At 41.0% G+C, this 144179-nt stretch overlaps 1 protein-coding gene across 1 annotated transcript; it reads right to left on the reverse strand.

The window, feature by feature from the left end:
• Positions 1-3695: 3695 nt before the first annotated feature.
• On the reverse strand, positions 3696-98395 carry LOC140186946 (uncharacterized). Its single transcript, XM_072241760.1, has 42 exons — positions 98311-98395; positions 86883-86948; positions 86540-86768; positions 86108-86225; positions 80909-80987; positions 78465-78571; positions 71649-71824; positions 64915-64973; positions 64688-64813; positions 62183-62303; positions 61967-62105; positions 61024-61128; positions 60860-60932; positions 60640-60777; positions 58434-58589; positions 56030-56124; positions 55073-55199; positions 52585-52831; positions 52444-52499; positions 52234-52334; positions 51536-51684; positions 51308-51446; positions 50122-50226; positions 49818-50009; positions 48806-49042; positions 47884-48040; positions 47504-47629; positions 45425-45563; positions 40173-40204; positions 37109-38602; positions 32037-32645; positions 31709-31941; positions 30638-30821; positions 30282-30495; positions 25515-25699; positions 23843-23912; positions 19677-19777; positions 19493-19524; positions 15673-15735; positions 7879-7933; positions 4948-5056; positions 3696-4097 (listed from the first exon to the last, which is right to left on the reverse strand). Exons 1-42 carry the CDS (start codon positions 98357-98359, stop codon positions 3920-3922), a joined length of 7170 nt encoding a protein of 2389 aa, XP_072097861.1. The 5' UTR covers positions 98360-98395; the 3' UTR covers positions 3696-3919.
• Positions 98396-144179: the final 45784 nt, after the last annotated feature.

Below are 144179 nucleotides of genomic sequence, written 5' to 3' on the forward strand. Positions count from 1 at the left end.
TTGGTTTAGAGAAAGAAGTAGGAGATATAAACTTCACCTTGGATCATCCCAAGCCTGGCTGTGAAAGGAGAAGGGTGTGTCATGGGTCTAGTAAGCCTATTCCTTAAAAATCCAGAGCTACAGAGACACCAAAAGAAGTTCCAAAGACCTCATCCCTGGGAGAGGAAGGACCTTTGCCTTGAAGTTGTGTGGTGAAAGTGGAGCCACAGATCAAGGGCAGAAGACTTTGGTGAGCCGCTTTCAGCAGCATACATCCCAGTAGGGATGATGGGCTTAAGAAGAAGAAGAATTAGGAGATTTAGCAGAGATCTGAGGAACAGAGGGTGTTTAAGATACAGAATTCATTGCATCAGGGCATGGATCAGGGAGCTGCTCTCCCAATATTTAACTGTTCAGAAGAATATTTGAAATACTCTGTCATAGGAGGTCGTGACTCACTGCTATGGAATGTAATTAGCTTTTACTTGATTGTTTGTATGGACACAGTGGAATACTGTGCCTGCTTCCATACTGTAAGACCACGACTAATTGTTCATGGTACAATTACTTCATTGAAGTTTGAACCACTTCTTCCCCTGGGGTGTGACTTTAGTACTCAATGTGTTGCCTAATGAGTACAGAGAAATGAAACAAAGGAATACTTCAGAAAACTAATTACAATCTAGCACATTATCTCATCACTGATTCTAATATCAGCTCATTATATACTTATCGTTTTTTTACACCCTGCTAGGATTTCAGTTTTCATTGTCGTAAAAAATGGATACTATACTTAACATTAAAAGTATCAAGAGCTGCCTTCATATTTCTCCTGCTCCATGTGGAAGGATTTGCTGTTTTACAAGGAAATGGGGCATTGCATTGGGCAACACGCAGATCTATTTCCTGCTGATGGAGTTAATCGTATGTATCTAATAGTTGTGAGCATTTTTGCGTCCATCCCAAAATTAAGCGGCTTTTTGTTATTTATTGATTTGCACCTAAAGTCAGTGCTGATGCTCAAGGCCAAAGGCTACGCTGGGACTGACCAGCTTCCTTCTTAGAAAAGTTTAGAATTTGAATCAAAAACACAAGAAATTCTGCAGATGCTGGAAATCCAGAGTAACACGCACAAAAGGACAGTAGGACAGGTAGTATCTACGGAAGTGAATAAACAGTTGATGTTTCGGGCTGAGATCCTTATTAACTGTAATGTTGATGACACAAGCATATTTTCTGATGTTGTCTTGTCAAGAGAATGCATTGCATGATTGCTTGGTAAATGGCACCTTTCAAACTTTCTCCACTTTTCTCTGTGTTTGGGTCTATCTTTGTAAGAACATATTGGTTTACAGTACTCAGGTTTACTATATCTGAGGTTTGAGACTAGATTGGTTTTTATTCCTGACGTTGGCTGGAAAAGTCAAACTTTGCTTTGGGACATAAAGCAAAGAGAACGGGGACAACACAGATGAGGGAATTGGGGCATCGATGGTCGTGATGCTGGTGGGGCAGCAGCACTTTTGGAGAAAGTAACTGTTTCATCAAATGGTAACTGAAAGGGCTCACAGAATTTACCCATTGACACAATTCCAGAAACTCTGACATGTACGATGTATACTGTGGATCAACAATCATAAGACAAGCAGGTACTGCTATCATTAGTCTGTTTAGAAGAATGCAGTGCAAAAGCATTTTTTTAAAGCCTGAGTATAACATATCCCCAGCCCAGAATACATTTGAGCAGAAACCGGAAATAATATAAACATCTACATGAAAATATACACTCAGTGGCCACTTTATTAGGTACACCGGTACACCTGCTTGTTAATAAAAATATCTAATTAGCCAATTATGTGGCAGCAACTGAATGCACAAAAGGATGCAAACATAGTCAAGCATTTCAATTGTTCTTCAAACCAGACATGATTGTTGGTGCCAGACAGGGTGGTTTGAGTATCATAGAAACTGTTGTTCTCCTGGGGTCCTCACACACAACAATCTCTAGAGCAGGGGTTCTTAATATTTTTTATACTGTGGACCAATACCATTAAGCAAGGGGTCTGTGGACTTCACGTTGTGAACCCCTGCTCTGGAGTTCACTGAGAATCGTGTGAAAAACAAAAAAGTAACCTCTAGTGAGTGGCAGTTCAATGGGTGCAAATGATTTGTTAATGAGAGAGATCAGAGGAGAATAGCCAGACTGCTTCAGGCTAACATGGGGGGGGTGTGAGGAACGCAGACTCAGACCTTGAGAGGCCTGGGTCTGGCATTTTCAATCCTTACAAGGCTCAGATTGGAAGTCTGTGCGGAGCTGTACTCCTCGCACAGACACTAGAGCAATGTGTGGTTAAACGCCTTGCTCAAGGACACAAACACGCTGCCACAGCTGAGGCTCAAACTCGCGATCTTCAGATCACTAGACAAATGCCTTAACCACTTGGCCACGTGCCCAACACAAAGGCTAACATAAAGGCAACAGTAACTCAAGTACCCACAGTGGTGTGAAGCAGAGCACCTCTGCGTGCACAACATGTTGAACCCTGAAGTGGATGGGCTACAGCAGCAGAAGACCACGAACGTACTTCCTCCAGGTGATCCAGTCTTCTCCCACAACCAAGAGACGTGCGAGAAGGTAGGCTAATTAGCCACCGTAAATTTACCCCAAGTGAGTGGTAGAATCTGGGAGGAGTCGAATGCAGGATTAGTGTGAATAAGGGTTGATGATTATCATGGATTCAGGAGACTGAAGGAGCTGTTTTCAACTTGTGTCTCTCTATGACTCAGAGTTTCATCAATTGCAGCAGAAACGTGCCACATTCTTGGCGCTTGACTGGCCAAATTATTACAAATAATTCCTTGACAGGTTAATGATAAATAAATTTAAGCAGCAATAAAATCAACTGATGATGTTATCTACATTAGATTGCCTACTAATTGTCAGTAAACAGCAGATGACAAAACACAATTTCCTTCTATTTATTTCTCTAAACTGCTATTAAATATTGATTCTTCCTCTCTTGAGTCAACATTGTCACTGAGATCAAATATTGCTTGTCAAAGTCTCGGAGGTCATAATTCCAGACAGACTATTGCAGAAAGGTAAATAGCCATATTTTCCCTTGTCTACTATCTTGGGTTCAGTAAAAGTGCGAGCAACTTTGCCATTTTGAACTGTGCTTCATGCATATCATTTTAATCCTGATCTAGGCTGTTTTTCTGCTTTTTTTTCCCATTCTATGTAGCTCTGCCCAGCCCCCATTGCCGTTATCATGTTTGTTCAATGTTTTTTCTATTAATCCTCCATTCTCCATATGGTGCACACTTCAACTTGTTCATTGCTGAGATATAAAGTTCACGTAACGCTGTTTACCATTGCAACCTATTGAAATGTGACTTGTGGCACTGTCCCACCCAATGTTTAACAAGTGACAGCAGGATCTCAACCAAAACATCACCCAACCTTTATCCTTCACTGATCCCTCTCAATTCCTCCAACAGTTTGTTTTTTATCAGCAGAAAGTTTTTACTGGATTGCTGCTGAAAGTAACTCAAATAACTCATTATTAATTAATAAAGAGAGCATCTGTGCATAAAGAAACAATATTGATGTTTTATGTTGGCTTCTTTTCCCACAGCAGCTGCCTGACCCACTAAGTGCTTCCAGTTTTTCCAATAAGCTGAAAGTCTGAAAGAACAACATACATCAGATAAAATTTCTTTCCGTGCATTTATTAATTTTAGTAACTGTCAGTAATGTATCATCTTATTAAAATAATTGCATAGATCCCACAAGTCTTTATAAAATCAGGTGAAAGTACCTTATTTTTTAAAGAGGTTTTACCAGTCAAAGCTATATCAAGAAAATCATCAAAAGTTAACTGCAAATTGGTTGCAATTTTATATTTCAGGATCAACAGATGGTAGGAATTGAGCTCAATTAAGCTAGTGTATTTTTATCACAGTTGTTACTGTCACACTTGCAAGCTGCTATGTACGTATAGTTGTAAGGCATGATGACTCCATTTCCACAATCGAGATTCACTGTCCTGTTCTCAGTCCTGGTAGCTTGGCAACAACTACACTCTTTTATCATGCTTTTTGTATCAGTGTCAAATCTGGAAAATAAGAGGGTGGCAAATTGTTTATCAGTTCAAATAAAATCAATCAATAGGAACCACAAGAACTTTAGCATAGGTTGGATGTCAGCTGAAAATTAAATACCTTAAAATACAACCAGCACAGCAGAATAATTTAAGTATGAGACTAAAGAACTGTGATTTGTAGCAGCTCCTTTCTTGTCTCAACCTGCATATCAGAAATCTGATACAGATTTCACATGACCTTTCGCAGTGATTTCATTTTTGGTGTATATAATTTCAAATTTTGCATTGAACAGCAAGAAGTTTTGATAGTTCAATAAAAGAGAATTATCTTTCCTGTGTTTGGAATGAGGAATCTAACTCAACAGAGTCACCTTGCCCCTCTGGATAGTGAATGAAGGTTAAGATAAATCATTGTGATTTATGAGGAACAAAAAGGAAAGTGCAGCAGAAATTAACATCAAATCAGAGGCAGAGCAAACTCAATGACCTACATGGTCTACTTCTCCTTCTTATGCTCTTTCCTTTGGCTGGAGAGGGCTTTAAAAATGTCAGAAAGGTAACTGGCAAACTAAGTTGAAATACTGCTCTAATCCTGGAAGTTCTAGTTGGCATCCTTGGCTTGTGTGAAGTTTGATCTTCACTATGACCCCTAGTCTCTGATTATGGTTGCCCATTCAGTTTCACATTACATTATACCCTCTACCCAGACTTTTATATTGTGTGATTTGCCCCTCTTTCTATGCCTGTTCCATGTTGAACAATTTTGTGCTATGCCATTTTCTGCAACTCCGCTTGATATCTTCCCAGGCAGTTTTCTCTTTGCAATGTCTATCCTCCTACAATTATTCTAAAAAGTACTTACTCAACCTTTCCAGGGCAGCTACCTTGACATTTTGCCAACTGAATTTCTGCTGTGCAACTTGAATTTGCCTGTGCGACACTTTTGGAATAAACCAACATCTGACAAGCATCTATGAAAAGATAATTAAAATCAAGTCAACATTAAAAATAGGGAACACACAAACAAAATGTTTCTACTTGCAGCAAAACAACTGCTATTATAGAACTTATATAAATATCGTCCCTAGCAGAACATATCTAGTAGAAGGTGGAAGTGAAAGGAAATTAATTTGGTTAGGTAGATTCCCAAGGAGCAACTAACTAAAACATAAAATACAATATTATCCTTCAACAAATGTTATGGATGACAACCATGATGGAGGATAATGACTAATAGAATTGGAAGACTAATATGAAGCCTTATAATTCTTGCAGACATTTCAAAGTGGGGAGAAGGGAAAATCAAATTAAAAGGGATTTGGTAAATTGGTTTATTATCACTACATGTATAAGATAAAGTGAAAAACTTTGATTTGTGTTGTACTATCATACAGATTATTTTATCAGATCAGTGCATTGAGATATCACCAGGGAAATGCAATGACAGAATGTAAAATAAAGTGTTCATTTAAAGAGAAAGTTCAATACAGGCAGATAATAAGGTGTAAGGCCATAACAAGGTAGATTGTGAGGTCAAGAGTCCATCTTTTCATTCTAGGATAACATTCAATAGTTTTTTAAGCTGTCCTTAAGCATGATTGTACATGCATTCACGCTTTTTCATCCTCTGCCCAGTGGGGGGGGGGGTGCGGGGAGAAAGAAAATGTGCAAGGTTGAAGGGAACTTTGATTATGCTGATTGCTTTAGAGTCAGTGAGGTGCAAACACAGTCTATGGAGGAGAGGGTGGTTTCCGTGATGTGCTGAGCTGTGTCCACAACTCTCTGCAGTTTCTGCTGGTCTTGGGCAGAGCAATTGCTATACCAAGCCACGATAATTTAGAGAGTAGGCTTTCTATGGTGCATCTATAAAAATTTGTGATGATCAAAGGGTGTTATGCCAAATTCCTTCAGCCTCTTCATGAAATAGAGGTACTGGTATGTTGTTTTAATTGTGGTGGATCAGGACAAGCTATTGGGTGATATTCACTTCTAGGAATCTTTCAACCCTTTTGACCTCTGTGGCATTGATGTAAACAAGAAAATGCGCACTGCCCTTTCCTGAAGTCAATGACCAGCTCTTTATTTTGCTGAACTGAGGGAAAGGTTGTTGGTATGACACAATGTCACTGGGCTTTCTTTCACTTTTCTTTACTCTGATTCATGACTATTTGAGATTTGGCCGTCTATGGCATTCACCAGCAAAATTGTAGATGGAATTGGAGAAGAATCTGGCCACACAGACATGAGGGTATGGGGAGTAAGTAGAAGACTAAGGACACAGATTTGTGAGGTACCGGTGTTAAGGAGAATCATGGCAGAGGGGTTGTTGTCTATTCCTACTGACAACGGTGAGTTGGTCAGGAAGTCAAGAATCCAGTTGCAAAAGGAGGTTTTGAATCTTAGGTCTAGGAGTTCGGAGATGAGTTTACTTGGAATTATAGTTTTAAAGTTATGTCATTTTTTTAAACCCACTTACACCCTCAGATGAATAAATGAACCTTGCTCAATACGGTACTGTCCTTTACAGAACAGAAAGACCCCAGGTGGGGATTACCAACTCAGCTTAGTGGCACTACAGGTAAGTATATGGGTACTGAGAGGAAAATTTTAGCTGGATGTTCAAATTATAAACATTAAGTAAATCAAACAGGATATATTGTACTGAACTTTTACTTGTTTATATCAAAGTACTATTTGAACCAACTGGATACATTTGGTTACTGTTTTCATGATTAACCTAATCGGATATATTTGACATGTGTGTACACTAAAATTCCAGTCTGACACTGAAAGACCCAGAGCATTGTTGGCTCATTTCAGTGACAGCTAATTTTCATTTTATATTTCATACTTTTCTTTATTTCTCACATGTAAAAGGAAGCCTTTTGGCCCATTGCTACCCTGGCTTTCAGACCATTCCCAGCAGACCCATTCCATTCCACCAAGGAATTTCTGGACATTTGTGTCCCATCTCTAACAAGGGGATGAGTGGGGGAGCTCCCCCAGGTGCCCAAATTATTAGAATGAGAGTATAATTGAAAACAACTCAACATTTAAACAAAGGACCAACACGTACATCATATATCTACTTGCAATTGTTGTAAAATTTGCATAATTTGTCATCCCCGGCAGGATTTATTGAGGGTGGAGAAGGAAGAAGAAGGAATTAGGTCGACTTGGCCTTGGGCATGTTCACCAGATAACAATTGCTGTATAGCTAGCCAGATCATTTTACGTAGGCTGGAGGGAAAGTAATCTGTGATTAGTTAAGATTTGCATTGAGTATTTTAGCTGGGTTTTCAGGATTTCCTTTCTGTCACTAGAGAGGTATCACAGAGGTTGCTAAGTGGTTCAATTGAAATGTTTTTAATTAGCTTGCATGCTGTACCCACTTACTTTAAGTGACTTGTGATTGGGGTGCCGATGAGTTGTTTCCTAGAGTGAAATTGAGGAACTCCCCTCCCTAAATACAAAAAAGGAATTCCTTGGCTTTAAAGTGTGAATTTGGGTTAATAGTTCCAAAAGCCAGATGTTGAAATCTGCAGTGTGTGTGAAAAATAGTGTCAGAAGAAATGGGAACAAATGTAATCAGATGTATGAGGATTCATATCTGAGAGATTACTAATGATCACTGTACTGGATGTAATTTTGTTAGTGATTTTGTTCGCCACAATGATGGAACCTTTTGAGACACTCCTTTGCCTCACACAAGAATCCAGCTGAAACACACAAGCCTGTCAAAGTTTGCAATTCCTTTAAACCGTAACTGGGAATAAAGATGGCACATGAATACCTTCTTTCAATAAACATGAGCTGCAACAGCGACCTTTATCCCAAATTGTTCTTGTCTAAACACAGAGAAAATTTATAATTAGTAAACACTATAAGTATTATCAGAATATGAATAGCACTGGAATCAGAGAAATCTTAAGAATACTTGCAAATTAAGTAGCTTGTCATTTTCCATTAAAATATGATTTCATAGGCATAATCTTTGTCCTTGAAAACTTCAAGCGGGCTTATCATTCACAGCTTCACCACACCCCCAACTCCAACAAACAAAACCTCATAACCTTGATAATCTTAATCAAATCCCCCTGTCACTTTGTCTCAGTCTAAAAATGTAAGCTTCAATATATCTGGGTGCATGATATGCTTGTTTTACTACTTGACAATCATGTAGTCCTGTACTGCAGCTTCACTTGGGATGGCATTTCATTTTAGAAATACTGCTGCTGCCAGCAGCATGCCCTTCTGAACCTGAGTTGATTCCATGGTTTTATAGTTATGATACAGTGAGGGATATGCCTGGCCATAAGTTTACTAATTCTGGCCATATACGTTGCTACTGATAGTCCACAGCACCCATTGTGTAGGAGACACGTATCTATTGACTGTCTGTCTGTATTGTATTTGTGTTGTGTATCCTCATGTGGGTTTGGGCAGCAATCAGCGGGCGGCACACGCTGTTATGTGGCAGTAGAAATAAATGAAGTTAGTCATCTGTTCACCTGCACGGCGGCATAGAGAGGAGGTGAGTAGGGAGTGCATTTTTTTTTGTTGACTACTCATCTTTGCTTGAATTTGATTCAATTATGCTTGTCTCACTCAATTTTGTTTTACATGAATTAAAGAAGAGTCAAATGATTTTCATGTTGGTTTGTAATAAAGGATTAAACGTATTTATTTGACTTGGAATTCAGTTAGTTGGAAGCACGTCATACAGTGTGATACTCTCTCACTTAGCCTTTCCATGACTTTTCGTTTGTTTTCAAGTAGTCCCAACATTTTTTTTGGCCAGTTCTGAGCTGCTCCTGAATCTACCCCATTTAGTGATGCTGGGCATCTTCCGTGTGAAAAAGGACTGCATGCTGCTCACTTCTACCGTGCCGTAATGAACAGACACATTTTTCCACAGGCAGATGGTGGGGCTGATTTCTCCCTCCTCTTTGCTCGGTAACTGCCACAGAACCAGTCTGGTATGTTTTTCTGTACTTTTCCAGTTTGGTCTGTGATCATGCTACGAGGCTACTGTTGATGATGGACATTGAAGTGCATGACACCTTGACATTCATTTTCTTGCAGGCATTCACAATAGAACAAACAAATACAATAGAATCGATGTTGGAGTGGACCAGATTTCGAGAGGTCAGGCTTTGGTGAGTAAAGGTGAAAAGAGCACAAAACTCAAAGGTTTCAAGGAAAATACACAATTAAGAACAGGTAAGCTCTTTTTATGCCTATAAATCCTTAAACCTTAGTTCAGTGTAAGCCGGATGGTTAATGTGGTGGAATGCTCCTCCTGTGAGATGTGGGATTTCAGCGTACCTGACAGGCTCCCTGATGATTACATCTGCTGCAAATGCACCCAATTTCAGCTCCTGAGCACCTTACACATAAGGTGCTGTAGGTCAAGGACTAGAGCTGGATGTACTAAGGGCCATCTGGGAGGATGAAAAACTAACAGATGTAACTGTGGTGTACTCTGATGGGATTGTACTACAGACTCCCCAGTAGCCACTGGGACATTGAGGAACAGAAATGCAGGCAGATTAAGGAAAGTTGCAAAAACAATAGGGTTGTTTTAACCCTAATGAAGGTCCTGACGAAGGGTCTCGGCCTGAAATGTCGACTGCACCTCTTCCTAGAGATGCTGCCAGGCCTGCTGCATTCACCAGCAACTTTGATGAGGGTTGTTTTAAGGTTCTTCCAGTTCCCTCATATAAACTGGGACCTTCATAGTGCAACTGGTTTAAATGGAACAGATGTGCATTCAGGAGGGTTTCTTAAATCAATATGTAGGTAGCCCAAGATGAGGAGGGGTTGTACTGGATCTGGTGTTGAGTAATGAGTCTGGACAGGTGACCGACCTTTCAGTGAGTAAGTAGTTAGGGAACGGTGACTACAGCTCCTTTAGTTTTAAGATAGCTATAGGTAAGGATAAGTGTGGACCTTGTGGGAGAGCATTAAATTGAGGCAGGGCAAATTACGAGAGCATGAGGCAGGAACTAGGAAGAGGTCATTGTGAACAGCTGTTTTTGGGCAAGTCCACGTCTGGCATGTGAAGAGTTTTTAAAGACCAACTGCACAGAGTACAGGACAAGTATGTTCCAGTCAGAACCTTGGATGCAGAAGGAGGTGAAAAAACAGGAAAAGTACATAAATCTTAGGAAGCTAGAATCAAACAGAGCTCTTGAGGATTATAAAGAAGCCAGGAAAGAACTCAAGAAGGGAATTAGGAAAGCCAGGAGGGGCCATGAAAATCCTTGGCCAGTAGGACTAAAGAGAAATACATCAGGAGCAAGAGGATAACTATGGAGATGATAGGATCACTCAAAGATAAAGGAGGAACCATTTGCTTGGATGCAAAAGATGTGGGTGAAGTTGCCAATGAGTACTTTACATCAGTATTTACCAAGGAGAAGAGCATAGGGAGGCAGGGTGATCAGTGCTGAGAGAATTAACAGGTAAATGAAGAGATTTCTGGGGCCTTAAGCAAGATCTCTGTGCTCTCTCTAGCTGCAGGCAAAGTCCAGGAGGACTGGTGAGTAGCCAATGTTGTTCCATTATTCAAGAAGAAAAGCAGGGATAATCCTGGAAACTATAAAGTGGTGACTCTCATGTCAGTGGTAGGGAGGTTACTGGGGAGAATTCTTATGGATAGGATTAATGAATAATTGGAAAACCATGGCCTAATTAGGGGTGTCAGCATGGCTTTGTGCAGGGCAAGTCGTATTTTACTAACTTGAACAAATTTTATGACATATGCCAGTGATATTACACCTGATTCTGATTCCGATTGTTATTTTTGATGAGGTGACGAGGGTGATTGATTGATGAAGGCAGGGTTGTGGATGTTGTCTACGTGGATTTTAATAAGGGGTTTGACAAGGTTTCTCATGGGAGTCTCATCCATTGCATGTGATCAATGGTGAAATAGCTGGTTTGGATTCAGAACTGGCTTGTCCATGGAAGACAGAGGGTAGTGGTCGAAGAGACTTATTCTACCTGGAGGTCCGCAATTAGTGGTGTTCCGCAGGGACCTATACTGGGATCTCTGCTGTTTGTGATGTATATAAGTAACCTGGATGAAAATGTAGATGGATGAGTTAGTAATTTTGCAGATGATAGGAAGATCGATGGTGTATTCTTTGCATAGGTGACTGGCAAAGAATACAGCAGGATATAGATCAGTTGGCATGGGTGGAGAAATGGCAGATGGAGTTTAACTTGGCCAAATGTGAAGTGTTGCCCCTTGGTAGGTCAAATTCAAAGAGAGAGTACAGAGGTAAGACCCTTAACAGTGTTGAGGAGCAGAGGGATCTTGGGGTCCAAGTTGTTAGCTCTATGAAATTGGCTACACAGGTCAATAGGTGGTTAAGAAGGTGAATGGCATACTTGCCTTTATTAGTTGAGGCACTGAAATTAAAAGTCAGCAAGTTATGTTGCAGTTTTATAAAATTATAGTTAGGCAGCATCCAGAGTATTGCATACTGTTCACCCCATTACAGGAAGGGTGTCGAGGCTTTGGAGAAGGTGCACAACCCCATCTACATCAACGGAGCTGTAGTGGAGCATGTATAAAGCTTCAACTTCCTTGCTGTCCACATTTCCGAGGATCTCACCTGGTCCCTGAACTCCTCCATCCTGATCAAAAAGGCGCAACAGCGCCTTTATTTCCTGCGGAGCATCAAGAAAGCTCACCTCTGTCCCAGGATACTGATGGACTTTTACCGCTGTACCATTGAGAGCATACTCACCAACTGCAGCTCAGTGTGGTACGGCAATTGTCCCGTATCGGATCACAAAGCACTCCAGTGGGTGGTGAAAACTGCCCAGCACATTATCAGCACCCAATTGCCCACCATTAAGAACATCTACCATAAAAGCTGCCTGGGCAGGGCGAAAAGCATTATCAGGGATGCATCTCACCCTAACCATGGACTTTTTACTCTCCTCCCATCCGTTAGTCACTACAGGAACATCTGCTCCCGCACCAGCAGGCACAGGAAGAGCTTCTTCCCTGAGGCTGTGACCCTGCTGAACCTCACATCACAGCGTTAAGCAGTATTGCATCCATATTGTACTGTCTCAGTACTTTTATATTTGTGTGCTGTAGCACTTTTTTTATTCACAGTTATTTTGTAACTAACACGATTCTTTCATTTCTGGTCAGATGCTAACTGCATTTCATTGGCTTTGTATCTGTACTTGGCACAATGACAATAAAGTTGAATCTAATCTAATCTAATCTAAAGAGGTTTACCAGGACGCTGCCTGAATTAGAGAGCATGTGCTATAACAAGAGGATGGACAAACTTGGGTTGTTTTCTATGGAGTGACAGAAGCTGAGGGGAAATCTGCTAGAGGTTTATAAGATTATGAGAAGTTTAGACAATATCTTTTCCCCAGGGTTGAAATGTATAATACCAGAGGACATGTATATAAGGTGAGAGGGTGTAAGTTTTTATACAGAGAGTGTTTGGTGTTTGAAATGTGCTGCCTTGGGTGGTGGTAGAGGCAGATACATTAGAGACTTTTAAAGAGACATTTAGGTGGGTAAATGGATGTGTGGAAAAGGGAAGGATATGGACATTGTATAGGCAAAGGGGATTAATTTAGTTGGCTACTTGATTGCTAATTTAATTGGTTCGGCTCAACATTGTTGCCTGAAGGGCCTATTTCTGTGTTGTACTGGAACATAGAACAGTCCAGCACAGGAACAAGCCATTCAGCCCACAACGTCATGTCAAACCAGCTAAAAATGTAAATCAAAAACTCCCAAACACTAATCCCTCCTACCTACTTTATGTACATATCCCCCATCTTCCGCACATCCGTGTGCCTATCCGAACTTCTCTTAAAAGCCTCAAATGTACTTTCCTCTAACACCATACCAGGCAGCACATTCCAGGCATCCACCTCTCTCTGAGTAAAAAACATACCCCTCACATCCCTCTTGATCCTACTCCCTCTCACCTTCAATGCATGTCCCCTGGTGTTAGACATTTCAACCCTGGGAAACAGCTACTCTCTGTCCACTCTATCTATGCCTCTCATAATCTTATAAACCTTTGTCAGATCTCCCCTCAGCATCTGATGCCCCAGAGAAAACAGCCCAAGTTTCTCCAGCCTTTCTTTGTAGCACATTTCCTCTAAATCAGACAGCATCTTGGTAAGCCTCTTCTGCACCCTCTCCAAAGCCTCAACAGCCCTCCAATAGTGGGGTGACCAGAACTATATGCAATAATCCAGATGAGGCCTAACCAGAGTTTTATAAAGTTGCAGCATTACCTCCTGACTTTCGAACTCAATGCCTCAACTAATAAAAACAAGAATTCCATAAGCTTTTTAACCACCCTATTGATCTGTGTATCCATTTTCAAGGAGCTATGAACTTGGATTCCAAGATCCCTCTGCTCGGCAAAGGTGTGCTTGGTAAGTAGGAGACCTTCAAAAATGAAATTTTGAGAGTTTGTACGTTCTGTCAGAAAAAAGGCAAGGATAACAGTTTAGGGAACCTTGATTTACAAGAGATATTGAAGCCCTGTTTAAAAAAAAGAGGTACATTGGGCAGGTATAGACAAAAAGGAGCACATGAGGTACCTGAGGCATATAAGAAATGCAAGAGAACACTTAAAGTAGGAAATGAGAAGGGCTAAAAGAAGGCATGAGGTTGCTCTAGCAGACAAGGAGAAGGAGAATCCCAAGAGCTTCTACAGGCATGTTGAGCAAAAGGATTGCAAGGGACAAAATTGGTCCTCTTGAAGATCAGGGTTGTCACCTATGCATGAAGGTGAAAGAGATGGGGAGATGGATTTTTTTTGCATCTGTATTTACTTGGGAGATGGGCAAAGAACCTACAGAAGTGAGGCAAACAGCAGTGAGGTCATGGGTCCCAGAGAGATTACAGAAGAGGAGACGTTTGCTGTCTTGAGGCAAATTAGGGTAGATAAATCCCCAGGGACTGATAAGGTGTTCGCTCAGACTGTGTGGGAGTCTAGTGCAGAAATTACAGGGACCTCGCAGAGATGTTTAAAATGTCCTTAGCAATGGGTGAGGTGCCAGAGGTTTGGAAGATAGCTAAAACTGTTCCATTGTTTAAGAAAGGCTCCACAAATAAACCAGGAAATTATGGGCCAGTGAGCCTGACATCAGTAGTGAGTAAGTTATTGGAAGGTATTCTAAGGGACCAGATTTGCACTTTAAGTATTCGGATAGACAGGGACTGATTAGGGATAGTCAATATGCCTTTGTGTGTGGTAGATCATGTCTGACCAATCTTAAAGAGTTTTTGAGGAAGTTACCAGGAAAGTTGATTACGGCAAGGCAGTGGATGTTGTCGACATGGACTTTAGCAAGACTTTTGATGGTCCCACATGGGAGGTTTGTCAAGAAACTACAATTGCTTGGCATTCAGGATGAAGTAGTAAATTGAATTAGACATTGGCATTGCAGGAGAAGCTAGAGATTAATAGTAGACGGTTCCCTCTCTGACTGGAGGCCTGTGACTACTGTGTGTACAGCAGGAATCAATGCTGAGCCTGCTGTTGTTTTTCATCTATATCAATGATCTGGCCTATAATGTGGATAACTGGATCAACAAATTTGTGATGACACGAAGACTGGGGGCATAGTAGACAGCGAGGAAGGTGATCAAAGCTGGCAGTGGATCTGGACCAGCTGAAAAAGTGGGATGAAAAATGGAGAATGGAATTTAATGTAACAAGTCTGCGGTGTTACACTTTGGGAGAACAAAACGGGGTAGGGATTATAGTACATGGTGAGTGGTAGGACACTGACGAGTGCACTGGAACAGAGTGATTTGGGAATACAGATTCATAATTCTGTGAAATTGATGTTACAAGTATACAGGGTTGTAAATAAAGCTTTTGGCACATTGGCCTTCATAAGTTAAAGTATTGAATACAAGAGATGAGATGTAATGCTGAAGGTGTATAAGACTTTGGTTTGGCCTAATTTGTAGTATTGTGTGCAATTCTGCTCACTTACTTAAAGGAAAGATATCAATACATTTGAAAAAATACAGAGAAAATTTACAAGGATATTTTTAGGTATTGAAGAGCTGAGTTATAGGGAAAAGTTGAACAGATTAGGACTTCATTCCCTAGAGCGTATGAAAGTGAGGGGAGATTTGATGGAGGTATACCAAATTATGAAGGGTATAGGAGAGAGTAAATGCAAGCTGGCTTTTTCCACTGAGGATGGTGAGATTGTGGAATGAGCTGCCAGTGGAAATGATGGATTTGGGTTCAATTTCAACATTTAAGAAAAAATTGGATAGTTACATGGATGGAGAGAAATGGAGGGATATGGTCCTGGTGCAGGTGAATGGGACCAGGCAGATTAATAGTTCAACATGGACTAGATGGGCGGAAGGGCCAGTTTCTGTACTCTAGCGTCCTATGCCTCTCTGACCAATGTGCAAAAGAAGACATACTATGCAAATGAGCATGAGTTGTAGAGTCCATGAGTATGTCCCCTTTCTTCAAGTTTTGTTACTTTTTAAATAGATTAATCAACCCACTGATATGCACTAAGCAGAACACATATATATGATACCAACTTGAGAGTTAATGCATTTCTGGAAGATACATTCATCAGGGGACTCTCTCCATACTTCTCCTTCCTAGGAATGAAACATACAGAAAAGGGTGTCATATAGTTCCCAAATGAAAATGAAGTCAAATGTATGCCACTGAGAAATTTCATTGGACTATACATGGAAATATCCTGAATGTAAGGAAAATTGGAAAATCAGTAGCTTTCTTCACAAGCAATTTCTAGATATCCCAGTATTCATCATATCCTGGTGCTCCAGGGCTTATTTGCAGAAAAAAAGTCTTGGCAGCATGTCTTAGGATAAAAATGTGTTAAATCTAAAAAAAAATCTTAATTATGAGTAACTGTTTTAGTATTTACTAGTACATTAGTCTAAAGAATGGGCTTTAAATCATGACTAGAACTCAAATGAAAAATCACTCCATTCACTCTTCCTCTACCAGTTGGATTAGACAGCCTATATAGTTATAGAATAGAACAGAACCTTACTGTTATTGTTCAAGACAATGAGATCGCTGTGTTACTCCAGTCCATGCAAAATAGGTATTGACATGTGGTACAGCTTAATAAAAGAAATCCCATATTTACATGCAACAAATGACTTTGATAGACCATAACACTCAAAGGCTATTGGCAAGCTGGGGTGTAGCATTATTCATCCACACAACAGCCCTCAAAAAGAAGTTGTTTTTCAGTCTTACTGTGTTGACTAAGATGGTTCTATATCTCCTTCCAGATGACAGGAGATTGAACAGACAGTATCCGGAATGGGATGGGTCTTCAATGATGTTATGAGTGTGCTGTAGGCATGGAGAGTTGTAGATTCAGGTCCAGTTGTTAAGTGTTTGTTGACTATAAATCTGTCCAAAAATAGGAGGTTTTCTGAGAAAAGTTCATTTGAACCCATTAACCTTCATTCTTACAATTCTACGAGTTTTGATTCTCTCCCAGAACTCTTCTGTTCCCACATCCGCAGATCCTAATCTTCCCTTTGATCAAGCCTTCGTGTCTCAAATTTCCCATGGATACACCTATCCCTTGAGTACTCTCAACCGTATCTTTGAATCATTTCCCTACCCTAATTTAGATCCCAGTTTATTCCTGATATCTCATTCCTTTCTTTTCTCTTCAATTTCTCACGGCCATGAAGGCTTTGTCATCTTTCTCAGCTCTCTCTCCTCTCATAACTCTATCTCTAGGTACAAATCTTTATTCATTTCCACAATTCCCCATGAGGTTGCAATACTCTCTCTGCATTTCTTCCAAGTCTCCTTCCCAGCCTTCCTCAATTGTCCCTCCTGTCCATCATCTGCACTGCATTCCTCCCAGGCCTCAAGTCTGATTCATTTGTTCACCATACTTATAGAACTCAAGATAAATGTGTCTAAAAAAGAGAGGGAGTTGTTTCCAGAGTGGTTTACAATAAATAAGATTTATTTGTTGCCCCTATCTTGCTGAGGCCTGGTAGCAACTCTCACACACCTCCTCTTACTTACCCCCCTTGAACAGGACCCCACTAAGGAGAATCAGACCATTGTCCCACATCATCGCCAAGCTCTGATTCTGGAGATCTTCCAACCACTGCCATCAACTTCACAGTTCTCTTACCCTGAACTGCTCGCTTATACTTCCTACCCAAGATCCACAAAGCTGACCATCCTATTAGACCCATTGTTTCTTTCTGCTCCTGCACCTTGACTCCACTTTGTCCCCCTTGGTCCTGTCCCTTCCTACCTACATCCATGACACTTCACTTGCTCTCCATCACTTCAATTTCTTTAAGTTCACTGGTCCTGATCACCTCATTACACACTATGGACATCCTGTCTCAATACATCTCTATTACCCATCAGGAAAGCCTTAAAGTACTCCACTTCTTTCTGGACAATTGATCTTACCAGTTCCCCAACACCACTAGCCTCCCTCGTCTGGCGAAAATGGTTCTCGCCCTCAATAACTTCTCTTTTAGCTCCACCTCCTTTCTTCAAACCCACGGTGCACCTGCATGGGCCTAAGCTATGCCTTTCTCTTCAACAGCTACACGGAACAGTCCATGTTCCAAGCCTACACTGGTAATGCTCCCCAACTCTTTCTAAGCTACAATGCATTGGTACTGCTTCCTGTAACCCATGCTGAGCTTGGCAATTTTATCAACTTTACCCTGCACTCAGATTTACTTGGTCCATCTGACACCTCTCTCCCCTTTCTCAATCTGTATCCATCTCTGCTGATATCTTTCATAAACCTACCGACTCTCACAGCTGTCTTGAATATACCTCTTACCACTCTGTCAGTTGTGAAAATGCTATTCCCTTTTCTCAGTTCCCTTATCTCTGCTGCATCTGTTCTCAGGATGAGGTTTTCCACTCCAGAGCATCTGAGATGTCCTCCTTTTTCAAAGAACAGTTTTCCCTTCTTCCACCATCGATGCACGTCTGCCCTCATCTGCATTCCCTCCATGTGCCGTTACCCCATCCTCCTGCTGCCCTTTACAGGGATGGGATTCCCTTTGACACCTCACCAGCCTCTACACCCAGCATAACATTTTCCATCTGCCACAGAATCCTACCACTAAGCACCTTCCCCCCACCACCCCCAACTCTCTGCTTTCCATAGGGATTGCTTTCTGCATGACTTCCTTATCCTGGAACTTATCTCTGCAAGCGGGACATGTGCCATGGCAGGTGATAGGTGAGATGGGTCAAGGGGGGAAATGGATGGGTAGAGAAGGGGGGATGAAGTGAGAAGCTGGGAGGTGATTGGTGGGAGAGGTCATGTGAAGTTGATGAAGTTGACGAACTCAGCATTGGTCACAGGAAGCTGTACCAATGCATTGTAGCTTAGAACCAGATTGGGAGCATTACCAGTGTTAGGCTTGGAACATGGACTGTTCCATGTAGTTGATGAAAAGGCAGGCAAAGCTTTGGCCCAAAATGTCGGCTGTTGCTCTTTTCCATAGATGCTGCCAGGCCTGATAAGTTCCTCCAGCATTTTGTGTGTGATGTGCTACACATGCACCTCTCCTCCCTCACCACCTATCAAGTCCCTAAACAGTCCTCCTGGGCGAGGTGACACTTCACCTGTATGTCTTTCGGAGTCTTCTACAGGTCCTCTACAGCGATGAGACCAGATATAGATTGGGTAACAGTTTCATCAAGCACCTTTGCTCTATCCATAACAAAAGGCTAGATAACTTGGTGGCAACCCATTTCATTTAACCCCATTCTCATTCTGACATGTTTGTTAATGGCCTCTTCTACTTCCACAATGAGGCCACTCTCAGGTTGGAAAAGCAACACTTCATATTCCATTTGGGTAGCCTTCAACCTGATGGTATAACATCGGTTTCTCTAACTTCTAGTAATTTCTGCCATTCCCTCTTTTCCCTTTTCATTCCCCTCTCATCCCTTCTTTTCTCCTCAACTATCCATAAATTTCCTCTGGAACTCTCCTCCTTCCCTTTCTCCAAAGGCCCACTGTCATCTCCTTTCAGATTCCTTCTTAAACCCTTAACTTTTCCACCAATCACCTCTCAGCTTCTCACTTCATCCCCCCCCCCTCTTCTCCCAATCTACCTTTCCTCCTTAACTCGTCTTACCTATCATCTGCCAGCTTGTACTCCATCTTCTCCCCCACTTCCTTATTCTGGCTTCTTCACCCTTCCTGTCCAATCCTGACAAAATTTATGCATCGGTGCTGCCTAACTTGTGGAGTTCCTCCAGGATTTTGTATTGCTCAAGTTTTCCAGCATCTGCAAAATCTCTTGTGAATAAGATTTCCTTTTTAGTTATGTAGTGGGAATGGTTTGAAAAAAAAGCACTTACATATTTTCTATTTCCTGAACTGTCTGTGCAACCTGTAAAATAGAGTATAACCTTACTGCCAGCATTATATTTCCACAAATAACAAATAGAATTAATCATTAATTTTAAATATCAATTTACTTAAAGTTTACTGTTGATCAAGTGGCTTGTGCTTTTTTTTTAAACTAAAAATGAAGCAACTCACTCGAATTAATACATGCAGTCCTGTTTTCAGAAAGAATCATTCCTTTTGGACAAACGCAGCCTTCTGACAGGGGGGATAATTTCAGGCTATGTGACAGCTTGCTGAAAAACAGGTTTGTTTGAAAGAAATGAAAACAGCTCTTCTATTAAACTGGTGAATGTAAAAGTGGCTGCAAAGTTAATACTTGCGAGCAGAACAAGTGCCACACTTGTCCCTACACCTCCTCCCTCGCTACCATTCAGGGCCCCAAACAGTCCTTCCAGATGAGGCGACACTTCACCTGTAGGTCTGTTGGGGTCATATACGGTGTTCGATGCTCCTGGTGTGCCCTCCTGTATATCGGTGAGACCCGATGTAGATTGGGAGACCGCTTTGCCGAGCATCTATACTCTGTCCACCAGAACAAGTGAGATCTCCCAGTGGCCACTCATTTCAATTCCACTTCCCATTCCCATTCCAATATGTCCATCCATGGCCTTCTCCACTGTCATGGTGAGGCCACACTTAGGTTGGAGGAACAATACCTTATATTCCATTTGGGTAGCCTCCAACCTGATGGCATGAACATTGATTTTTCAAACTTCCAGTATTGCCTCTCCCCACCTTCACCATTTCCCATCCCTGTTTCCCCCTCTCATGTTATCTCCTTGCCTGCCCATTGCCTCCCACTGCTGCTCCTCCCTCCCTTTTTCTTTTGTCCATGGCCTTCTGTCTCTTTCACCAATCAACTTCCTAGCACCTTGCTTCATCCCTCCCCCTCCAAGTTTCACCTATTGCCTGGTGTTTCTCTCGCCCCTCCCCCACCTCTCAAATCTACTCCTCAGCCTTTTTTTCCCAGTCCTGCCAAAGGGTTATGGCCCGAAACATCGACAATGCTTTTTTCCATAGATATTGCCTGGCCTGCAGAGTTCCTCCAGCATTTTGTGTGTGTTGCTCGGATTTCCAGCATCTGCAGATTTTCTCTTGTCTGCAATGTAATGCTAGTGGGTTATGGTCAAAGGGGATGTACAGTACTTCATCATGAAAGTACTGGTGAGATGTTGGTTTATTGGAATAGTAATGTGGATCGCTGGGAAGGTAAGGAGACATTTTCCCTTAATTATTGTAGGAGTATCTGGCCCAGAATTTGTTCAGTAGGACTACTATTGCACTCACCACAGTAATTAGCCACCCCCTCACCTTTTGTAGTTCAATCCAAGGAATTTATTGAGTGTCCTGATAATTGATGCCACACATAGACCCACAGTTTTAGATAAAATAGTTGGGCTTTGTGACGTGGTACATAGCAACCGGCACAGGGACCCAGACTGAATTTGGAGTCAGGTCTATTATCACTGACATATGTCATCAAATTTGTTTTGCTGCAGTGGATATAATGGAATATCTAAAATATACTATAAATTATAATAACAAAATATATATAAATAATGCAAAAAGAGAACAAAAGAATAGTGTGGAAACCTTTAACATAAACCAAGGTTCCCCCCCCCCACCCACATCGCACACAAACCTTTCCCCCATCAACTTACAGACAGCTGAAGCTGCTTAAATTTGGATTCTTTGAGAAGCATTTAACAATGATTAAAAATGAATTAAAACAAGTAAAATTATTCAAGTAGAATTAAATCTATTAAAAATGTTGTCATGATGTTTTAATTAAGTTAAACAAGTGTTTCTTTTAATGTACAGTAACTCATTCTTATCATTCTGACTCAAACTGCAACACCTCCATGGAAGTGAATGGGTTTCAGAATGTGTGCCAGGTCAGAAGATGCTAGACTGTCTCTTTGCCCTGCTACAAGAGCAATATATGGATTCCCTAGTGTAAATATTTGCATGTGGCAGCAAGTCTGTGCTTCACCATTGGACTTCACGCAGAGTCCAGTTACATAACAGTTGTCAAATTGGTCAGCATGTTATCAGATTCAGGTTTTAAGTAATTTGTTATATGCACATCAAATCGCTGAAATTAATTGTACCTTGTTGGGGTGAATTCTGACAGTTTGCTAATGAAATGCTTGCATTGATCAACATGATTCTGCCCAATGTATTCTCCTCTAATGCTATAAAAAAAATCTATGCAGCTATCACAATGCTAAATCCAGTGCATCATACCGTTTAACCAGACTAAGAATTAAAAGATTGCAGATGCTAGAAAATTTGAAACAAAACAAAGTGTTCTGAAGATATTCAGAGGTCAGGCAGGATCTATGGAATGAGAAGCGATGCTTAAGTATTGGGTTGATCACCCTTCATCTTAACTAGAAATTGGTTCTGTAATTTACTGTATTACAGGTATTCCCCATTTTCTCCACTCCATGTTTAAGCACATTGATTTTACAATTTTTCCAGTTCTGACAAAGAATTATTGGCATGAAATATAATTTTTTTCTCTGTCTACAGACTTCCTGACTGTTTCCAGACTTTTCTCTATTTGGGCAGATTGTTCAAACAAGCCATTTGATTTCATTGCCTCTAAAATACTTCTGAAGGTGTACCACTTGTTCACCATGAATGAACTCCTCACTAGTGAACAAAATGTGGAATATTCTATTGGATATAAAAACGTAAACATGAGGAATTCTGCAGATGCTGGAAATTCAAGCAACACACATCAAAGTTGCTGGTGAACGCAGCAGGCCAGGCAGCATCTCTAGGAAGAGGTACAGTCGACGTTTCGGGCCGAGACCCTTCATCAGGACTAACTGAAGGAAAAGCTAGTAAGAGATTTGAAAGTGGGAGGGGGAGGGGGAGATCCAAAATGATAGGAGAAGACGGTGGGGAGGGGGATGGAGCCAGGAGCTGGACAGGTGATTGGCAAAAGGGATATGAGAGGATCATGGGACAGGAGGCCCAGGGAGAAGGAAAAGGGGGAGGGGGGAAAAACACGGAGGATGGGCAAGGAACACAAACAACAGGAATTCTGCAGATGCTGAAAATTCAAGCAACACACATCAAAGTTGCTGGTGAACGCAGCAGGCCAGGCAGCATCTGTAGGAAGAGGTGCAGTCGACGTTTCAGGCCGAGACCCTTCGTCAGGACTAACTGAAGGAAGCCACCTTCAGTTAGTTCTGACGAAGGGTCTCGGCCTGAAACGTTGACTGCACCTCTTCCTACAGATGCAGGATGGGCAAGGGGTATAGTCAGAGGGACAGAGGGAGAAAAAGGAGAGAGAGAGAGAGAGAAAAGGCATGTGTGTATATAAACAAATAACAGATGGGGTACGAGGGGGAGGTGGGGCATTAGCGGAAGTTAGAGAAGTCAATGTTCATACCATCAGGTTGGAGGCTACTCGGACGGAATAAAAGGTGTTGTTCCTCCAACCTGGTACTCCATCTGTTATTCTTTTATATACACACATTCTTTCTCTCTCTGTCCTTTTTCTCCCTCTGTCTCTCTGACTATATCCCTTGCCCATCCTCTGGGTTTTTCCCCCCTCCTCCTTTTCCTTCTTCCTGGGCCTCCTGTCCCATGATTCTCTCATATCCCTTTTGCCAATCACCTGTCCAGCTCTTGGCACCATCCCTTCCCCTCCTGTCTTCTCCTATCATTTTGGATCCCCCCTCCCTCTCCCACTTTCAAATCTCTTACTAGCTCTTCCTTCAGTTAGTCCTGACGAAGGGTCTTGGCCCGAAACATCGACTGTACCTCTTCCTAGAGATGCTGCCTGGCCTGCTGCATTCACCAGCAACTTTGATGTGTGTTGCTTGAATATTCCATTGGAGTTTGTTTATTATGAGATGAAGAGGAATTCATTTAGCCAGAGAGTGTGAATCAGTGGAATTTGTGGAGGGCAAGTCATTGGTATATTTAAGACAGAGATTGATAGATTCTTGATTAGTCAGGGCATGAAGGGATATGGGGAAAAGGTAGGAGATTGGGGCTGAGAGGGAAATGGATCAGCCATGATGAAGTGGTGGAGCAGACTTGATGGGCCAAATGGTCTCATTTTGCTCCTATATCTAATGGTCTCATTATGTTAAAAATGAAAATTTGTTTTGTGAGTTTTTTTTCTGAGAAATAGTTTTGTGCTAAATTCCTTGTCTGTAGTAACAGAGATATGTACGGTTATATGTACCTCTGTTCAACATGGCTTAGAAACCATTTTTCAATAAAGAAAATCAGCAGACAGTTCCTTCAATGCATTGCTGACAATTTATACTTACTTGTTTTCAAAGTCATTATTGTCCTGACTTGCACAAGGCTCGTAAACCAACCAATCTGGGCAGCTGTATTCTTGAAAAGCAAATAAAAACATGACACATTTAGTATTTAAGTACTCTGATAAATATCAACAATCAATTAAGATTTGAGTGCCAATAATGAACTGGTGATACAGCAGCTGCTACTGCCCCACAGATTCATGCATCTGGTTTTGAGCCAGACCCTGTGTACTGTCTGTAAGGAGTTTCCTTGCAACTATCTGCATTCCTGTCTGGTACTGTGGTTCAAAGTCCAAAATAATTTTATTATTGATGTGCATATATATTACCATATACTACCATTGGATTCATTTTTTGCAGACATTTACATGAAAAAAATACAACAGGACTTTACCAAACATAAACAAAAGCTGATAAATATCAATGCGCAAAAGAAAACAAAATGTGCAAATCAAAATAATACTGAGAACATGAGTTGTTAAGAATCCTTGAATGTGAGTCTTTAGATCATAGAATCAGTTCATAAAAGTGGTGAATGAAGTTATTCACCGTGGTTATGAAACTTGTGGTTGCAGGGTTGTTTCTGAAGCTGGTGCTGTGGGACCTAAGATGTCTGTACTTCCTAGGTGATGATAGTAGTGAGGAGAGAGCATGGCCTGGATAGCGAGGGCCTCTGAGGATGAATGCTGCTTTCTTCTGACAGTGCTCCATGTAAATATACTAAATGGTGGGGAGGGTTTCACCTGTGAATGAATGGCTGAATCCACCACTTTCTGTAGTCTTGTTTCCACCCCTATCCCAGATATTTGCTGATATATTCCTTAACACAGGTAAGAGGCAAAGAAAGTGGGGGAGTTAATGGGCATGTGTGAGAATAAGTTGCAAAACTACAGAGGAAAAGAGGAATGGAACGGGACTGATGAGATTGCGCTCCACAAGCTAGTGTGAACTTGATTGGCTGAATGGTTTCCATTTGTGTTGTACTAGTTTAAAATAAATAAACCTGTATTACGGTTGTGGTAATTATAAACTTCAGTTAGTATCTGAATAGTAATAAATCATAAAATATCTGATCTTGCCACTTGACCTTTTTTTTAATCAATTAATTGTCACTGACATATCCTCAATGACTTTCTTTGGCAACTTATTTTGTACATCAACATCCTCAGGTTTCCAACCTTTAACCATGAGCTGTAGCTGAAGTGCAGAACTTTGCACATCAAAGTCTGGATATTTATGCCACATATTGTATCCTCACTGACAAAATTAACTAAATCAAACCAAATGATTCACATCTCATTCTGTATTCCTGCTGTACAAAATCTTGCATTGGCTATGCAGGACGATACAAGCTGAACTCTAAGAAATGTTGCCAGGAATAATAAACTCTAAGTACAAATTCTGAGTTCATCTCCCAACTGCTACAATGCAGTAATTCATAGAGGATGGCAAGTTTACAAAATTCAGATTATCAGTTTCAGTGTAAACATTGTGACCATTAGAATAATGTTCTACAGTTTAAAGAACATTGAGAGTCTATACTTCTGAAGCTTCATCTTACATGAAAACATTCCCTCTATCAACTTATTAACTCCTTCTGGATAAAAAAGCTTGTGATTCTTTCTTAATAAACATGTCACATTTGGAATATTGACGACAATTATTTAATACTTACCACAATAGCCATTTGTTAATGTTCTCCAATCAACACATATGCCTATGCTTTTACAAGCCAGGGCACAAACTTGTAAGCTGGAACAGGCAATTTTTGTAACATTTATGTGGCACTGGTCAAAGATGCAAGAGTTGTAATACTGGTAAACTTCCTGGGGAATAAGATTTCTGCATTCTTCAAATGGTCTATGATGTAAACAGAAAAGAGACAATGTAAAGGTAATTGTTCTTTGTCCTCAGAATGAATTTAAAGTGCTTAACCTAACAAGGCTAAATTTCCTGTGTTCACTGGAAAAACATAATTGTCAGTTGTATGACCCACTAACCATTGTATTACTCCCAGTTTTGACTACTGGATGAGTTTCATAGCACCTATCCCACCTTTTATAATAAAGGAGAAAGTGGCTTCTTGCCTAATGAACGGGAATGACACTTAAACAAAGTTAAGTATATTTTGTACAAGTTTCAAATTGTATTTAGATATATAGAGACTCAAGACATAATTTATCGTTAGCAGTTCTTCACCCGGTGCACTCAGGAATGCACCATCGGCTGCTCATCCGCTGGCAGGAAGTGTGATTGAGAGATATAAAATCCTAAAGCGTCTTTACCGGGTAATTGTGGAAAAGGGTTTTTATCTTAAGGGAGGTTTTGAATTAAATGTCACTATTTAAAAAGAAAGGGTTAACTGGACTGCTCTCTATATCACTTTGAGTGTTGAAACCCTTCTCCTCAGAGGGCAATGAAGTGACACCTTTGATTGTTTTGTAGATAGATACTCGGCTGTTTGAGAGCAAATAGGAATTTGGAGTTGAAATTACAAAAGACTATTTATTTCATTAAATGTCAGAGCAGCCTTGATGGGCGAGTGGCCTACTCAGGCTCATCATTCATACACTTGCTTGTAAATTATCTGTCCCTATATATTGTGCGGGCAACATGCAATTGGTGGGCTGGTTCAAGAACAGTCAGATCCAAGTGGGCACATCTCAGCAAATCACAATTCTAACTTGCACTCGTGTGGTTTATTGTAATGGTCAGTCCCTGATTTAAAGAGGACATGATCCATTGATGGACTTGCCTCCTAGTATGCGGAATCAGTGGATAAATAATGGAACTTAGTAACAGCCCAATACAGTGAACAGTAGGGCTCTCGGAAATACGGACAAAGGTAGCATAGGATACAAGTCCAGGTATCCCTGAAAGTGGCAACACCGGTGAATAAAAATATGAAGAAGACATTGGATGCACGCCTTCATTGGAAGTTGCATAGATGAGCTGAGAAGTCATATTCCAACTTTATAAACAAGGCACGCATGGAGTATTAAGCAGTTCTCTGGTCACCGTGCTATAGGAAGGATGTGACTGTGCTGGACAAGGTGCAGAACAGATGACGCCTGATTGGTGAATTACAGTGATTAGGAGATTGAATAGGCTGGGTATACCTGGAGTGAAGGTGACTGAGGGAGTGATCTGATAGATACGAAGACAGGTGGAGGGGTAGGTAGTGTTGAAGGAGGAGAGAGGCTACAGAAGAACGTCGATGAGGAAGATGGGCAAAAAGTGGCAGATGGAATACAGTGTCGGGAAGTGTATGGTCATGCACTTTGGTAGAAGAAATAAAAGTATAGATTATTTTCTAAATTGAGAGAAAATTTAAAAATCCGAGGTGCTAAGGGACTTGGGAGCCCTTGTGCTGGATTCCCTAAAGGTTAATTTGCACGATGAATTGGTGGTGAGAAAGGCAATCTTAGCGTTTATTTCAAGAGGACTAAGATATAAAAGAAGTGTGTAATGTTGAGGCTTTATTAGACACTGGTAAGGACTCACTTGGAGTATTGTGAGTTGTTTTGGGCCCCTTAGTTAAGAAAGGTTGTGCTGTCATTGGAGAGGGTTCAAAGGAGGTTCATGAAAATGACTCTGGGATTGAAAGGCTTGTCATATGAGGAGTGTTTGTAGGCTCTGGGCCTGTACTCATTGAAATTCAGAAGAATGAGAGGGAATCTCATTGACACCTATTCAATATTGAAAAGCCTTGATAGAGTCGATGTGGAGAGGAATTTTCCTGTGGTGGGAGAGTCTAAGACCAGAGGGCACAGCCTCAGAATAGAGGGATATCCATTTAGAATACAGTTGAGGAGCAATTTCTTCAGCCAGAGAGTAGTGAATGTGTGGAATTCATTGCCACAGGTGGTTGTGGAGGCCAAGTCATTGGGTATATTTAAGGCTGAGGATTTATTCTTGATTAGTCAGGGCATGAAGGGATATGGGGAAAGGGCAGGAGATTGGCACTGAGGGGGAAATAGATCAGCCGTGATGAAATGGTGCAGCAGATTCAATGGGCCAAATGGCCTAATTCTGCTCCTATATCTTATGATCTTATAAAATTATGAAAGGGATAGATAGTAAGAATCTTGTATCCATGGTGGGGCTGTCAACATCATGAGGGCATAGGTTTAATGTGAGAGTAAGAGGTTTAAAGGGACCCAAGAGGTAATTTTTTAAATATCCACAGAGCAGTTTCAGTGTGCTGCCAGAAGTAATAACACAGGTGGATGCTCTCATAGCACATACGAAGCATTCTGTCAAGTACAGTACTTGAATTCCCAAAGGTTAGAAAGCTACAAATCTGCAGGTGAATGGGATTAGTGTAAATAGGGATAATGGGCAACTAGAAAAACCCACTTTGTACTGAATTACACCATGATTCTAGAGGTCAGCTGTATTAACAAAGAGAGCAAATCATATTCTTATAGGTTTTATGATTTGTCAAAATACTATCTTTATCAGCTGGGCATTTAGGAGAGCAAGAATTGGTCCAAAGATTAGCTTTTTCAAATCATTGCTGACAGTTTAAAAATAAAGGTATTCAACAAGTATTTTCTGCCCCTTAAATAAAACCACTTATTGGCTGAAAAACACTTTTACCAACTGTCATAATATTATAATTTTGTAAAAATAAGATCTAGAAACTGCGATTATCAAATGGATTCTTGAACGTTCGTTAGAAACAATGTAATTGGTAATTTTCAAGTTTATGCTAATCTAAAATTATTTTCAACTGTTTATTAATCAGTACAGGAAATTTAAAATGAACTTTTTTCTGTGACGTTTCCATGAACTTGAAGGCTGGAAGTTCCAGATGTAAACTTAGAAAAGTCTATTAAATTTAAGAAATTTCTCATACGCGGAGTGTTTGATGGCTTTCGGCCTCTACTTGCTGGAACTCAGAAGAATGAGGGATAACTTCACTGAAATTATCGAATGTTGAAAGGCCATGATAGAGTGGATGTGGAGATGATATTTCCAGTGGTGGGGGAGTCTAAGACCAGAGGACACAGCTTCAGAACAGAGGGGCATCCTTTGAGATGAGGAGGAATTTCTTTAGCCAGAGAGTGGTGAATTTGAGAAATTTGTTGCCACAGGTGGCTGTGGAGGCCAAGTCATTAGGTATATTTCAGGCAGAGGTTGATAGATTCTTGATTCGTGGGCATGAAGGGATTTAGGGAGAAAGCAGAAGACTGGGGCTAAGAGGAAAAATGGATCAGCCATGATGAAATGGCAGAGCAGACTGAATGGACCAAATAGTCTAATTCTGCTCCTATATCCTACGGTCGTTTTGGAAACAACTAAGTAAAATAAGCAGTAGAGGCTCCATCGCCAGATGTTCCCTATAGCATGTGGACATTTGGCTGTGGTATTCAGTCCAATGTATGGTGATATCCAAAAAGAAGGAGAATCCTATCTGCAGGCTGATAGAAGACATAAAACAAGTACAGAACTTTTGCTACTTAGGAAGCTGGGTGACATCAGACGGCAGGTGCTGCATGGACATCAAAGGAAGAATAGGAATGGCAAAAGACACCTTTATGAGAATGAAGAGTATATTGACCAACACTAAACTAGGCATGACAACCTGCCTCAGAGTACTGAAATGTTACATTTATCCAGTTATGTTAAGTGGCTCAGAATGTTGGACAATATCTAGTAACATGAGCAAACGAATTGAAGCAGCAGAGATGTGGTTTTTGAGGAAGATGCAAAGAATATCATGGACGAAATGAGTATCTAATGAGGGTGTCATGAACAGAGCAAACACAAAAAGAGAAATAATGTATGAGATCATGAAAAGGCAACGTAACTTCATTGGACATGTGATTAGGAAAGAGGAGTTAGAATGCATGGTAATTATGGAAAAGACTGAAGGGAAGAAAGCAAGAGGAAGACAAAGACAAATGATGTTGGAGACAGCAGCCAGAGAACTGGAAATGAATACCAATGAATTGATCCACTTGACACGAAACAGGAGTGTGTCGGCCATGGCAGTCAAAGCTCAAACTGGGTACGGCACCTGATGATGATGATGATACAGTCCAGAATCCTGGTGCAGTTCAATTGAGATTTATTAGAAGCTCCAGCAAAGAAAACTGAAAATTGCCACCAGGTAATTTCTAATATCTGTTTAAATTGAAGCATCAAGTGCTCCATAAAGGTCAAACATTGGGATTTAACATTCCACCAATTGTTCTTTTGAGATAAGTAAAATATCAAGCCACACAAATGGAAGTAATCTTTGTTATGTCACTTGGCAATTTTTAGTATTGGCTTGGAAGTAGTTTTCTGCTTTAATAGATGCATTCATAAGTTGTTAGATATACGACAGTTGCTGCAACCACCTTAACTTTATCTGTACATTAGCCTTTAGCAGATAAAGTCATTGACATTTTCTTATTTCCATTGAATAAAAAAGAGGAAGTAGTTCACATACTTTTCTAAAAGTTTGTTGCAAAGTGTGAATTTTAGTTTGCAAGGTGGAGAGGAAGGTGGAGGAGAGCAAGGCAAGCCCATAGGAGCAGATTCACAGTATGGCTTATTCGGATCAGAAATCTTCCAGTCATTTGCAGTAACGTGGCAGCAGTCTGTGGGCATTATTTTCCCGCTCCTTCTCCTGCATTCATCGACTGCACTATCCAAGCAAGAGCCTTTGGGGAAGAAGGTGTGCTTTTGTCAGTCTGAGAGAAACTACATGGCATCAGCAACCTTGCTAATAAATGTTCTAACAGGCACAGATCTCATTTAGTCTTCCATTACATCAATAGGATTCAAAATCAAAATCAGACTTACCACACTGTCCTTGAGTATTATTCAGAAAATATTTTTGTGATAATCTAATTTGAAAGGTATCTCCAGAGGACATTATATTCACGAGGATGTCAGGAATAGTGATATATACTCTTTCATTTTCTGACTGTATGTTAATTCCATTTGAACTGTAGGGAGCAGTCACAATTTTATCATCAAAAGTTATCTGTAAAGATAAACGACATCAAAAATCCTTAAACAACTGATATATTTCACCCTGAACTATATGTAATGTCTTCTGGTACTTGAATGGCTGAATAGGTGCTAGCTTGCTCTAAGTTCTGTTTTCTCTTTGTTCTTTATATGGTTTTCCAAATTAAAATATTTGACATTTTCTTTAATGACTTCCGTGGCTTGTCTCACCTCTACACTCCCTCACCTCACCCAAAATCTCCAATGATAGCATCCCTCAAGAAAGTGATGCTCCTACATCTCTGTATTTGTGCATCACCCTTTTGTAACATAGCCTAAAACAGCACTGTGTTTGGATCTCCCATTATTATGTATTTGATATTTAATAATATTTGAGTAATATTGTAAATATATTGTTTGACTAAGCATTTTTTGTTGCACTGTGGGATATACTGTATGTTAAAGTATATGGATGGCATATGTCCTGTCCTGTCCTTTCCTGTCCATACTGCATCAATCGCTGCCGCTGGGCTATAAACGAGTAGGAGCAATGTGTGGTTAAGTGCCTTGCTCAAAGATACAACACACTACCTCAGCTGAGGCTCGAACTCGCAACCTTCAGGTCACTATGTCATAGGTGCGTGCCTCACTTGAAGTAAAAATGAAACTAAGATGTATTATTCCTGGCTCCATGCTTTTGCTTTCAATTAGTTTTATATTTAGGAGTTACAAAACAAAAAACCCATGGATGCTCTGTTAACTTTTTCCAGATCTCTATATTTCATCCTTAAAACCTATCTTGTTTAGCAGACTTCTGATCTTCAATTGTTTTCAGGTTCATCACTGTTTTGTGATGAGTCATGAACCAATTCAACCACAAACATTGTATAAGCATTTGTTGTTCAGTAGTAATTCACTTACACGCCTCTTGTCATTAGTCCGGATAATTACAGAACTTGCATTATAAAGGATGATCAGCCCTCTTGCACAAGATAAGTCGATGCCAGGAAAACAAAAATAATTATCGACTAGTATGGAAAAATTGTATCTTGGCACCCGTTCTTCCACAAGGGTGTAAGTACAGTTCTCAAAGAAATCATACTGTGTGCCACCAAATGTGAGGTAATGAGGATCTCCCCAAATTAAACATTCGCCTGAAAGCATAAAAGTTGTTTAGGTACAGACAGGTTCAATGATTCAATAAATATTTTAATTTAAAGAATTTATGTAATATATAAAATGTACTTACAATAACAATCCCACTTCTCACAGCCGTTTTCATTGAGAATTATTGAAGACTTCTGACATGTAGGTTTAGAATCTGCTGCACATGTTTGTGGGGTGGAGGTGGTCCGTGTAGTTGGGAGGGTGTTGCTTACTGTAGTCAAGATGGAGGTGGTTACTGTGGAGGCAGCTTGCGTCGCCAGGAGGGTGGTAGTGTTGGTGGTTGGGATCAAGGTGATGGAGCTTGGTTCAATTGTTTGGAGGGAGGTGGTGTTTGGTATTGGTGGGACTGTGTTGTTCGTGGTCATGGCTGTTGTGGGTGCTGCACTGCTGGGACTTGATGTATAAAGGCCACAGCAAACTCTAATCCTGTAGTCCAAACACACCAAATCTTCAGATGTCTCTGGATTATAAGTACAAACAAGACCTATCTCTTTATCACATGTCACATTATCCTTCATCTCACTTATTGGACGCTGAGGAAATTTGACAGCTTCACATTGAATATCAGTAATATTATAATCAGGGTACGGACATAATGGCTTAGGCATTTGATTCAATAATTCAGTGTCTGATCTCATTTGAAGAGTAGGCGTATTTTCATTATACCATGTCGACCATGTTAAACATCCTCCTGTAGTAAGATATGAAAGAAGGAAAACATAATTAAAGGAAATATTTACAAAATGACTTTCTCAGATTTAGCTGAGTATTTCAAGTTTTCTATCAACTTATTATGTGTAAATTTGATTTCACCAAATGGTAACATGATAGTAATTGAAAATTGTTTTGAGCGATGAAAGATCTGTTGCTTTCTGTAATGTATGGATCTGTTTCTTTTGGAGCACTGACACCACCCCCTAAACCCCCTTAACACTATGTATTGATCTGTTGTCCACGCATGTGCTGTTGTTTACATACTGAATTCAAAGTGAAAATAATGTGGCGATGGCTTCAGTCGGGAAAGTTGACAAAACACGAACAACGTGGAGGAGCAGAAGAAAGCCCCTACACTTCTTAGCTTAATGGGCCCAAGAATGTACAGCCTCTTATGCAACCTAGTTACCCCTGAAAAGCCAGCAAGTAAGACGTTCAATGACATTGTTACAAATTTACAGAATCATTTGAGTCCTAAACAGCTGGCAATATCTGAGAGATTTAGATTTTACAAAAGGAACCAAAGGATGAAAGCATTTCTGAATACACTGCAGAACTGTGCAAACTTCCCCAGTACTGTAACTTTAGAGATGGACTTTCTGATGCATTAAGGGATAGGCTTATATGTCGCATCCATTGTCAAAGCACTCAAAAGAAGCTACTGTCTGAAAGAGACCTAACCTTAAAACCGGCATTCACCATTGCAATATTGTTAGAGACTGCAGCAAAAGATGCAGCAGAACTACAGAAAAGGAGATTAGAATGCAAAATGCATAACATGTCTCTGATTGGTGCAAAAAGCCAAAGATGTTATTGATGTGGCAAATCCTCCAATGATGCAAATGATTGTTGGTTCAAAGAAAAAGTCTGCAGAGTGTCACAGACAAGGTTGCATAGAGAGAATGTGCAAGGCAGGCAAAAAGCACAACCAAGTGAAAAGTCTCAAGCACAAAATATGCATAAAGTTACCGAATGTAAAACAGAATCAGACATAATAAGAGTCTTATAAAGGTGAACTGTCATGCCTAGAACTGCATAGTATTACTGAAGCAGATCACAAAATCATCTGGATCACAATAAGTGCGTCCAATGTAAAACTGAAAATGGAACTGGATAAAGGGTCAGCTTTGTCCATAATTCCAGAGGCTGACTACAACAGACTGTTTTCTAAGATACCATTAGAGAAGACCTCAGTGATGCTAAAGACTTAGACAGACAAACAAGTGTCTCCCAAAGGAAACTATAAGTAAATGTGAAGTATGGAGGCCAAACACAACAGTTAGAGCTTTACGTATTGAAAAGTGGAGGGCCAGCACTTTTCAGATGTGAATGGTTGAGAAAAATCCAATTAGACTGGCACTCAATCAAAGCACTCAGTGTGGCATCAACAAACAATGGCCACTCAGATGGTAGCGCTAACCAGAGATTGGCACAGATGCTTAATGTTAATGAGAAGGTGTTTGAGAAGGATATTGGTAAACTCAAAGGCATGAGGGCCAGAATTGAACTTGATGAAGTAGCAACAAAAAGATTCCACTAAGTGCATTCAGTGCCTTACACACTACGTCCTAAAGTCGAAGCTGAACTGCAGAGCTTGGAGGCATCTGGAATTCCCTCCAAAGTTGAGTGGAGTGATTGAGCCAAACGCATTTTCCCGGAGATCAAGAAAGTGAAGGCCGCAGCCGTTTGCATATGTGGGGATTTTTGAGGTGAGCATTAACATGGTGCTGTGCACTGTGCAGTATTGCCTGTCATGAATAGAAGACATTTTTGAATCTTTGGCAAGTGGGAAGAGGTTTTCAAAGATTGACTTGTCACAAGCCTATCTACAAATGGAGAATGAGGAGTCAAGCAGGAAGTTCCTCACAAACAACACTCACAAGGAACTGTTCCAGTATAGTCATCTCGTCTTTGGCATCGCATCAGCTCCAGCAATTTGACAAAGAGCAATGCACCAAGTGCTGCAAGATATCCCAATATTATTTTGATGATATCATTGTGACTGGAAAATGATGACGAGCACTTCCAGACCTTGGAAAGTGCTTACAAGTCTGAGTGAGTATGGTCTGCGTGCAAAAAGGGAGAAATGTGAGTTTTTCACAAGTGCACTCTCATGGTGCTCGGTGGTCAGTGTCGGAGGGCTGGTCGGAGGCTCGAAGTTTTCGGATGGACTCAAGAGTCGACTGTGATCGGGTGCTTCCAGGGTGCTGCATCGGCAAGTTTGCGGTGCTGGAAGTTCATGGCAGGGAGAGTTTTTCTTCCTTCTACCATCTGCGTGAGATGTTGGGACTTTCCAGAGACTTTGAGACTTTTTTTTACCGTGTCCATGGTCTGTTCTTTATCAAATTACGGTACTGCTTTGTACTGTTGTAACTATATGTTATAATTATGTGGTTTTTGTCAGTTTTTTTAGTCTTGGTTTGTCTTGTGTTTCTGTGATATCGTTCAGGAGGAACATTGTATCATTTCTTAATGCATGCATTACTAAATGACAATAAAAGAGGACTGCGTGTCCTCATAATCTAATCTAATATCATTGTGGACATGTTATTTACATAAATCAAAAAACTTTACCTCTGACATCCCTCACAACTTGTCAGCTCTCTAACAGTCTGGGATGCACAACTGTTGGCCATTAGCCAACATGATTCATCTTCAAATTTCATCTGAAGGACTCTAAAGTTGTCCTGTGCACTGCTATCTACTTCAGTCAAGTAACACTCAGTCTTACAAAGTGTTGTCCCAAAATGAGGCTCCTTGTCCAACCTGGATTAAGGTTACTTGTCCAGCCCCATGGCTGATTGTGATTACCTGACCTCTCAGGCATTTTAAAATCATCTTTTGGTCTAAGGATACACTAGCAAAACCAAGTCTTAAATGCCTTTGAGAAAGAAGAGACCTTTTGTTGTGAGCACTGCCTTAAGGTTTTGAGATGGGAAGTTAAAAAATTCAAATCTAGCAAAACTGAAGGAACTGTGAGATATTTCTAAGTTAGTGTGCTGTGTGAACTGGAGGAGAACTGCAAATAGATGTGCTCGCTGCATACCAGGCATTGTTCTTTTGTTTTCTTAGGTTACAGAATCGGGCATGGTCATTGCCCAGGTCTTAGAGTGGACAACCTTTGCCCAGACCCTGCTGTGGATGGCCACTGCTCAGTCTCTGAAGCTGACTGTAATTTTTGCCCCCAAATTGGGACAACTGCAGATGTGGGAAATCTGAAATATAAAAAAAACAATATATGCTGCTAACACTCAGCAGGGCAGGCAACATCTGTGTAAATTGCAGATTCTATAACCTGAAGAGTTAACTGTATCTGTTTATGCACTGCTTGGGGGTTGACTGAGACTATGTGGCCCCTGGAGTTGACTAAATTGCCTGGTGTCTTGGGCGAATAGACCATTAGGTTGCAAACTGGACAGTTGTATTTCACAAGAGAAATGAAGCTTCACAGTGGAACCCTGCTAGGTTTTGAGTCAATGCTCCCTCCAATTTGTAATAACCAGTGTGTGCAAAAGTCTAATGCTGTGCAATTTTTTTGCCCAGTGACAACAAGAAGTGCGCAATAAATAATTTCTTCAATAAAACAGCATAAATAAACCAATTCTAAACTCTGCAAACAAATCATTGCAAACTCCATGTTTTCAACTTTGTCCACATCAGAAACTGGAAAAGGAAATGTGATTGTGTACAACTGTGAAGTATACTTAAAATGCCAATGAGGTAGAGGGTGACAACATTTTGTGCACAGTTTAAATTCCTTTGAGTGCTAGTAACAAAAGATGTGTGTGCACATATGCACATCTTAGAGGGAATATTGGTTTTGAGTCACTTTTATTCTCAAGTTTGAAGGCCATGCATTGAAACCACATTTGTGGCAAAGATGTAAGATGAAGTTGGCATCTTTACAAGATCATAAAATGTGACTTTACTTCTCAAGTGGATGTGAATGATCCCATACCTTTTCTTTAATAAAAACAGATCAGTTAGTGGCCTGATAAATATTTATCCCTCTGCTAACATCTGAAAATACATGACTTATTCATATACCTTGCTGTCATTCATGGGATCCTGCTTCATTTTCCTACATGGATGACAGCATAGTATTTAATTGTCCCTAAAGAACATATTGTTTTCTCAGGTACTACTTTTAGGGACATCATTTGATTTAACCATGCAGTTTATAAATTTGTTGGCACTTTTGACATTTAAATGGCATATAAGGTTAAACCACCCAAAGACATTTAGCTGTATGGATTCCTTACATACTGTTTGTGCTAGAGAGGTAAACATAAGTTAGAATGGACAAAGGAGGCTGTGAATATCATACTCTGTATCCATACCTGAAAGCATTAAAATGATTGGGAGAAACACCTGTGCCTTTCTGGATAGGCTTTGGAATCTTATTATTAAGTTTTCAAACAATATTATTTATCTATTTACCTGTGACTGTCGACATTTTGGTTGTTATGGTAGGAGGACTTGTGGCTGTTGATTCTTCAGTTGTTGTGGGAAGACTTGTGGCTGTTGACATCTTGGTTGTTGTGGTAGGAGGACTTGTGCCTGTTGACACTTCAGTTGTTGTGGAAAGACTTATGGCTGTTGACTGTTCAGTTGTGGGAAGACTTGTGGCTGTTGACTCTTCAGTTGTTGTGGGAAGATTTGTGACTGTTGACATCTTGGTTGTTGTGGTAGGAAGACTTGTGCCTGTTGACACTTCAGTTGGTGTGGGAAGACTTGTGGCTGTTGACGCTTCAGTTATTGTGGGAAGACTTGTGGCTGTTGACATCTTGGTTGTTGTGGTAGGAGGACTTGTGGCTGTTGACGTCTTGGTTGTTGTGGTAGGAGGACTTGTGCCTGTTGACACTTCAGTTGTTGTGGGAAGACTTGTGGCTGTTGACGCTTCAGTTGGTGTGGGAAGACTTGTGCCTGTTGACACTTCAGTTGTTGTGGGAAGACTTGTGGCTGTTGACGCTTCAGTTATTGTGGGAAGACTTGTGGCTGTTGACATCTTGGTTGTTGTGGTAGGAGGACTTGTGCCTGTTGACACTTCAGTTGGTGTGGGAAGACTTGTGCCTGTTGACACTTCAGTTGTTGTGGGAAGACTTGTGGCTGTTGACGCTTCAGTTATTGTGGGAAGACTTGTGGCTGTTGACATCTTGGTTGTTGTGGTAGGAGGACTTGTGGCTGTTGATGTCTTGGTTGTTGTGGTAGGAGGACTTGTGCCTGTTGACACTTCAGTTGTTGTGGGAAGACTTGTGGCTGTTGACGCTTCAGTTGTTGGGAGAAGACTTGTGGCTGTTGACATCTTGGTTGTTGTGGTAGGAGGGCTTGTGCCTGTTGACACTTCAGTCGGTGTGGGAAGATTTGTGGCTGTTGACTCTTCAGTTGTTGTGGGAAGACTTGTGACTGCTGACATCTTGGTTGTTGTAATAGGAGGACTTGTGGCTGTTGATGTCTTGGTTGTTGTGGTAGGAGGACTTGTGCCTGTTGACACTTCAGTTGTGGGAAGACTTGCGGCTGTTGACGACTTGGTTGTTGTGGTAGGAGGACTTGTGGCTGTTGACGTCTTGGTTGTTGTGGTAGGAGGACTTGTGCCTGTTGACGTCTTGGTTGTTGTGGTAGGAGGACTTGTGGCTGTTGACGTCTTGGTTGTTGTGGTAGGAGGACTTGTGCCTGTTGACACTTCAGTTGTTATGGAAGGAAGACTCATGGCTGTTGACGTCTTGGTTGTTGTGGTACGAGGACTTGTGCCTGTTGACACTTCAGTTGGTGTGGGAAGACTTGTGGCTGTTGACTCTTCAGTTGTTGTGGGAAGACTTGTGACTGTTGACGACTTGGTTGTTGTGGTAGGAGGACTCATGGCTGTTGACGTCTTGGTTGTTGTGGTAGGAAGACTCGTGGTTGTTGACACTTCAGTTGTTGTAGTAGGAAAGTCTAAACAGCAACATGACAGTGTTTTATAAGTAAAAGGAAACATCCTGAGTTTAATCTGTTACATTCTGCCATTCTCCGGCCAGTATCACCACCACTTATCTTGTTCAGTTTCTCTCAGTCATTAGTCTACATGAGACATTGTTCTATCCATCCATTACTTAAAAATTGTTTGTTTCTAACTCTACCTGGTCCTTATGCAAGTTTAGTAGATCAAGTAGCATCTTATTCTCTTTCCACAGATGCTATCTGATCAATGAGTATTTTCAACATTTCCTGTTGTTAACCTGCATTTAGAAACTTGGATTGAATTACTGAAATTTTGAAAATGTTAAGGGTAAGTATTAAAGAACATCAGCAACAATATTGTGGATAAGACTGAACACTACCTAAAATAGGATTACATAAGGGACAAATATTGATCTTAAATTATTTGACATTCTAATAGGACAAGGGCAGGCTATGTTTCATCAGAATCTTGAGATATAAAATAGCATTTGTTAATTAAAGCTATAGTGCTAGATTTTGATTGAGAATGAGTGTTTTATTTAGTTCTTTATATTTATTTTCATGTATTTATTTAGAGATACAGCACAGTAACAGGCCCTTCTGGACTAATGAGACTGTGCTGCCCTATTAGCCTTATAATGTGACCAATTAGCCTACTAACCCGAACACCTTTGGAATGTGGGAGGAAACCCATGCAGTCATGGGGTTATGTCATTAACCAATTTAAGACCATCAACTCTGTATCTCTTTTGCAAATGCTCTGTCATGCTGAGCAGCTGTAGTGGATTGCCAGATGATAATGATGAAGTTGGTAAACATACCGGACATTGGCTAATGCAGGTATTTATGAACTCAGAAGGGTTAATCAATGCGACAGGTTCACCCAAGCAGCTTAAGTGCTGAAACTGTTGCCACACCTAATTTCATCCATATTTATAGTATGAACATTCTTGACTTTTGTTCTGAGTGATGCTGCTTGTTTTTATCGTTTGCACGATTTACATATTTCCTTTCTCTTTCTGTGCTTTGGGCATAGTTTTTGTTTCAAATTAGGTTCTTTTGAGTTTCTTGTTTTGTGGCTGCTTGGAAGTGGATGAATCTCAAGGTTGTATTATTTATACGTACATAATAATAAATGTACTTTGAACTTAGACTTTTCCTACTTTTTGATGCCAAGGCAAATCTACACAATTCATCTGAGAAAACTGAAATTGTCTCACTAATAATCCCAATCAAAATTGAGGATTCTTGGTATAAGCACATGCAAGCAGGTCCAGCAATATTTTCTTTCCCATAGTTGGAGCATGCCATGATGTTTCAATTTGAGTAATCTAACGTGGCTTCTTTTGTGACCAATTAGTTGTTTATTCTTTGTGTAAATCTATTGAATCAGCAATGGTTACACCTTACAGTCTGCGTTGATTGACAGATTGCCATTTATCTTAACCATACACAGATTGTTAACATTGCAGAGGGATTAAGTACATAAAAGGCTTATACTAAATTAACAGCTCAAAAGATAATACTATCATTCAATCACTCATTCATATTTTTCTAAAATTACCTGTACAGATCATCTTTCCTTTAATGCAGGTACTGGAACAGAAAAAAATAAGTGTCATGACTTCAGCCTCAACAAATAATCAGAATAATTACTTAGATGCTAAAATATTTCCTTAGTGATGAGTTTGTTTTGATTGTTTCCAATTGAGAAAGTCTCTTGGAGGAAAGTACAAGGTCTCACAACTGGGTTTTATTCGAGAAGATAAGTACTTTCAGACAAATCTAAGTAACAATAAAAAAAAACTTGACTATTCCTTGACTGGAACTTCTTTTGAAGATTTTTGCAGAATAACTTAGTGCTAAGTTTAAAGTTCAAAGTACATAAATGTCACCACATACAACAGTGCAGATACCAATAGATTTCACTGTATGTTTCAACATTTCCATGTGCGTTTTAACAAATAAAGCTAATCTTAAATCTTTAAGGTCAGAGTTCATTGATGGGACTTCTGTATGAAGATGCAGCAAACTCTAGAATGACTGTGTGTTGTGGAGTATTAAATTTTGTCCAATATATATTTTATATACATATTAGATGAAAGCCTGAAAAGCTCCAAGTGACACTTTAACTCTTTGTGAGCTTGCAGTATGTAAGATGTCAAGGTGTCTATACAAGTTAAACACTGTATGATTGCTTATGTCTAACATTTGCTGATAGCACTTGGAGTCTTCCTTGGCATCAGGCACAGTGGCATCAAAATGTCTGTCAATGTACAGGAGTTGTTTGAATGAAAGAAACCATTCTCATGAGAACAAAAGATCAAATAATTTGTCTGTCTCTGCGTGTCTTGCTATGCTTGTGATTGAACCCCTACATACTGAGGCACTTTTCGCTCAGTTCTTGGGACTTCACCCAGACCGAGCGATCGTAATTGGTGCCTAGGACGTACTCAGGGTGATTTCACAACTTGGAATTCAGACAACAGTGGCAATCAGCAGTCGAGTGGAGACTAAGAATCGTGAGCCCTGAAACCTTTGTGGAAATCTTTCTGACTTGCTATGCAGTATTTTGTTCGGTTTATTTGTGCTTTCTGTTTCATGACAATAAATTAGGCTTGTTAGTTTGTTGTGCTTGCATGCTTTTAACCACATCTCTTGGACACTCAAATTAGTTTGGGTCTTTTGGATCAACCAGGCCTATATACCTTTGGCACTGCGAGCAGGGTCCAGAAAAATGTGGTGGTAACAAGCAAGTCGAGCTATAGTGTAGCCTAGACTTATCAGGACCCCAGATGGACAGATAACTCTGAAGGCTTTGGGTCACTTTCTAATGATCTGTGTAAAGAGTTCCTCCCTGATGTTGGGAGAAGGCATTTGCTGAATTGTCTGATGTTAAGTTTCCGCCTGCAATGCTTTTAAGCATTTAGCTTTTCCCTTTAAGAGGGATTCTGTGCCTCAAGTATGGTGGTTTTTTATAACTGCGTTGTGACAGTCAAATACTGAGAGAGCCCAGCAGTCTGAGGAAATTTCGCGATTGCAGCGCAAGTTGGACTCTTTGAGTCCTCAGAACACTATTTTAAACGAAATGGCACCTGCAGCGCAAGAACGTGCTGAGCGTTAAACAAGTTGCTATGGCGAATGTGATGCAGATACTGCATGTGGCGCAGTTGTATGAAAGTGGATCCCGCAAAGGTCCGATCTATGCTCCTGCAGGATCCGGATACCTGGGATGAGGATATCTGGAATGAGGATGATTTGGGTGGGGACAAGAACAATGTAATTGAGGCCGCGCTCCATCAAATGTATGAGAGTTAGAGGAACGCTGGAATGCTGATGAACAAAATCAAAGCTGCTGCGGCTGCCTCTACTGCCACTGAGAACACTATCCGTAACTACGTTACCACCAAATTACAGGCTGAACAAAGTTGATTCGCCCGCCTCTCAATTGTTGTTTTTCAATTCGATTTATTAATGATGGACCCATTGGTCTTGACTGAATTGTGGGTTGATCAGGTTGACAGAGCTGAACGCTTTCTGTGGACAACAGTAATATGGGCTGATCCTGCTCGCTATCTTGCTGCTTTGGATTAGGACGCGTCTCCTTGTCCCTGGACCCCCCCCCCCCCAAGGCTATTTCACGCCTTCAAGATATAGCAATACAATCTGCCATTTACAATAATCATAACCGCCCTGAGGCTGTGCACCCGATTGATGGAATGGGGACGGTGGAAAGGCATCTCGTTGGATCTTTTAGGGCCAGCTGAAGGGTGGACTATTGCAGACTATTGGCCCAATTTGAAGGGTCAGATATAGATCAGGTTAAGTTTGCTTTTATATCCTGGAATGCTGCAAAGCAGCTGATGGCTGTGTCTCAGCAGTGGGTATCAATGGTTCCTCTTCCCGTTTTAGTAGGAAGGAAATGGTTCTGTCTCTGCTAAAGGGAAAAAAATGACGGTGTACCTACTGCCGTTCTTTATGTTTTATTCTGTGAGCATTGTGGGTTGCATTTGATAGCCCAGACAAAGGGACTGGTCACCCTTCGGTGGCCCCTACATCGGATTGGGACTGATAGTTATGCTGTTATTGATTTGGCTAAGGCTGCCTTCTCCATCTCTATTGCCGAGCAATATCAGTTTGCTTTTAGATGGAATGTCCTTCAGTTCACCTATACATGGCTTCCACAGGGACATGTTCATAGTCCGACTACTTCCCATAGTGTGGTGGTACAGGATCTGTGTGTAGCTCGCTATATCGATGATGTGTTATTGTGGGGATCCTCTGAAGAGGAGGTTTCTGAAACCTTTAACACTTTGATCGCAACCCACTTGCTTGGTGGATCCGTGAATCTTCTGGTTATTTGGGGGTACAGGGTGCTATGGAGTGGTCTAGGCCATAAGGATTATTCTTCCCACTGATATAGCTTGTACTGTGGTCGGGAATTGTGGACTATGTTTAGAAATTAAGGACTAACTGCTTTTAAAATGGCCCTTGGCTGCTATTTGCTGTGGGCGTGCTCCTGTTCAGATTCGACAGATAGATTACATTGGTCCCCTCCCTTTACTGAAGCGATGCCAGTACATTCTCACTATGGTGGAGTCTTACTCTGATTTTTTTTTTTATGGCAATCCCTACTGTTAAAGCTAATCAGTGTGGTACCCTTCAGGGATTAGAACATCTCATTTCTGCACCCTTGAAATATTGGTTCACTCTTTAGGCCTTCCAGGGTGCAAGAGAGGGCTGTTTTTAATGGTGTATCTGGATCCTCCATGTCCCCTACTATCTTCAGGCCAGTGGTCTGATTGAATGAATGAATGAATGGCCTATTAAAAATAGCAAGTTTGTTTACTTACTCCTGCCCATACCTGGTCTGGATGGTTACCTGTCCTTCCCCCGTGCTTTGTATAATTTGAACAATCGCCCCTTGAAGGTACTCCCCTTTTGTTAATGACAGGACAATTTATTCCTTTTGTTCCTGATGGCACAACTGAACGAGCTGATAAAAGAGCTGATTCAGTTCTCCTGGAGGGCGTACAGTGTTTGTGACAGACTCGTCATCCGCTCCAGTGGAGAGTGAAGTTATTGCTGACAGACAAGGAAATGCTTAGTGGGTGATGGTACGAGGACAGACCCAACTAGTGTGTGTGGATAAGGTCAAATTGACTCAGAAAGAATGAAAACATTTTTAACTATCCCTCGGCTTCTGTTTTTAAAGGTTCCTGCTGGAATGTTGCTTTGTTCTGTTTTAATGCTTGTCTTGTGTTTTGTTGGATATTAGGCTTCTGTTGAGGGGAGTTGACAAGCCACTGATAACCCTGTGATTTGTGAAAACAGTATTATTGTTTCATGAAAAATGTACATCATGTGATTATGCACTAATTGTGTTAATTGAGGGCCTACAGTTGTAAGCTAACTCTTGCATCCCTGATCACAATGTGGTGTTTGTAAATCTTATTCATTCTGTTTTAATTGTCAACAGGAAGTTGTTAACACCCCTTGAGGATGACATATATTTTAATGTGAATGTTACAGTTATTAATTGGATCTACATAATTGATAATTATGATAATATTAGTTTTCAATCATCCAAGGGATATTAGTATGTATTCTTCGTTTTAAGCAGAATGTCTATTCAGACATTCAAAGGGGCGGAATGTGTTGTGGTGAATTTGATCAAATATTGGATAAAGTCTGAAAAGCTCCAAATGACATTTTGATTCTTTGTGAACTGGCAGCATGTAAGGTGTCAAGGTGTCTGTACAAGTTAAACACAGTAGCACACATCAAAGTTGCTGGTGAACGCAGCAGGCCAGGCAGCATCTGTAGGAAGAGGTGCAGTTGACGTTTCAGGCCGAGACCCTTCATCAGGACGTCAGTTCACCAGCAACTTTGATGTGTGTTGCTTGAATTTCCAGCATCTGCAGAATTCCTGTTGTTTGCGTTTAAACACAGTAGGATTGTTTATGTCTAACGTTTGCTGATAGCTCTTGGAGTCTTCCTTGGCATCAGGCACAGTGGCATAAAGATGTCTGGTGATGAACATATGGGTTGTTTGAATGAAAGAAACCGTGCTGAGTTAGTGGCGTGAGGACAAAAGACCAAATAGTTTGCCTGTCTCAGTGTGTCTTGCTATGCTTGTGGATTGAACCCCTGTTTATTGAGGAACCTTTCATTCAGTTCTTGGGGCTTCACCTAGACCGAGGGATTGTGAACAGTGTCTAAGATGGACCCAGAATTTGGAGTTCCCCTGATAAATGCGACAATCAATGACAAATGATGACCAAGAATAATGAGCCCTTAAATCTTTGTATGGCTTATTTGTGCTCTCTATATTTTTAAGTTACTTTGTTGTGCTTGTAAACTTATTCTCACAACTCCTAGACACAGAAATTAGTTTAGGTCTTTTGGGTCTGATCAACCCAGACCATTATATACTGCCATTTTAACTTCAAGTTGAAGTCTATTGTGATTCAACCATACACATGAATACAGCTGAAAGAAGCAACGTTCTTCAGGGAGCAAGCTGCAAAACACAGTACATATATCAGTACAAATGAGACTTCTGTATGAAGCCTCTATTTAAAGGTGCCTCATGTAATCATGTTAGTACATTAAAAGCACATGATAAATTATTTCTCTTAGCAAGAGCAATTGGTAGATTACTTCCCTGACTTTTCACTTCATGAAGTTTGGCATCTTAATGTATCAAACATCATCTTCCTATTTAGATAAGTCTCTATTACAGTTCCAAAATTGTATTATGCTACAAATAAATACTAACTTATTCCTGAAAAATATCATAAAGTGAATTCTTACCAATTTCTGCAGTCATTTCTTTCTTCACCAGGTTCCAATATTTCCCCATTATAATAACAAGTACAATCAGACAACTTCACACACTTCATCTTGTTTTCATCCAGGTAAGGACGAGCCTCAGGGCATTGTGCATAACACCCTATATTTAATAGAAAGTAACAAGATCTATATGATCCGCTAATTCCCATGTTACGTTCTCCCAAATGAATTCTATTAGAAAGCAAATGAAAACTTGCAAATCCAAGAAGCTTGAAACAAATTTAAGAATAATGTGGGAAATGAGCGGTGAGGCCTTTTCTCTGTCAGATTCAGCTTGCTTGGGTGTACCAGGGGTTCCTAACTTAGGATCCACGGACCCCTTGCTTAATGGTATTAGTTTATGGCATAAAAAATGGTTGGGAACCCCTGCCTGTACCTTTTTTGCTTTATATTTTTATGTTTTAATTATAACTATCAATTACATGGAAAATAGTGTTAAATCATATTAAATACAAACATGTAAATAAATCAAATAAGTCTGGAGGGAGGAGAAGATGGCGGCGAAACGTAGCGCGCGCAGCTGTTCCGAATGATATCGTATGTGTTAACTAGGATGCCGTGCACAATCCTGATTTGATGGAGACAGCCGTGAGAAGCACAGAGGAACACCTCGAGAAACTTCTGAAATGCCCGCTTCGCTGCCGCTGCTACTGTGTGATCGAGAATCTCCGGAGGAGAAGGCCCCAGATCCTCGGCTTTGCCTATTGTCTGTTGCCGGGGCCGGGGTTGAAGCGCTCGGCAGAGATGGTGCTCAGTGCTTGGTGTCGGAGAGCTGGTCGGAGGCTCAGAGTTTTTGGACGGACTTGGAGTCGGACTGTGGTCGGATGCTTCCAGGATGCTGCATCGGCAAGTTTGCGGTGCTGGAGGTTCACCGTCTGCGTGAGATGATGGGACTTTCGAGAGACTTTGAGACTTTTTCCCGTGCCCATGGTCTGTTCTTTATCAAATTACGGTATTGCTTTGCACAGTTGTAACTATATGTTATAATTATGTGGTTTTGTCAGTTTTTCAGTCGGTTTGTCATGTGTTTCTGTGATACCATTCTGGAGAAACATTGTATCATTTCTTAATGCATGCATTACTAAATGACAATAAAAGAGGACTGTGTGTCCTCATAATCTAATTTAATCTAATCTAAATCAATTCTCTGCCTGTTATCTCTGCTATCTATGGGAGCCTGCCATCTAAATATACTGCTGTTCCTACGCTACATAAATAACTCTTGCTTAGAAGTATCTTCTTGGCTGTGACGTACATATACACATCCTGAGAGTGTAAAACATGTAAGTTAAATGCTCCTACTGGATGCCATAAATGATATTTTTAAAGTTTGATTCTTTCAGAAATATTTTCATACTTTGTTTTTGTAGCACCATTACAATACAGTATTTAGACAGTATTTCATACTATGCACAATGATGTGAACTGTTTAATCTGTGCCATTGACAGGTATTAAATATGACTAACCCCCTTTGAAAAGATCACAGTTGATTACAGTACTGTGCAAAATTCTTAGGCACCCTAGCTAAATTTAGGTGCTTAAGATTTTTACACATTACGTTGTATTTACATTTACACATTTATCACATTGTAATTTAAAAACCACTACTTCTAACCAAGTAAGTTGTTCAAATGATCAGATCTGTACATCCTGCTGTTTAGCTATGTACTCTGCTGCTTTTAATTTAGTTCACTGTCACTGATCTTTAAGCAGCTACAATCGTTTGTTGAGTGGTTGTTTTAATATTCAGCTGTCTATGTGCTGGAACGATTCTATTCTGCAAGGTAGTTAATTGCACCAAGCAAGATGCACTGCTCCGCAGACAAGCCAAGATTTGTCTTAGTATTCAGGAGTGTACGCAGCCTGATGATCCCTTGAATGTGTCCCACCATTCAAAAAGTTGGTTTGATCCTGGCTTCAACTCTGCATTCTTTCCTGAATCTCTCATATCCTCTGTGTTTTAAGAAATGCATCCTCTCAGCTGGAATACACTTACGATTCAACAATGAACAACAAATAAATTAGAATTTATATACAACCTTCAAGAACTGCTGAAAACTTCTTTCTAATTTCATGGTCGGAGCACGTTCTTGCCGTTAAAGTTCCACATGGTCTATAGTGCCAGCTGCATTCACCAGGAGTGTTATAATAGTCGCAGTACACAGCTGCAAAATAAGGTAGTGTCTGGTTAATGTTTTATTACTAGTAATTAATTCAAGTATAAAAGTAACCATCTAATCAAGTCGTATAATAAAACCATTCAGCTTTTTAAAACTGAATCAGATGACAATTATAATTGATTACTTTAAGGTAATCTATTTTATAAAAAAACTCATCTGATGCATTCACTTGCTGTTAATATTGTTATTAAGAAATGTGAAAAGATGTCCCTTCTATTATTGAAGCGCTTTTGACTTACGGCATCGATCAGGCGTTCTCCAGTCAACACACACACCCGCCTTATTACAAGCCTCTGCATATACTGCTACAGCAGTACAGAATCCCAGGTATTTTCCTTCCAAATCACAAGCACAAGCCTCCTCAACACAAGCTTCGTAATATGGAGCTGGGTCAACCTGAAAAGGTAAATAAACAAAAGAATTGTAAAGTTTAACACAACTGTGAGATAAAATTCAAAGCAATGCTTTTTAAGATCTTTTTTGTTAGAGGACGATACAAGTAAACATGGCTAATATTATTTGTGTAGTGCCAGTTTGATTTCATTGGTAGTTGCCTTGACTCTAAATGAGTTAAAGTTAGAAATTAATCCAGTCTCTTGGGTGCATAGTTAGGCAGAAATTCCAGTGCAGTGTGGTGGGAAGGTATGGGGATTATGTATTGGGGCATGGGAGGGAAGAGATGTTTGCTTGCATTGGGTAGTGGGTAGATATGCATGTGTGGTGAAGTGGTGCTACTATACTGCTGCAAAACTAGCCCTCTAACTAGTCCGAGGTGATGCTCAGACTCTTTCTTCTGTTTTGAGAGAGATAAACCACCCACTGACATTATTTGGGAAAAATGAAGATTGTCTTGTAATGCCAGCTAATAATTATCTTTCGAGCAACATCATTAAAGAAAATGGAATTCTTCGCAGTTCCTGTTTAATCATAAGCATATATAACAAAATTATTTCCCTATATTCAAACATGATCTATAGTACAAGAGTACTTCACGATATTACAATAAAGATGTTCTGAGACTGTGAAATGATTTATAGTGATGCTTCTTTTCTTCCCCTTCTTAAGTTCCAGCTTTCAAGCTTTGTGAGCATATTTGAATTAATGTTTGAGATCATTTCGGATCCCCATCTCAAATAAAGCAAATTTTTTCAGCAGACGTACCTTGCTGTGGCATGATTGAAACATGTTGTATTTAATTATGTCACACTTCCTTAATGACCATGCTAAACAATATGGATTTCTCTCACATGGCGATGTTTGAATGACTGTATCTGAGCATGTCATGGACTTCCAGCTGTTTCCAAAAACCACCGCGTTAGACACCAAGGAATTCCCCTTTGTTGTCATATCATCTGAGACATCATCGTTGAAGTTCCCACATAGACCACACACTCTATTCTTTAATAGAAATATGAAGTTAAGAAAATAAATTCTGTGAATTATCATTTTCACATTTATATCTGTTTAATAATACAGATTATCCATTGTAGGCATTTATTTATGGTTTGTACCTAGTGTTCATTTGGCAAGTGTAATTGAGAAAGTTTGTACCAACAATGACTTGGCAAGTATATTGTTGGAAGTTCTTGATCATTGTAGCTGTGTTAAATATCCTGAGTGAAATACAGTCTTTTGAGGATCTTGAAGATCAGAGCATTATAGCATTTTTATTTCAGAATCAAATTATTGGAATTTCCTGCCTCTCATAGTACTGCATATAAAATGTATTTCATAATTCTCAAAGACATTTTTTGAATGTTTCTATTAATTAATTAATTGATTGATTCATCCATTCAGAAACGGGGTGGAGTAGGCCCTCCTGGCCTTTCAAGCCATGCTGCCCCGATTTAATCCTAGCCTAATCACGGGACAATTTACAATGACCAAATTAACCTATTAACCAGTAGTCTTTGGACTGTGGGAGGAAACCAGAACACCTGGAGTAAACCCTTGTGGTCACGAGGAGAATGTATGAACTCTTTTAGACAGCAGTGGGAATTGGTCCTGGGTTGCTGGTACTATAAAGCATTGTGCTGTTTTGAAGTATAATCCCGAGCAAGAAACTTATAATAAAACCCTTTGGTAGCTTAGCAACTCATTTTTTTTTTAGTGTGTTTCTTGTTACGATACGCAAGAATAAAGAAGAATATTTTAGTTTTCAATTCATACTTACTTTCCATCTCGAGTCCAGTGTGATTGAAAGTCTTGTGCTTTTATCCCATATCACTGTGATCCCATTGGAAAAGGCAAGGATCAAATAGAGTCCAACAGTATGAAGTGAATAAGAATTCGCTGTGCACTGGGTTTGATTCATAAATTTCTCAGTTGTCACCACTCGGTTATCAGTTAGAATAATTTCCTTACCCTGTACAAACAGAATAAAATATTGGAGTCCAGGGATATATGTTTCTTGCCAAAATATTGTAAGAACATTCCAATGCAGAAAATATATGATGGAAGTTAAAAAGAAATAACACCTCAAGTAAGATTCTGATGTTTCTCGAGCATGTCATTCCTCTTTCACAGCAGGGAATAGTCTCTGTGAGAATTTGGAGAGTGCCTTCTTGACGATTACATTGGTCCTAAGAGTAAAGTAATAAATCCAGAACAGGAATTATAAACCTTCAACAGGACTACAACCTTGTTGTGGTTTGGTGACTTGTCTTCCTCGATGACCCAAAGAGTTATGCTGGCTGGAGTCAGGGCTTCATGCTTTGGCTCTTGGTAGGGCTACCCATGCCAAGCAGGTCAAAGAATAGAGTTCAGATTAAGAGCTGTCCACCGGTCCTCCAGGTTCGGGGGTTCAGCTCAGGGCTAACAACGCCAATTGGATAACAAAACTGTTACACAAACAGCAATGAAGAATCCTTCTACATCTGGGCGCAACAGTATTCTGAGTCTCCACACGGGACTTGCATGACTGACAGTAGTGAAAATATTGAAGGAAGCCCTGAACAATGCCAGAGGTGGAGGAACTTCATTTCTGCCTTAAACACCAGCAGCGTCACAGGCAGTAAGTAGGTAGGTAGGAATTATAAAGCAAGGCTTTGATTGCACTAAGACAAATAATGTTTGCATTTGGATCTCCAGCATAAAGTCCTGTGACACACAGCATCTTGTGAAACTATGTTCATGGGTCATAAGAGCCTATTAACTGCCTCTAAGTGCAGCCATCAGAAGTGGATATAGTATAAGTTACTTATCACCAATAATAATTATTTTTTTTGTATAAATATTCAGTTCAAAGTTTATACTAGCAACGAATCAACCTTAGCACAGCTATTGCTTTACTTTCCCCAGGAAGCTTGTCTCTTAATTTTTTTTCATATGTTTCCTTATACAACAGGAATATTGCCTTGCCACAGTGAGTTTACATTTTCTACTTTGTACCTTGGCTTGTATGATAATTTTAGTGAAGGATAAATAAATGAAGTGCACATGTCATATGCAGTGTGACCTCATTAGAGTAGGTCACAGATCACCAGGAGTATTTTCTGCTCTCTGAGCTCCAAAAGTTTTAATTTATTCTGCATCCCCATTATTAGTCCATCAAGGAAATCATAGAAACTGAACTGAGTTTGATGATGTTCTCTCATTTGGTACTGATGTGTATTAAGTCATACCTGTTATGAATTATGGAAATAGCATATGAAGCTAATGTACCTCAACAAAAATATATTCACAATTTCCATCGTAGACATATCTTTTCCCATCGAAGGTTATATAGTGGCCATCACCATAAACTTCGCAAGTCTTTGGGCATATCTTATTGGTACAGCTCCACAAGCCTCCCTGGCATGTGCTGCAATATGAAGAGTGCAGAGCCATGGTGAGTGCATTCAGAAGATCACATGGTTTTCAGTATTTCTGCTGATGTTTATGTAATCTTACCATTTATTGCAGTCCTTTTGAATAATTTTTCCGGTAGTATAAGGTTCACCATGATAAAAACAAGGGCAATTTTCAGGTGGAATGCAGTTTTCACTATCATCCTCTACAAGACCATGGGGGCAGGCACACTCAGGGACACATGAACTCTTCTGTTATAACAGATTAAAATGAGTGATTGGTTGGAGGTATTTTCATCGAGACAGTGGCTAATAGCTATAAGCTCCTCTGAATCGAGAAGCTGCAAGGCATCAGGACAATAATTTTGCTTTACAATAGTAATTTATGTAATTGTGATAACGAATGTGAAACATTCTGCATAATCATTCATTTCACTGTTCCATACGCTTAGTAGGTTCAGTTCTGTTCAAGCTCACAGGACTATCCCTTTGATAAACAGATCTTAACTCGTGTCATAGCATAGAGATCTTGAGGTGCGGCTTGGTGGGTGGCAGATGCTTCCCAGGGGTCATCAGGTGGGCACCCCCCTTCTTAGATGTTTTGTCAATTTAAGCTCACTACATCTCCTTGGGGCTCAACAGTGCGACCCAGCGTCCCAGGTGCACCCTCCCTTCATATCTGGCCACCTGTGGGTCATTTTAGGGCCCGGCTGCCATCACTCCTCTTCATCCATAACCAGTGACTGCTTCGCTTGGCTGTCTCCGAGAGTTCTCTTAACTACAAATGTGAAAGTCACTTACGCATGGAATGCTTAGAGTTCGACATGTCTTTTTACACAAGCTTTCAGATGAAGAAGCTGTTCCATTTGTACAGTCAAACATTATTTTGCCACCCTGGCATCCTAAAGAAAATAATGGTCAAAAAGAACCCGATAAATGGTTTTCCATTAATTTAGTACTTTATACAATTTGTGCACCAGTGGAGTAGATAGATGATGTAACATTAGTTACCTGGAGGTTCTGGGTCAGGTATCTTCAAGCAATGAAGACGTCCATTTTGGCAAATGCTACATATAAAATGAAAGTTGAATTATGGTTCAGCTGTATTTAATAGTTCTTTTCCATAATGTTAAATAATTAGAAGATACTTACCAGAGGATCCCATTCTTCCTAACACTCTGACCCCTTTCTATAAGCCGTCCTTCATAATAGCACAAGCAGTTCGACTGGTCCACACAGAATCCATGTTCATCCAAATACTTCTTTTCAGAACAACCACATCCATAAACTGGAACATCTTTAATTTTGCAGGTATAATCATTCTCTGATAGAGACCTGCAGGTCCGGTTACAAGCTCTCATGTCATCCTGGTAGACCTGAGAGTTACTGCATGATATATCTAGAACCAGATAATAATTAAGCAAACATCAAGCTAAATATCATTCAAAAGAAGCAATGGTATTTGCATATTGTATGCTTTGACTTCAAAAGGTTATGACCTTTGATGCCAAATTATCCCATTGCACTCGAATTCTCCACTATGTTGTTTTTTACAGTTGTAATAAGACATTTATGAAGCTTTACAAGTATAGTTGAATTTGACAATTTGCGTAAACACAGTTGTAGATGCAATGAAGGTTGATGGTGCTGTCAATAGTGTAGCAGGTTGTCATAGGTTACAATGGATCATTGACAGGATGCAGAGCTGGGCTGAGAAGTGGCAGATAGAGTTCAATCCAGAACAGATTGAAGTGATTCATTTTGGAAGGCCAAACATGAAGGCAGAATAGAGGGTCAATGGCAGGCTTCTTAGCAGTGGGTAGGACAGAGGGATCTTTGGGTCCACATCCATGATAGGGTGGCATGTGGTGTGTTGGCCTTCATTAGTTGGTGGATTGAGTTCAGGAGCTGTGAGGTAATATTGCAGTTCTATAAAACCCTGGCTGGACCTCATTTGGAGTTTGTGTTCAGTTCTGGTTGCTTCATTATAGGAGGGATATGGAAGCTTTAGATAGGGTACAAAGGAGATTCACCAGGATGCAGACAGGATAAGAGAGCATGTCTTATGAGGATGGGTTGACTGAGCTAGGGCTTTTCTCTTTGCAGTGAAGGAGGATGAGACTTGACTTGATAGAAGTGTACAAGATTATAAGGGGCATGTATCCCAGGGCAGATACGGTTAATATGAGAGGGTATAATTTTAAGGTAACTGGAGAAAAATATAGCGGGTATGTCAGAGTCATGTTTTTTAAAAATCTTTTTATTGATTTAAAAAAAACATAAATACAGTCAAGAGGAGAATTAGTTCAAAGATATATATCAGTAACAATAAAAACCAAGATTAAGACAAACATTGTCAAAATCATAGACATTGTTAAACTAGTATAAAATATATAATAATAAAAAAATGAAAATAACAACTCTCCTCTTACCAGTTTATGAAGGGAAAGGAAAAAAAATGGGTTTTGAATGAAAAGAAAGAAAAAAAACCTCACTACACTATAATAAAACAAAAAAAAAGGGACTGGGCAGTCCATTTTGAGGATATGACCAAAAAAGAAAGAAAGAAAGACTTTCTGATCAAATCTGAAACTTCGAAAAAAAGATTGAAAGAAAAAAAACGACTTTCACCTTGTTTACGAATATGTGTCTCCTGCGCAAAAATAATATTTGCATGAAGTGTTTTTAATTTCTTAAAAATTTTTCTACATTTAATATGTTGGTTCATACCATTTAAATTCCAAGATATATTGATTTTATTGAGATCCATATTTAAAATTTAATTTAAAAATTCTATGAAGTAATCTAATGCACAGTCGCAACCTAAATCGGAAGAAAGGTCGAAGCTTGACTCGATCAGAAAGAACAGCAAGATGATTGACAAAGAAATACCCCTCAGGACTGCCCAGTCGAAGAAAAACTAACCTATTTGCCCCACCCACCTCCCCCAAAAGCCCAGAAATTGTCCAATAGTCAAACAACATGCTAAACTACTGACCTTTAACCCCTGTCTCCAGATGGCAGCTCCATTTACAGAGTAAAAAAAATTACCACCACCAAAAGGACATAACAGAGAATACATAAAGAAGTAAGCAAATTCCAAATATTTTTATATTATGTCTAATAGTAACTAAGACTGCGTTAACAATGGCCATGTCATGTTTTTACACAGAGAGGGGTGGGTGCATGGAACGCACTGCCTGGGGTGGTGGCAGAGGCAGATACATTATCGACATTTAAGTGACTCTTAGATAGACACATGGATGTAAGAAAAATGGTGGGCTGTGTGGGAGGGAAGGGTTAGATTGATCATGGTGCAGGTTGAAAGGTTGGCACAACATCATGAGTCAAAGGGTTTGTACTGTGGTGTAATGTTCTATATTCTATTTTCTAGATGGCGTACGATGGCTGTGGTGTCTACATCACATGGAAGCACTAGACCAAGCCAAGGTGCTTGAAAGGCAAGCACCAAGCACGGACATGAAAGTAAATGGTGCCTGAATGCCTGTAAAGCTTCTTACAGCTCAGGCTAATAAATACATTTGTGAAAGGCTGATAAATACATTTCAGTTGAGCCAGTTTAGGGTTAGGGACATTAAGACTAGTGAAAACTTGAAAAAACTCAATTTTCTCAACATACTGCAAATGTCTCTTCTCCAGTTTCTCACAATGACACCATTTGCAGCACATTCATGGGCATAGGCTCCCAATGCTACACACAGGCAGTCGTTGATATTCTCACAGGCACAGGTAGTAGCCACGCACATCTGGAAAAAAGGAAATTAGCCTAATTAATCTCATTGTTCTCGTTGTACCAACAGATTATCTTAATGGGGCATGATGGCAATGGTGTCTAATCACATAACAGCACTGGAACATGCCTAGGTGCTCGAGTCCTATCAAATGTTGAAACGTCTTGATAGAGTAGCTGTAGAGAGGATGAGTCCTATGGTGGGGAACCTAAGACCAGAGGACACAGTCCCAGAATAGAAGGATGTACATTTAGAACAGAGAGGAGGAGGAATTTCTTTAGACAGTTGTGAATCTGTGGAATTTGTTGCCACAGACGGCTGTGGAGGCAAAGTCATTGGGTATGTTTAAGGCAGAGGTTGATAGATTCTTGATTAGTCAGGACATGGAGGGATATGGGGAAAAGGCAGGAGATTGAGGCTGAGAGGGAGATGGATCAACCATGAAGAAATGGGATAGACTCAATAGGACAAATGGCCTAATTCTGCTCCTATATCTTGTGGTCTTGTGGTCTAATCCACATATAAACATGTCAAAAACTGTGCTTAGTAAATAATAGATGATAATATCATATAGGAACACAAGGACAAGCCAAGGTGCATGAAAGGCAAGCACCAAGCACAGACATACAGTCATTGACTTTTGTCATGTTTTAAATTGTAAGTTGTTTTGAAATTTTTCTTTATTGATAGATTCCATTTTTCCTTTGTGATCAGTGATGCTCAGTGATAGATGATGGATGAGTATGGGATTGCTGGTAAATAAGGTGTTGAAGTCTGATTACTGGCTTCACAACCAAATGCTTTGTATTGTTTTCCCAATATTAACTCCTCCACGGGATCCTTACCTGATAGTAATTCATGTAATCCACTGTGGAGTGACATACTGAGAAAGCACCTGCTGGACTTTTGAGAAGGGAACAGTGCTGTTTGGCATAGTTTTCTGCAAATCAAGTTTAGTAACAGATGTTTTAAATCACCATATTTTAAGAATTAATTCAAATATAATAACTAAAACAAATTAATTTTATTCTAATAAAATCTCAACATTCATGCACATCTCCACTGCATCATTTGACTTCCTGGTTTTGTGCCTTTGGTACAATTCTGAATTTATTACTTTGCCCTCTAAATGTACATGTTAATAGTTACTATAGAAGTAAGCCTATAAACATAATGGACAGTAGTTTCCTTTCAAAGGATCTGTTTAGTTCCAACTCCCATTCACAATGCAAGTTATAATATTGTGAATTTTTTTCTTTCCATAGAAAAACCTCAGAGATGTGGAGAGGAAAGATCTGCTTGCATATCGTAAATTCTGTGATTATTAACTGAAGTTTGTGATGGGATAGATTTTGATTTAAATGGACTTTTCAAAATCATAACCCAAAGAATGGAGAGTTTGGGCATATATCAGTTTACCCCCTGCTACCCACACGTCTTAAGACCATCTCAAGTATTCGATTCCATGTACTACTATTTTCCACGTGTTGATACTGGTCCCATATCAAAGCTTCTCGAGCTCTCCTTTTTTTCTCCTTGTTCATAATAGTACCTTCTTTCCACTCAATTTGCTCTTCCATTCTGAAGTCTAATGCTTATTTTCTCTTCCCATTAATAACTGCCACTAGAGTTTCATTTCATTTCCAAGACCTTTCATCATTCACTTCCGTAATGTCTCACGATGATCTTCTTTCTATTACCTCCAATTAACTTCTTGTTTCTTTTGCCCTGAATACCCAAGTATTTTCTTCCCCATTCTATATACTGTTGCAGGCAAAAGGTACATAAAAGAACAGCAACTTACCAATCTAAACCAACAATATTTCTTCCAGGATAACTGTATTGTTAAGTGGTAAATTCTACCAAATTCAGCCCTTGTTCACAAACCTATTGCACTATTGAGGGTACCCAGTAAAAACAGAGATGAGGAGAAATTTTTTTAGCCAGAGGGTCATGGATTTGTGGAATTCGTTGCCACATATGGCTGTGGAGGCCCAATCATTGACGGTGTTTAAGGAGGAGATTGACAGGTATCTAATTAGTCAGGGTATCAAGGGGTATGGGGAAAAAGCTGGAAATTGGAACTAGATGGGTGAATAGTTTAGCTCATGGGGGAGCTGCGGAGCAGACTCGATGGGCCAAATGGCCTACTTCTGCTCCTTTGTCTTGTGATCTTGTGATTGCAGAAATACCCCAAGTCCCGAGGTTACTGTACCACTTCTGCCCTTGGCATTTTTTTTCTATTTTCTTTTTGTTTTGAACAACATCATGAACAGCAGCTCAGAGTCTAAAATTTTAATGGGGTCATTCCAGCAGCAGAAGAAATGGAAAAGCTTGGGCCATATTTCATTGTTGCTGTCACTTGCAGAACACTGAGATGAAATCGCTCAGGCCTTGTACTGCCCAGAAGACAGGGATGCCAGAATATTTCCATGCTGTATTAATAGATGGCGAGGCCATCAAAATTACCCTCATGGGTTGAATGCAGATGGTGAGACTTTTAATGAGTCCTGATGAATGGTCTGGGCCTGAAATGTCAGCTCTTCATTCATGTCCATAGATGCTGCCTGACCTGCTGAGTTCCTCCAGCATTTTGTGTGTGTTGCTCTGGATTTCCATCACCTGCAAAATCTCTCGCGTTTATGGTGAGGCTTTTGCTGAAATTAATATGTCTGCTTTGGGTTCATTTATTTTTGAAACTGAAATACTTTCATGAGTCGAAGGAAATTCAATCAATATTTGAATCTATCTTTCCTGGTACTGTCTTTTTACTTAGTTCCTTGTGTACTATAACACGTTAGTGAACAATAAAACTGCCTTCAGGCTACTACACTGGGACTGGCTTAAGAAAAACAGGGAAACCTCTTGAGCGAAGGAAGAGTAATGATGCTGTAAGATGCTTGTTTGACCAGCTAACTTGTATGTTACATATTGGTTGAGAACAACTAGAAAACTGGGATATAACTAATCTCATGTTTTGAAGCAAATTATTCACACAGAAAATAATGTGACTGTAAGGTATTATACAAAAGGGGCAGTGTGAGAGAGAATTTTATGAACTGAATATTGAAGGGTGACCTAAATTTAAGGTTACACATCAGGCTTGTCACTACCCCTTGAGACTGCAAGATGTCAGTCGGATGCTTTAACTTCAGTGCAGGAGAGAAATTGGCCAGGAATTTTTTAAACAATGCAGCTGAATAAAACTATTTTTTTATTATTAAAAAGCACAATTGTTTTCTGTATTACCGTTTTCTGAACTAATGCATGGCTCAGGTGGGCTTGACAGAGGGCAGTTGTTTTCAGTGGCCCAAGAATTAGCAAAAGTAAGGGGGGCATCTTCCACAATGTTATATGCAGATAAGAAGTCGTCATTTGCATTGTCATTAAAGGTGCCACATAGACCTGTGAAACAGAAAATATTATAATACATTAACATGTCGTTTAATCTGATTCATTGCTAAAGTGATTACAACAGTAATTTTTACCACCTGCAGTGGCTCTGCTTTCAACAAAACCTTAGTTGGTGGGACACTTGCTCTTGGGTTGAAAGGTTATGTATTCTAATGCCACTTTTGAAATGTATTCCAGTGTGTTACCATATCATTACAGGACCATTCCGTCAACTATAATATTTTTAACTGAGACATTAAAACCAGGGTTCTGGGGTAAAAGCATGCAATTTCAAGGTGCTTTTCCCAAGAGGAGAAGAACAAACTTTTAGGCATCCTATGCAATATTTATCCTTCAGCTAACAACTTAATAAAGTAAAAGAAGTAACCTGGTAATTATCTATGAGATGGTTGCGCAATTCTACATATATTTTAATTTTCCACCTGCTTTATTACATATGTGAAAGATACTGAGGCTATGTCCACACTAGACTGGATAATTTTGAAAACGCTGGTTTCATGTAAAACCAATAGGCGTCCACACCAGGCGTTTTTGAAAATACCTCCATCCTCATTAAAACGGATATTTGGGTGAATCTCCTCCCACTGGGCATGCGCAGGATACACAGAAAACAAGTGAAGTGGAAACGGTGGACTTGGTGCGCGTTTGTCCAGTTACAGACTAGAAAAACTTAAAAGGAAATTGCCAAACGAAAGACTTGGTGCGCGTTTGTCCAGAAACACTTCCTACAGCCATAGTCTCTTCACCGATGAAAGAGACGACAGCTAAAAGTAAATGCAATAAGGCTTGTTACTGGGCAAGAGTGAAATTTGCTGTTACCTCATTTGTTTGCCTTTACCTTTGCCATGTCTTTGTGTATTATTTTGCTGTATTTAACATGCAATAAAATGAGTTTCTGGGCAAAAGTGACAATTGCATCTATTGAATGTTTGCACAAGCAATACATTAATAAAACACCTTGTTAAATGTATAAAATATGTCTGCATCAGTGTTATCTTGTATTTCCATACAACGTTACATTAGGCTGTTACACATCTATTGTCAGATATTGTTTTGGTGTTGGAGGTTGCATTCAAGAAAACAATGAAGTGTCGCTCTGCCACCACCATTTGTTCTGGCACGTCATGACAGTGTTTTTAGAATTAGCCGGTTACCCTGTACACACTACAACGGCCAACCGGCGTTTTCAGATTTAAACACTCTGAAGAGTGTTTTAGAAAAGCTCCATTTTTGGGGGAGGAAAACGCTGTTTCAGTGTGGACGGAGGGTCAAAATGAAAAGAAAAGGCTTTGGTTACGGATTTAACCGGTCTAGTGTGGACGTAGCCTGAGATTATGCATATATATTTGCTAGCCTTCTGGTACCATCTGGTTTTTGCCAGATCTTTGATAATTAAAATTTATGTGGAATTGGAACATGCAATGCATGAAAACATAGCAATTTACTGTTTATACAGAATGCATAAAGAAATCAATACATTATTGGGCATCATGGTAGCATATCGGCTAGTGCAACACTATCACAGCTTGGAGCTCAGACCCAGTGCCCCCTGTAAGGAGTTTGTACACCCTCCTCGTGGAATGCGTGGCTTTTCGCCGGTGCTCCGGTTTCCTCCCACAGTCCAAGTTTGTCACTTGGACATTGTAAATTGCCCCGCGATTGGGTTAGGGTTAAATCGGGGTTGTCGGGGGTTGCTGGGGGTTGCTGGGTGGCAGGGCTTGAAGAGCCGGAAGGGCCTATTCTGCAAGGTATCTCTAAATAAATAAATTGTATTCCCAAAATAAAGGCCAATAATTCATGTTTCAGACAGTTCACAAATTAATCTAAATGATAAGAAAACTAACAGGTGCTTGATTGTATTGGGGAGGGGAAAGCCAGGGTGAGAGAATGTGACAGAACTGATACATGCACAGTCAAAAGGGAAACATGAATAGCATTATTCTAGAGCACAGTCCAGTGCTCTTTCCATGTGTTCGATGGGATTTAATTTTATGCATTGAGATAGCAGTCAAGTACAGTTTAGAAGAATTAAATACTTTACCTCTTGTGCGACCTTGTAAAACTTCAGGCAGTGAGATGTAAAGCTGCATGATGAGAGATGTCTGCACTTGCATTTTCAGTCCAAATGCAGTTGCCACTTGAAGGAACATGGAAGACTGTTGAAATATTATTATATCAGCTGTAAAAAGAGAAAGAAACAAAAGTTTTTTTAGTTTTGTTGCTATTTATTTAGTAAGTAAAACAGGATTATTTTCTTTTACCTGTTCTAAGGGGAAGACCAACTTTGTTCCTATCAGAATAAACACTACCATCACTAGTAAAAGTATAACGGCTCTACACAAAAGAGAGAGAAAAAAAGGAATATTTGTTTTGTAATTTCTGAAACACACCACTAACAGAAATGATATGATTAATATATTCTCACCTGCTGGTTGGAGAGTACCACACGGTGTAAACACATCTCTTTAAGTGCAGCTTGACATGGCCTCACTTCAATCACTACATTCCATGCATTTGTCTCTGCGTAAAACTACAAAAAAAATAAAAATATATATTCTGACAAATTGATATGTGAGTTAATATATTACTGACTCCAAACTCTGAACTAATCCAAATTCCAGCATCTTATTTGAATTTGTATGAATTTTAAAGCTTATAAATCATTTTTACTGCACATTTATAAAATGCATTTTAATGCAATTGTCTATATGGAAATAATTACAAATTTTGAATTTAGTGAAATTGTTAGTTATTTTAAAAGAGACAATTCAATGGTAATACTTAATTCAAACATTTCTCACCCTAATTCATTCATTCCCATCAATGCGGCTTATACTTTCCATTAGTACATTCATGCCTCTCACCACAACCACTCAAGGTGACATAACTTGTTACAGTTTAACTTCCTCGAGTTAAAGAAGTTTCTCCTCAATTTCCCTGGTTTTATTAATTATCCCTCGTAGTTATGAATTAGTCATGGATTTTCTGTCAGGATTACTTTTCTAAGGTTTGACCTGTTTGTTTATACACAAATGTGCATGCACAACAATATGCATACATGAAAGCATACTATATGTTGCCTGCATCCTTGAAGCATGCCAGAATTATACACATTATTAAAACTATTTAATGTATATTTTAAGTTTTTAGTTGTTAAATATGCATCTACTGGACATGTGATTTTCATTCCCCATAGGCACTGGAAATTCAGAAATAACAAAGGTAACCCCCTTTGTTCTTTAAGGGTATGCCCCGCTGCCTAAGTAATCAAAATTGAGCAAATATAGATGGAAGTTTGACTAATTTTGCACACATCTTGATTTATTTTACTCCCTCCCTAGTAGCATGGGAAATGAGATCTTACGTACAACAACAGCATAGTAAGAGCAATCTCCTTTCATTGTGTAATATTTATTGTCAAATGTTGTTATGTGAGATCCTTCTTCAATTTTGCATCTTCCAGGGCAGCTGATGTCTGAACAGTTCCACATTCCACTATGACAAAAACTAACAAAGAAAAATGTAACCATTAGAAAGTTAGCAAAATAGTTCAGTGTTTTATATGAAAAATCTGATGCAATTACCATGTATGACAAGAAGTGTTTCTTATTTCTCCAGGTTCATAGATCTTTCCACCATATTCACAAGGACAAGTATTTTTGCTGATGCACCGACCCTCTCCTCTTATGTCATCGAGGACAGTGCCTGAGTTGGATAAAATAAGTAATTAATGGCATCTTGGTCCAACAAAGAGTGTGGCTTTCACCTCAATTGAGAATAATTGTGACCATTGTTATTGCAACAGAGAGTAGGGTTTGCATTTTATCAAAGCTTCTAGACTATTTTAGAGTAAATTCAGTAATAACTTTCTTGATAAGTTACAAACAAGAGAAAATCCGTCCTGCCAAAGAGTCTCGGCCCAAAACATCAACAGTGCTTTTTTCCATAGATACTGCCTGGCTTGTTGAGTTCCTCCAGCATTTTGTGAATGCTGATAAGTTACAACACAACACTGTTTTTGTGTAGAACTTAAACCTTATTGTGAGTGGGGACTGATCTTTTTGAAGCCATGGTCTCTGCTCGTTCTGACTTTGCTCACCATATTAGTGGCCAAGTTTGCTGATGATACAAAGATAGGTGGAGGAGCGGGTAGCGTTGAGGAAGCAGAGAGCCTGCAGAGAGACTTAGATAATTTAGGGGAATGGTCAAAGAAATGGCAAATGAAATACAATGTTGGAAAGTATATGGTCATGCACTTTTGTGGAAGAAATAAATGGGCAGACTATTATTCAAGCAACACACATCAAAGTTGCTGGTGAACGCAGAAGGCCAGGCAGCATCTCTAGGAAGAGGTACATTCGACGTTTCAGGCCGAGACCCTTCGTCAGAACTAACTGAAGGAAGAGTTAGTAAGATTCAGATGGGGAGAGAATCCAAAATGCAGAGATGCAAAGGAACTCGGGAGTCCTTGTGCAGGTTACCCTAAAGATTAACCTCCAGGTTGAGTCGGTGGTGAAGAAGGCAAATGCAATGTTGGCATTCATTTCTAGAGGTATAGAATATAAGAACAGGGATGTGATGTTGAGGTTCTATAAGGCACTCGTGAGACCACACATGGAGTATTGTGTGCAGTTTTGTGCTCTTTATTTTAGAAAGGATATACTGATTTTGGAGGGGGTTCAGAGAAGATTCACAAAAATGATTCCAGGAAAGAAAGGGTTACCGTATGAGGAATGTCCGGCAGCTCTTGGGCTGTATTCCCTGGACTTCAGGAGAATAAGTGGGGAGTCTCATAGAAACATTCCGAATGTTAAAATGCCTGAACAGATTAGATATGGCAAAGTTATTTCTCATGGTATGGGAGGCCAGGACAAGAGGGCTCGACTTCAGGATTGAAGGATGTCCATTTATTAGAGAAATGCTGAGAAATTACTTTAGTCAGAGGGTGGTAAATCTGTGGAATTTGTTGTCATGAGTGGCTGTAGGGGCCAAGTCATTGGGTGCATTTAAGGCAGAGATAGGTAGGTGCTTGATTAGCCAGGGCATCAAAGGGTATGGGGAGAAGGCAGGGGAGTGGGGATGACTGGAAGAATTGGATCAGCCCATAATTGAATGGTGGAGCAGACTCGATGGGCTGAATGGCCTACTTCTGCTGCTATATCTTATGGTCTTATATCAACTTTCAGGTATGTTCCCAGTTGGATTGTTTGCTATCTTTAAAGAGAATGTGGCAATGATACCAATTGGCCCACTATAAGTGGTATGGACTGTACGTCAATTACATGCAGTGTATATTTATCTATAGCAACAGTGTAATCTATCTTGAGTGATAATGCCTGTCAGTCTTTACTAACCATCAAAACAGACAAATGGAATATAATTTAACCAAAGGTCTACATCTCTAAAAGCAAAGTATTTCCTCAACAGGATGCCTGATTTGTGTATTATCATGAATGACTGAACATTTATTATTTTTTTAGCAACACACACAAAATGCTGGAGGAACTCAACAGGCAAGACAGCATCAATAGAAAGGATTACAGTTGATGTTTCAGGCCAAGACACTTCATCAGAACTGGAGAAAAAATATGAGGAGTCAGGTTAGGAGGTGGGGGAAGGGAGGAAGAATCACAAGCTGATAGGTGAAACCGGGAGTGGGGAGGGGTGAAGTAAAGAGCTGGGAAGCTGATTGATAAAAGAGATACAGGGCTGGAGAAGGGGGAATCTGATGGGAGAGGACTGAAGGCCATGGAAGAAAGAAAAGGGGGAGGAGCACCAGAGGAAGGTGATGGGCAGGTGAGGCGATGAGGTGATAGAGGGAAAAGGAAATGGGGGGAATGGTGAGGAGCGAGTTGCAATTACTGGAAGCTTGAGAAATTGATGTTCATGCCATCAGGTTGGAGGTTAACCAGCCAGAATGCAAGATGTTGCTCTCCAACCTGAGTGTGGCCTCATCGTGACAGTACAGGAGGTCATGGACTGACATGTCAGAATGGTAATAGGAAGTGGAATTAAAATGGCTGGCCACTGGGAGAACCCGTTTTTTCTGGCGGACTGAGCGTAGGTGTTGAATTTTTTGGAATAGTTACCTTCAGGGCATTCGCAAGTATTCACACATTTGTCACATTGTTGCTGCGTTTCTGGGTCGGAGCAAGAGGGTACACACAGAGCACCACATTCCTTGTAGAGTTGATTTCCAGGACAACCAGGGATTACTGGTTAAACAAGTTATACATTTGTGTAAATCTCAGAATGCTTCAAGAATAGAGTTATATATTTCGCATTAATATTAAATGTTTATTGATTTAACTCTTACCACATGCAACCTTTGATCTCCATTGTTTCCAAATTTTCTGCAAGGTGATATCATGATCACTATAAACAATAAAGACTTTTAATAAGTGAGTCACATTACTAGAGTATTTTTTAATCTGAAATTTGTTATTTCTATCATTTATACTGTATATAATTTCATTGTTTCTCAATGGTTTTAATGAAGTGATCATTCCACAGGATTCAGGACCAGTCCCACCATTTGCAAGGTTTCATCATGTTATTCCATCAAGTTGATGGCACCTTCTATCTATCTATCTATCCATCTAGATACAGCATGCAACAGGCCCTTCTTGTCCTTCATAAGAACATATGAAATAGGAGCTGGAGTTGGCCATTTGGCCCATTGAGCCTGCTCCATCATTCAATAAAATCATGGCTGATCTAGCCATGGACTCATCTTACCACAGAACTCAGCGTGCCCCAAGTTAACCTGAGTCAAATCAATGACCAATTAATATACAGGTACCAACTCTTGGGTCTTTGAACTGTGGGAGAAAACTGGAGGAACAGAAGAAACCAACACAATCACGGGGAGAATGTACAAACTCCTAACAGATAGTGGCCAGAATTGAACATGGGTCACAGGTACAGTAAAATGTTGTGCTAACCACTTCTCTACCATGCTGCCCCAGTTACTTATTATGCTGGACTCAGGGTAGGGTGGCTCTTTTAAGCTTTAATTCCCAATGTTTGGGGGAATCATCAGATAGTCTGTAAGATATTTTCTGAAGAGAGAGCTGTTTTTCACAAGCACTTCCATTGTTTTGAGGCCAGGCTGATAGAGATAGCAAAGTGGATTAGGCAGTCCATCCAAGTTATTGATACCTGACTCAGTTTCAGTGTTGCAGGCATTCTTGTATTCTATCACATAGGAAATCTACAGCACAATACAGGACATGCTGAACATGTCCTTACCTTAGAAATTACCCAGAGTTACCAGTAGCCCTCTATTTTTCTGAGCTCCATGTAGCCATCCAGGAGTCTCTTAAAAGACCCATCGTACCCACCTCCACTGGCAGCCCATTCCACGTACTCACCACTCACTGCTTAAAAACACTTACCTCTAACATCTCCTCTGTACTTACTTCCAAGCACCTGAAAACTGTGCCCTCTCATGCTAGCCATTTCAGCCCTGGGAAAAAGCCTCTGACTTTCCACATGATCATTGCCTCTCATCAACTTATACACCTCTATCAGGTCACCTCTCATCCACTGTCGCTCCAAGGAAAAAAGGCTGAGTTCACTCGACCTATTCTCATAAGGCATGCTCCCCAATCCAGGCAACATCCCTGTAAATCTCCTCTGCACCCTTTCTATGGTTTCCACATCCTTCCTATAGTGAGGTGACCAGAACTGAACACAGTATTCCAAGTGGGGTCTGACCAGGATGCTATATAGCTGCAACCTCTCAGCTTCTAAACTCAACCCACGATTGACAAAGGCCAATGCACTGCATGCTTTCTTAACCACAGAGTCAACCTGTATAGTAGCTTTCAGTCTCTTATGGACCCGGACCCCAAGATCCCTCTGATCCTCCACACTGCCAAGAGTCTTGCCATCAATACTATATTCTGTCATCATATTTGACAGACCAAAATGATCCACCACAGACTTATCTGGGTTGAACTCCATCTGCCTCTTCTCAGCCCAGTTTTGCATCCTATCAATGTCCCGTTGTAACCTCTGACAGCCCTCCACACTATCCACAACACCTCCAACCTTTGTGTCATCAGCAAATTTACTAACCCATCCCTCCACTTCCACATCCAGGTCACTTATAAAAATCATGATGAGTAGGGATCCCAGAACAGATCCCTGAGGCACACCACTGGTGACTGATCTCCATGCAGAATATGACCCATCTACAACCACTCTTTGCCTTCTGTGGGCAAGCCACTTCTGGATGCACAAAGCGATATCCCCTTGGATCCCATGCCTCCTTACTTTCTCAATAAGCCTTGAATGAGGTACCTTGTCAAATGCCTTGCTGAAATCCATATACACTACATCCAGTGCTCTACCTTCGTCAATGTGTTTAGTCACATCCTCAAAAAGTTCAATCAGGCTCATAAGACACGAACGACCTGCCCTTGACAAAACCATGCTGATTATTCCTAATCTTATTATGCCTCTCCAAATGTTCATAAATCCTGCCTCTCAGGATCTTCTCCATCAACTTACCAACCACTGAAGTAAGACTCACTGTCTATGATTTACTGGGCTATTTCTACTCCCTTTCTTGAATAATGGAACAACATCCGCAAGCTTCCAATCCTCCAGAACCTCTCCCATCCCCATTGATGATAAAACTATCATTGCCAGAGGCTCAGCAATGTCCTCCTTTGCCTCCCACAGTAGTCTGGGGTACATCTCATCCGGTCCCAGTGACATATCCAACTTGATGCTTTCCAAAAGCTCCAGCATATACTTTTCCTTAATATCTACATGCTTAAGCTTTTCAGTCCACTGTAAGTCATCTCTACAATTACCAAGATGCTTTTCCATAATGAATACTGAAGTAAAGTATTCATTAAGTACCTCTGCTATCTCCTTCAGTTCCATACACACTTTCCCACTGTCACACTTGATTGCTCATATTCTCTTGTCTTATCCTTTTACTCTTCACATACCTGTAGAATGCCTTGGGGTTTTCCTCAATCATGTCCACCAAGGCCTTCTCATGGCCCCTTCTGGCTCTCCTAGTTTCTTTCTTAAGCTCTTTACTGCTAACCTTATAATCTTCTAGATCTCTATCATCACCTAGTTTTTTTGAACCTTTTGTAAGCTCTTCTTTTCTTCTTGATTAGATTTACAACAGCCTTTGTACACCTCGGTTCCTGCATCCTACCATCTTTTCCCTATCTCATTGGAACGTACCTATGCAAAACTCCATGCAAATATCCCCTGAACATTTGCCACATTCCTTCTGTACATTTCCCTCAGAACATCTGTTCCCAATTTATGCTTCCAAGTTACTGCCTGATAGCCTCATATTTCCTCTTATTCCAATTAAACACTTTCCTAACTTATCTGTTCCTATCCCTCTCCAATGCTATGGTAAAGGAGATAGAATTGTGATCACTATCTCCAAAATGCTCTCCCACTGAGAGATCTGACACCTGACTAGGTTCATTTCCCAATACTAGATCAAGTACAGCCTCTCCACTTGTAGGCTTATCTACACATTGTGTCAAGAATCCTTCTTGAACACACCTAACAAACTCTACCTCATCTAAACCCCTTGGTCTAGGGAGATGCCAATGGATATTTGAGAAATTAAAATCTTCCACCACAACAATCCTGTTATTACCACACCTTTCCAGAATCTGTCTCCCTATCAGCTCCTCAAAATCAATGTTAGTATTGGGTGGTCTATAAAGAACACCCAGTGGAGTTATTGACCCCTTCCTGTTCCTAACATCCACCCACAGAGACTCCATAGAAAATCCCTTGACGTCTTCCTCCTTTTCTGCAGCTGTGACACTATCTCTGATCAACAGTGTCATGCCCCCGCCTCTTTTGCCTGCCTCCCTGTCCCTTCTGAAACATCTAAAGCCTGACACTCGAAATAACCATTCCTGCCCGTGAGCCATCCAAGTCTCTGTAATGGCCACAACATCACAGCTCCAAGTACTGATCCATGCTCTAAGCTCATCTGCTTTGTTGAGTATACTCCTTGCATTAAAATAGACACATCTCTAACCATCGGTCTAAGCGCGTCCCTTCTCTATCACCTGCCTATCCTCCCTCTCACACTGTCTCCAAGCTTTCTCTATTTGTGAGCCAACCTCTTTTTCCTCCATCACATCAGTTCGGTTCCCACCCCCCAGCAATCCTAGTTTAAACTCTCGCCAATAGCCTTAGCAAACCTCCCCGCCAGGATATTGGTCCCCCTGGGATTCAAGTTCTTTTTGTACAGGTCACTCCTGCCCCAAAAGAGGTCCCAATGATCCAGAAATCTGAATCCCTGCCCAATGCTCCATCCCTCAGCCATGCATTTATCCTCCACCTCACTTTATTCCTGTACACACTGTCACGTGGCACAGGCAGTAATCTCTAATTGACTACCTTTGTGGACCTGCTTTTCAACTTCATTCCTAACTGCCTATAGTCTGCTTTCAGGACCTCCTCCCATTTCCTGCCTATGTCGTTGTTACCAATATGTACCACGACCTCTGGCTGTTCTTCCCACTTCACGATATCGTGGATGCAATCTCTGACCCTGGCACCTGGGAGGCAAACTACCATCCGTGCTTCTCTCCTGCATCCACAGAATTGCCTGTCTGACCCCCTGACTATAGAGTACCTGCTGCCAACCTCTTCCTTTCCCTACCCTTCTGAGCCACATGGCCAGACTCTGTGCCAGAGGCACGACCACCATTGCTTCCCCCAGTTAGGTGTCCCTCCCCCCAAGAGTACTCAAGCAGGAGTACTTATTGTCAAGGGGTACAGCCACAGGGGTACTTTCTAGCCTCTGACTCCTGACTGTTTCCCACTTCTCTGTTTCCCCAGGCCCCGGTGTGACTACCTGCACATAGCTCCTATCTATCATCTCCTCACTTTCCCTCACCAGACGAAGGTGTCATGGTCCCAATCGTTAATTCCCTATCTTGATCCTAATTTCCTTTGATTATGCCTTGATTCTGACCGTTAATTTCCCATTTACTGCTAATTGTCCTTGATGACGGCACACCTGGTCTACCAAGACCTGCAGCATAAGAACCCTGATATTACAGCCATTAGTTGCCAGATCGTTGGTCTTTTTCCTGTGAGATAACTATGTTTCCCGACTGCTTAGAACTGTTTGTTCTAAGTTTAGCTCCAGTTTCAAGGTTTACCTGTGAGACTCCGTTTCTCTGAGTCAAGACTCCGTGTCAGGGCTCTGTGTCACGATCCCTCCTGTTTGCTGTTCGGCGTTTATGCCGGTGTAAGCATCCAAACTCAGTCTCTGTGTCTGTGTCCTGCACTTGGGTTTACTTCCTTCGCTCCTTGCAACCAAAAGTCATCGAGCTGCATCTCCAGTTCCCTAACACGGTCCCTAAGGAGTTGCAGCTTGTTTTTCTACTCCCTCTTTAATACTTACACCTTTCTAGAGCTTTGTGTCCTTTCTGACTTTCGCTAGGAAGTTATCTGGGATAATTTTATCTCATTTTGGGATAAGGGCCAGGGAATCTCTCTCCTCACCAGCATTGGTGTAGAGGTTCTCTTGTCACATGCAGCATATACACTGATGAACCCAATGTGCCAATTCCATCCTAAAATGAACCAGAGCACAAGAAAAGTTCACCTATCCTTCAAGGATAGTTGTTGAATCCTAGTCTAGGTAACTTTCATTAGTAAAAATCGGTGCCTCTTTTCAGATCTGACCCTCCAAAAGAAGGCATACTGACCACCTAGTCCTTTATACTGGATACCATGGCCCTTTACGTTTCATTCAATGCAGCAAGATCAATATCAATATAAGCTCCTGACTATTCCGTGTCCCAAATATCATGATGCAAAGTGCAGGATGTTTACACAGCTTCAAAGGTTTCAAAGGTACATTTAATGTCAGAGAAATGTATACAATCTATATCCTGAAATACTTTTTCTTCGCAACCATCCACAAAAACAGAGGAGTGCCCCAAAGAATGAATGACAATTAAAAGTTAGAACCCCAAAGCCCCCTGCCCAGCTCCCCTCCCTCCCACTGGTAAGCAGAAGCAAAGCAACAATTCTCCCTCCCCCACCAGCAAAAAAAAAAGCATCGGTGTTCCCCACCAAGCACTCAAGCGTGAGCAAGGCAACAGCAAAGACACAGACTTGCAGGACCCCAAAGACTACTTGTTCACCAGGTACTCAACATACCATAGGCTCTCTCTCTCTCTCTCTCCCTAATAAGGGAAAAAGAGGTGTCTCCGTTTCACAGTGAGAGGGGAGACATAACAAACAACTCACTGATTTATGATGTTAAGAGCCTGTTGCGTCGCTTTTTCCGAGCTCTGTGCCCAAAGAACTGAGGTCTCTGGGCAGACAGCCAGCACCAGCTTGCTGCTTTCGATTTTCTGTTTCCCATGACACCCTGAATTCCTGAGAGGCACTGACTTTCGGTTCACCTGTCTCCAGAGCCACGGAATCCCAGAACTCAGAAGATGAGCTAATCTCCTAGGCTGCATCCTTGGCATATCGAATAACAGCCAGTCGTGAAACCCCAAGAGCAAACGTTTGAAGGGTATTATTCTGGCTGGAGCTTTGTGACCAGTGGTGTTCTGTAGGGATCTATGCAGGATTTGTGTTATATATATATATGACATGGATGAAAATGTCGATTGGCACAATGGGTGGATTTACAAATCACACAATGATTGTGGAGTTGTAGGCATGAAAAAGGTTGTTAAAAGGTACAGCAGGACACAGATATGACTTGGGACTAGCTTAGTTGGGCATCTTGGTTAACATGACATTGGGCCAAAAGTCCCGTTTCTGTGTTGTATTATTCTCTGACTCTATGACATCCTAACCCTCTGAAGGTGGGGTTAACAGCGCAAAAGTCACGACCTTTAGATAGGAGAAGGGTAAAAATACTTTGGGACAGAATTATTAACTTTGCCATGACAATGCCATCAAAGTTTGTAATAATAGTAAAATTTCTCAATGCACAGTACATTGTAACAGGATTACATTCTCAACTTTGACATACTGTAATAACAATTGATAACTTAACGAAATAATTACCTTGTTACAGGTTGATTTGTACATTGCCTGGATAGCTCTTCGAAAGTGTCACATGCATACTCTTGCTTATTTCCACGAGCACAAACATCCTTTCCACATAATTCTAGGTATCCTTGAGTTAAGGAAATCTTCTCAAGACACGTGGAAAAGTACATTGATATGGGAGGTATGCAACTCTGAAAGTGGAAAAGCAGAAGGGAGAATGAGAAACCACGACCTTGTCCTTCATTCTGTGGTTTCTATTGACACTGAAGTGGTCCCTTTCAATGAAGAATTCACCGATACATATCTTTAAAAGTAATATATAACGGATTATTATACCATGATGCAATGATTCCAGTATGCCTTTTATGCTCATTTTGACCGACAAAGTTCAAAATTCAAAGTACATTTATCATCAGAATATATATACATTATACATCCTTGAGATTCGCCTGCTTACAGAAAACCACAAAACAAGAAACCCAAAAGAACCTATTGTCACGTACCCCGTGACGGGTTAAAGAACCAACCAACAGAGATGGAAAACACTTTGGAGTCCAGTATTGCTATTAACTAATAATATTTATTAGTAACTATGCAATACAGTAATATAAATGTAGATAAATCAAACAGGTTAGCAATGATTATATGTATATATAAGTATATCAGTAAGTGTGGAAATATATATGAAAGTCAAGCTTCTTCTAGGGGTCTAGGGGTAAATAGTTACAGTCTTACGATGATGAGTAAAGTTCAGTTCAGTTCGTGGTGTTGAGTTGAGTAGTGATGGAGAGAGAAAGAGACAGAGAGAGAGGGAGAGATTTGAGCCTTCAGTTGAGCTGACCCTGTCAATCTTCTTGTTGTCCTCCGAAATCCTTTAAAAGTCACTGACTGTGACCACAACAAAGGGGACCATTTTTCTGTGGTGGATCTATCAACCCAGGCAAGGGTGGACACATGGACAACTCCCCACCGGTCAATCCCTTTTCTCACTGCAAGAGCCACTGATTGATCCGCCCAATCGATCCTCCAAAAAAAACACTCTTTCTGTGGGCACAACAAAGCTCATTCAGTGTCCAAAACATGTGCCTGAGGTCTATATCATCTGACCTCCTATTTATCTCACCATACTGAGTACCAACTGTCATTCAAATAACTCCTCCTTCCTTTGACTGTGTAAGAAATGTACAAGCAGGCAAATGTCCTTGGAAGTAGAAACACGCTGCCAAAAAATTATAACATCAATTGTCCATCAAATAACACTGCCCTCAGTCACCATAGTGACTTATGAGCTGCTCAGTGCCCTCTCTGTCTCTAACCCAGCAGAAATCCAAAAGTTATTCCTTGTCCCTTAAAGTGACAGTCCAAAAGTTAGTCTTCGTCTCTTTCTCTCTCTTTTCAAAACAAGATATCAGTGTTAAGTAACTCTCTCTCTCTTTTCAAAAGCACAGTTCATAGGGGTAATTCAGAACCCCGTCACACTATTCAATACACATCTAACACCAAATGTGCAGAGAGAGATAAAAAGCAATGAACCGTGGAAACAATAGAAGCAAGCAAACACCATTCAGAAGGAAAGTGAGTCCACTGATATGAAGCCCAGAGCAGCCGGAACAGGCCCACAGCCTCAGCCTCAGTGCAGAAAAGAGCAGAGCAAACATTGCAGAGCAGCGTGTAGAACATGCCCAACCCTTGCCTCTGGTCCTGTCATCCTGCCTTTCTAATCCGTCCGGCCCGGCGTTTAAATCGTCCAACAACAGGTCGGTCCTTGCTATAAGATCTGGGCCTCACCGCATCGATACGCTCCGGGCCTGGACCCCCGCTGCCACTTTCATGACCATACCCTATCTTTCGAAATCGGCTGGAACTTAGATCGATTAAACCTCGCTCTTGGTTTAGGTGGATGAGCTCCAAAGGTCCTCTGCTCTGACTTTTCTCCTCTCTGCTAACCTTGATTGCATCTTGACCATGCCTTGATCTCACTATGACTTTTCCTCGAACATGCATTGATTTTGCTCTGACTTTGCACCGCACCTGCACACTTCGACTCTCGAGTCAGCCATGCCTTTGCTCACCTCTTCATTATTTGCGGTGATCATTTACCATAATTTTTTTTTTACAGAAAAAGCATTATTAATAAAGTATATAGTTGTATTTCTTGCTTTGTGAACCATCAGTAAGTTGTCACCCGTCTTCAGCAGCAGCATCTTAAGCCGGAACATGGAGGCACTTTCACGTTTCCAAAGCTAATGTGAGTGCATCCTTCAAGAGGGTGAATCCATGGAAAGCATCTGGCCCAGTCGGTGTACCTGGCTGAGAATTGAAGATATTTGCTAATCAACTGGCTGGACCGTTTATAGACATCTTCAACCTTTCGCTTTGGCGGCTGAGGTACTCAACCACTTTAAGCAGGCTTCAATCAGGCATTAAGGCAGGTGCCCAAAACAATGTGGTAACCGGCCTCAATGAGTATCATCCAGTAGCCCTTGTACCCACTATAAAGTTGGTCATGAGGCATATCAACTTCTACTTGAGGAATGACTTGAATCTACTCCAATTTGCCTACTGTCTCAACAGAGCAACAGCAGATGCTAGTTAACTGGCATTTCACTCAGCTTCAGAATATTTTGACAACAAAGATGTAGAATGACAAGATGCTGTTCATTGACAACAGCTCAGCATTCAATACTATCATGCTCTTGAAATTCATCACTAAGCTCCAAGCTCTTGGGCCTCAGTTAGTCCCAGCACAACTGTATCCTCAATTTCCTCATGTGCAGACTGCAATTAATACACTTTGGCAACAACATCTCCTCCACATTCACCATCAGGAAAAGTGCACCAAAGGGATGTGCACTTAGTCCCCAGCTCTACCACATTTATACTTATGCCGTTCTTACATAAGTTTGCTGGTAACACCACTGTTGGTGCCAACTCAAAAGAGGTGATGAATTGACAGATTGAAAATCTGGTTGGGTACTGTCACAATAACTACCTCTCCCTCAATGTTAGCAAAACCAAAGAGCTGATTATCAGCTACGGGTGGAAGATCTTTTCCACGGATAGGGCCTCTGTCCCTTCCCTCTACAGTCCTGACGAAGGGTTCCAGCCTGAAACATCGACTGATCTTTTCCACGGATGCTGCCCGACCTGCTGAGTTCCTCCTCTAGCATGTTGAGAGTGTTGCTTTGACCCCAGCACCTGCAGATTATTTTATGTTTAGGTGGAAGAAGTTGATGGTCCATGAGCCAGTCCTCATTAGGGGAACAGAGGTGGGGTGTGTCAGTAGCTTTAACTTTCTTGGCACAGAAGCTCCTCTACTTCCTTACAAGTTTGTGTAGATTCGGCACGTCACCAAGAACTTTGACAAACATCAGTAGATGTGAAGTGGAGAACATCCTATCTGGTTGAATCATGATCTGGTATGGGAACACCAATGCCCAGGAATGGAAAAGGCAACACAAGGTGATTGATACAAACCAGTTCATCCCAGACAAAGCCTTCCCCACCATTGTGCATATTTACATGGAACACTGTCAATCGAAATGAGCATATATCATCAAAGGCCTCCATCATCCAGGCAATGCCCTCTTCTCCTTCTACATTGGGCAGGAGGTACAGAGGCCCTAGTTCCCATACCACCAGGTTCAGGAACAGTTATAACCCTACAACCATGCTAAACTGGTGTGGATGACTTCAATCTTCTATAGATGACTGAATAATTCCTATGAGCTGAACTGACTCTACAAGCTGCAGGCTCACTTTCATGGACTCTTTAGAATTCATGTTCACAATATTGTTTATTTAATTTGCACAGTGTGTCTTTTTTTACATGTTGGTCGTCTGTCAGTCTTTGTTCATGTATAGTGTTTAGTAAATTCTATTGTATTTCCTTTTTCCCTGTAAGCACCTGCAAATAAATGAATCTCAGGGTAGTTTATGGTGACATGTACGTACTCTGATAACAAATTTACTATGAACTTTGAATAGCAACTCTTTTTGTGCACTGTATAATTCAGTTTCAGTAAAAATATGACGTATTAGAGAACTGAAGACTTGCATCTGGATCATGATGTGTGCTTTTTCTTACACTAGGTCCTGTGTATGTGCGACATCTAGCACACAAGAGCCTGGTTTTGAGCAGTGGTAAACCAACAATATGTAATGTTTGTCTGACACTCACTGTTTTTCAACAGCACATTCATGGCCTGTGCTGTCCATGGTCCATGCATGCAGATAGTAGTTTTAACTGCGCCTGTCTTGCCCACTTCTCTGTCTCTTTGAAGCAGGTCCAAAGCTGATGCTGGAAACCCAGCTCAGTTAGTTCCCTTAAAGAAGTTTATTTATCTAACTACCCAGGAAAGCAGCCATTTCCCACCTCAGCCCAAAGCTAGCAGTCCTTACATAATGACCCTGAGTCAGCAATCTGCTGTTTGATTGAACCCCAACACCGTACAGCCTTCTTGCTTCCTGCTCCCCACACAACGTACCCAAAGGTCACAGACCCCACATTTTCATCACTACCAACTGCAAACTCTATGTAGTGATCTTTAACTCCACACCCCACCCTGGGCTACAAAGGCCATGACACGCAATTCCCCGGCACATTGATTTGCTCTAATCCCTGACTCTGATTACATGTATAAAGGAAAGCATGTGAGTCTGCAAGGAACACCATTTCCAGAGGACACATTGCTGGTGGCCACCCATTTCAATCCTACTTCCCATTCCCATTCTGACATGTCAGTCTACGGCCCTCTTACTGCCACGATAAGGCCATATTCAGGTTGGAGGAACAACATCTTATATTCTGTCTGGGTAGCCACCAACCTAAGGGCTTGAATATTGACTTCTCGAACTTCCGTTAATTTCCCCCCACCCTCCTTCACCATTCCCCATTCTTGTTTCCCTCTCACACCTTTATTCCCTACCTGCCCATCACCTCCCTCTGGTGCTCCTCACCATTCACGCTCTTCCATGGTGCTCACCAGTCAGATTCCCCCTTCACCAGCCCTTTATCTCCTTCACTTATCAGCTTCCCAGATCTTTACTTCACCCCATTCCCTTCTCCCGGTTTACATATCACCTACCAACTTGTAATTCTTCCTTCCCTCTCCCCACCTTCTTAACCTGACTTCTCATCTTTTCTCCCCAGTCCTGATGAAGGGTCTCAGCCTGAAACGTTCTGTCACAATGGGGGGGGGGGGGGGGCGTTGAATGGACCCAAATGCGAGACGCAGACACTGAAGTACAAGGAACAGGACTTGACTAGAGTAGGGACGTGACAGGATCACAGGCAAGGAGCAGGGACAAGAACGCAGACTTGGGCTAGGGAAAGCGGGACCAGGACTAGAAACCATGGACTAGGAGACAAGGCTTCAACTCCGAGCCTGAGACTGGACAAGGACCCAGAACCAGGGTCTTGCCTCAGGCTTGGACCCCAGAACCAGGCAAGGACATGGTATGGCTTCTGGACAGGATGTGGCTGGGGTCTTGAGGCCTGAGCTTGGAGACAGGCTGGGATCTTGGTTTTGAGGCTTGAGCTTGGAGACAGGCTAGGGTCTTGGTCTTGAGGCTTGTGCTTGGAGATAGGCTTGGGGTCTTGGTCCTGAGGCCTGCAGGATGGGGTCTCGGGTCTTGGGTCTAGGGTACTTCGAGGCTTGGGTATGGACTGGGCTAGGACCCAGAACCTGGGACTTGACTCAGGCTCGGACTCCAGAACTAAGAGAGGACAAGACGAGGATTGGGTGCTTGGAGCTTGGCTTGGGATCTTCGGAGCTTGGGTGCTTGGAGCTTGGCTTGGGATCTTCGGAGCTTGGGTGCTTGGAGCTTGGCTTGGGATCTTCGGGGCTTGGGTGTTTGGAGCTTGGTTTGGGATCTTCGAGGCTTGGGTTCTTGGAACTTCTTCTGGGCAGGACGCAGAACTCCTGGGCAGGACAGGGAGGAACGGACCCAACCACAGGGTATCAGCAAACGGCCTGCTTACCTGACAGAGGCAAGGGATGGGAAGGGACAGAACCAACTGCAGGGTAACAGTAATTACAGCCTGGCTTACCCAACAGAGGCAAGGCCAGGAAAAGAGCTCAATCCAGGGTGGCTCTGAGTCTCAGGGCAGCCAGCAACCTTGGCTGGCTACAGAAATGGCCAAATCCATACCACGATGACTGCTCCGACAAGTGGCAACAAGGCTCCATGAAGCAATGGTCCTCCAACCAGGCCTAGAGATCACAAATGGTTTCACCAGCCTTCCATCAGCAGGTTGCTCCAAGGGGGACTGACAAGACAAACCAGCAGCCCACACTCAACCCCAAGGCTACTTATATTCCAAGCCCCAAAATAGGAATCAAGTGCCTATGCTTAACTCAATCAAAACAAGGGACAGCTGGAAGACCCAGAGTCCTGAGTCCACGGACCGGACTGTGAACCGGAATGCGGACTTCATGGACTGGACCATGACACGTTGTCTGTTTATTCCCATCCACAGTTGCTGCCTGACCTGCTGAGCTCCTCCACCACATTGTGTGTATTGCCCATTCAAAGCATAATGCCTTGGTCCTTGTGAACTATTGAATATTACAGCAATAGCCTCTCCTATAAAATATTCATTGGCTCTTTAAAGGCTAACAGGCATCAGGCAGAATTTCTGTGAAAGTTGCCAGATTGTTATTTATTTCCATTTGAATCATTCATGTCCAGACATCTCTTATCTGCTTTAATGTACTGACCAGTCAATCTACCACATTCATAGTTAGAAACAGAATCAGAAATGAAGAGAGTGTTTATCATTTCAGTAAGCAATTGTTAAGCAGCATTTAGTTGATTATCAAACCTTACCTTAGCTGCTGAGCATGTTGAAGGTGTTGGCTCATCACTAACACAGACTTGGCCGAGAACATCCAGCTGATTGGCATTGATAGTGTTATATAAGGCATCAGTAGAATCTGCACAGAGCGAAAAGGGAAATACACTATGAGATTTCCAGGTGACCACCTGCTTCAATTCTACTTCCCATTCCAACGCATCAGTCCATGGCCTCCTCTATTGCCGCAATGAGGTCACACTCAGGTTGGAGGAGCAATAGCTTGTATTACATCTGGGTAACCTACAACCTAATTGCATGAACATTGATTTCTCAAACTTCTAGTAATTGCCCCCGCTTCATCAAAACCCATTCCTGTTTCCCTCTCTCACCTTATCTCCTTACTTGCCCATCATCTCCCTCTGGTGCTCCATCTCCTTCCCTTTCTTCCATTTTCTTCTACCTTCTCCTATCAGATTCCCCCTTCTCCAGCCCGGGATCTCTTTCACCAATCAACTTCCCAGCTCTTTACTTTATTCCTTCCTCATCTCTTAGTTTCACCCATCACCTGCCAAATTGTACTTCTTCCTCCCCTCCCACCTTCTTACTCTGAATTCTCATCCTTTTTCCCAGTCCTGATGAAGGGTCTCAGCCTAAAATGTCAACTGTATACTCTTTTCCACACATGCTACCTGGTCTACTGAGTTCCTCCACCATTTTGTATGTGTTGCTTTGGATTTCCAGCATCTGCAGATTTTCTTATATTTTAATATACTATGAGATGCTAGGCTCTGGAAACCTCTAAAATGCTAACAGCACTTTTTTTATTAGGAAATTTTAACGAGTTCCTTCAGTCATTTATAATATATGAAACATTCAGATATGAGTTAGGTGTTGCATTTTGGGAAACCGAACAAGGGTAGGACTTGTACGGTGAATGGGCGGGCCTGCAGAGTTTACCGAATGCAGTCCCATAGGTAGACAGGGTGATAAAGAAGGGATTCACCATGCTGGCCTTTATCACTGAATACAGGAGCTGTTCAGGATGTTGATGAGACTGCATGGACTATGTGTACAATTCTGGTTGCTTTATTATAGGACAAGGCATCATTAAACTAGAAAGAGTGCATGGAGGATTTACAAGGATGCTGCCAGGACTTGAGGGTTTGAGTTATAGGGAGAGTTTGGGGCAGGCTTGGACTTCAACCCTTGGAGTGTAGGAGATTGAGGATGACTCTAAAGATGTGTATAAAATCATGAGGGTCATAAGTAAGGTGAATGATCATAATCTTTGTCCTGAGGGAAGGGAAACTAAAAGCTAGAGGACATACCGTAGGATTAAGGTGATAGGTGAAAAATAGAAACTGAGGGGCAGCTTCTTCTTGCAGTGGGTGGTATGCATACGGAATGAGTTTTCCAGAGAAAGTATTTGGGGCAGGTACATGTACGACATTCAAAAAGCATTTTGATGAGTACGTGGATTGGAAGGGTTGATGGGCTATGGGCCAAATGTGGGCAAATGGGATTTATTTGGCGGCATCATAGTCAGCATGGATGGAGATGGGTAAAGGGGCTTATTTCTGTGCTGTATGACCACACATTTCCCATTGGAGCATTGTGTCAGTATGTTAAATTACAGTATTGACTTGTGGCCCTTTTCAGTTCTATATCCAAGCTCATACAGGGTTCTGTCCAGGATAATAATTCACATTGTAATTGTACTGAATATCTCATGCATGTTTTTTCAAAGTGCAAAAGTAAGTTCTACTCCTGAAAGTTTTCAATGCTGCCTTGTTTTATTTTATCGTGTTCTTAAGGCAAATGTTAGTTACACTAACTTAAAACAGTGCAGAGAAAATTTATGTCAATGTTATTGAGACATGAGGACCAGAGTTATAAGGAAAGGTTAGGACTGCATTTACTGCAGAGAGTAGAAGAGGGGTAGAGATAGTATGAATGCTTGCAGACTCTTTCCCCTCAAGCTGAGTGAGACTCGAACTGGGGGTCATAGATTTAGGGTGGAAGGTGAAATATCTGACGGGGAGCTTCTTCATTCATAGGGTAATGTGAGTGTAGAAAGAGCTCCCAGTAGAAATGGTAGATGTGAGTTCAATTGTAACATTAAAACAAATTGGATAAATGCATGGATGGGAGGGATATGGACCGGATGCAGACAGATGGGAGTAGGCAGAAGACCAGGCTAGCATGGACTAGATGGACTGAAGTTCTATGTTGTGGTGCTCTATGGCTCTTTAAATTGTCTATTTCTTCCCCCCCCCCCACAAAAATTTAATTAATTGCTTATAATTATTTAGCACCTATAATACTTTATCAGAATATCACATTCTGCATTACATTCTGTAATAGCTTTGTCCTTGAGTAAGCTTATCCCACTGCCCATCATGATACTATCACAAGAGGTTTGAGTGTTGTGCCAAAGTATGCTTTAACTCTTTAATATCTTAGCAGCTTTAATTACCAGAATAGATTCCCATTTGTTCTTGAAAATTTCCACATAGGCCACATGTTTTGTTTTTATACTTGGTATCCAGGATTACCTGTAGATAAAAGTTGAACTTCTTAATATATCATGAATATGTTATGGTAATTGATAGCCTTCTAGGAATATGCTAATAAGCTATTATCAGTATTCACTAAAATAAGCCACTGGTGGTTCGTTTAAATTTGAATAATTTCTTGATGATAAATTTAATGATAAAACTAGATAATTATGGGACTCAAATGAAAAATGACAGCTATCCTTCATCAATAGTATTTTATATTGAATCATCAGATTGTGAGTTCCATTCATACTCTAATGATGTGTTAGATTAGGATACAGATTGTTGTTACTTTTTGTTTTGAGATTTAGCTGTCTGCATACTAGCTAACAAGTTTGTACGATCATTTGCTGTCTGTAAACTTTTAGCTGTTTGTGGTATATATGGCTGTGTGTTACTGCAGTACATTTGTCTGTAAAACTGAAGTGTAACTCAGATAGTCCTTTTCCCAGGTTGCTAGCAGAAGATGCCCTTATTAGGGCAGTTTAAAAATGCAAACAACAGGAATTCTGCAGATGCTGGAATTTCAAGCAACACACATCAAAGTTGCTGGTGAACACAGCAGGCCAGGCAGTATCCCTAGGAGGAGGTACAGTCGACGTTTCAGGCTGAGACCCTTCGTCAGGACTAACTGAAGGAAGAGTTAGTAAGAGGTTTGAAAGTGGGAGGGGGAGGGGGAGATCCATAATGATAGGAGAAGACAGGAGGGGGAGGGATGGAGCCAAGAGCTGGACAGGTGATTGGCAAAAGGGATATGAGAGGATCATGGGACAGGATGTCCGGGGAGAAAGACAAGGGGGGGGGACCAGAGGATGGGCAAGGGGTATAGTCAGAGGGACGGAGGGAGAAAAAGGAGTGTGAGAGAAAGAATGTGTGTATAAAAATAAATAACGGATGGGGTATGAGGGGGAGGTGGGGCATTAGCAGAAGTTAGAGAAGTCGATGTTCACTTTACCTGTGAGTTGGCTGGGGTGATATACTGTGTCCAGTGCTCCCGATGTGGCCTTCTATATATTGGCGAGACCCGACGCAGACTGGGAGACCGCTTTGCTGAACACCTACGTTCTGTCCGCCAGAGAAAGCAGGATCTCCCAGTGGCCACACATTTTAATTCCACATCCCATTCCCATTCTGACATGTCTGTCCACGGCCTCCTCTACTGTAAAGATGAAGCCACACTCAGGTTGGAGGAACAACACCTTATATTCCGTCTGGGTAGCCTCCAACCTGATGGCATGGACATCAACTTCTCTAACTTCCACTAATGCCCCACCTCTCCCTTGTACCCCATCTGTTATTTATTTTTATACACACATTCTTTCTCTCACTCTCCTTTTTCTCCCTCTGTCCCTTTGACTATACCCCTTGCCCATCCTCTGGTTCCACCCCCCCCCCCGCTTGTCTTGTCTTTCTCCCCAGACCTCCTGTCTCATGATCCTCTCATATCCCCTTTGCCAATCACCTGTCCAGCTCTTGGCTCCATCCCTCCCCCTCCTGTCTTCTCCTATCATTTTGGATCTCCCCCTCCCCCTCCCACTTTCAAATCTCTTACTAACTCTTCCTTCAGTTAATCCTGATGAAGGGTCTCGGCCTGAAACGTCGACTGTACCTCTTCATAGAGATGCTGCCTGGCCTGCTGCGTCCACCAGCACTTTGATGTGTGTTGTTAGAGCAGTTTAGGCTGATTTGCAGTACAGTATAAAGGGAGAGGACAAGAGCACGTCTTTTGCCTTGTTTGCTGACATGGTCTGATCTTTACTTTGATGAATATCAAATAAAATGGACATTACCATAAGACTTTCATCTCATTCTTGACATCTGAAGAACCTTTGGGACAAGGTCATCTCCAGATCTGACAGACATAAGCTCAGATTCCAGGCTGATACTCCAATAAGCTACCTAGCCATACCTGCACTCTTAGTGGTTCTTTCAGTAACACAGTAAACCTCTTTTCTCTCTCATGTAATGTCAAATATGTGACTGCACTTCTTTTAAGAAGAGCAAATACATTTTCCGTGGGGAATATCTTTCCCTCAGAAAAGACAATTAACTGCTTACCATATGCAAAAGCTGGCAGAGCACAAATTGACATTCTCATTTCTTGTATGACAACATTTCAAAAACATTTCATGTAAAGCAACTGTAAGATGCTTTGGGATGTCCTGAGGGCATGAATAACGATTTGAAAATTAAAGACTTTACTTAAATAATTGAATATCCCACCAGTATCGTGAGACATGATCACCAGCTACCTAGGAGGATTCAAGCTATGCCTCACGTCAGCCCACTTTACAACCAGGTGGCAAGACCTCCAAAAAGAAATTCCAATTGCTTATACCATCTCCCTGATCTTGTTTGTCATGGGTATGAACCTCCTCATATCAGCAGCAGCAGACGTAACCTGAGGCCCAGCGTTGGAGCCTGGGATCTGACAACCTGTAATATGGGGGTTCATGGTCACTGTAACCTGTGTCCAAGCAAGATGGGTCATCCTAGCCCTGGACAATGTAGCTTCATGGGCTAGGATGACCTTCAAGGCCAGGAAGTTCTGATGCATGGTGATCAAAAAGGGCAAGGTTACTAGCAATTGCAGTCTTGAAGTACAGGGAACAGTCATCCCATCCACAGAGGACAACCCAGTAAAGTGTCCTGGAAAGTGGTTCAATGTAGCAATGACGGACAGCACCAACATCACTGACACTGTAAAGCAGACTGAAGAGTGGCTGAAGAAGAAAGATTGACAAAACTGGACTCCCTGGTAAATTTAAGACATGGTTGTACCAACATGATCTTCTACCAAAGGTGCTCTGGATTTTCACGGTGTACAAGTTCCCCATGACTGCTGTAGAAAGCATCAAGAGGAAAGTCAACAAGACCTATGGAAGTGGCTGGGGATCCCGAATTTTTCCTCTGTGGGGCTGTACATAAAATCAAGCCAGCTACAACTCCCATTGTCATCGGTAGTGGAGGAGTTCAAGGTGGTTAACACCGAAGAGCTAATAAATCAAGTAGGAGTCACAACAAGATGGGATCAAGAGTGGGCCACCAACTCTGCCATAGACCAGGCAGTGAGCTCCCTGCTGCTGAGAGACATCTTCAGCAACCCATGCCAGGGACGCCAAAGCCTCAGCTCTGCACACTTCCAACGATGGGGGAGTGCAAGTGCAAGGGATAGGTGTGACGTGGCCCAGGTAGAGATACAGAACCGGGAGGATGAAAGGCGGTTATTGAAGGCAGTGGAGTTGGGGTCACAGGGCGCCTAGACAAAATGGGATCTTCCCAAGCGCAAGATCACTTGGGCAGATTTTTGGAGACTGGAGCCCTTCTGCATTTCTTTCCTCCTGCGGTTCATCTATGACACTCTCCCTACACCATCACAGCAGCACACAAGGGTGCTGAGAGAGGATCCCAACTGCAAGCTTTGTGGTCAGTGGGGTTCCCTGGCACACATACTGTCAGGATGCAAAACAGCTTTAACACAAGGACAGTATAGGTGGTGTCATGACAAGGTCCTGCTGTCTCTTGCTGACACACTGGAATGGGAGAGGTGTACAAAGAGACCAGTTGCCAGAGAGGCAAAAGGCCAGTCATTTTCATCAAGGAGAGGACCATGCCACTCATATCAGCGAGGTCTCAATCCAATCTGCTGCAAGTTGCCACGGGAGATGAGGGTTGATGTGGGGAGGAAGCTGCAACTCCTGAAGGTGGTGCAAACCACACCGACCAGACATCAGACTGTGGCCTACCGAAGAAAAGAAAGCATCCTGGTGGAGCTCACAGTACCATGGGTGGAAGGTTTTAGACCAGTTCTTCATCCAGGAGTGCAGGGACAAAGGAAGGCAGATGTGGCTACTCCCCTTTGGTTGTAGAGGGTTCCCAGCTAGGTCAGCTTAGAGGTCAGCTGTCTGAACTGGGTCTTGATGAAAAGAGCAAGCAAGAACCAAGCAGCTCGCAGGATGGGGGAGGAAGCCGAAAGAGCCTCTTGCTGGATGTGGAGCAGGCAAGAGGAGTTGAGTTGGAAGTCAGGAGCAGATGGGCAGTGACTTGACCACCACTGCTGACCCACCAACTGGACAGTGTACTGGTTAAGGGCTGAAATGCTCTATGAAGGTTGGGTACCACCTGACATCTACTTCCGGCCAAAGGCTATAGTTACTTCATCAAGTAACTGAGGAGAGCACCCTGGAGTATGACGCAAGCGAAACCGAGCAGAATTAACTATCATTCGGTTAAAAGGTATCACTGTATTAATTGTACCATTATAATAATGACAGACACTGGAATTATTGAAACAAAGGACATGTATTCTTTATTTTAATTACTTTAATTGGTAATTTTCATTACCAATTCCAGATGCTTCACCTGCAAAGTCCCTCTTTTCTGGAATTTCCTTTATAAGCCATCTTCCTCTGTACCTTTACCTGCTCCTCTACAAGTCCCCGATTAAACCTACTTCTTTGAAAACTAAAGTCATTAATTCATAATAATTCCTTCTGAAGCTTGGTGTCAAATGTTACTGTGTTAGTGATGCTGCATAATATAGGCTGTTGATGCATTATTGTGAGATTCTTTGGAAGTTAATACTCCACCAAGACTGCATCAACTCATGACATGGGGATGAAGATGGGGATGTGACTCAGAAAATATCTATCATATTGTAAATAAAATCAACTTTTTTATACAAAAGCATCCACTCGAATTGAGAATAGAAATTGGTGCCATTTTTCCTAATAAAATAATAATTTCTTCAGGTGAAATGTAGTCATCAAAGTCATCAAAGGATAGTTACATGAAAGTTATTTGCCTGAAATCAATCTTAGTTGCTTAATGTTGTGTGGTCATTGATACTGATTGACAGTGGATCACCCAATAACCACCTCTTCTGCGGTTTGCTAGTGTTGTCTCTGCAATACAGCTATTCTGTATTGAAAATAAACGCCGAACTTTCATTCTCAAATAAATTAGAACTCAACCTGTGTATTTTTAGTGTGAAGAATTGACAATTGGATGCTATAATGTACACAATTCTTGTTGAATGTTGCAGGTTAATACTTCAGAAGTAGAAAAAAATAGAGATATAATATTATCCACAGTGAAAATTCCAATTTTTGTCTTACCGACAATGAATCACGCTGATTCCAGATCAGAGCAATTGTATGCTTTCTGTTTGAAAAGCGGGTGTAAACTCCATGTTTCTGCACAATGATGATTTTGTCATCATAGGGCAATTGTATTCTACAAAGCAATAGTGTGCAGTTATTTTCTAATCTGGATCTGCAAGAGAATCTGAGAAACAGTAAATATATTTCTTGGCATTCTCAACAATAACCATGGATGACTGGGTATGCTTTTTATGTTTCTGGCTTAGCGTCATTCGAATAGCTTTCAAGTAATTCAATGGCAAATTAGATCTCACCCAACTTTGATGACAGGAATTCTGAAGACATTGTTGTTCATGTGAAATTCTAGCATGACCCATTAAAGAATCAAGGTATTTGAATTAAAATTTGGTAAATAGATCTACAGAGGGTGATCTGAATATAACTTACATCATGTCTTTCACTGTAATTGTTTTATTTTTTATAATAACAGAAACACCTTCAATTTTCATATGTACATCCTCCAGATTGCCATTAGAGCCTCTGCGAATCTGAATGTTAAAGTCCTCTCCAGGGCCCTTGCACTGACGACTCAGAACAAAGTTGCACTTTGATGTGAAGTAGAAAAAATCATTCTGAAAAGTCCGGAATGCTCCTTTCCCCCAGGTGTAACATGTCCCTGATGGTAAAGGGGAAGAAACAATATTTGATGATACAGTGGTAGCAATTCTTCAAAGATCCTTCAAAGAAAAAAAATGCAGAAAATTTATCCAGAAGAGTAAGAGCTACTTACCAATGCTTTTGTGTGATGTGTCCTCCAAACTGCCGGAGGTCAGTAAATGTACAGAGTCATCTGGACCTGATTTAAAATGAGACATTGAGATTTGAGGATATACAATACATAAATGCATTTTATTAGAAGTGCCACAAATATTAACCCATGTAATCTCAGTGCTTGTATTTCAATACAAATTTTCTTGCAGTCAAATTTTTAGAATCTCTTGATATGAAAAACACAGGATGGGTTTCTCTATACTAAATCATCTTTACAAAGATCCATTTTATTATCTAAGTATGCTTTACAATACAACTCTGATATTCGTCTTCTCCAGATCACCATTAAGTACAGAAAAACCACAGAAGTTGTTGAAAGAAAAGATGTCAAATCCCCCTTTCCACGCAAAAAGGAAAAACAGAACTCGCAAACTCAAACCCCAAACCCCCTCCCTCATACAAAAAAACTACAGATCACCCACAGAAAATCATCAGCAATTATAGAGTTAATGTGACAGCAAAGTCAAATCTAGCAATGTGCATGATTCTGCAGAAGTGAATGGATTGCAGATGTAAATTTTTTTATATACTGTTTAAAGTTACATGTAGCGATTGCCTGACTGGACCTAAATTACTTTACTATTATCATTATCTTAATGCTCCATTTTTAACTTAGATTCTTGTTTGATCATTCTCTTCAAGATATAGAGACATGTATCACCACAGCACAGAAACAGACCTTGAGGACTACCTCGTCCATGCTGAACTATTATTCTGTCTAGGCCCATAGACACGCAGCTGGCCCTTAGCCCTCCATGCCCCTCCCATCCATATACCTATCCAAATTTCTCTTAAGTGTTGAAATCAAACACTCATCCACCATTTCTGCTGGCAGCACATTCCACATTCTCACCATACTCTAAGTGAAGAAGTTCCCCTTAAACATTTCACCTTTCACCCTTCACCCATTCTAGTCTCACCCAATCTCAATAGAAAACGCCTGCTTGCATTTACCCTATCTATACCCTTCACAATTTTGTTTCAGAGCTAGAAATAGAATTCACCATTGTCCAGTCTCAATGAACGTCTCCACCTTTGACCCTGTGAAGGACGAGAGAACATTAAAGGAGCAACTGAAGATGATGGGGCCTAGAACATCGCCCTGAGGTATTACAGCACTGATATCTTGGGGTTGGATAATTGACAGGAATTTCAGTCATCTTCCTTTGTTCCAGATATCACTTCAGCAATTGGCATATTTTCCCATGATACCCATCGAATACTACCTGGTTGCCAATGACAGTCACACTTACTTCATTTAACCCACAGATAGTTCTCTTCCAGATTCCTTAAGGTTGTTGTAGCCAGGAGTGGTACTGGGGACAAGCTCCTGCTACCTATTAAATGCTCCCAATGGCATGTGAATCAAATAACCTCTGACAACCAAGTTCAGTTCCTGGACTTTGAATTGAATTGACTTTACTTCTTACATCCTTCACATATATGAGGAGTAAAAATCTTTACATTATGTCTCCATCTAAATGTGCAATATGCAATCATAGTAATTTATAATGATTTATAATAAATAGAACACAGAAATACACTCAAATCAGAGTGAGTTAATCAGTCTGATGGCCTGGTGGAAGAAGCTGTCCTGGAGCCTGTTGGTCCTGGCTTTTATGCTGCAGTGCCATTTCCCGAATGGTAACAGCTGGAACAATTTGTGATTGGGGTGACTCAGGTCCCCAAAGATCCTTCAGGCCCTTTTTACACACATTCTTTGTAAGTGTCCCGAATAGTGGGAAGTTCACATTTACAGATGAGCTGGGCTGTCTGCACCACTCTCTGCAGAGTCCTGCAGTTGAGAGAAGTACAGTTCCCATACCAGGCAGTAATGCAGCCAGTCAGGATGCTCTCAATTGTGCCCTTGTAGAAAGTTCTTAGGATTTGGGGGCCCATACCAAACTTCTTCAACCGTCTGAGGTGAAAGAGGTGCTGTTGTGTCTTTTTCACCACACAGCTGGTGTGTACAGACCACGTGAGGTCCTCGGTGATGTGGATGCTGAGAAACTTGAAGCTGCTTACCCTCTCAACCCCTGATCCATTGATGTCAATAGGAGTTAGCCCATCTCCATTCCTCCTGTAATCCACAACCAGCTCCTTTGTTTTTGCAACATTGAGGGAGAGGTTGTTTTCTTGACACCACTGTGTCAGAGAGATGACTTCTTCCCAGTAGGCCACCTCGTTATTGTTTGAGATTAGGCCAATCAATGTAGTGTTGTTGGCAAATTTAATTAGCAGTTTGGAATGTGTGTGGCGACACAGTCATGGGTATCCAGGGAGTAAAGGAGGGGACTTAGAACGCAACCCTGAGGGGCTCCTGTGTTGAGAGTCAGAGGGTTGGAGGTGAGGGAGCCCGCTCTTACCACCTGCTGGCGATCTGACAGGAAGTCCAGCATCCAGCTGCACAGGGCAGGGTCAAGGCCAAGGTCTCTGATCTTCCTGTTGAGACTGGATGAAATTATGGTGTTGGATGCTGAACTGTAGTGCAAGATCAGCATTCTCACATAAGCATCCTTCTTCTCCAGGTGTGTAAGGACGGTGTGTAGAGCAGTGGCTATTGCGTCATCTGTCGATCGGTTGTGTTGGTAAGCGAATTGTAGGGGTCCAGTTTGGGTGGTAGCAAGCTGCAGATGTAATCCTTGACCAGCCTCTCAAGACATTTGCTTATTATTGAGGTGAGTGTGACAGGACACCAGTTGTTCATGTATGTTACATTGGTCTTTTTTGGTACAGGGACAATGGTGGATAATTTGAAGCAGGAAGGTACTCTACACTGGGAGAGGGAGAGATTAAAATGTTTGTAAACATACCTGCCAGTTGTGCTGTGCACATTCTGAGTACTCACCCTGGGATGCCGTCCGGTCCTGCAGCCTTGTGACTGTCCACTCGTTGGAAACATCTGCCTACCTCAGCCTCAGAGATGACCAGGTTGCAGGTTGTTGTGGTGACTGTCCTCAGAGGCTCAGAGCTAGCGGCATTGAACCAAGCGTAAAAGTGATTGAGCTCAACTGGGAGAGAGGCTACGATGTTGGCGGCACCACTATGTTTGGCTTTGAAATCTGCGATGGTATGCAGCCCTCGCCACAAGTCACAAGTGACGTTGTGAATCTTGACTCAGTCTTGTCCCTGTATTGTTGTTTCGCAGACTTGATAGCTTTGTGCAGATCGTAGATGGTTTTCTTGAGTTCCAGCTGATTACTGGCAATGTAAGCTCTATGTTGCGTGGTAAGTGCTGCTCACACGGAACTATTGATCCAGGGTTTCTGGTTCCGGAAGACCCTGACCGACTTCTGGGGGACAACACCGTCGTTGCACTTCTATATGAAACATGTGACTCTGTCCGTGAATTTGCAGACATCATCATCATGGAGGACATACCAGTCGACGTCATTGAAGCAGTCCTGCAGCATGGAGGCCGATTGGTGGGACCAACAGCGGATGGTTTTAACTATGGCCTCCTCTTATTTCAGGTTCTGCCTGTACGTCAGCAAAAGCAGGATCGAAGAGTGATCTGATTTTTCAAAAGCTGGGCGAAGGAGAGCTTTGTAAGCATTGCGGAAGGGAGTGTAGCAGTAGTCAAGTGACTTACCTCCACGAATGCTCACCTGGGTGTGATGACAAAACTTCAGAGCAACTTTTGTCAGCAATGCTCCATTCAAGTCACCAGCGACGGTGAAGGTAGCCTCTGGGTGTGCAGTCTCCAGCGTGTTGATGGTCTCATACAGTTCCTTGAGAGCTAGGTCAGTATCAGCCTGTGGTGGAATGTACACCACTGTGATGATAACAGCCGTGAACTCCCTAGGCAGCCAGTAGGGTCTGCAGAGCAGGTCTGGGGAACACAGGGATTTGAGTGCATGCACATTCTGGGGGTCACTCCAAGCATTGTTGACCATGAAGCATACCCCTCCTCTGTTACTCTTCTCAGAGAGGTTTTTTAACCTGTCCGTCAGGAGCAGGGAGAACCCAGAGGGTTCGATAGCATGGTCCAGTCTCTTCTCTGTCAGCCAGGTCTCCACGAAGCATGGTAGAAGATTCTGGCTCTCAGTTCGCACAGCTTGTTGTCCAGGGACTGAATATTAGCCAGGGGTATGCAAGGGTGCAGCGGCCGATTTGCAGGCTCTCTCAGTCTCACCAGGACGCCAGCCCTTCTCCCTCACCTCCAGTGCTTCTTCTGAGGTAGTGGCGATGTAAGAGATAAGTCTCCCATGGATCACGCAAGCAGGGGTGCCCAGGATAGAAAAGGTGGAACATGTTGGGTAAATGTCATCTTTCTGATCTTCAGAAGGGTCAGTCTATTGTATCTGATGTGACTGTCAGCTGCTTGAATGGAAAATGCTAAGAAAATTGTAGAAATTAGTAGTATACTGTAGATTTGGAATAGAGCAGGCAACACGGCCGCTGTATGCAGTGCCATCTTAGAAAGATGGCTTAGCTACGAAGCCTGGCAGAACCATTTCTACTGACAGGAAAAAGGGCAAAATTGGGCTCCTGGCACCTTAAAACCAGTCACTTCGGGCAGACAGGGCTCAACGGCAGTGATTGGCAGCTCATCTTGGAGAAGAAAAGCTGCCTTGTGGCTATACCCACTCATGGAGAAGGCTTCGGGAGTAAATACTGAGGGAAAAATCCAGAGCTGGAGTCCCTAAGGCAGTCCTGCATTGAGTTCAGCACTGACTGGCAACTCCTGCGATGCTGCTTGTGTGAAACTGTACCAGTCTTTGTTGTTACTTTGGATTCATCTGATGCGTGTAGAGGAGGAGCTTGCTTCATGTGTAACAGCTTGCTGTTCATATTGTACTGCCCTGGCTTGCATATCTAGGTATCTACACCACTGTGATGCAATATCCATGGCTGACCCTGACTGACGGAGGCCTCATCCGTTCTCCTCCAAGATGGCGGTGCTGAACCACTGTGACATTGTACAGGCTACATACAATACTTCTAAATATATCTCTTTTGAATTACTCCCACTGAAATCTGCAGCATGTAGTTTCTCTTCAAACAATGTACTTTTAAATCAACTTAACAGTCTACAGACTTCACAATCTTCTGAAGGACTCAGTAGACCAAACAGCTACGGCACTTTTAAGCAAATGAAGGTTTATCATCATGGCCAGAAGTGTTTCAACTCATAGTTGTGGACTTCAACCAGCTTTGTTTGAAGAAAAGCCTGCCCAAATACTATCAGCACATTACCTGTAGCACCAGAGGTCCCAACACACTAGACCACTGTTATACAAAGATATGGAGTGCCTATCATTCCATGCCCAGATTGCATTTTGAGAAACCTGAACACTTGGCTACCCTCCTCCTACCTGCATACAGGCATTGGCAAAAGAGCAAAGCTCCAGAGATAAAGACAACAAAGAAGAGGTCGTGGGAGGCAGAGGAGCAGCTATGGGATTGCTTCAAGTCAGTGAACTGGACCGTGTTCAAGGACTCATCTGTGGATTTGAATGAATACTCCAGACTTTATGAAAACGTGTGTCCCACAAAATCATTCAGTCGTTCCGAAACAGAAGCCCTGGATAAACCACAAGATCACAATCTGCTGAGGGCCAGATCGAAGATATTCAAGTCAAGAGGTCCAGGTACGATCTCTGGAACTTCAGATAAAGTGGCAATTCTGGACAAAATGAATCAATGAAGGATGGTCAACAGTGTGGCAGGACTTGAATACTACCATCTTTTATTGAGTTAAATTAAGCGGCATAGGTGACAACTGGGCTTCATTTACAGCTGACTTTCACCGTCAAAACGTGGAGGAACCATCATGAACTCCCACAGCCTCCAATGATCTGAGATTTCAATCTCTAAGGATGTCATGCCTTCAGGTGGGTGAACACATGAAAAGCATTTGGCCCAGATGAGGTACCGAGCCAAGTACTGGCCTAGATGAGTTTCCTAGCCAAGTACTGGCCCAGACGAAGTAGCCAAGTACTGCGGTCTTGTGCTAATCAACTGGCTGGAATATTTATTGAGATCTTTAACATCTTGCTTTGGCAGTCTGAGGTACCCACCTGCTTCAAGAAGGCTTCAATTGTACTGGTGCCTGTGAAGAATATGGTAATCTACCTCAATGACTATCGTCCAGAAGCACTTATATCCACTCTGATGAAGTGTTTTGACAGGTTGGTGATGAAACATATCAATTTCTGCCTGAGGATCGACTTGGATCTGCTCCAATTTGCCTACCAGCACAACAGGTCCACAGCAGATGCCATTTCATTGGTTCTTTGCTCAACACTGGAACATCTGGACAGCAAAGATGCATACATCTGGCTGCTCTTTATTGACGACAGCTTGGCATTCAATACGATTCTCCCCTCAAAACTAATCAAAAGCTTCGAGACCTTGATCCTACTATCTTCTTGTGCAACTGGATCCTTGATCTTCTCAACTGCAGACACCAGTCAGTTTGGATTTGCAACACCATCTCCTCCATAATCTCTATCAGCACAGGTGCACCGCAAGGCTGTGTGCCTAGCCCCTGCTCTACTCACTTTATACTTATTACTCTGTGGCTAAGCACAGCTCCAATGCCACATTCAAGTTTGCTGGCGGCACTACTGTCATAGGCTGAATCAATATATAGGAGGCAGGTTGAAAGTCTGGCTGAGTGGTGCCATAAAAACAACCTCTTACTCAATGTCTGCAAGACCAAGGAGCTGATTGTTGACTTCAGGAGGAGGAAGCCAGAGGTCCATGATTCTCATTGGAGGATCAGAGGTGGAAAGGGTCAGCAGTTTTAAATTCCTTGGTGTTGTTATTTCAAAGGACCTGTCCTGGGCCCAGCACGTAAGTGCAATTACAGAGAAAGCATGGCAGCAGCTCAAGTCCCTTAGCAGTTTGCGAAGATTCGGCATGACATCTAAAACTTTGACAAACTTCTATAAAGTGAAGGAGAGTATATTGACTGTCTGCATCACAACCTAGTATGGAAGCCCAATACTGTAAATGAAAAATCCTACAATAAGTAGAGGATATGGTCTAGTTCATAATGGGTAAAGCCTTCCCCACCATTGAGCACATCTACATGAAGCATTGTCACAAGAAAGCAGCATCCATCGTCAGGGACCCCCACCCCCTCACCACCACCCAGGACATGTTCTCTTCTCACTGCTGCCATCAGGAAGAAGGTACAGAAGCCTCAAGGCTCATGCCATTAGGTTCAGGAACAGTTATCACCCCTCAACCATCAGGCTCTTGAACCAAAGGGAATAATTTCACTGAACTTCACTTGTCCCATCATTGAAATGTTCTCTCAACCTATGGACTTACTTTCAAGGACTCTTCATCTCATGTTCTCAATGTTAATTAATTAATTAATCAATTAATCTATTTCTTTCTTTCTTTCTTTATTATTCCTTTCATTTTGTACTTGCAATTTGTTGTCTTTTGCAAACTGGTTGAACACTCAAGTTGGTGTGGTCTTTCATTGATTCTATAATGGTTATTATTCTGTTATGGATTTAATGTGCATGCCCATAAGAAAATGAATCTCAGGGTTGTATATGCTGACACATATATGTACTTTGATAATAAATTTACTTCAAAATTCTATGAGACTAAGGTTGTGATAAGACCTGGAGCTGAGTGCATCTGACAATACTTCCATCATCTCGCTAAAGTAGGCTTATTGGATGCTGGTTAGCTAGTTTGGATTTGCTTTGCTTTTTGTGAATATGACTTGCCTGGATAACTTTAAACATTGATGGGTGAACACAAAGTTTTAACTGTACTGGAGCAACTTGTCTGGAGGTGTAGCTATTTTGCAGCACAGGCCTTCAGCACTACTGCTGTGATGTTGATTTGACTTTTTTCTCAATATCACATGAATCAAATTGGTTTGTAACAGACTGTGTGTTGCTCTTAAGGCATTTATTTGACTTTGTTGGGTCTACGCTTTAAATAATTTGCTTGTAACTATGCTCTAGTTAAAGTTAAAGGTTGATAACTATGTTACAGTTTAACAAAAGTAAATTCATTGTCTATGGTATATCACGGCATGTGATGACGTCACCTATGGTTTCGCCATGTCTTGTGTGTAACTTCTGGTTCGGAGAAGGTGAGAAGGTGGGTGCCATGCGTGCAGCATGATTGTGAAGAGCTCTGTTTCTACCCACAAAGGAACATTATAGAAGCAACGCCATAAGTTCCTATGGAAGTATTTGAAGTAAAAATATTAACACGGTTTCTGTTAAAGGAAGCAGCGTGCGTGTCGGCTTTTCAATTTCAAACGCGGGGTGGGCTTGGGCCCGGCGGCGGTTTGACGCGACCCCCTCGCTCCCTACTCAGGGCAGCTGGAGACACTCGCTAAGAGAAGAGAGTGAGTGTGGTCTCCAGAACGAAACAGACGCTGTATATGTTTGTATTTTTTTATCAACAGTTTTCACCATATGATGTTAATGTGCAAGAGTGAACAGTAAATGGTTAACCTTACTACGACTTTGTCTTCATTGGCTCCCGTTTAACTTGGTGTTTAGTCAGAGTTTCAACACACTGCACGAGAACACTACAGACTGCTATAATGGTGGATATTCTGTTCACATGACATGGTGGCTGAAGAAGATTTCAAGCGCTTCAGTCTTGATCTTAGCACTTATCTGCTGGATTCTGATATTGTTGAGAATAATAACAGATTCATTTGCCATATGACTGTCCACCACTCAACTAGATGCAGAGGATTGCAGATCTTGCATCTTTTCTGTTGTTTGTGTGATCACTTAGCTCTGTTGATGGCAGTGCATACCTGTGCTGCGGATTCACAGGGCTGGCACTTCACTATTTTTATGTATCCGGTCTGTAGCTAAGGCTATGAAGAAGTTTTTTAGTTCTCCAAACCTTCTTTCCACTGGTTGTGCTCACTATGCAAATCTGCTTAAATTTTTCTTGCATTAATACTTAACTCTTTTGGTGTGGGAGGTTTGGGTGAATAGTGAGAGAATGGTGCATAGTGGGGGATTACACTGAGCTGGCTCTAGATCAACAGGTGAAGCAACTGGTGCTTCAGAGGCCTGTAAAAGCATTCTGCCTTGGAGCTCTGACACTTAATGATAATGCCTAGTCTCTTCGTTATCTAAACTGTAACATTAATTTAACCCCACCTAGGCATGAAATATATGAATCAGTGCATTTAACTGTGAGCATTCTTTACAAGCACATTGGAAATATTTTCTAGTGCTGATAGCAGGAAACAAGAGCTATAAATCTGCTCTGGTGGTGGACATTCTGATTTACTTTATTTGAACCTCACAGCTTAAAGAGATATAAATTGTGTGCCGACCTGTCCATTAATAACGTAGGGTGTAGAGTTATTTATTTCAGCGAAAATCTTGGAATGATCCCACACTTGAGCATGTGAAAATCCAAGAGCGAATTCATCGATGACCCAATTTTTGGTATAAATAGATAATTAAAATATTATTGGACTGCGGTTGGAAATAAGGATGTTGGTTGGAAACATAACAGGCAGTGGATGGTGGTTCTAAAGGAAACTCTCAGCATTCAGCTGCTCCCGGTCACCAGCTGTAAGTTCAGGATGTACTGAGTCTCTAACCCCAATCTTTCTGGAATTCTCTGGCATTATACTGAGGACACAGCCTCCCTAATGCCACGCTGGTCAGAGTTGCCCCAAAATTGGAGATCCCGTTCAAATGAAGGAGAATTGCTGCCATGGAAAGGTGGAGGGAAAATATGAAGTATTTCTTTTCACGTACTTTATTTCAAAGGGCTTGATGAATTGAGTCAAACTTTGAATTTACATGCACTTTACTGGGCTTTGTATTGTGACAACAGACCAAATTATCAGAAGATTGATGCCGATAAGAGGACAATGGGGGAACATTCAGAAATGTTAATGGGGGATGAGAGAGATTAATGAAAGGGAGACACAGTTCCGAGTATTGTCAAGACCGGTTGCTTTGAACCTGAACTGTTTGAAGTTTGATGGAGAGGCGATACCCCAGCAGGGGGATAAAAGGGACAGATTTGCTAAGGCAACAGACGCCACGACACCACGAGGTAACGAGACCCTGGAAGTGGTGTGCCCCCACAAGGTGGTGGGAGTTTTGGAGGTCTGTCCACGGGACCAGCCATAGACGCACAGGGTGGAAAGATATGGTCGGCGGGAACCTGGTGTGTGTGTCCTCCCTTGCCTGGGTGCTGGGTTCACCGCAGAAGGACGATCGTATCTGGAATGGAGGGGTCACAGTTGGTGACCTCAGAAGACATTACAAAGGGCTCACCCGAAAGCTAACTACGAGGAATATCAAAGGTCTGTTTGGAATCCAATTTGCATATTCATTCGCTCTCTCTCCCTCCCCAACGGCACAACAGTGATTACTGCGAACTGAACTAAATTGAACTGAACTCTGTGTCACTTGAGACTGATCATTTTACCCTAGACTGCGATAGAGCTTGATTGATCCTATTATCCTAGTTCTGTGTACATGTGTGTTTTATCATTGCTAACCTGTTGCATTTATATCCTTATGATTAGAGTACTGTGTTGCTTATTTCTTTAATAAAACTTTCTTAGTTCCAGTAATCCAGACTCCAACTAAGTGGTCCATTTCTGCTGGTTTGGCAACCCAGTTACGGGGTATGTAACAGTATGTTTTAAAATTCATACATCTGGAGCTTCCCTGATCAAATAAAATCAATCAGCACACCTCACAGAATCTCTTTTTCATTCAAACTTTTGCATCCTAATTTACAAAATGCTTATTATATTTCTGCAACATATATGGAGAATAAGAAACTTCATTACAACTTATTTGCTGAAATTTTGCATACTATTAACAGCATTTAAAATCTTTTGGAAACATAAATATTCTTAAAAATGAAATATATATTAAGCTTTACATTTTATTATATGGAACCAGCATGAAAATAATAATCTGATTACTAATCCATAATGAAAATTCCCTATAATAGTATATAAAAGTATCTTCAATTAAAATATCCCAATTACTCTGCAAAGGTCTTGTGTAATGTCTTGATGCACACTTTAACCAGGTTTGGCAATATGCAAACTCCTTTAGTCTCACTATACACAGGCACATATTTCACAATATAATTAGCACAGGCTGCTGAATATATCAGACAGGGAAAGATAAGCACAATAGGCAAACAAACAAGGCAGAATACTATTGATATTTAAATAAAACTTAAGTTTTTTCAGCTTTTGAGTGCAACTCAGTTCAAGATCAGCATTGCTTGAATAATTTAATGTTTAAACAAGATATCTGCACTTTAACAAGAATATCATACACTTCAAAAATTATTTCTATATTTCATAAAAAATCACAAGCATAATTTTTTTCTGACAGTATTTTTTTTTTAATTGCAATCCAATGACTTGCATGGAAAGCATTTCTTACCCATGAACAGGAGAAGAGTCAGAACAGCAAGGAAGTAAAAGTATTTCATTGTGGTAACGTTCCTATGTTCTCACTGAGGGTTTCCTTATTGCTGTGATTTATATTCCTACATGTATTCATCTGATTTGAATAGAATGAGGAAGCTTTAAAACTGGGCAACTTTAGTGATATTTTAACTGTAGGTCAATTAATCATATACCTAAATCAACACTTTTCTTCATAAGAATCCTTGTATACCAAAAGAATTAAGGAAACATTTTAATGAATAAAGACACAGGCTTGATTTTGGCTCAATGCTGTCATGAATGCATATAAAAATTACTATCCTCGATGGAAATTTCAGCTATTGATCTGGAGACAATTCATATCACTACAGTTCAGTCACTGATTACATTTTCTGATAAAATTGGCATTTTTTTCCCAATCAATTAAAGTTGAAAGGAACAAGGTAATATCCTATGTTACAAAAGAAAGAATCTGCAGATGCTGGAAATCCAAGCTGCACACACAAAATGCTGGAGGAAATCAGCAGGCAAGGCAGCATCTATGGAAAAGAGTACAGTCAACGTTTTGAGCTGAGACCTTTCATCAGGACTGAAAAATTTAATCACTGTGCTTTGTGCTTAGTGAGTTTACAGGTATTGAATGATAAGGCACGAATTGCTGCTGAGCAATGAGGATCTGTGAAAGGGTTTAATATCTGGATGTCTGGTGAGTGGACTTCTGGAGCTTGAGTGAACTTTGCAATACATGGGTTATTACAACATTACAACATACAAATTAGGAATAAGATTACATATTTGAGTTAAGATGCGTTCTAAATTGGATGTATAGATAAGCTGGGAGGAGTAGAAAATATTTAATATTTCACTAGTATTTGAGTTAAACATTCTTTGATTGTTTGCATAATTTATTACAGGTTATACAGTGCCTTGAAAAAATATTCAGCTCCACATCAACTTTCACATTTTCCTGTCTCATTTACTAAATTTATAATATATTGAAGTAAGATTTTTCAAGCTAATCTATAAAACATTGTGCATCATGTCAAGTCAAAAGAACAATGGCAAAACCTGTCAATAATTTACTAAATATTAAAAAAAACAGGATTGTGAGGCTTAAAAAGCATTCGTCCTCTTTGTGCCAACTTTTCTCAGGTGCAATATATTGTAGTACTTTAACAAATCACCCAATTTGCTGATGTAGAAATTTGGAGGATCACCTGTTTTCAATGAATTCCTAAGGATAAATACCCCCTCCTTCTGTAAGGTCCAATAGTGCCTGTTTAAGGGGTGTTGCAGGAGTGCTAGGAAAATGGGAGGTTTCAGAGGGATCCCTTTAGTCAGGTAGGGAATGATACTGCTAAAGAATGTGGAGTGTTTGATCTAAGGATAAGTCCTTCAGTAGTGTATCAGGTTGTAGCTCCATGGAAGCTTGTATGGCCTGACATGGACTGGCATTTGTTAGAGGTAAAAAGGAAAGGAAGATATAAAACTGATTTAGTAAATGCATTTAACTATCACGTGATGGAAAAGTATAGTGATTACACTCACATTTATATGGATGGTGCAAAGGAACCTGAAACAGGAGTGACAGGGTTTGGGGTGGTTATACCACCAAAAGAAATTGGAATCAGCAGAAGAACATCTAATAAGTTAGGGGTGTTTACGGTGGAGATGCTGGCAGTGTTGGTTGCGTTGCAATGGGTACAGAAAGCCAGACAAGTCAAAGCATTGATATGCTCAGATTCATCCTCAGTTCTAGCAAGTTTAAGGTCTTTTCACACAAACAGTTGGCAAGATGTATTTTATGAAGTCTTTCAGTTAGTTGCAAGAATTGCAAATCAGGGAGGTCAGGTAACATTTCTATGGGTTCCAGCACATGTAGGGGTGAAGGGGAATGAGAGGGTGGATGAGCGGGCAAAGAGGGTGTTAAAGAACGAAAACATAGAAATGCACATTAGTATCAGTAAAGCAGACGTTAAGTGTGTAATCTGGGAAAAAATCAACCAAATGTGGCAAGAAAGATGGGACAGGGAGGGGAAAGGGAGGCATTTATATCAAATACAAAAAAGTGTTGCAGGTACTAGGCGAGGTAGTGGATACAGAAGAGAGGAGATTGTGTGGACTAGGTTAAGGCTGGGACACTGTGCATTAAACAAAACATTGAAAATGATAGGGAAACACCAGACAGGATTGTGTGAGGAATGTCAGGAAGAGGAGTCAGTAGAACATGTAGTCCTGAGTTGCAGCAAGTATGGGATACAGAGAGAGATGATGAGAATTAAACTAAGGGAATTGGGGATGCAGGAGTTCACATTAAAAGAGTTGCTGGGCATGGGTGAGAGAGCACAGGTTAGGGTATTTTTTGCTTTCTTAAGGGGTACAGGGGTGTTTCATAGGATATGACGGATAAACAGGAATAGGGTACTAGGATGGCCAAAGATGGGAGGATAAAGTATAGGTTAGGGTATGTATGTGTGTATGATTGGGTGAAGGGATTTAGAATGTACGTCTATTGCACACTCTGGAGCAGAAGGTGGCGGTAATGCATCATTAAGCTGGGTGCCAACCGCCGTAAAACAAGACACAGACAGACAGAAGGTCCAATAGTGGAGAGAGAACTGGAGTGATAGGAAACGCAAACAACAGGAATTCTGCAGATGCTGGAAATTCAAGTAACACACATCAAAGTTGCTGGTGAACGCAGCAGGCCAGGCAGCATCTCTACGAAGAGGTACAGTCGACGTTTCAGGCCGAGACCCTTCATCAGGTAGTCCTGACGAAGGGTCTCGGCCTGAAACGTCGACTGTACCTCTTCCTAGAGATGCTGCCTGGCCTGCTGCGTTCACCAGCAACTTTGATGTGTGTGGAGTGATAAGAGTTGGATTCTGAGTTGTGACTGGAAAATAGTGGAGAGAGCGAACATCAAGGAAAGAGCCAAGCTGTTGAAGGAAGTTTTCAGCGAGAGTGGAAGTGAACTAGAGGTGGAGGCCAGTGAGAAAGAGGAATGGAATGGAAAGAGGAAGAAAAGAAAGCAGAGGTACGGGATATCAAGCTCTGAGGAGTCAGTGGATGATCAAAAAAGAACAGTAAAACAATGGAAAGAAGATGAGATTAATGGAATTATAAAACTAAGTGAAGATGGGGTGTCTTTTGGTGATTGGAACCCGATTCATTTGATGAAGATGCTCAACAGAATTATAGGCGAGATTAAAGGAGCAAAGATTTTACAAAATGGATTGCTATTAGTGATTTGTCAGGATAGTGCTCAGCAAGGCAAATTAGATTAGATTAGATAAGATTATGTAACGTAGATGGCAAAGAAGTACAATGCTCAATACCCAACAATAGAAAGTGGACTGGAGGGGTTATTTTGGGGATACCAACAAAAGTTTTTATGGATAAGATTAAACAGAACATACAAGGAGCAAAAATTATTGAGGCCAAACGTTTGAAAGTTACAAGAAACAGGGAAAAATCTGATAGTTTATCGGTAATGATTAACTTTGATGAAGAGAGATTGCCGACTAACGTTTACTTGGGGTATATGTGTTATGCGGTTAGACTATATACACCACCGCCTTTAAGATGCTATAAATGTCAGAAATTTGGGCACATTGTGGTGGTCTGCAGAGGCGAACAAAGATGTGGGAGATGCACTGGAGAACATGAATATGGGAAATGTGAAGCGGGAGCTAGGCTGAAATGCTGCAATTGTGGCGAGGAACACAGTCCAGCTTATCGAGGGTGTATTTATAGCAAGAAGGCGGCTGAGATACAATATGTAAAAGTAACTCAAGGAATCAGTCATGCAGAGGCAGTGAAAGAATTTGATGAAAAAAAAGGATGTCAAGCAAACAAATACAGGGAATAATAAACTGGTGAATTGTGAGAGCTGTAATATGAAAATTAAGGATACACTATTAATGAGTAGAAAGGATTTCATGCTTTTTATGGTGGATGCAATTAATTATTCAGTGCAAACAAGCAAAAGAACTGAGAAAGTTAAAATTATCGTCAAGTCTGCAGAGAAGTATCTTGGTATTAAAGGGATTAGGTGGGAAGAAGTCAAGAAACACTGAATAGAGGATCCAACAGTTCACAGGCAGTATATTTATCGCAAATGGCCAAGAATTTAAGAAATATTTCAGAACTTAAGGAAAATCCTCAGATTTTATGGTTGAAGCCCAGGGTAAATGTGCAGAACTCCAACAACAAATAGAAGTACCCGACAAGAACAACGGTGAGTTGGAAAGAGATTGGAAAATGGAGGAAATTATTACAAGGATACAAAAGGAAAAGGAATTTGTTGCAAAATGAATTATCTATATTCAGATTATAAAATGAAAATATCGAAGCAAATGAAGAAGAACTCCGAGGTCTCAGTAAACAACAGCAGGCTACGATCCAAGAAAAGGAAAACCTGAAAAAGCAGATAGACTTGGAAAGACAGCAATTTTAGAAGTATAACGTGCGATAATTACTATTCTTTAACAAAATGATTTTAGTCTTACAGGTGATGTAGATGAAATCAATGTAATTGAGGTAATGCAACTACATGAAAACGTGACAAAATTAGGGAAGAATAGCAGTTTGCGGCATTATCTAATGAGCGCATTAAGCATTCACAAGGAATTGAGTGATGTTCATACAGAACTGCAGGCTGAACTAGATTGTATAAAGTAGAGAACTACAGGACATATTTGGTTGGAACGCAAGTCTAGCAGGTGGCGGTAATGCACTGAAAACTGGTTGCCAACTGCCATAAAGCGAAGAAGAAGAAGGTCCAATGGTGAAGGGCTGGGACTTGAGGCTGACTAAAGGATCAGGAGGTTGGAAGTATCTTACCCAGATTCAGCCTAGTAGTTTGGAAAGGGTTAGTTTGTAACTTATGGCTGCAAAAGCCGGGGGGGGGGGGATTGCGATTGAAGGAGGAGGGTGGGAGACTGTGGAATACTCCAGAAGTAAGGGTAGCCAAAAAAGGGGTGCATCAAGTGAAAGACCTGAAGTAATGGGGGACAACAAATTGAGGAAAATGGGTGAGTTGGAGGAATTTATAGTTCTGTATAAAATTAAAGGTCAAAAGGAAGGGGAAGGAGGATTTAGAGCCCTTAATCTTTTGAAAGTGACAGCAGCATTAGAGAGCCAAATAGGTAAAGAATTCCAGGTCAAGATTTTGTCTAATGGGTTGCTGAAAATTCGTTGCAAAGATATTTACCAATATAACAGTGCTAAAATGGTGGGAAAATTGGTTGTGAAAGTGGGGTGTATTACTCTGAAAGAGAGGAAGGGAGTTAGGGGAGTAGTGTATGGTATTTGGTCTGGCATGACTGAAAAGGAAATTTTGGACAATATTATAGGTGGTCGAGTGATTGAAGCCAAACGACTAAAATTGAGAGAAGGTGGTGATTGGGATTCTCCTGTTCTTCTGGTTTTTGCAGGTGATGTTCTTCCAACTATAGTCTATCTTGGGTGCATGTCACATCAAGTTAATATATTAGACCTCCTTTGTGCTGTTATAATTGCCAGAGATTTGGACATGTTGCTGGTTCATGTCGAGGTAAAAGAAGATATATGAAATGTGGAGAGGATCATGATATAAAAGCATGTAAGGCAGTGGTGCCTAAATGCAGTAACTGTGGAGGGGACCATATAGTGGCATTCAGAGGATGTGAGTGTTTTATTAAGGCAAAGCAGATTCAGGATGTTAGTATCCAACAAAAAATATCATATGCTGAGGCAGTAAAGAAAGTTGATAGAGAGAAAAGGATAAGTAAAGAAAAGATTGGAACGATGGGGAGTCAGCACATTCTGTGTTCTTGGAATATGGTTCCTTCAGGCATGTTGTTGATGACTAAAGAGTATTTTTTGGCGTTTGTTGTTGATGTGCTGGTCGGGGCTAAAACTACAGCCAAGAGGTCGGATATGATTAAAGTAGTTGTTGGAGCTGCAGAGAGATTCTTTGATATAAAACAGATTTCGCTGGAAAAATTACACACGTATGTGACAGACAAACAATCACTGAATACTTCCCAGTTCTTGGCATCAGAGAGTACAGAGGAGCTTTATGTGGATGAAGAGGCCAATAATTAGTATCTGGATGTTTTTAATTTTGCAATGGAATGCAAGAAGTTTATCTGCAAATAGTCAAGAATTAAAAAGATTTGTTGGAACTTTCAAAGACAAGCCTGATTTGATCTGTATACAGGAGACATGGTTAAAGCCTCATTTAGATTTTGTGATCCCTGGATATGATAGTTTGAGAGCTGACAGAATGGGTAAATCTGGTGTAGGGTATGCAACTTTCATAAAAACAGGACTCCAGTTTCGAAGACTAAATTTTAAATCTAACCTTGAAATTGTGGCTGTGGAGGTTTGGCGCTCTTGTGGTCAAATAACTTTGATTAACTTTTATAATCCAGGTAATATGATTGTAGCCCCCCCCCCCCCGGCCACCCTCAGCGTCGCTCGGCTCGCTGTCGTCTAGGGAAACAGCCTCGGCCCCGGCAAACTGGGTAATTCGTTTGTGTGGATGCTGTGTGAGGTACCCCACCCCGCCCAAATAACAGACAATACACCAGATGCAATTAAATGATAGACAGTTTATAGATATTACTGGAACTATATATTTAAGAGAGAATAAAATATAAAAGGAAAATAAAAGGCGCCACACTTATCAAAGTTCAATCTCTTCGTGCACAAAAACCATTGGAGCTCAAGGACCTCCTTCTTCACCCTGCGACCCCCTCGGACCACTTCGACCAGCCGCCTGGGACCAACAACGGTGGTCGACCAGACGCTCCACACGAGTCCGTCTCCGTCTCCTCGCCGAACACCCTCATCGGGGTCCGACCCCGTTAGCGGATATCACAGCACCTGGTCCATCCTCTGTCTCGCTCTCCCGCCTTCTGCCCCAAAACCCCGCGCATACAGTATCTTCAAATACACCAAAACCATAACAACTATCCCAATTGGTTAATAGCACTCTCTTATCATACTCTAAAGCAAAAACAAGCTACTAGCGCAAACTTTCTCAATGTTTAACACAACAAAGCCGCATTCCCCAGATTAACATAACAAAGGCGCCATTTTAATTAGCCTCCGCAGTAACATAAAAGTCGAAACCCCCCTACATGATATCAGATTTGGATGAAATTATGAATAAGGTAAAATCCCCAGTAATCTGGGTTGGAGATTTCAATGCCCATAATCCTATATGGGGTAGTGAAAGTAAAGATAGTAATGGAGCGGTAGTAGAGGAGTTTCTAGATAAATATAGCATGGTACTGCTAAATGATGGAAGGCCTACAAGATTTAATATTGTAAAGAATACTTGTAGTCACTTAGACTTATCTACCACTTCCTCAAACTTAGCTAGGGTTGGGGAATGGGATGTGATCACTACCCTATATTTAGATTTGGTCAAAATTTGGTAGTAGAAGTTGAGGAGAGGTCTGCTAGGTATAATTTTTCTTTGGCCCATTGGGATGAGTACCAGGAGAAAGCTGTGGATATAATAGAAGAGATTAATAGTGAGGGCTCCATAGACAATTGGAATGAACCCCTCTGTTCTATAATTCATAAAGTTGCTCAGTTGACTATTCCACTACGGAATGTTCCTAAGCCTTGAGCATTAGTTCCGTGGTGGAATAAAATTGTGATATAGCAGTCAGAAACAGAAATAGAGCTTACAGGAAATTAAGAAAGTACCCAGTGTTAGATAATGTTATGGAATATAAAAAGGAAAGAACAGTAGCAAGGAGAGTAATTAAAATGCAAAGAGGGATAGTTGGAGAAGATTTTGTGGAACCCTGAGCCCTGAGACACCTATAAAGCAGCTATGGACGATCATTCACAGAATGTCAGGGATATATAGGAAACCACCTATCCCAGCTTTGCTGGAAGGAGATATTGAAGCTGTAACCAATAAGGGAAAGGCCATTTTTTTTTTTTTTGTAGAGGTTTTCCAAGCGTTACACAGGACTTATCCATCTTAATGCTTTTCAAAAGACCCTGCACTACCTCCTTCCTAATCTCAAAATGTGCTGGGACATTAGCACAGTGCACTCTGTTTTCACTATCCTCCAAATCCTCTAAATACAGACACAAAGTACTCATTCAGCACCTCAGCCACTTGCTCTGACTCAAAGCACAAATTCTCTCATTTGTAATTGAGTGAATCTACCTCTCCTTAATTATTCACTTCGGCTTAATATAAGTTTGATATGCCTTGGGATTCTTCTCCGAAGGTGTTTCATAGCCCATTTTTGTCTTCCTAAGCTTCTCACTACGTCTACTTTCCTCTTCTTAATGCTGATGTTGGGGACTGGAGCATTTCAAAGACTGAAATTCACCATTAAAAGCTTACATTTCAAAGTTTGAGAGCATTTACTTGATGGACATGTGATCAACTGGTAAGTTTAGCTTTCCTGGCAGCTGTAAGCTGCTTGGGAAACTTTACCATTTTATTCTCATTTAAAAAAATCTTAGAGGAGGAGGAGATGGCGGTGCGACCCAGCGCGCGCGGCCTCTTCGGTGGTGATGTCTGTTATTTGTCAAGTAGGGGACTGTGCACAATTCTGATTTGATGGAGACAGATGTGAGAGTATGGAGGAACATCTGGAGAAACTTCTGAAATGCCCGCTTCGCTGCCGCTGGTACTGTGCGGTCCGGAATCTCCGGAGGAGAAGGCCCCGAATCCTCGGCTTTGCTTGTTTTGGCGGCCAGGTGAGGTCGATGGCGCTTGGGAGGCTGTATCGGAGGGGCTGGTCGGAGGCTCGAAGTTTCCGGATGGACGGACTCAGTGTCGGCTGTGGTCCGGTGCTTCCAATGCATCGGCAGTTGTCGGTGCCTGGAGGTTTATGGCAGGCAGTTTCTCCCTTTGCCGCCTGCTATCGGGGACTCAGCAGTTGATCGACTCGGGACTTTGAGAGTTTTTTAGACTGTGCCCATGGTCTGTTCTTTATCAAATTATGGTATTGTTTTGCACTGCTATAACTATGTTATAATTATGTGGTTCTGTCAGTGTTAGTCTTTGGTTTGTCCTGTTTTTTTGTGATATCACTCTGGAGGAACATTATGTCATTTCTTAATGCATGTATGCATTTCAAAATGACAATGAACAAGGACTGAGTGTTCTCATAATCTAAAAAAATCCTCATTGGGTCACCCAGCAACAAGTGATAGAGTTACACAACACGGAAATAACACCTTTGGGCCTTCCATCAGCCACTATACATGGCAAGCCTATGCTGATCTTCATTCCCTCCAACTCTGATTCTATCACTCACCTACTTACATGTACTTTGAACCTTTGAAGTAAGTATTATCGAAGAATGAACAAATTACACAACCTTGAGACTTGTTTGCTTATAGGTAGCCTCAAAGCAAGAAACCTGAAAGAACCCAATAAAAAAAATACCCTATCCCCCTCTGCACACAGAGGAAGAGAATAAAAACGCAAATCATCTAAACAACAGAAGCAAGCAACAACAACATTCCAAACCAAAATGGGTTTATAGATCCACAATCCCCAGATCAGCCCAGAGTACGCCCAAAGCCTCAGTATTCAGTTATTCATATTAGTGGGGCAATTCCTCACAAAGTTCACAGACATAAAACACAGCAGCCGAGGGCAGACTCACAGCCTTAATGTCGCAGAGAGAGGACACCACCGCCCTGCCCGCACCCCCCCACCCCCAGTCTATATGGGCCAGCATTTAAATTGTCTGAACAGTGGACAGTAGCTTGCATTAGGACCCGGGTTCCACTGCAGCAAATCTCTCCAGGCCTAGATTTCTGTGCCGAAGAAGCCTATTATGCCACTGTGCTTAGTGATACAATGGAAGTTTGTTTCATTACTGTTGCCATTACAATTTGTTTTGAACAGTCAGGGTTGTTAGCCCAGAGCTGAACACCTGAACCTGGAGGGATGGTGAGCCACTCTTAGTCTGGTCTCTCCCCTTTGATATGTTTGGCTTGGGTGACACTACCAAGAGCCAAAGCACAAGGCCCTGACTCAAGCCAACATAGCTCTTCAGGTCATTGAGGCAAGCAAGCCTTCAAACCATGACAAGGATAGGGTCCTTCTGGAGGATCATCCACCTAAAACTTAGCCTACCAACCTGCATCCATTTGGGAAGAAACTAGAACACAGAGAGGAAATCATGCCATTGCAGGGAGAATGTACAGTCTCTATATGACATCACTGGAGGTCAGAATGAAACCTGTGTCACTGCAGTTGTGAGACAGCCGTTTTACAGTTCTACAATTGCACCCCTGCTGCAGAAAGGTATTGTTTTAAACCTTTGACATAGCAAAACATTGCTAGTTACCATATAAGAGGCAAGTGACGAAATAATAGAACAAGGGTCCAAAGATTTAGTCAATTCTTAGGTTTTTAAGGAGGGTCATAAAGCAGAAGAGAGAAAGTGGACTTTAGGGAGGAATTTCTGCGTTAAGGCAGCTGAAACGTGGAAAATGATCAAGACATTAGGATTGGAGAAGTACACAGAGCTTAAAGTTTAAAGATCTAGAAATGAATAGAATGTTAGAAAAGGGTAAATCAGAGGAACCATTTTGAAAAACACATCTACATCTTGAACTAAAGGAATCAGCGGGCTTGGGACCAATCTAGTATAACGGCCACAATAGTAATAGCCGAGCAGGGTTTGGTGCATCCTTGAAAACTCACAGACCTTGAGTGAAGAAATTTCTTTATGGCTCACTCTTAAGTGGTAACCTTGATTGAGAGGCATTCACTCCCAGTTCCTTGTTTTCCAGTTCGTACATACAGTCTCACTTTCTCAAGCATTTTGCACATTTCAGTGGAGCTCCCCTTTACATTTTGAAACTTTAGGAAAGAATGCTCATAAGATTCAAATCTTTCTATAGCAGTGCCCTTCTCAGGAATAAGTTCACTGAAGCTTCACCTGAGCTCTCATACACTGAATATATTTATTTATATATATTTTTAAGGAAAAAAATGGCAGGATTTAAGAATAGTGGAGATGTAAACATTTAACTTTAAAACTAAAGAACAAACAGCTGGAAGAACTCAGTGGGTCAGAGCGCATGTGTTATTGATGCTTCAGGTCCATAAGACCATAAGATATAGGAGCAGAAGTAGGCCATTCGGCCTGTCGAGTCTGCTCCACCATTCAATCATGGGCTGATCGAATTCTTCCAGTCATCCACACACTCCTGCCTTCACCCATCCCCTGTGATGCACTAACTAATCAAGAACCTGTCTATCTCTGCTTTAAATACACCCAATGACTTGGCCTCTACAGTCATTTGTGGCAACAAATTCCACAGATTTACCACCCTCTGACTAAAGTAATTTCTCCACATCTCAGTTCTAAAAGGACATCCTTCAATCCTGAAGTCGTGCCCTCTTAGAAACATAGAAAATAGGTGCAGGAGTAGGCCATTCAGCCCTTCAAGCCTGCACTGCCATTTAGTATGATCATGGCTGATCATCCAACTCAGAACCCTGTACCAGCCTTCCCTCCATACCCCCAATCCCTTTAGCCACAAGGGCCATATCTAACTCCCTCTTAAATATAGCCAATGAACTGGCCTCAACTGTTTCCTGTGGCAGAGAGTTCCACAGATTCATCACTCTCTGTGTGAAGAAGTTTTTCCTAATCTCAGTCCTAAAAGGCTTCCCCTTTATCCTCAAACTGTGACCCCTTGTTCTGGACTTCCCCAACATCGGGAACAATCTTCCTGCATCTAGCCTATCCAATCCCTACCATGGATTGCTACTAGATTGCTCTAGGATCCCCTACCATGGGAAATAACTTTGCCATATTTAATCTTTTCAGGCCTTTAAACATTTGGAATGTTTCTATGAGATACCCTCTCATTCTCCTGAACTCCAGGGAATACAGCCCAAGAGCTGCCAAACGTTCCTCATATGGTAACCCTTTCATTCCTGGAATCATTCTCCTGAATCTTCTCTGAAACCTCCCCAATGTCAGAATATCCTTTCTAAAAAAAGGAGCCCAAAACTGCACACAATACTCCAAGTGTGGTCTCACGAGTGTCTTATAGAGCCTCAACATCACATCCCTGCTCTTATATTCTATACCTCTAGAAATGAATGCCAACATACATAGCATTCACCTTCATAACCGACTCAGCCTGGAGGTTAACCTTTAGGTTATCTTGTGCAAGGACTCCCAAGGCCCTTTGCATCTCTGCATTTTGAATTCTCTCCCCATCTAAATAATAGTCTACCTGTTTACTTCTTCCACCAAAGTGCATGACCATAAACTTCCCAACATTGTATTTCATTTGCCACTTCTCTGCCCATTCCCCTAAACTATCTAGGTCTCTCTGTAGGCTCTCTATTTCCTCAACACTACCCGCTCCTCCACCTATCTTTGTATCGTCAGCAAATTTAGCCACGAATCCATTAATCCCATTGTCCAAATCATTGACATACATCGTAAAAAGCAGCAGTCCCAACACTGACCCCTGTGGAACTCCATTGGTAACCGGCAGCCAGCCAGAATAGGATCCCTTTACTCCCACTCACTGCTTTCTGCCGACCAGCCAATGCTCCACCCAAGCTAGTAACTTCTCTGTAATTCCATGGGCTGTTATCTTGTTAAGCAGCGTCATATGCGGCACCTTGTCAAAGGCCTTCTGAAAATCCAAGTACACCACGTCTACTGCATCTCCTTTGTCTACCCCGCTTGTAATTTCCTCAAAGAATTGCAGTAGGTTTGCCGGGCAGGATTTTCCTTTCAGGAAACCATGCTGGCTTTGGCCTATCTTGTCATGTGCCTTCCAGATACTCCATAATTTCAACCATAACAATTGATTCCAACAACTTCCCAAACACTGATGTCAGGCTAACAGGTCTATAATTTCCTTTCTGCTGCCTCCCACCCCTCTTAAATAGCGGAGTAACATCTACATTATTCCAGTCATCCGGTACAATGCCAGAATCTATCGATTCTTGAAAGATCAATCGTTAACGCCGCCGCAATCTCTCCAGCTACTTCCTTCAGAACCTGAGGGTGCATTCCATCAGGTCCAGGACAGGTGCAGTGCCACAAACCTAAACATCAACCACTACTTTGGCCCCACAGATGCTGACTTTCAAAAGAGTTAGAATCAGAACAAATTTATTATCACCGTTTTACATGGTGTGTAATTTGTCATTTTGCACAGCAGTAGTGGGCAAACATAAAATCACTGTAAATAAGCAAAACTAATAACTAGTTTAATAAAGAAGATTGTGTTTATGGGTTCATGGACAGTGCAGAATTCTGATGGCAGAGGAGAGGAAGTTGATCCTGAATTGTTGTGTGTGGGTGTTCATGCTCCTATATCTCTGCCTCCCTGATGGTAGTTACGAGAAGAGGACATATTCCAGATGGCGATGGATCTCGCCTTCTTGAAGAGGCCCTCAGTGGTGGGGAGGATTGGCCCATGATGAAGCTGCATTTAAGAATAATATGAATTGAGATATGTTTTTGATCCATTTTGTGGTGTGTTTGGTATTATTTATACCTTTGCACCCATTAATCAGTGCTGACATTAAGTTTTTCAATAAAGGAAATCAAAGAATTTATTCTATAACTAGTCATGCATTAAAAACCAATTTCAATTAAATTGGATTTCTGGAGATTATTAACCATAAAAGTAAGTTCATGTCCTCGACTAATGACAAATTTTGATTTTGTAATGTGGATACTGTGGGTTTAGAACAGGAATGTATAAGCAAGTATTTCCTTATTTTTTGTTTTCCCCACAGTGGAGTTTTCCTGCGCTATCACTTATATCAATGCCAACTGTTTAGATGTAGCGAAGGGTGACTGATTTGGAATGATACAATCTTTGCTGTTACATTGAAGGAGAATGTAAGGATAGGAATTTACTTTTATAGGTGGAACCTTTTAAACTATTAACTTTTTGAATTTACATTTAGTAACTCAAAACTGATTAGGAAATAGTGAATAGCATAGGCAGGAGTACATGCATTTTAAAATATTTCTTAAGCATCCTTGTGATATAAAAGCAGGGCATTCAGCCACTCAAGTCTTTGCTCTTAGAGCATTCCTATTAGTTACAACTTGCCACTTATTTCCTTGTAACCTAGTTTGTCATCTCACTCCAACCTACTGATCTCCAGTTCTCTTTTCACCCACCCTATACTGGGGCAATTTACTTATTAATACCTATTTGTGAAACTGGAGCACCAGGGAACAATGCACACAGGATAATGAGGAAAACTTCACTTTTAAGCACTCCAGGCATGACTGAAGCTGGGCTGCCTGAGTTGTGTGCCATCAGCCTAACCTTTAATAACTTGCAAATCCATTCTCACATTTTCACTAAACAGAGTGGCTACAGGGTCTTACGTTAGGGTATTTCTTAAGCAGAGTGCAAACTTGATAATTTAGTCAGGAGATGATGCTCACCTCTAATTCTTAATCTGCAAAAACATGAAACAAAGTATTTTTTAGATTAGATTAGATTAGATTCAACTTTATTGTCATTGTGCGGAGTACAGATACAAAGCCAATGAAATGCCTTTAGCATCTGACCAGAAATGCAAAGAATAGTGTTATTTACAAAATAACTGTGAATAAAAAAGTGCTACAGCACACAAATATAAAAGTACTGAGACGGTACAATATGGATGCAATACTGCTTAGCGCTGTGATGAGAGGTTCAGCAGTGTCACAGCCTCAGGAAAGAAGCTCTTCCTGTGCTTGCTGGTGCGGGAGCGGAGGCTCCTGTAGCGCCTACCAGATGGGAGGAGAGTAAAAAGTCCATGGTTAGCGTGAGATGCATCCCTATTTCAACTTTTGTCCACCATTTCAGACATTAATGTAAATCTTGTGTAATTAAAAAGACAAATCACAAATTAAAAAGACATGCACAGCTTATACTGTATAGACTAGGTTTTGACAACAGGTTATGCAGTTGGGAAAGCAAGGGTTTTTAAATAGTGAACCTGATCTGAATGAAATTACCTGTAATAGATGATCTACTCTTCTATCCTTCTGGCAAAGCTATCAATAGAAATGTGACCTGTGCTCATTCTGAGGTGGGTTTTAGCAAGTGTTCCTAAATAATTTTATCTACAAGAGATGCGGGATCAGAATGGGATTTATATGACTGGTAACTTACAAACTGAGATGGAGACTAAGGACTCATGGAAACTGATGCAAGAAGTGTGGAGTATCTTCTAATTATGCTGATAAAGATATTGTTGCAAGGTCAGTCAGATTGAACAACAATCGGAGACATGGTGACAAGGAAATGGATTCTGGGGTCTGGGTGGAGGAGGTTATTGATCAGGAAGAACTACAGTCTACAAATCAGTGAATTTGAATGAATTATGGACAGTGAGAGCTGACAGACCAATTGCCTTTGTTCTTGCCATGAGAGAGGAGATGGAAGTTGCTATTTTATGAAGAGACTGTGTTTTCCCTTTTGTTAGTTAAAGTCATTTGGCTTGATCAGTGCTTTAAAGCAGACACAATGATGCCTCAGGTAATCTATTGAACTAGGGTTCATTTCCAAATAAGAAGTTATTTGATTGGAAGTAACATGCAGGTTTTTGACTGTTGGGGTCTATATCTGTTCTGCGTGATTCAAGCTGGTTGCTGATTGAAAACAAAGAGTCATAAATTACTGATTCGATTGTCACTTGCTGGGAAGAGAGCAATAAATGGATGCTCGCCTGGATCGGAGGTGCCAATAAAGAGGTGTTAAAGGTTAGGCGCGTGACCTATAGCCAGTGACACTGGAATGTAACGTATGATTTGTTAAGGAATGAATATAAAAGTAGATGCTTCAAGTAGGGGACTAACTATCGTGGATGTGAGGTGTCCCATGGATATGTGGAGATTTGAAACGGGACTACAAGGAACATGTGGCCAGCAGCATAAGCTCATTTTTAAAAGTTATTATATTTTCTGTTTTTTGACGGTTCATGGAAGGTCAGGGAAAACTTAGTAGGTGTGCACACAGGTATTTAGTTGTGTAAGTTCACGTGTTCTTCCATTGAGATAATAAAGGTACTTGTTGGTGATTGTAGATTCTCTCTGTGCCTCCCTGATCATTATTATAAAGGATGATTCTTGTAACAAGGTGGATGGAGGTGGGGATTTAGGATGATTGAAGGAACAAGAGATTGTTCCATCTGAACTATATTAGTGCATGGTCCCAGTGAAGAGAATAAATAGAATAATCTTAAAATGATAGGATGGGACAGGGTGCAGAGGAAAAGTAGGGATAAATTAAGGTTTAAAACATAAATAGTCTAAAGGCTAGGAGACAGAATTGAGGCAATATGGCAATACTAAGTAGTTAAAAGAAGACAAGCAAAACATCTGAGCAAAGATTTGAGAAAACTGCTGAAACAATCAATGGACACTAAAGCAGAACATTCTGGAAAAGCTCAGCAACTCTGGCAACATCCAAAGAAAGAGACCAGTAGTTAATTTTGGTCTGTGATCTGGTTTCTGGTGAAAAGTTGCAGATACAAGGTACCCACTTTTTCTTTTTTCACAGATGCCATTTGATTTGTTGAGATTTTCCAGTATTAGACTTTTGTTCTAGATTTCCAGCATTTTCAGTTTATTTTCATTTTCTAACACTTCTGTTGAGAAATTGTATTATGACTGAGGTGCATTAATTTGAAGTCTTGTTCGAGAGTTCACTATTTCAAAATGTTGTAGTTCATGAGGTCCAAGCTGTTACGTTAGCCTTGTTTATTTTCCTCTACATGCAAAATAAAACAGTTAAGTAGCAGGTCCAGATTTGGGTCTGAGTTGGAGGATGGAGGGATGGTGAAACTGGATTAGGACAATAGTTCAAGGGTATTGGGACTGGCGGATGGAAACAGTTCACAGCATGATATCATTTCTATGCCATGAATTATAGGATAATAACAGTAGGCATGGCTGCAAGATGGTTAGGAATTGGAAACTAAGTTTTAACGTCCAAAGTAAAACAGAAGAGACAACGTAAAAATGGAACTTTGGCAATTTGGTGAGAGATGAAAGCAGAATGTGTAGAATTAGGAAGTCAGAAGAAATGAAGAGCTAGTGAGTGTTGTATGGATATTCCTAGCAGCTGTGAGATCATAAAGCATAAATCTAGAATGTAGACAATTGTGTTTTCTCATATATTCTCTGTAATATGGGAGGTAATTCTGCCCACTGAGTCTTTGCCAAGTCTGAGTGTAATTGCTGCAATCTGCAGACTGTAATTTTCTATTGAAGAACATACTTTGGAATCATCTAAATGGACTAAAGATCTTGCGATCTCTTGATGAGCTTGAAGAACTCAGTGAACTTGTCACTTAGGAAAGCACGTGCAGCCCCTGGAAGCCTTTGGATGGCCACCATGGTTCCAGAAAACAAGGTCATTGGTCAGAGGGGGAAATTCAGGGCAGACTGGAGCAATGGAGAACATGACCACTCCTCCCTAGCATCCTCCTGGCCAATGCACAGTCATTGGAAAGTGATAGAGAATACTAAGGGCAAGATTCCTGTAATGCAGGAAAATGAGGAATTGCTATTTTCTCGGTTTCACTAAGATGTATCATCCACATAATCCAGACACCATGCTCCAGCCAGAGGGGTTCCCAATCCAAAGGATGCAAAGGGCAGAGGCAGCAGCATCTGCTCCATTATAAACCCATCGTGGTGCTCAGATATAGAAGTCTTGTCTCACTCCTGCTCTTCCACCTGGAACATCTAATGATTAATTCTACTTGCCAAGAGAGCTCTCTACCGTGAGCCTGATTGCAGTTTACGTACACCCAAAGAAAGATGTCAAGCAAGCATCCCATATGTTAAGTGTATGGTTAACAAACAAAAAATAGCATTCCCTTGATGCGTTTCACACCCTTGCTGAGGACTTCAGTCAAGCTGGCTTGAAGAAATTTCTACCATCTGTACCATCACCAGCAGCACCAGAGGACCCTGCACACTTGATCATTGCTAAACCACCATCAAGAATGCCTACTGTTCCAGCCCTTGACCACATTTTGTAAAATCTGACCTCCCATCTAAAGAGCAAGGCACTAGAGATAAGGACAACAAAGAAGTGGTTACAGGAAGCAGAGAAGTGGCTACAGTATTACCTTAAGATGGTGAACTGGGCCATGTTGAAAGTCTCATAGTTGTCACAGACATTGTAAAGGTACCCATGGATAACCGTGTCCACACAAGATCATTCAGGGTCTTTCCCAAACACTAGCCTTAGATGAACCAAGAGAGTCATAATCTGCTGAGAGCTATATTGGTAGTGTTCATGTTTGGCATCCCAGGAAAGTAAAGGAGATCCAGGTATGATTTCTGGAAAGCCATCACACATGCAAAGAGGCAGTTTTAGACTTAATTTGAATCACACAGGGATGCTTGACAACTGTGGCAGGCTCGAATGTCATCACCTCCTACAAAGCAAAACCAAGCAACATAAACGTCAATAATTTTTCGCTCCTAGATGAACTCAGTGCCTTTTATGCTCACCTTGGCTGACAGAATGTGGAGTCACTTTCATGAACATCCACAGCCCCCGATGACCTTGTGATTTCAGGCCCTGAAGCCAATGTGACAGCGTCCTTCAGGAGGGTGAATCCATGGAAAGCATCTGGCCCAGACAGTGTACCTGGCTGAGTGCTGAAGCCCTGTACTATTCAATTGGCTGAAGTGTTGAGAGATATCTTCAACCTCTTGTGTCTGCAGTCTGAGGTATCCACCTAATACAAACAGGCTTCAATAATACCAGTGATCAAGATGAATGTAGCACTAACATCCACTGTGATGAAGTGCTTTGAGAGGTTGGTCATGAATCATATCAACTTCTGCCTTGAGGAGTGACTGATCTGCACCAATTTTCCTACCGTCACAACAGATCAACAATAGATGCCATTTCATTCTCTTTTCTCTCAGCTCTGGAGCAGGTGACAATGATACATATTATACATTAAGATGCTCCTCATTGACTACAGCTCAGCATTCAACACTATCATCCCTTAGAAAGTCATCACTAAGCTCCCAGACCTGGGCAACTAGATCCTCCAGTTCCTCACTGGTGGACCTGAGTTAGTACGGATTGGCAACAATTACCATCAGCACAGGTGCACCACAAGGCTGTGTGCTTAACCACATGTTTTATTCTTGCTCTACCAATGATTGCGTGGCTAAGTACAGCTCCAATGCTGTATTTAAGTTTTGCCGATGACATCACTGTCGTTGGCTCAATCAAAGGTCGTGACAAATCACGAGGGAGACTGAAAATCTGGTTCAGTGGTGACACAACTACAAATTCTCATTCAATGTCAGTAAAACCAAAGAGCTGATTATGATTACAGGAGGAAGAAGACCATAAACCAGTCATCAATAGGGTATCAGAGGTGGAAGGGGTCAGCAGCTTTAAATTTCTCACCATTATCATATCAGGACCTATCCTAGGATCAGCATGTAAATGCCATCATAAAGAAAGCATGACAGTACCTCTACTTTCTTAGAAGTTTGCGTAGATTTGGCATGTCGCCAAAAACTTTGACAAACTTCTATTAATACAGTATGTGTATCTAACTGGTTGCATCGTGGCTTGGTATGGAAATATAAAATGCCCAGGAATGGAAGGATCAAGAGAAGGTGTGCGTGCGGCCACTTCAGTGATGATATCTGTTATCTGTCAAATAGGGGACCGTGCACAATTCTGATTTGATGGAGACAGACGTGAGAGCACGGAGAAACATCTGGAAAACTTCTGAAGTGCCTGCTTCGCTGCTGCTGCTGCTGTGTGGTAACGGGAATCTCCGGAGCTGAAGGCCCTGAAATCCTCGGCTTTGCGTGTTTCAGTGGCCGGGGAGAGGTCGAAGGCGCTCGGCAGAGGATGGCGCTCGGAAGGCTGTATCGGAAAGGCTGGTCGGAAGCTCAAAATTTTCTGATGGATGGACTCAGTGTTGGCTGTGGTCAGCTGCTTCCAAGGCATCGGCAAGTTGATGGTGCCTGGAAGTTTATGGCAGTGAGTTTCTCCCTTTTGCCGCCTGCTATTGGGGACTCGGGAGTCGATCGACTCGGGACTTTGAGACTTTTTTTTACTACGCCCATGGTCTGTTCTTCATCAAATTACAGTATTGCTTTGCACTGCTGTAACTGTATGTTATAATTATGTGGTTCTGTCAGTGTTAGTCTTTGGTTTGTCCTGTTTTCTGTGATATCACTCCGGAGAAACATTGTATCATTTCTTAATGCATGTATGCATTTCTAAATAACAATAAAAGAGGACAGAGCGCTCTCGTAATCTAAGGTGATGCAGGCAGCCCAGTTCATCATTGGTATAGCCTTCACCACCACTGAGCACATATACACGGAGCTCTACTACAGGAAAGCAGCATCAATCATCAAAGACCCCCACCATCCAGGTCATACTCTCTTCATACTTCTTCCATCGGGCAAGAGGTACAGAAGCCTTAGGTCCCACACCACCAGATTCAGGAATTGTTATTACCCTACAACCATCAGGCTCCTGAACTCGACTGGATAACTTTACTCGCCACAGCTCTGTACTAATTCTATGACCTACAGTTTCACTTACAAGGACTCTTGACAATTCCTTAGTGCAAAAGGTTTAGATGGGATGGAGTTTGTCCAGGAAGGATTCCTCACACTATATGTAGACAAGCTGACTAGAGGGGAGGCCTGTCTACATACTAGATCTGCAACTAGGCAAGGAACCTGATTAGATGACAGATTTCTCAGTGGGTGAGTATTTCAGAAACAGTGACCACAACTCCCTGGCCTTTACCATAACCTTGGAGAGGAAGAGGAGCAGAAAGAAACGGAAAATATTTAATTGGGGTAGGGTGAATTATGATGGTATTGAGTAGTAACTTCAGTGATTAAACTGGGAATAGATATACTCAAGGAAATGCACAGCAGAGATGTGGAGGTAGCTTAGGGAGCACTTGCATGGAGTTCTGTTTGTCCCATTGAGGCAGGGAAAGGATCATAGTGGGAAGAATCCATGGTTAACAAGAGATGTGAAACATCTAGTCAAGAGGGAGAAAGAAGTAAACTTAAGGTTTAAGAAGTAGGGATCAGACAGGGCTCCAGAGAGTTCCACAGAGACTTGTTGTAGGAGACCTGAACTTGGTGATTTTTTTGTGGAAATGGAAGGGTGGATTAGGAAGTTGCAGATGGCACAGAGGTTGGTGGTGTTGTGAATAATGAGAAGGTTGTCATACAGTAGGTTACAAAAGGATGTTGATGGGATGCAGAGCTAGGCTGAGAAGTGGCAGACTGAGTTCAACCTGGAAAAGTGTGAAGTGATTTACTTTGGAAGATTGAACTTGATGGCAGCATAGAGGTTCATAGCAGGATTCTTAACAATGTGGAAGAACAGAGGGAACTTGGGGCTTTTATTCATAGATCCCTTAGGGTTGCAGTGAAATTGATAGTGTGGTTAAGAAGGTGTATGTTGTGTTGGTTCTTCATGATTTAGGGGATTAAGTTCAAGAGCTATAGAGCAATGCTTTTGCTGCCTAAAGGTCTGGTTAGACCATTCTTGGAGTATTGTTTCCTTTTCTGGTTGTTTCATTACAGGAAGAATGTGGAAGCTTTAGAAAGGGTGCAGAGAGGAATTAGCAGAATATAGAGCATGCCTTATGAGGAAAGGTTGAGCGAGCTTTGGGTTTTCTCTTTGAATGAGAAGTAATTTAATAGAGGTGTATAAAATGATAAGAGTCATAGTTAGAGTGGACAGCCACAGACTTTTCTCAGGTCAAAAATGGCTAACACCAGAGGGCATAACTTCAAGGTGTTTGAAGGAAAATATCGGAGGGGGATGTCAAAGATAGGCTTTTTCCACAGAGAGTGATAGGTATGTGGAACGCACTGCTGGGTGATGGGAGAGGCAGATATATTAGGGAATTTATAATAGGTTCATGGTGGGCTATGCAGGAGGGAAGGGTTATATTGACAGTGGACTTGGTTAAAAAGTTGATACAACATCATGGATGAAGGGCCTATACTGTGCTGTCCTGTTCTACGTTCACATTTTCAGTATGTTTTATTGCATAATTTGTCTTCTTTGGCTCCTTAGTTGTTTGCCAGTATTTGTTTATGTGTACTTTTCATAAGTTCTATAGTATTTCTTTATTTTTCCTGTAAATGCCTGCAAGAAAATAAATCTCAAGGTAACATATGGTTACATATTCATACACTGATAATAAATTTACTTTGAACTTTGAATCCTACTTTCCAACTCACTCTCTCATCTTTTAGAAATTACCTGCTATATGCTGGTGATGCTCCTGCAAGTAAGATTGTTATTGCACTTATGCCCTACATGACAATAAACTTAGCTTTGACCTCCTTGATTCTCCCATCTCCCTAGGCAAGGGGCAATTTACAGTCACAAATTAAGCTGCAACAACATCGGTGGAACTTTGCAGAAAGTGGTGCGCATTGTATTAACAGGTGGGTGATGATTTTGAAGGCTTGAAGGGAACCGTGGCTTTCAGCTGCTTAGAGATGAATTGTCCCTGAATAGTAAGGAGCTGCCCTTTGGATCCAAGATGAACTGAGTGATGTTAAGCTGGTGAATCTACTTCTGTGACCTAATACTAGTCAGATCAGTAATGGGATTGGAGTCCACATTTATTTGAAGATACCAAGTCAGAAAATCAAGAGGGAAAAAAATAAACTTTTATGTACCTTACTTCAATGAAATATTTTAATTATTTATGTGGTTTAAGTTGCTTTTATTTTTATAACTGAAATATTTTAAAATACATATGATAACTGTTAATGTTCTTAATATTGGAGATATTTATAAACTTGCAAAACTTGACAAGCTTTGAGGGAGTCCCTGCGTTGATTTCCTTTTTGAAGTGTTGTTAGGATGTTTGTGAGAGCACAGTGCTCAGCTTGCAACCAGTGACTTAGCCACTCACCTCCCTGAGGTAGAGAGACAACTTGTCTAATCTAGGTAAGTATGGGTAGGAGGTGGGCTGATGGTTACTCTCCTGACTGAATCCAGCTCGATTTGCCCATTATTTCCAAGCTCTGTCAATTCAAGAATCATCTGAATAGATTGACAAATTCTATATATTGCAACAGTATATAAGAAAGTTAAGAAAGATAATGCAGGAAGTTACAGACTTGGTTAGTTTAATACATTCTGTCAGCAAAATTCAGCAGTCATACATTTTGGATAGACAAAATAAATTCCTTGCTAATTTTTCGTTGATCAGATAGAGTGCCATGGACTTGTGAAAGGTAAGTCATGGCTGAATAGACTTTTTGAAGTGATGACTATGGAGCTGTTACAAAGTGCAGTATGTGCTACTGATGAGAATAAGGCTATTATGAAAACACCAAAATTATACTATCATCTTGGCAACAAAGGATGTGAGATGGGAGAGGTGGAATGAAAGCCTAATATAGTTATGATGGAGATTGATAATGCCCTTTGTACACAGGGAGTGGATATTATTTAGTTTTATTTTCAGTAGCTATCTAATAAAGTGCCTCACAAGATATTGTTTGCATGAGTTGCAGCTTGGGGAATTAGACCACAAGACCATAAGACATAGGAGTAGAAGTAGGCTGTTCGACCCATTGAGTCTGCTCCGCCATTCAATCATCGGCTGATCCAATTCTTCTAGTCATCCCCACTTCGCTGGCTTCTCGCCATATCCATTGATCAAGAACCTATCTATTTTTGCCTTAAATCATCCAATGACTTTGTCTCTACAACTGTGGCAACAAATTCCACAGATTTACTACCCTCTGACTAAAGTAATTTCTCTGCACCTGTTCTAACTGGACATCCTTCAATCTTGAAGTCATGCCCTCTTATCCTAGACTCCCCTATCATGGAAAATAACTTTTCCATATCTAATCTGTTCAGGCTATTTAGCATTCGGAATGTCTCTGAGATCCCCTCCTAATTCTCCTGAACTCCAGGGATAACTGCCCAAGAGCTGCCAGACATTCCTCATACGGTAACCCTTTTATTCCTGGAATCATTCTCATGAATCTTCTCTGAACCCTCTCCAATGTCAGTATATCCTTTCTAAAATAAGAAGCCCAAAACTGCACACAATACTCCCAATTGTGGTCTCGCAAGTGCCTTATAGAGCCTCAACATCACTTCCCTGATCTTATATTCTATACCTCTAGAAATGAATGCCAACATAGCATTCACCTTCTTCATAACCAACTCAACCTGGAGGTTTATCTTTAGGGTATCCTGCACAAGGACTCCCAAGTCCCTTTGCATCCCTCCATTTTGATGTATCTAAATAATAGTCTGCCCGTTTATTTCTTCCACCAAAGTGCATGACTATACATTTTCCAACATTGTATTTCATTTGCCACTTCTCTGCCCATTCCCCTAAACTATCTAAGTCTCTCTGCAGGCTCTGTTTCCTCAACATTACACGCTCCTCCACCTATCTTTGTATCATTGGCAAACTTAGCCACAAATCCATTAATCCCATAGTTCAAATTATTAACAGACAACATAAAAAGCAGCTGGTCCAACACCAACCCCTGTGGAATTCCACTGGTAACTGGCAGCTAGCCAGAATAGGATCCCTTTATTTCCACTCCGTTTTCTGCCAGTCAGCCAATGCTCCACCCAAGCTAGTAACTTCCCTGTAATTCCATGGGCTATTATCCTTTTAAGCAGCCTCATGTGCAGCACCTTGTCAAAGGCCTTCTGAAAATCCAAGTACACCACATCTACTGTATCTCCTTTGTCTACCCTGCTTGTAATTTCATCAAAAAATTGCAGTAGGTTAGCCAGACAGGTTTCTTCTTTCAGGAAATCATACTGGCTTTGGCCTATCTTGTCATGTGCTTGCAGGTACTCCATAATCTTATCCCTAACAATCGATTCCAGCAGCTTCCCAACCACTGATGACAGACTAACAGGTCTATAGTTTCCTTTCTGCTGCCTCTGACCCTTCTTTTAACATTTGTAATTTTCCAGTCATCCGGTACAATGCCAGAAGCTATCGATTCTTGAAAGATCATTGTTAATGCTTCTGCAATCTCTCCAGCTTCTTCCTTTAGAACCTGAGGGTGCATTCCATCAGGTCCAGGAGATTTATTCACCCTCAGACCATTAAGCTTCCTGAGCACCTTCCCAGTCAATAATTTTCACTGCACGCTTCCCTGCATGCTCTCTTTTGCTTTTACTTTGGTTCTGACTTCACTTGTCAGCTATGGTAGTGTCCTTCTTCCATTTGGAAATTTCTTCTATTTGGAATGTGTTTATCTTGCACTTCTCTCATTTTTTTTTTACAGAAACTCTAGCCATTGCTGCTTTGCTGCCTTCCTGCTAGAGTCCCTTTCTAATCAATTTTGACCAGTTCCCCTTTCATGCCATTGTAATTTCCTTTATTCCACTGAAATATTGGCACATTGGATTTTCGTTTCTCCATCTCAAATTTCAAAGTGAACTCGAACATATTGTGATCACTGTTCCCTAAGGGTTCCTTAACCTTAAGCTCTCTTATCATCTCCGGATCATTGCACAGCACAGCCGATCCCCTAGTGGGCTCAACAACAAGCTGTTCTAAAAAGCCAACCCTTAGGCATTCTACAAATTCTCTCTTGAGGTCCAGTACTGGCCTGGTTTTCCCAATCCAGTTTCATGTTAAAATCCCCAATGATTATCATGACATTGCCTTTCTGACACACCCCTTTTATCTCTTGCTGTTCTTTTGTAATCCACATCCCGGCTGCTGTTTGGAGGCCTGTATGCAACTGCCATTAGGGTCATTTTACCCCTGCCATTTCTTAACACAACCCACAGAGACTCTGCACCTTCCAACCCTATGTCATCCTTTTCTAATGATATAATATTATTTCTGATTACAGGGTCACACCAGAACCTCTGCCTACTAGCCTATCTTTCTGATACACCATATATCATTGGATATTCAGCTTCCAATGGCAGCCATCCTTTAGCCGAGTTTCAGAGATGGCCACAATGTCATACTTGCCAATCTGTAGCTGAATTTCAAGATCGTCCATTTTATTTCTTATACAGCATGCATTCAAATATGACACTTTCAATCCAGTAATTGTTGCTTTCTGGTTTAACTGCACCATGCTTCTATTGCCTTGTAACTCATCTCACTCGCTGTGATTATGCCTCATTTCCTGCCTATCCTTTCTATCATCTGTTGCACGCTATCTCTGATTTATTTGTTTTCCCCTTCCTCAGCCCTATAACTTCCGTTTGGCAATACCTTCAAATATATTATAGTTCCTAACTGGTTGAAATAGTGAAATTGGCTTCACTTCTGGACATTTTTGGCTTCTCCAAGCCTGAATGCTTGAAAATGCAGTGAGCAAAACAGTTCTGAATTATCTTACTGCTTATTTCTCGCCAACTGCCAGTGACAAAAATCACTGCTTTTTGAACACAAACACACACAATTGACGCTATTTAAAAACTGTTTGCTCCAGGCTTGGTGTACCGTTTAATGTGTGTGCGACTGACACTAGTTAGAAACTATATGGCAGCAGTCACCTGTCCCAATTAAACACCATAGTGTTCCAAATAAACAAATGAATCCCAGCTATTATCTCAATTAGTTTTTGTTCTTTTAGAGTTGGCCCAAATAACTGGCTTTGCGATTAACCAACAGTGCAATTAACTGGAATCAACTGTAATTAGTTTTTAAAATGTCATGGTCAGATGGAGAAAATGATCAAAAACCCTAAACAATGATGGTCTTGTTAGTTTGAGAATTCAAGTTTAAAGGAAGTGAGACAATGCTACAGCTATACCTGATCATGGTTAAAGGACTTCTGGAATGCTTGCATTGCAAAGTAAAAAGATCTTCTCACTTTTGAGAACACAAAGGTTAGATATACCAAAATGATAACTTGCCTGAAGAGAAAATTTTTTATGGCCAATATGAGGAGGCACTATCAGGAGGAAGTTAAGAATTACTTCCGCTTGCAGAAGATAGCATAAATTTAGCACTGTTGTCCATGAACAATGATTGATGCTAGGTCTAGTAGTTTAAATCTGATTTTGATAGATCATTAATGGCTTTGTGCAGGGGAGATCATGTCTAATGAATTTGAGTGGTGGACGAGGGAGACGGGAACGCAGAGCCTTGGTGGACGAGGGAGACGGGAACATGGAACCACGGCACCCCTCCTTGGAAACAGGAATTAGGGCCGGGACTCATACACAGAATACTGAGGATCAGATCTCCACTCAAGGTAGCAGCAACAAGCCAATATCCTAGCCCAAGTCTGTGTTCTTGTCCCAGCTCCTAGTCTGCATCCAGTCACATCCCTAACTCTAGTCTCTAGTCCTGTCCTGTTCCTAGTACTTCAGTGTCTGTGTCTTGCATTTGGGTCCGCTCCCAGCGCCCCCCCCCCATATGACACAATCATCTTTGCTATGTCCTCAAATAACTCACTCAAATTCATTAGACATGACCTCCCCTGCACAAAGCCATTAATGATCTATCAAAATCAGATTTAAACTTACTAGACCTAGCATCAATCATTGTTCATAGACAAGATTCCTCCTCCTTCCCCTTCCCTTTTTAACTAGTGGCTGACTAGGAAAATAATGCCTGTCCTTCAATTCATTTTTCCAATCATCCTGCCACTTCTTCTCTATACCTTTTTTCATCTTACTTCTCAATTCTGCTCTGTCCAGGGGAACTCTAATTTCTACTTGCCCGCTCTGTAAGGAAGACTTTGCAATGCCATCCATAATTTCATTTCCCTCCACCCCAGCATGCCCAGGTATCCATGAAAATCTAACTGCACAACCTATCTTCCCTACACTAACCAACACCAAAAAGAATATCAATAACTATGTCAGGACGAGCTTTTGATTTATTCCCTTTCATAGCCTCTAAGGCAGCAGCAAAATCCGAACAGATGATAACCCTGCATGGTCGAGCGTCTTCTATCCACCAGAAGGCCCAGAGGAATGCTAATAATTCTGTTGCAAAGACAGAAACACCATCTGAAACCTGGTGACCGATCTTAACTCCAAGTTGAGACACATACATCCCAAATCCTGCCCTACTGCTCTCTGGGTTCACTGAGCCATCAGTAAAAATCTTCAGATAAGATCCCCATTTATTATTTAAATATTCTTTTGTGATCAACGCTGATGAAATTGCACTGCTTCCTTGAAGCTGAAAAAGGAGGAATAGGTCTACTTCTGGTTCCAGCATGAGTCAAAAAGAGAAGCGTGGCCAGCAAATTTGGTCAACTATGTCCTCTTCAGTCAGTTTCAATTTCACAGCCCAGTTATTAACCAAATCTAAACATAGATATCTTTTAATTTTACTTTGGCGCTCCAACTTCCCCTGCAAAAGACACTTTAGTGGTCACCTGTGATTGAATGCATTTACTTTTGCCCAATACTGCAGGCCCAACTGTATTCATCTTAAATGAAGAGGCACTTCTCCCATCTCCACACATAATGCCGGGACTGATGTTGTTCTAAAAGCTCCACAACAGAGTCCAAGTGCTTTGGACTGCACAGTGTCTAGTTTTCCAAGCAATGCCGTAGGAGTGAAACCATAAGCAATACAACCATAATTAATAACTGGTCTAATCATAGCTAGATATATTATGTACATAGTTTCCCACCCTACTCCCCAGTCACATCCAGCAATACTTCTCATAACATTTAAAACTTTCTCACACTTTCCAACTGTTTTATCTATATGAACCCTCCAAGTAGGTTTTTCATCAAACCAGACACCTAACAACTTAAATACCTTGACTTTTTCTAGTGGATAATCATATAGACACAATTCACAATCAGAAATCTTTCTTCTAAAGCCAAAAATCATATATTTGGACTTGGAAGCAGCAATCCTGAAACCCCATTTATTAGCCCAGTTTTCAACTGATCTTAAAGCCTTTTGTACCTGCCTTAATATATACTCAATGTTTCTTCCTCTTTTCCAGATTGCACCATCGTCTGCAAACAATGATTTGCCAAATCCTGTCCCTACCTGATCAAAGATATCATTTATCAAGCCATTAAAAAGAACTGGACTAATGACACTTCCTTGAAGGGTATCATTACCTATTTTAACTGATTTGGAGCTTGTTCCACCTATTCTTACTTGAATTGTCCTTTCCTTAAGGAAATCTTTGATCCAATTAAATATTCTACCTCTAATTTCTACATCATAGAGTTTAATTAATAAGCCATCTTTCCATAGTGAGTCATATGCTCTTTCAATATCTAGAATTACACTTACCATTACTTCTCTATTTTGAAACGCTTTTTTAATATCATGATCTAAAAAGGCAACGGATTCCATTGTTGACCTTCCAGTTCTAAACCATTTTGATAAGCAGCAAAATGTCCCTTATTTTCCAAAAAAAATAAGGAAGTCTGTTGGTGACCATTCGTTCCATAATTTTACAAAGCACTTACGTTCTAGCGAGGGCAAGAGTAGTCGGATCAGGCAGATGAATGCCTGGCTGAGAGACTGGTGTAGGGGGCAGGGCTTCAGATACTTGGATAAATGGGATCTCTTCTGGGGGAAGTATGACCTGTTCAAAAAGGACAGGTTACACCTGAACCCGAAGGGGACCAATATCCTGGCGGGAAAGTTTAATAGAGCTGTTAGGGAGAGTTTAAACTAATTTGGCAGGGGGATGGGAACCGGAATGATAGAGCGGAGGAAGGGGAAAACAGAAATAGATCTAAGATAGTGAGCAGTAAAGATGTCAGGAAAGACAGGCAGGTGATGGGGCAAATGTGTAGCCATTGGGATGAGTTGCAGTGCAATAAAGTTGCAGTGAAATCAAAGCAAAAAGTATCAAATACTGGTCTTAAGGTGTTGTACTTAAATGCACGCAGCATAAGAAATAAGGTGGATGATCTTGTTGTACAGCTACAGATTGGCAGATATGATATTGTGGCCATCACTGAGACCTGGCTAAAGGATGCATGTCTCTGGGAGCTGAACGTCCAAGGATACACAGTGTATCGGAAGGATAGGAAGGTAGGCAGAGGGGGAGGCATGGCTTTATTGGTAAGAAATGATATTAAATCATTAGAAAGAGGTGATATAGGATCGGAAGGCGCAGAATCTTTATGGGATGAGCTAAGGAATAGCAGATGTAAAAGGACCCTGATGGCAGTTATTTATAGGCCTTCAAACAGCTGAGGGGATGTGGACTACAAGTTACAACTGGAAATAGAAAAGGCTTGTCAGAAGGGCAGTGTTATGATAATTGTGGGGGATTTTAACATGCGAGTAGATTGGAAAAATCAGGTCGGCACTGGATCTCAAGAGAGAGAATTTGTAGAATGTCTGCAAGATGGATTTTTAGAACAGCTTGTTGTTGAGCCCACTAGGGGATCGGCTGTACTGGATTGGGTATTGTGTAATGAACCGGAGGTGATTAGAGAGATTGAGGTGAAGGAACCCTTAGGAGGCAGTGATCATAACATGATTGAGTTCACTGTGAAATTAGAAAAAGAGAAGCCGAAATCTGATGTGTCGGTGATTCAGTGGAGTAAAGGAAACTACAGTGGCATGAGAGGGGAACTGGCCAAATTTGACTGGAAAGGGACACTGGCGGGAAAGACGGCAGAGCAGCAGTGGCTGGAGTTCATGCGAGAAATGAGGATGTGCAAGACAGGTATATTCCAAAAAAGAAGAAATTTTCGAGTGGAAAAAGGATGCAACCATGGTTGACAAGAGAAGTCAAAGCCAAAGTTAAAGCTAAGGAGAGGGCATACAAGGAAGCAAAAATTAGTGGGAAGACAGAGGATTGGGAAGTCTTTAAAACCTTACAAATGGAAACCAAGAAGGTCATTAAGAGAGAAAAGATTAACTATGAAAGGAAACTGGCAAATAATATCAAAGAGAATACTAAAAGCTTTTTCAAGTATATAAAGAGTAAAAGACAGGTGAGAGTAGATATAGGACTGATAGAAAATGATACTGGAGAAATTGTAATGGGAGATGAGGAGATGGCAGAGGAACTGAACAAGTATTTTGCATCAGTCTTCACTGAGGAAGACAGCAGGATACCAGACACTCAAGGGTGGCAGGGAAGAGAAGTGTGCACAGTCACACTTACGACAGAGAAAGTACTCAGGAAGCTGAATAGGCTAAAGGTCGATAAATCCCCTGGACCAGATGGAATGCACCCTCGTGTTCTGAAGGAAGTAGCTGTGGAGATTGCAAAGGCATTAGCGATGATCTTTCAAAAGTCGATAGATTCTGGCATGGTTCCGGAAGACTGGAAGATTGCAAATGTCACTCCGCTATTTAAGAAGGGGGCAAGGAAGCAAAAAGGAAATTATAGACCTGTTAGCTTGACGTCGGTGGTTGGGAAGTTGTTGGAGTCGATTGTCAAGGATGAGGTTACAGAGTACCTGTAGGCATATGACAAGATAGGCAGAACTCAGCATGGATTCCTTAAAGGAAAATCCTGCTTGACAAACCTATTACAATTTTTTGAGGAAATTACCAGTAGGCTAGACAAGGGAGATGCAGTGGATGTTGTATATTTGGATTTTCAGAAGGCCTTTGACAAGGTGCCACACATGAGGCTGCTTAACAAGATAGGAGCCCATGGAATTACAGGAAAGTTACATACGTGGATAGAGCGTTGGCTGATTGGCAGGAAACAGAGAGTGGGAATAAAGGGATCCTATTCTGGTTGGCTGCCGGTTACCAGTGGTGTTCCACAGGGATCAGTGTTGGGGCCGCTTCTTTTTACATTGTTCATCAACGATTTGGATTATGGAATAGATGGCTTTGTGGCTAAGTTTGCTGACGATACGAAGATAGGTGGAGGGGCCGGTAGTGCTGAGGAAATGGAGAGTCTGCAGAGAGACTTGGATAGATTGGAAGAATGGGCAGAGACGTGGCAAATGAAGTACAATGTTGGAAAGTATATGGTTATGCACTTTGGCAGAAAAAATAAACGGGCAGACTATTATTTAAATGGGGAAAGAATTCAAAGTTCTGAGATGCAACGGGACTTGGGAGTCCTCATACAGGATACCCTTAAGGTTAACCTCCAGGTTGAGTCAGTAGTGAAGAAGGCGAATGCAATGTTGGCATTCATTTCTAGAGGAATAGAGTATAGGAGCAGGGATGTGATGTTGAGGCTCTATAAGGCGCTGGTGAGACCTCACTTGGAGTACTGTGGGCAGTTTTGGTCTCCTTATTTAAGAAAGGATGTGCTGACGTTGGGAGAGGGTACAGAGAAGATTCACTAGAATGATTCTGGGAATGAGAGGGTTAACATATGAGGAACGTTTGTCCACTCTTGGATTGTATTCCTTGGAGTTTAGAAGAATGAGGGGAGACCTCATAGAAACATTTCAAATGTTAAAAGGCATGGACAGATTGGATGTGGCAAAGTTATTTCCCATGATGGGGGAGTCTAGTAAGAGAGGGCATGACTTCAGGATTGAAGGGCGCCCTTTCAGAACAGAAATGCGAAAAAATTTTTTTAGTCAGAGGGTGGTGAATCTATGGAATTTGTTGCCACGGGCAGCAGTGGAGGCCAAGTCATTGGGTGTATTTAAGGCAGAGATTGATAGGTATCTGAGTAGCCAGGGCATCAAAGGTTATGGTGAGAAGGCGGGGCAGTGGGACTAAATAGGATAAAATGGATCAGCTCATGATAAAATGGCGGAGCAGACTCGATGGGCCGAATGGCCTACTTCTGCTCCTTTGTCTTATGGTCTTATGGTCTTAAAGCTATAAGCCATTACGAACTAGGACTACACGCGTCCTTACCTGGCTTTAAAACTGGAACTACACCACATGCTTCCATTCTACTGGTAATTTTCCTTCTTTCCACACTGAATTAAACAATGCTAGTATTTCTATTAATACAGAGTCATCTAAATGCTTAAGCAATTCATAACACAGTCCATCCCTACCAGGAGAAGTGTTGGAACCTGATTGGACAGCTTCCTGCAATTTCTGAAGGGAGAAAAACAAACTTATGGAGTTATCATCATCCAAACTCCTGTCCAATTTCCAACTTCCCTTTAACATAATTTCTTTTCTCAAATCACCTAACTCTCCAGAACTGTGTAATGCTTGGAACACCTCTACAAACATATCAGCCGGGATAGATGGTTTCCTATATATCCCTGACATTCTGTGAATGATCGTCCATAGCTGCTTTATAGGTGTCTCAGGGCTTAGGGCTCCACAAAATCTTCTCCAGCTATCCCTCTTTGCATTTTTAATTACTCACCTTGCTACTACTCTCTCTTTTTTATACTCCATAACATTATCTAACACTGGGAACTTTCTTAATTTCCTGTAAGCTCTATTTCTGTTTCTTACTGCTATATCACAACTTTTATTCCATCACAAAACTAATGCTCGAGCCTTAGATACATTTTGCAGCGGAATAGTCAACTGAGCAACTTTATGAATTATAGAACAGAGGGATTCATTCCAATCGTCTATGGAGCCCTCGCTATTAATCTCTTCTATTATATCCACAGCTTTCTCCTGGTACTCATCCCAATGGGCCAAAGAAAAATTACACCTAGCAGACCTCTCCTCAACTTCTACGACCAAATTTCTACCAAATCTACATAATATAGGTTAGTGATCACTTCCTAGCGTGTATCTGTCCATAACATCCCATTCCCCAACCCTAGCTAAGTTTGAGGAAGTGGTAGATAAGTCTAAGTGACTACAAGTATTCTTTACAATATTAAATCTTGTAGGCCTTCCGTCATTTAGCAGTACCATGTTGTATTTATCTAGAAACTCCTCTACTACTGCTCCATTACTATCTTTACTTTCACTACTCCATATAGGATTATGGGCATTGAAATCTCCAACCCAGATTACTGGGGATCTTACCTTATTCATAATTTCATCCAAATCTGATAACATCATATTACCTGGATTATAAAATTTTATCAAAGTTACTTGACCATGAGAGCTCCAAACCTCCACAGCCACAATTTCAAGGTTAGATTTAAAATTTAATCTTCGAAACTGGAATCCTGTTCTTATGAAAATTGCATACCCTACACCAGATCTACCCGTTCTGTCAGCTCTCAAACTATCCCATCCAGGGATCACAAAATCTATGAGGCTTTAACCATGTCTCCTGTATACAGATCAAATCAGGCTTGTCTTTAAAAGTTCCAACAAATCTTTTTAATTCTTGACCATTTGCAGATAAACTTCTTGCATTCCATTGTAATATTAAAAACATCCAAATACTAATTATTGGCCTCTTCATCCACATAAAGCTCCTCCGTACTCTCTGATCCCGACAACTGGGAAGTATTCAGTGATTGTTTGTCTGTCATATACTCATGTAATTTTTCCGGCAAAATCTGCTTTATATCAAGGAATCTCTCTGCAGCTCCAACAACTACTTTCAACTACACTTGGTTGTAGTTTTAGTCCCGACCAGTACATCAAGAACAAACGCCAAAAAATACTCTTTAGTCATCAACAACGTGCCTGAAGGAACCATAGTTGGAGAACTCAATGTACTGACTCTCCATGATTCCAATCTTTTTTTAACTTATCCTTTGCTCTATCAACTTCCTTTACTGCCTCAGCACATGATATTTTTTATTGGATACTAACATCCTGAATCTGCTTTGCCTTAGTAAAATACTCACATCCTCTGAACACCACCATATGGTCCCCTCCACAGTTACTGCATTTAGGCACCGCTGCCTTACATACTTTAATATCATGATCCTCTCCACATTTCATACATCTTTTACCTCAACATGAACCAGCAACGTGTCCAAATCTCTGACAATTATAACAGCACAGGGGAGGTCTGATGTATTCTCTAACTTGATATGACATGCACCCACGATAGACTATAGTTGGAAGAACATCACCTGCAAAAACCAGAAGAACAGGAGAATCCCGATCACCACATTCTCTCAATTTTAATCATTTGGCTTCAATCACTCGACCACCTTTAATATTGTCCAAAGTTTCCTTTTCAGTCATGCCAGACCAAATACCTTACAATACCCCCTAACCCTCTTCCTTTCTTTCAGAGTAATACACTCCACTTTCACAATCAACTTTCCCACCATCTTAGCACTGTTATATTGGTCAATATCTTTGCAACAAATTTTCAGCAACCCGTTAGACAAAATCTTGGCCTGGAATCCTTTACCTATTTGGTTCTCTAATGCTTCTGCCACTTTCAAAGGATTAAGGGCTCTAAATCCTCCTTCCCCTTCCTTCTGACCTATAATTTTATACAGAACTATAAATTCCTCAAGTTCACAAATTTTCTTCAATTTGTTGTCCCCCATTACTTCAGGTCTTTCACTTGATGCACCCCCTTTTTTGGCTACCCTTACTTCTGGAGTATTCCACAGTCTCCCACCCTGCTCCTTCAATCTCAACCCCCCTCTCCTTTTTGCAGCCATAGGCTACAACCTAATGCTTTCCAAACTACTAGGCTGAATCTGGGTACAATATTTCCAACTCCTTTGCAGCCAGGAACCTCCGCCAGCCAGCCAGCTAGCCAGCCCCACAACTGAAGTTGATCCAAGGAGCTAGTTATGTAGCCAGACCAAAATGTGAATCAGCTGCCTCAATTAAAGCACCCAACGGAAAAAGAGAAAACCAGAAAACCTGGAATAGGGAACGATGGACCAGAATGTGAACTGGAATCCGGACTTCATGGACTGGACCATGACAGATTGATGAGGATAGGGCAGATGATGTTGTCTATATTAGGTTTTAGTGAAGCATTTGACAAGGTCCCTCATCGTAGGCTAATTCTGATTCAAGGCACATGTGATATCTAATGACTTGGTAGGTCGGATTCAAAACTGGCTTGGCCATAGAAGACAGGGGAAAGTAGTGGGGTGGGGAGGGGTGTTATTCTGACTGGAGGACTGTGTTAATGGCATTCCACATGAATCAGTTCCTTTTGATAACAAAGATTTGGGCAAAAATATAGGAGGGCTGATTAATAAGTTTCCAACCAACACAAAAATTGTCAGAGAAAAGCAGTCAAAAGATACGGCAGGAAACTGATCGGTGCAAATATAGGCAGGCAGATATCTCAGTGAAGGTTCTCAGTCACCCAGGTCATTGTATATCAAACAGTAGTAAATCAAGGCAACTAGACTTACTGTGTTGTCTAGAAGCCACTCATCCGAGAGGCTTCTTCAGTTCTGATCCATGGAGGGTAGTTTTCCGGCTTATAAACTCTGTGAGTTGTTTAAAGGTATAACAATCACATGAGGGCTGTCAAGAGTTGTAGAGGTAATTGAGAGGGTTAGGGACTTATCTTTTCATGAATGGAGGTGTGAACTGTTGTGGAGATGTCAGGGTGGAGATGTTAGGACTGCATCATAAGTGGCCATTAGGTGGTGTCGTACCCCATCCCCTCTATTTAGGGTGGGCTTTGCAGTTTGACAAAGGTGTCTTCTTTAACCACTCTTTCAAACCAAAATGTCCTCCCTGCTCAAAATGTGCACATTGTTGTCATCAAAGGAGTAGTGTCCCTTGTTCTTTAAGTGTAAATGTACAGCTAAGTCCTGACCTGAGGTGTTAAGCCTCCTATGTTGGGCCATCCATTTGTGAAGTGATTGCTTTGTCTCGCCAATGTACAGATCTGTGCAGCTAAGCATTACAACTGAAGACAAGGAGTGCAAGTTTTTGAGAGAAGCCTTGAAAGCTCACAGCTACACTGACTGGGCCTTCATCAAGACAGTAACAAAAACCATCAGGGACATCAGCCCAACAGTCAGAGGTAAAGAGCAAAGCAGATGGGAAATCACAGTCATTTCATATGTAGCTGGAGTTTCAGAGAAACTCAAAAGGATTTTCAATAAACACCAAATCCCTGTGTTTTGCAAACCTACAAACACACTTAAATGAGAAACTCGTCGACCCCAAGGATCCTACACCCAAATATAAACAAAGCAAGACTGTATCTGCTAAGCAATGTAATGAGAACTGCATAGATCCCAAATGCTTCCTTGTTTCTTTATGATAATTTAGTAGGCATACATGCTATGTTAATGACTTCTTTTTATCTGTTTCTAGAATAATAATATCCTGACACCGCCAACTCAATGAAAGGAGGAATTTAGCCCTGCTTCCTTTTTCTTATCATTGTTTGCTCTGTGTAGCCTGCACAATTTAGTAAATAATGAACATATATCAGTATTTCAGAATATTACTTAAATGTGTTCCTTTCAAGAAATTTGATTGAATCACACAAGCTAAATAATTAACTCAGAAAGAACAATTCAACAATTTTGCAAGTGATTTAAACTCAATAAATGCATGGCAGAGTACTGGATGAACTATGTGCACATCTCTCCAGCCAAAAGTACTCCGTTTGATTTTTCTATATATAGTGCATTCTATTTAATTGGGGCACACTGGGACCAGTATATTTTGGTCCAATTAAGTGGCAGCTCCAATTAAGTGGCAGCCCCAATTAGCTGAATATCATGGAAATAATTAAAAAGGTCTAAAAATGACAAACCAATTTTAACTGAGTTACGACTTATGCATTTAAATGAAACACAGAACAAATAGTACTAAATATCATAAACCTGTGTATTCATTCCTAAGTTATCAGTGGAGGAGTTAATTCAGTGAATGCTGCCATGTTCTTTTTGACTGCAAATGAACAAACTCAGTTCAGACACCCAGTGCAGATAATGGACTGCCTTCATACAATTCTTCCAATGATTGCATCTTTCAAATCTTCATTTTCTTTGTAACATTCAAGATGATTGTTGATAACTTCAAATTTGGCACATTTCCTAACTTGTCAAAGTAATGCAATTGTTTTATTTTCACTCCTGGCTTTTTCTTGATGCTTGAAATCCAGCAAAACATTCTGAATTTTCTTACTGCTTATTAGTTGCCAACTATCAGTTCCAAAAATCACTGGTTTTTGAACACAAACACACACACAACTGATGCTATTTGAAACCTGTTCGCTCTAAGCATGTTGTGGTGTCTAACAGCCACATAAGTGCAGGTGATTGAAACTTGTTAGCAACTGTTCGGTAAGAGTCTTCGGTCCCAATTAAGCAGCACAGAGCCTCAAATAAGTAAAGAGCATCCTGGCTATTTTCTTGATTAGTTTTTGTTCTTTAAGAGTTGTCCCAAAAAAGCAGCTAACCTGATTAACTGATGGCCCAATTAACTGGAATCCACTGTATTTCCAAAGATTCACACAATGGAACCTGTGATTGTACTGTGACTGTGATTGAAGTCTCTGAAGAGACACTGAAGCTGTGATACTGAAGCCTCTATTCATCACAACAAGCAAGTGTTCTTCTAGAAATTTTCTTGGTAGAGTCTCTCAAACAAAAATTACATCACATTTTTATACCCTCAAGATCAAAGGTAACAGTAAGTGATCCAATATAAATAGTTACAACGACATTGTTTAGTTCAATATTTTGAGTTGACAATGCTTCCTCTGAATTATACATCCACAGTGGGAGCCACCTCTGAATTTTCAAACACCTTTGTTGGGACAAAATAATTTGCATGGTTGGTTTAAAAGCTTCTGGGGGCAGAGTTCCCAGACACCCAAAATTAATGTTGTTAGGGCTGTCTCTGAGTACACAAATATCCAGAGAATCCAAATACCTCAACTATTGATTGCCCATATCCCAGACTTTGTTTGATATGCTGTTTGACAACATCATTCTGGTCTACTAGATAAATCTCAAGACACAATGGTTCAAATTACTTAGCCACTTCCCCTCCCCCTCCCACTTTCAAATCTCTTACTATCTCTTCCTTCAGTTAGTCCTGACGAAGGGTTTCTGTCCGAAACGTCAATGGTACCTCTTCCTATAGATGCTGCCTGGCCTGCTGCGTTCACCAGCAATTTTTATGTGTGTTGTTTGAAATTCCAGCATCTGCAGATTTCCTTGATTTAGCCACTTTTGTCTGGTTTGATGAAGGCCATTAACATAACATCATTTTCTTTCACTTGGTTGCTGCATACTGTATGAGCATGTCTCATGGTTATTTTACTTTGCAAACCATAACTCTTGAGCAACCAGTCCCCCACTATGGACGAGCAGCTTGTGCTCTGTAGACAATATGTTTGTAAAGCTGTACTCTTAACTGATTACTTCTTGCAATCTACAATGTACATTCAAAAAATAAAGACTGGTTCTTACTTGAATTAACACCTGCTATATTCATGTAACACGAGAATACTTTATAACTAAACTGAGCGACGTGTGATGGCAGTGGATACAAGTGTTGTGGACCCTGACAACCACACAATTGTAGTGCAGAAGGTCTGTGCACCTTAACTAGCTGCTCACTCACTTGCACTGTAATGACCTGGATAAACTGGATTTGTACTTCAGGAAATACTGTACCCAGGCAAGTTTTCAAATTGTAACGTAATGATGTTGTAATAGCTTGCCAAAGATATCTGAATATGCTTGACGATATGAAAACTGCTCCAGAAATTATTTCTCCACAAATGATGGGATTAACTTCATTTCACCTGTTAATGTTAAAGATGAGCCCAAAATAAATACTGAACACAGAACTAATTTGTATTTAAGGTTAACAAGGTTCAGTAACTAAAGTTACAAAAAAATTAAGTAGACAAAAATATATCGCCATTGGTTCATCTACTGATGAAGAAATTGGACATATTTTGCAACTGACGACATCACTGTATTACGGTATTTGATTGACTGAGTATAATCAAGTCAATGACAGTTCCTCATTGCGAAACCCTGTCAGGGCCCTACTCCTTATTGCCCTGAGAATTATTTCCTCCTATATTCTTTCTAATTTACTTATGAAAGCACAAAAAATGTTCCCTTTCCCACCACCCTTACAAGAATTCCCAGTCGTAACTTCTCTGTGTGTTAAAAGGCTTATATTTACTTCCTCCTAAATCTTTCACTCAGATGTTGAAGCCTGTAACTTGGTCCTTGGGACATTCTTGAATGAGAATAGATCATCCTGATGCACCATGTCTAAATCAGTCATAATCATGTTCACTTCTCTCCTTTCTTTGCCCCAAGGAAAACAATCCAAGTTTCTACAGCTGACTTCTAAAGTTGGAATCTGTCAGTCTTGGAAACATTCTAGTAAACTTATTTTGCATTCTAGTAAACTTATCTCTGAGTCCTTCACAAGCTTCTTAGAGTGCTATGACCAGAATTGGATGCAGTACCAAAGCATTTGTTGCTGTTGATATCATTTAACTGAATATGGGTTTGAGGGGCCCGGTAATAAATCAGTGGATGAGGGTCAAGAGAAAAAGAATGCAATGGTTGGAGTCACACCTGGAAGAGAAGATGATGATGATTGTCATTTATCCCATCCCTCGAATTTCATTGCAGAAGTTTATTGGTGCAGTGTTTTGGGTCAATTCATCTTCAACTGTTTCAGCAATGACTTTCCTTCCTTAATAAGGCTAAAGATAGGGGTGTTCATTCTGTAATCACCAATTTACAACTCCACAGCAAATGAAGCTGTTGGGATCACATAAGTTATGGAAGGAGAATTAAGCTGTTCAGCCTATTCTGTCTGCACTGCCATTTTATCATGGCTGTTTTATTACTTCTCTCAACCCCATTCTCTTGTCTTCTCCCCGTCTTGGAAGCCTGACTGGTCAAGAACTTATCAACCTCCACTTTGAATATACCCAATGGTTTGGCTCCCACAGCTGTCTGTGGCAATGAATTGCAACAATTCACCATCCTCTCCCTAAAAAAGTTCCTCCTTATCTCTGATCTAATGGGATGTCCTTCTATTCTGAGGCTATCCTAGACTCCCCCACTATAGGAAACATCCACTCCACACCCACTCTACTTAGACCTTAGGATATTCAATAGGTTTCAATGAGATCCCCCCTCATTCTTCTGAACTCCAGCAAGTACAGGCCCAAAATCTAGACTACATAGCACAATACAAATGGGTGACAGCACACACTTCACTTTGCTGTATAGGTAGAGGTCCAACAATTCCCAAAAAGTTTGACACTGTCCAGGCCAAAGCAGACGGCATGATCGGCTCCCTATATACCTTATCAAACATTAATTTTCCCTCCACTAATGGCACACAACAGCTGAAGCATGACCATTTAGATCACTCTAACAGTGCCCTCTAAAACCGCAAGCTCGAACATCACGGACAAAGGCAGCTGGTACATGGGGACACCAGCAAGGTTCCCCTCTAAGTTCCATACCATCAACTATTTTGTGGGCCCTTCATTGATGCTGGGTTTAAATCCTGGAATGCAATTTCCTTTACATCAGTTTACAACTGCCTCAGTTTTCTGAAAACATTGCTTGGGATAGCTTTTCTACAGTCAGGGTTAACTTTACTGACACATTAGCATTTTTCAGGGAAATGAAATCACAGTGAGAACATAGCAAGGTGTGTACCACGCTAAGTGAGTGAGAAAATGAGATTACATGTAAATGGTTGTGTAGGTTTTTCAAAAACCTTGGTTGAAATATGATAGTACATTTTTATGGCACTTGAGACCTTGGTCCAGCTGGTGTAAGCTAATTTGTAATGGAAGACTTGCCTATTTAGCAAGTCAGCAAGGTTTCGGTAATTGAAAAAGCAAGCTTGGGAGAACAAATATCTGATTGGAATGAGGTAAGTAACCGTCCTTACTGTTATGGGCAGGGAGGTCATCATTAGGATGTGCCAAACAAGAACAAACAGATGGAGATTTAGAATCAGGACCTAATTGATCTGCTGCCTCTGAACAGGATGTTTTCTAAGGCAGAGGTGGGCCAGGGATGTGTTTCCATAGCTATAGGTGTGTTCCTAGAATTGCAGTGAGAGGTGATGGTTTTGGAAAACTGTAGAAATATGGGTAATGCAATGTTTTTTGGGTACAAATAATCTTTGAAGGGATGTAACATTGATTAACTGGTTGAATTAAGCAGATATTTCGTAAGCAGACCAAAACAGATGTTAAAGGGCAAGTAGTTAAATATTTGAAGATCAGGCAAGAAAATGCTCATCTATGATATGTACACCTTTAGAATTACATGCTAAAGATTTTATAACCATGGTATAAGTTGTGATATTTATATTAACTTAGAACATATATCTGAATGATATTTTTCATCTTGGTGCAAACCAGTGATTAAAGGAAGTCGAGCTTGGTTGATTTGGGTGGCAGGAGTGCACTGCTGGTGATGGTGGCAGAAGGAGATACATCAGAGACATTTAAGAGACTCTTAGATAGGCACATGGATCAAAGAAAAGTAGAGAGTTATCTGCTATGTAGGAGGAAAGGGTTAGAGTAGGTCAAAAGATTGGCACAACATTGCTGGCTGAAGAAGCGCCTGTACTCTGCTGTGCTAGCCTATTCTCTCAGTAAGATCTAAAATTAACAAAGATCTTACTGCTAAGTTGGCACAATGCTTTCTTTCTCTATTCATTCCTCAACCGTATGCATTAAGGGGTAATTATATAGCCAGTTTAGCTAAGATTCAATTATTTTGACACAAACCCAGCAAAAAGGAACCCTTCTCATTAAGATAGTTTACTGCTACAGTTGATCTGTCTAATCTTTTAAAACAGGAATGTGGTTTGATAATAAGAGCTGGAGCTGTAATATAAATAGCTGCATTTTTATACTGGTTACGTACTGTTTAAAAGCACATTGACAGAACTTTGTGTAATAACATATTTTATTTTAAAAGAAGCAAGATATGCCACTTTAGAGAATGAAAAAATTCAAGTCAAAAAACCTATCTCAGTTTTAGTTGAACTATGGTGTCTTCCTTGAAAACCTGAATGAATTATTTACTTGCTACAGTTGTCTTTCTGAAATGTAGTTTGTGATGTGAATACTAATTATGTTGAAAAAGGGGATCTGGTGCTTTCCCAGTGTATTAGACAAATAAACTTTTCTCGGGTCTTCCATCCGGTTACAGGTATCAATTATAACCAATGTTTCGATGACCAACTCTGCCATTTTGCAGAGTTGCTAATTGAAATGTCAGTTATAATTGATACCTGTACCCAAGAAGAGTTTATTCACCAATTATGTTACTGCAGTAGCGTTTCTGCTGTATTTTGCATTTTTGGCAATGCATATGATTTAGGAAACTTGGTCAATGATTTCAACTGTGTAGTTAGGTATATAATTCTAAACATTTTAAAGGCTTGGTAAGGGGATTATGATCGTACTTAATTGTTGTGATTTAGGATGGAATTATTTCAGTCAAATATCTCACCTGTATTATGCTTCAATGAACTGAAATTATATTAGGGAAAGCTGAAAATTCACACATGGGATTTGAAAAAAAGCACTACAAGGTTGGTGACAAATTTACTATCTATTCAGAACTTCAAATCCCTGACTGTAGCAATAGTTATAAATTTGATGTTTAGAAAGTACAACTTATTATCACATGGAGTAATTGAGGTGAATGCTTAGCAAGCATGAAGGAAAAAGTTATAGGCTAATAAACGTTTAATAGGCGAGATGAGAAAACTTCTGTGGAGCACATTGCTGTGCTGTAACAAATGTAGTTTGAAAGGAATCAGACACATGAGATGTTACACCATTCAAGAAAAAATCCATTTAGTACTTGAAAAGCAATTCCTTTCATATTGTTTAATTTCAATATTTGTTTTGCAATTGTCATTTATAATCCTTTTGTAATAACTGTAGGTCTACAATCTGCAACGGAAGAAATATTAGCAATCACTTACATGTGCGAAACTTATAACAAAGCAACATTATCAATCGTTGTTGAGCAGGATTTAAGATTTCTTCTTATTGCTGGTACTCTTAAATAAGTTTACTCTTCTTGCATTGGTAAATATATCTCACCTTCAGAAACAGCAAATTGAGCAAATAATTAAAATATCAAAAATAAAATCAATACCATTTTTAATCAAAAGTACATTCTCTCATGGCTCTCATTAGCAGTACCATCTCCACTGAAATCAATGGGAGTGTTGGGGAATGGGAAAGGTCACGGATCCTGTACTTGATGCGGATTTCCTCAATCTAAATGCAGTGGAATCCAAGCAACATTGAATTTCATTGCTGGATATAAGGAGAGGCTATTGGAGTGTTACATCATTTGGAGTTGGACTGCTGGAAGCCCAGCTCACAGGCATTTAACAATTTAAAATCACCGCTATGTACATTCCTGTGCAAAAGTCTTAGGCACATATACATTCTGTACTGTAGCTTGGGTGCCTAAGACATTTGCACAGTAGTGTAGTAATTTTATGTATGCACTGCACTGCAGTTGCTGCTAGAAAGACAAATTTCATGACATATGTGGGTGATGATTGTAATGAATAGATCTACTTCTTTTAGAGCCATGATGCCCCTCCCACCAAGTGCTACGTATCGATCTGTTGTCAGCCCATGTGCTTTTATCTACACATGAACATCATGAACATTATTCTTTCTCACTCACTGCAATGTGAATAAACCTGTTAAAGCCATCTCCTGTGTGAGTGCTTTTACTTAATTGATACGTAGTTGTGCACAGACACAACAAATTGGCAATGAGTTCAAATCTGAATGTCAGAAAATATCACAGACTGCACTGACAGTTACAGGTTGAAACAACGAGAGTTAAACAGCGTGGAAAGGCTGTCACAGGCGCTAACAAAGGCGTGAGTATAGTGCATAGTAACAATGAAAGCCAAGCTGAATTTAAAGTGAAAATAATATGGTGATGGCTTCATTCGGGAAAGTTGACAGATTTTATAGCACTATTGAAGGCTGGGAGTTGTGTATTGAGAGGGTTGAACCGTACTGTAACGCGGTCAATGTGGAAGAGCAAAAGAAAGCCCCTACACTTTTTAGCTTAATGGGCCCCAATCTAGTAACCTCTGAAAGCCAGCAAGCAAGATGTTTGATGAAATTGTTACAAATTTAGAAAACCACCCAAGCCCTGAACTGCTAGTAATAGCTGAGAGATTTAGATTTTACAAAAGGATCTAGTCAAAAGATGAAAGCACTTGTGAATACATTGCAGAACTGTGCAAATTTTCCCAGTACTGTGACGTTAGGGATGGACTTTCTGATGCATTAAGGGATAGGCTTGTATGTGGCATGCATATCAAAACACTCAAAAGGGGACACTGTCCGAAGCAGACAGCAACATGACACCGGAAACTGGGAACGTTGTCTTAGACAAGACATTGACCAAACTTGATGCCACTCCTCGGGTCCAGAGGTACTATCCTGAGAGAAACAGAGTGCCATCCAAAAGACTGAACCTTTAGAACTGTGAAGTTTGTTATGCACTGTTATTGTGAAAGCATGCTTATTTAGAATATGGATTTATGAAAGGGAAATTGAATGTTTTGTACATACTCAGTTTTATGCTCCATTACTCTAAAGGGGGAGGAAGTGTAATGTACGGATCTATTTCTTTTAGGGCAATAATGCCCCCCCCCCCCCGGATCTGTTGTTTACACATGTACTGCTCTCTAAACACGCACATTGCTCTTTTTCTCGCTCGCTGCAATGTGAATACACCTGTTAAAACCATCTCCCACGTGCGTGCTTTTACTTAATTGATACATAGTTGTGCACAGGCACAGCAATGATAAACCTGATTCTGATATGGGTGTCTTTGTGGACTGAAAGTGGGATGAGAGCAAGTAGAGGGGAATAATTGTTTGGAAAAAGGGAGAGAGGAGGGAGTAGGAAACACCAGAGAGACATTCTGTAGTGATCAATAAACTAATTGTTTGGACTCAAATAACCTTGATTTTATGTTTCAGGACTGGGGTGTGTCTGTACCCATTCCACCCTTCCACCTCTCTCCCCCCCCATACCTACTCCCATCCTGTGGCACTCCATCCTCACCATTCCCAAAGATTTGCTCCTG

The sequence above is a fragment of the Mobula birostris genome, chromosome 23, assembly GCF_030028105.1.
Source record: "Mobula birostris isolate sMobBir1 chromosome 23, sMobBir1.hap1, whole genome shotgun sequence".
Taxonomy (NCBI): domain Eukaryota; kingdom Metazoa; phylum Chordata; class Chondrichthyes; order Myliobatiformes; family Myliobatidae; genus Mobula; species Mobula birostris.

Bases quoted from the DNA above. Each gene is read 5' to 3' on its own strand.
- LOC140186946 (XM_072241760.1), bottom strand. From the start codon at position 98,359: ATGAAATACTTTTACTTCCTTGCTGTTCTGACTCTTCTCCTGTTCATG. The intron at 60,778-60,859 runs GTAAAAGAAAAT...CTCTTTTTACAG, and splicing joins TGGTCTTCCCCTTAGAACAG to CTGATATAATAATATTTCAA. The intron at 47,630-47,883 runs GTAAGTCAAAAG...CTTATTTTGCAG, and splicing joins GAGAACGCCTGATCGATGCC to CTGTGTACTGCGACTATTAT.